The 144,179-nt window shown below is 44.0% G+C and overlaps 6 protein-coding genes, 1 long non-coding RNA gene and 2 pseudogenes across 12 annotated transcripts in view; 8 read left to right on the top strand and 1 right to left on the bottom strand.

Moving 5' to 3' along the window:
* The first annotated feature begins 17,279 nt into the window (after nt 1-17,279).
* Nucleotides 17,280-32,301, top strand: LOC311110281 (uncharacterized protein). 2 transcript variants are annotated; one of them, XM_084188821.1, is made up of 6 exons: nt 17,280-17,730; nt 19,611-19,741; nt 19,943-20,098; nt 26,741-26,905; nt 30,495-30,606; nt 30,841-32,301. In XM_084188821.1, the coding sequence occupies exons 1-6, from the start codon at nt 17,478-17,480 to the stop codon at nt 31,779-31,781; spliced, it is 1,758 nt and encodes a 585-aa protein (XP_084044947.1). In that variant the 5' UTR covers nt 17,280-17,477; the 3' UTR covers nt 31,782-32,301. The 2 variants fall into 2 exon arrangements, with proteins under 2 accessions (XP_084044947.1, XP_084044946.1); XM_084188820.1 differs by having other exon boundaries at nt 17,285-17,742; nt 30,841-32,186.
* Nucleotides 29,665-34,146, bottom strand: LOC311110290. Of its 2 annotated transcripts, none has more exons than XR_014610698.1 (3): nt 33,840-34,146; nt 33,479-33,623; nt 29,665-30,977 (listed from the first exon to the last, which is right to left on the bottom strand). It is a non-coding gene; the product is annotated as an uncharacterized lncRNA (long non-coding RNA). The 2 variants fall into 2 exon arrangements; XR_014610699.1 differs by having other exon boundaries at nt 29,665-30,990.
* On the top strand, nt 33,925-49,882 carry LOC311110279 (uncharacterized protein; the record flags this gene model as incomplete). 2 transcript variants are annotated; one of them, XM_084188818.1, is made up of 7 exons in its annotated part: nt 33,925-34,183; nt 34,574-34,704; nt 34,903-35,082; nt 42,884-43,048; nt 43,795-43,906; nt 45,345-45,472; nt 48,736-49,882. In XM_084188818.1, the coding sequence occupies 7 exons, from the start codon at nt 33,925-33,927 to the stop codon at nt 49,627-49,629; spliced, it is 1,869 nt and encodes a 622-aa protein (XP_084044944.1). In that variant the 3' UTR covers nt 49,630-49,882. The 2 variants fall into 2 exon arrangements, with proteins under 2 accessions (XP_084044944.1, XP_084044945.1); XM_084188819.1 differs by having other exon boundaries at nt 45,345-46,191; nt 48,736-49,881.
* Nucleotides 49,883-50,070: 188 nt separating this feature from the next.
* LOC311110285 (uncharacterized protein) lies at nt 50,071-60,994 on the top strand. The gene is made up of 3 exons (XM_084188826.1): nt 50,071-50,564; nt 59,137-59,267; nt 59,346-60,994. Exons 1-3 carry the CDS (start codon nt 50,282-50,284, stop codon nt 60,558-60,560), a joined length of 1,629 nt encoding a protein of 542 aa, XP_084044952.1. The 5' UTR covers nt 50,071-50,281; the 3' UTR covers nt 60,561-60,994.
* A 1,680-nt stretch (nt 60,995-62,674) lies between these two features.
* On the top strand, nt 62,675-111,811 carry LOC311110289 (annotated as a pseudogene). Its single transcript has 2 exons — nt 62,675-62,848; nt 111,322-111,811. The product of its transcript is annotated as an uncharacterized misc_RNA (transcript).
* On the top strand, nt 84,628-87,028 carry LOC311110267 (uncharacterized protein). The gene is made up of 3 exons (XM_084188805.1): nt 84,628-85,081; nt 85,350-85,480; nt 85,689-87,028. The coding sequence occupies exons 1-3, from the start codon at nt 84,823-84,825 to the stop codon at nt 86,889-86,891; spliced, it is 1,593 nt and encodes a 530-aa protein (XP_084044931.1). The 5' UTR covers nt 84,628-84,822; the 3' UTR covers nt 86,892-87,028.
* Nucleotides 93,942-107,415, top strand: LOC311110284 (uncharacterized protein). Its single transcript, XM_084188825.1, has 4 exons — nt 93,942-94,351; nt 102,301-102,425; nt 102,610-105,160; nt 106,652-107,415. The coding sequence occupies exons 1-3, from the start codon at nt 94,069-94,071 to the stop codon at nt 103,903-103,905; spliced, it is 1,704 nt and encodes a 567-aa protein (XP_084044951.1). The 5' UTR covers nt 93,942-94,068; the 3' UTR covers nt 103,906-105,160; nt 106,652-107,415.
* A 5,569-nt stretch (nt 111,812-117,380) lies between the features above and the next one.
* LOC311110286 (uncharacterized protein) lies at nt 117,381-120,051 on the top strand. Its single transcript, XM_084188827.1, has 3 exons — nt 117,381-117,844; nt 118,251-118,381; nt 118,593-120,051. Exons 1-3 carry the CDS (start codon nt 117,586-117,588, stop codon nt 119,859-119,861), a joined length of 1,659 nt encoding a protein of 552 aa, XP_084044953.1. The 5' UTR covers nt 117,381-117,585; the 3' UTR covers nt 119,862-120,051.
* Nucleotides 120,052-129,202: 9,151 nt separating this feature from the next.
* LOC311110280 overlaps nt 129,203-144,179 on the top strand; it is a 20,090-nt pseudogene continuing 5,113 nt past the window's right edge. Inside the window, exons 1-5 of the transcript XR_014615814.1 lie at nt 129,203-129,629; nt 131,755-131,885; nt 132,895-133,062; nt 143,415-143,576; nt 143,969-144,080. The product of XR_014615814.1 is annotated as an uncharacterized misc_RNA (transcript). The remainder of the gene's footprint in view (nt 129,630-131,754; nt 131,886-132,894; nt 133,063-143,414; nt 143,577-143,968; nt 144,081-144,179) is intronic.

Below are 144,179 nucleotides of genomic sequence, written 5' to 3' on the forward strand. Positions count from 1 at the left end.
GGGAGATTATCAGTGGTCTTGTATGTCTTCCATTTCCTAATAATTGCTCCCACAGTTGATTTCTTCAAACCATGCTGCTTACCTATTGCAGATTCAGTCTTCCCAGCCTGGTGCAGGTCTACAATTTTGTTTCTGGTGTCCTTTGACAGCTCTTTGGTCTTGGCCATAGTGGAGTTTGGAGTGTGACTGTTTGAGGTTGTGGACAGGTGTCTTTTATACTGATAACAAGTTCAAACAGGTGCCATTAATACAGGTAACGAGTGGAGGACAGAGGAGCCTCTTAAAGAAGAAGTTACAGGTCTGTGAGAGCCAGAAACTTGCTTGTTTGTAGGTGACCAAATACTTATTTTCCACCATAATTTGCAAATAAATTCATTAAAAATCCTACAATGGATTTTTTTTTCTCAATTTGTTTGTCATAGTTGACGTGTACCTATGATGAAAATTACAGGCCTCTCATCTTTTTAAGTGGGAGAACTTGCACAATTGGTGGCTGACTAAATACTTTTTTCCCCCACTGTATGTGCTTTCTTGAGCAGGGGGACCTTGATTTCAGTCCTTCACGGTGAAGTGTGTTACCAATTGTTTTCTTGGTGACTATGGTCCCAGCTGCCTTGAGATCATTGACAAGATCCTCCCGTGTAGTTCTGGGCTGATTCCTCACCATTCTCATGATCATTGCAACTCCACGAGGTGAGATCTTGCATGGAGCCCCAGGCCGAGGGAGATTGACAGTTCTTTTGTGTTTCTTCCATTTGCAAATAATCGCATCAACTGTTGTCACCTTCTCACCAAGCTGCTTGGCGATTGTCTTGTAGTCCATTCCAGCCTTATGTAGGTCTACAATCTTGTCCCTGACATCCTTGGAGAGCTCTTTGGTCTTGGCCATGGTGGAGAGTTTGGAATCTGATTGATTGATTGCTTCTGTGGACAGGTGTCTGTTATACAGGTAACAAGCTGAGATTAGGAGCACTCCCTTTAAGAGTGTGCTCCTAATCTCAGCTCGTTACCTGTATAAAAGACACCTGGGAGACAGAAATCGTTCTAATTGAGAGGGGGTCAAATACTTATTTCCCTCATTAAAATGCAAATCAATTTATAACATTTTTGACATGCGTTTTTCTGGATTTTGTTGTTGTTATTCTGTCTCTCACTGTTCAAATAAACCTACCATTAAAATTATAGACTGATCATTTCTTTGTCAGTGGGCAAACATACAAAATCAGCAGGGGATCAAATACTTTTTTTCCCTCACTGTACGTGTTTAAGTGTTCCCTCTGCCCCCTTGTCCTTGTGGGTGATCGTTCATTGTGAGGATTAGTAGCTTGGTTGAGCTCAGTATTTTGTATTGCCGGGGTATTTTCCCTGTGTGCATGTTTGTTCCAGTGCGCCTGTTTTGCGCACTGGACTGGTTACGCTGGATTACGGAATAAACTCTGTATACTGTGATTTACCCTCCTGCGCCTGACTCCTTCTAATCACGCATCACAGAATCACCCACCAGCTATGGAGTCAGCAGGAGAGGAGCGCATGCCTGGAGTCGTGGCACGGGTCCAGGAGCATTCAACAATGCTAGCCAGCTTGGGAGAAGCGGATCAGGTTCTCCAGGTCGACCAACGCCTGGAGAGGAGAGGTCCCGATCTGTCGAGACCAGCTGGGAAACCGAATCCAGCCACCCACACCCCAGCACCCAGAGGGATCCATATATCCCGACCACGGGAGTTCGACAGGACAGCTGCTCTCTGCCAGGGATTCCTCCTCCAACTGGAGCTCTACTTCTCCAGCATCAGGCCGGCCCCATCGGAGCAGGAGAAGGTGTCCGCCCTCGTCTCCTGCCTCTCGGGGAAAGCCTTGGAGTGGGCAAACGCAGTCTGGAACGAAGGAGGAGCCGAGTTAGACAACTACGGGGAGTTCGCTCGCCTCTTTCGGGCTGTCTTCGATCACCCGCCCGAAGGTCGAGAGGCGGGCGAGCAGCTGGTCCACCTGAGGCAGGGGACGAGGACTGCGCAGGACTTCGCCTTGGAGTTTCGGACTCTAGCATCTGGGTCCGGGTGGAACGAGCTGGCCCTTATCGATCACTTCCAGTGCCATCTGCGGGAGGATGTCCGAAGGGAGCTAGCTTGCCGGGACACCATGTTGTCCTTCACACAACTGGTGTACATGGCCTTTCTGTTTGGACAACCTGCTGGCGGCCAGAGGACGTCCTGGAGGGGGTCTGCCCGTTCCAACCCCGGCCGATGGAGCTGGGTGGAGCCGCGATCCGAGAGAGCGGAGGACGACAGCGCCAGTGTCACTCTGGTGGAACGAAGGGACATTACACTGCACAATGTCGTCAGCGTTCTTTTGGGTCTGGAGGCAGCAGGCAGGGCACTCTCGCATCACCCCAGGTATTGAACACCCACACTTGTTCAGAGCCCTCTGCTGCGCACTGTACCCTACCCATCCACTTTACTGATCACATTGTAGTTCCCCAGTGTAAGGCGCTAGTCGATTCAGGCGCAGCTGGGAACTTTATGGATAGGGCATTCTCACACAGTCTAGGTATTTCATTGATTCCCCTATCCATTCCACTCCCCATCAGAGTACTTGACATTAGGGTCCGGGTTTGTTAGGGAAGTTACCGCACCAATCACCATGGTTACCCACGAGACTCATTGCGAGCAAGTCATGTTTTTTTATCATTGAGTCTCCTGCTTTCCCTGTGGTACTAGGTATCCCTTGGTTAGCACTCCACAACCCCACATTCTCATGGCCGCAGAGGGTTCTCACGGGGTGGTCGTGAGAGTTTCAGGGTAGGTGTCTCAGTGTTTCCGTTGGTGCAACCACGGTGGAAAGTCCAGACAGTACCTCAACCGTGCGCATTCCCCCAAATACCTCGATTTGGCACACGCGTTTTCCAAAACGCAGGCGACCAAGTTACCACCTCATCGGGCGGGGAATTGTGCGATAAACCTCCGGGTAGACGCTGTGCCTCCCAGGAGTCATGTGTATCCCCTGTCACAGGCTAAAATGGAGGCTATGGAAATATACGTCCCTCCACTTCACCCGCCTCCTCAAGTTTCTTTTTTGTGAAGAAGAAAGACAGCGGTCTGCACCCTTGCATTGATTATCGATCACTGAACAAGGAGACGATACGATTTAGTTATCCTCTCCCCCTCATTCCTTCAGTGATCGAGTCAATGCATGGGACGCACTTCTTCACCAAATTAGATCTCCGGAGTGTGTACAACCTGGTGCGTGTCCGAGAGGGGGATGAGTGGAAGAAAGCATTCAGCACAACCACAGGGCATTATGAATACCTGGTGATGGCCTACGGTTTGATGAATGCTCCATCCATCTTCCAGTCCTTTGTGAACGAGGTGTTTCGGGACATGCTTGGTCGCAGTGTAGGGGTCTACATCGATGACATTCTGGTGTATTCCACTACGTGCGCCGAGCATGTGTTCCTGGTTCGCAAAGTGCTGGCCCGACTGTTGGAAAATGACCTTTATGCCAAGGCAGAAAAGTGTCTGTTTTTCCAGCAGTCCGTCTCCTTCCTCGTATACCGCATTACCACCTCAGGTGTGGAGATGGAGGGAGATCGCATTTCAGCCGTGCGTAATTGGCTGTTTCCAACCACGGTTAAGGAGGTGCAGCGCTTTATTGGCTTCGCCAACTACTATCAGAGGTTTATTCCGGGGCTTTGGCAAGGTCGCAGCTCCCATTACATCTCTGTTGAAGGGTGGGCCGTCCCGGCTCCGCTGGTCTGCTGAGGTGGACAGGGCCTTCAGTAATTTGAGGGGTCTGTTCACCTCAGCCCCGGTACTGGCCCACCCCGGTCCATCACTACCTTTCATAGTGGAGGTGGATGCGTCCGAGGTAGGGATAGGCGCTGTCCTATCTCAATGCTCGGGCACGCCACCCAAGCTCCGCCCCTGTGCCTTCTTCTCTAAGAAGCTCTACCAGGCGGAGCAGAACTACGATGTTGGTGATCGGGAGCTGTTGGCTGTTGTCCGAGCGCTGACCGTGTGGAGGCATTGGCTCGAAGGGGCGAAACACCCTTTCCTCGTCTAGACGGACCACCGTAACCTGGAGTACATCCGGGCAGCGAGGAGGCTGAATCCTCGCCAGGCCAGCTGGGCCCTATTCTTCACCTGGTTTGATTCCACACTATCATACATCCCAAGTACGAAGAACGTGAAGGCAGACGCATTGTCACGGCTGTATGACAGAGAGGAGAGGCCCAGAGACAACACCCCCATACTCCCGGCCTCCTGCATTGTGGCGCCGGTAGTATGGGCGATGGACGCGGATATAGAGCAGGCGTTACGAACAGAGCCATCTCCACCTCAGTGTCCAGCTGGGCTGCAGTACGTGCCTGCTCTTATCCGTGACCGTCTGATCTACTGGGCACACATGTCACCCTCCTCTGGTCACCCAGGTATCAGTCGTACAGTGTGCTACCTGACCGGAAAGTACTGGTGGCCTACCTTGGCTAAGGACGTGAGGGTGTATGTCTCCTCCTGCTCGGTGTGCGCCCAGAGTAAGGCACCTAGGCACCTCCTAGTGGGTAAGTTACAACCTTTACCAGTTCCACAACGACCATGGTCTCACCTGAGTGTTGAGTTCCTTACCGATCTTCCCCTCTCCCAAGGTAACACCACCATCCTGGTCGTTGTGGACCGCTTTTCCAAGGCCTGCCGCCTCCTTCCTCTGCCCGGTCTCCCCACGGCCCTGCAAACTGTGGAGGCCCTGTTTACACACGTCTTCCGGCACTACGGGGTACCAGAGGATATAGTGTCTGACCGGGGTCCCCAGTTCACATCCAAGGTCTGGAAGGCGTTCATGAAATGTCTGACCTCTGGTTTCCACCCCGAGTCTAATGGGCAGGTGGAACAGGTAAATCAGGATCTGGGTAGGTTCCTGCGGTCCTACTGCCAGGACTAGCCGGGGGAGTGGTCGGTGTTCTTGCCATGGGCCGAATATGCCCAGAACTCTCTCCTTCACTCCTCCACTAACCTAAAGCCATTCCAATGTGTTTTAGGTCACCAACCGGTTCTGGCACCGTGGCACCAGAGCCAGACCGAGGCTCCTGCGGTGGCTGACTGGTTTCGGCGTGCGGAGAAGACGTGGGACACTGCCCACGTCCACCTCCAACGCGCCGTGCGTCGTCAGAAGGCCAACGCTGACCACCACTGCAGTGAGGCCCCGGTCTTCGTACCGGGTGATCGGGTCTGGCTCTCGACCCGGAATCTGCCCCTCTGCCTGCCCTGCCGGAAGCTGAGCCCGCGGTTTGTGTCACGACTTCCTCCGAAGCTGCCTCCCCTCCTTGTTCGGGCAGGCTTCGGCGTTCCTCGTCACCGGCCTTCTAGCCACTGCCGCTCCATATCTCATCATTCCATTTGTCTTGTCAATTACAGGAGATGTAAGCAGGTGTGTTGTTATTCCCCTCAATAGTACGTGTACGTGCTCAACCGAGCACTGGAACAAATGCTACAGCATAAAATTACATTCTAGACAATTCTGTGCTTCCAACTTTGTGCCAACAATTTGGGGAAGGCCCTTTTCTGTTTCAGCATGACAATGCCCCCGTGCGCAAAGCAAGGTCCATACAGAAATGGTTTGTCGAGATCAGTGTGGAAGAACTTGACTGGCCTGCACAGAGCCCTGAATTGGAACACCGACTGCGAGCCCGGCCAAATTGCCCAACATCAGTGCCCGACCTCACTAATGCTCTTGTGGCTGAATGGAAGCAAGTCCCCACAGTAATGTTCCAACATCTAGTGGAAAGCCTTCCCAGAAGAGTGGAGGCTGTTATAGCTGCGAAGGTGGGACCAACTCCATATTAATGCCCATGATTTTGGAATGAGATGTACGACGAGCAGGTGTCCACATACTTTTAGTAATGTACTGTATGTACTTCAATGTGAATAGTGATGCACCTGGCTCTACAATTATATACAAACAATAGAACTTCTGTTTACATACTAAAACACTCATTATAATGTATAAATTTGACCAAGTAATTGACAATAAAAACTCCATATGTAGAGTTTTCTCTGCCACGCTTGTAAAGTCTATTTTGTAACCTCTTCCTGCAGGTGGTTGGCTGGAGGCTAACAGAGGAGACTGGGCAGTCATCTTGGATTCCCAGACTGCTGCAGCCAATGGCCCAGGGGACGACATCACCGAGCAGGCCAGGACCAGAGGCGACATAGTGGAGGTCAGTGGATGGGACAGCTTCCTCAACTCTGGGCTGGGGAACAACACTGTTAACCACAACTAGAAACAGTCTAACTTAGTCTCCATAACAACAGACTGGCTGAGACCAGGGCGAAGCGTAGATTTGGTTTGCGGTGTCGGGGAGGTGTCCGTATGAGAACAGACACAGACTCGGCTAGCGATGCTCCGTCCTGCTCCTATAGTTGTGATTCAGAGAGACTGATGGCGCCTCAGGTTAACCCCCTAACAGCTGCTACCTTCAGCCTGCCTTCTATAGGATCTATCAACTGGAAAATGGACCCTGCGACAACACAGACACTCCCTGGCCTTCGTCCTCCTCACACTCTCCTAATGTTAAACCAGACCTCAGACAATGCCAGTGCCTCAACACTAAATGGCTACACAAGCCGACTGACAAATGACAGTAGTAGTAATGCTATCAGTAGATCCGGTGGCAAAGGGAAGCGTTTCCCATGTTCATTCTGTGGGAAAGCCTTCAGTTTCCCCAAACAGGTGGAGATCCACCAGAGAATGCACACAGGGGGAAAAATTGTTTGGCTGCCACCTGTGCCGGGCCAGTTTCTCCCACTCGTCCAGCCTGAAGAGGCACCCTAGAGTCCACACAGGGGAGATATCCTACAGCTGCCCCAGTGTGAGAAGAGGTTCTCCCACCAGCACCAACTGAAGATGCAGCTGAAGGTCCACATAGGAGAGAGGCCGTTCGCCTGTACGCACTGCAGGAAGAGGTTCTCAGAGAGGAGCTACCTCAGGATACACCAGCAGAAAATGCAGACGGCCCCTGTATAGAGTATAGTGGCATGTAATATTGTACTTGTTAGTTTGTTTGTAGTTCATTCTGTTGGTTTTGGATGTTTTAGGGAACTGGATGAGGTGAACTGAGGAAAGAATGAGTATGATGAGGCAGAGTAGATGATATGGTGATGGTTGGTGTGATGGTATCTGTAAAAATGCTTCAATGATGAAAGTGACAACCTTTTCCTATTCTTTGATGCTGGTGTTTTATAATGAGGAAATTATAGTGCTTTAATTCATGTTTACTTGACATAAAAGTAGTGAAGCTGTGTGTAATGTAATGTTGAACCTTTTCCAAAGTATTCTAAAATTAATTTTATCAAAGCGAGGGTACCAGATTTACAGAAAAGGTAAAGTGTTAACATAGTGTTATGATGAGTTTCTAGGGTATGAAGTAATTAAGAATGTAATGATATACTTAGACACTTTTTTCCCTAATTAAAATACAAATAAATTTATAACATTTATGACATGCGTTTTTCTGGATTTTTTGTTGTTGTTATTCTGTCTCTCACTGTTCAAATAAACCTACCATTAAAATTATAGACTGATCATTTCTTTGTCAGTATGCAAACGTACAAAATCAGCAGGGGATCAAATACTTTTTTCCCTCACTGTACATACTAATGATTCACTTAAATCACTCAGTCATCTTATAAATTATAACCCAAAACCAAATTACTTAACTCAACCAAATTTAAAATGACAATCCTTATTGATTCACTTTATCCTTATCAATGAAAATTAAAACCCTCAACTTTATCACCCATTACACCTGTCAGAATGTACACTTATATTAACATACATTATAAAAATCCATAATTCTATTATGACTTTCCTCATCCTGATAATAAATACAGATCATTATCTCAATGCATTCTTAATACTATTAATTTAGCAGTGTATATACAGTTAAAGTCGGAAGTTTACATACAGTGGGGAGAACAAGTATTTGATACACTGCCGATTTTGCAGGTTTTCCAACTTACAAAGCATGTAGAGGTCTGTAATTTTTATCATAGGTACACTTCAACTGTGAGAGATGGAATATAAAACAAAAATCCAGAAAATCACATTGTATGATTTTTAAGTAATTCATTTGCATTTTATTGCATGACATAAGTATTTGATACATCAGAAAAGCAGAACTTAATATTTGGTACATAAACCTTTGTTTGCAATTACAGAGATCATACGTTTCCTGTAGGTCTTGACCAGGTTTGCACACACTGCAGCAGGGATTTTGGCCCACTCCTCCATTCAGACCTTCTCCAGATCCATCAGGTTTCGGGGTTGTCGCTGGGCAATACAGACTTTCAGCTCCCTCCAAAGATTTTCTATTAGGTTCAGGTCTGGAGACTGGCTAGGCCACTCCAGGACCTTGAGATGCTTCTTACAGAGCCACTCCTTAGTTGCCCTGGCTGTGTGTTTCGGGTCGTTGTCATGCTGGAAGACCCAGCCACGACCCATCTTCAATGCTCTTACTGAGGGAAGGAGGTTGTTGGCCAAGATCTCGCGATACATGGCCCCATCCATCCTCACCTCGATACGGTGCAGTCGTCCTGTCCCCTTTGCAGAAAAGCATCCCCAAAGAATGATGTTTCCACCTCCATGCTTCACGGTTGGGATGGTGTTCTTGGGGTTGTACTCATCCTTCTTCTTCCTCCAAACACGGCGAGTGGAGTTTAGACCAAAAAGCTCTATTTTTGTCTCATCAGACCACATGACCTTCTCCCATTCCTCCTCTGGATCATCCAGATGGTCATTGGCAAACTTCAGACGGGCCTGGACATGCGCTGGCTTGAGCAGGGGGACCTTGCGTGCGCTGCAGGATTTTAATCCATGACGGCGTAGTGTGTTACTAATGGTTTTCTTTGAGACTGTGGTCCCAGCTCTCTTCAGGTCATTGACCAGGTCCTGCCGTGTAGTTCTGGGCTGATCCCTCACCTTCCTCATGATCATTGATGCCCCACGAGGTGAGATCTTGCATGGAGCCCCAGACCGAGGGTGATTGACCATCATCTTGAACTTCTTCCATTTTCTAATAATTGCGCCAACAGTTGTTGCCTTCTCACCAAGCTGCTTGCCTATTGTCCTGTAGCCCATCCCAGCCTTGTGCAGGTCTACAATTGTATCCCTGGTGTCCTTACACAGTTCTCTGGTCTTGGCCATTGTGGAGAGGTTGGAGTCTGTTTGATTGAGTGTGTGGACAGGTGTCTTTTATACAGGTAACGAGTTCAAACAGGTGCAGTTAATACAGGTAATGAGTGGAGAACAGGAGGGCTTCTTAAAGAAAAACTAACAGGTCTGTGAGAGACGGAATTCTTACTGGTTGGTAGGTGATCAAATACTTATGTCATGCAATAAAATGCAAATTATTACTTAAAAATCATACAATGTGATTTTCTGGATTTTTGTTTTAGATTCCGTCTCTCACAGTTGAAGTGTACCTATGATAAAAATGACAGACCTCTACATGTTTTGTAAGTAGGAAAACCTGCAAAATCGGCAGTGTTTCAAATACTTGTTCTCCCCACTGTATATAAAAATTGTTTGATACGTTGTCTCCTACTTTCCCCTTAACATAATACTATAGTAGACTTCCATCAATCCTGGAAAAAAAACTCCCACTCAGAAGACACTAGATAATACCATGTTTCATTAAGATCACTACACCTTCTAATATAAACCTATAACCCCTTTCTAGTAATTTAATAATCACTACCTGTTGCATTTATGTTTTACAATAATAACCTATTGTTTAATAACTTCATAACTTACAAAACATGTTTACTTAATCCATCAGCCTAATAGTAACAACTATCTCCCAATGTTCAACATACCATAAACAGATTATCGTTTTTAGAATTAATGAACTGTCTGCATAACTCACTGTTGTTTAAACAAACTATAGAATTTAATAATAATAATAAAGAATTGTCAAAGAACGTTCCATATTCAACTCTCTAGATATGTTCTTCACATTATCCCAATGCGTCCAACATATTTACATTTACATTTACGTCATTTAGCAGACGCTCTTATCCAGAGCGACTTACAAATAGACATGTCAATATAGCCCACTATCACTACTTCCTTTCACCCTCTTACGAAATCATGTCATTAGTAAATTGTCTCCACAAAGCACTACTACCTAATAACATATTTTCATTTACCTAATTATATTATTCCTAAATTATAGTCAAAACCAACAAAATATCTATTCAGAGATATGCAACTTTAATTACTATGTTATACTATCCGCTATGTGTTGGTAAGACAATCTCTTCCACATAATGTTATCAAGTCACCTAGTGATCTAGGTCAATAGCATCAATGTAAAAGTTTTACTTTCTGTCCCTACCTGGTCTTGAACCAGGAACCCTCTGTACACATCGACAACAACCACTCTCGAAACACCATTACCCGTCGCGCCACAAAATCTACGGTCCTTGCAAAGCACGTTAAACAACTACTTCCACGTCGCATAGCAAGTTACGTCACCACTCTCAATGTCACTAGTTCTCACCACTAACTAGCTAGCCCTTTCACACCAAACATTCAACCCCCTATGACTTCCTTCTCCACAGCAACCACTGATCCTTGTACACCTAACGTAACCCATAATGTCCCTTACAGCGCTCTCACGTTTCAGCGAGCCCCAATGTTTAACACCCACAGACAAAAACATGTAAATTCTTCAATTTTTTTACTAGTAGACAAAATAACATTCTCAAACAGCGTTCTGCATTTATCTCTACCATAGGGTTTAAAAACTAACGTAACAACATTAATAATATGCCATTAACCATCCTAAATTGCTGTAGTAACGTCATGTTTGGTTCAGTTTATCTATTACGATAGTATGTCCATAATACTTCTGTATTGACCTCAACCAAAAGTTGCCATAGTCCTCAGTCAATGTTATATTTCCTTTTATTCTCCTAATTCCCCTATTTCACTTCCCATGAAGATAAGACATTTGCTTCTCTGTGCGTCCTAAACTACATTATATTTCCCCTTTAATCAACTAAGATCATAGCCACAACTCTTATGAAACCACCAAACTGCCATTATTAGAATACAGCAGATGTAGGTAACTGTCCTTTCTAAGGAGGCTACAAGTAAGACCAAACACTTGCTGTATTTTACCATCATATATTTAATTTATCCATATTATCAATATCCAATTTATTTATAGACATTACGCCACCATTCTCAATCGTTTAATCTAGCCAACCCTTAGTGAATGCCAAAAAAAATATGACTACCACGCAATCGTCTCTCTATACCTGTTATAGAGTCTCTCTATACCTGCCCACTCTCTTTATGATGCATCTTGCATCAAGGGTGCATCATTTTATGATGTATCTTACATCAAGAGTGCCTTGCCCACTCTCTTTATGATGTATCTTACATCAATGGTGCCCTGCGCTCATTTTCATTTATAATGTACCTTTAAGGGAATAATACCCACTCTTTATGATGTACTTTTACATCACGGATGCCCTGCGCCCACTCGTTTGTCCTCTGTTGCCTTTACTCAGTACTTTGAACACACCCTATTTTTGAATCATAACACCATGTCATAGTCCTATTTGATATTCTCCCTACATCCCTTACATAACTCAACACCACTCATCGTCCCCCTTTAAAATATAGAATTGTAAATGTTCGTTACAGCTTAGCTTTACCACAGATAAGCAGAATTTGACATAATCCCCAAAAAATGAAAGTCTGTTTACCTGTTAGTTTGGCTGTGAACTGCATCCTGTTCGTTTAGACGCCAATCTGTTATGAGGAGTTTCTAGGGTATCAAGTAATTAAGAATGTAATGATATACTTAGACACTTTTGATGGGGAGTTAATATAAGATATTTAATATGGTACCATGGTTAGTTATAACAGACGAAGGACATGGCCCTGCCTCTGCCATCTTCCTAACTCCAGAACAAAGAGATCCCTCAGCTTATATACACTCTGTTACAAGTCTCTTCACTAACATCTGGTACCCATCATGGGCACTCCCTTCTCTTTGATGTTATTACTCTTTACCCCCAAGTCATATATCCTGTCCATCAATCATTTCTAAGATCAATATCAGTAATCTCCTTTGACATAAGGAATACAGACTCTGTGACACCAAACCACTTATCTACCAACTCTCCCCTGGCTCACACAACGCTATGCAATGACATCATTACACATAGGGTAAGTAAATCCATTTGAATTCAATCACTTTTTGAACGAAACCTTCCATAGATATTTACCCATTGTAGAATTGCTCAGAACTTGACTTTCTGGACCTGAATGCCAAAACATTCACGAGATAAAGGGGCTTAAAGTTGACCCATTTTGCACATCCCACCACACTATGAGACATCCATGTCTTCATCACTGGAAAATATAAACGGTTGAGATTGATATGATGCCAAAATAAAAAGTGACCTTTTTAAAAAATCTTTAACGTCAATGATCTAAAAACGTGTAAAAGCTGGGTTTTTTCATCTGAGGTTTTTGTGTTTTGCCCGCCATCGGTTGAGACACAACATGCTCTTGAATATAGTCAGGGTGGGTGTCATTTCAATCATAGAAATAGAAGATACAGTGCCTTCAGAAAGTATTCACACCCCTTTACTTTTTCCAAATTCTGTTGTGTTACAGCCTAAATTAAAAATAGATTAAATTGAGATTTTATGTCACTGATCTACACACAATAACCCATAATGTCAAAGTGGAATTTTGTCTTTAGAAATGTTTACGAATTAATTAAAATGATAAGCTGAAATGTCTTGAGTCAATAAGTAGTTTAGGCTTGTCATGGCAAGCCTAAATAAGTTCAGGAGTAAAACTGCTTAACAAATCCCATAAGTTGTATGGACTCATTCTGTGTTCAATAATAATGGTTAACATGATTTGTCAATGACTACCCCATCTCTGGACCCCAAACATACAATTATCTGTAAGTTCCTTCAATCAAGTAGTGAATTTCAAACACAGATTGAACCACAAAGACCAGGGAGGTTTTTCAATGCCTCGCAAAGAACGGCAACGATTTGTAGATGTGAAAAAAATGAATAAAATAAAACTCCCTTTGAGCATGGTGAAGTTAGTAATTAGGCTTTTGATGGTGTATAAATGCCAGTCACTACAAAGATACAGGCATCAGATAGGAAGGAAACTGCTAAGGGATTTCACCATGAGGCCGATGGTGATTTTAAAACAGTTACAGAGTTTAATGGTTGTGATATGAGAGAACTGAGGATTGATCAACAACATTGTAATTACTCCACAATACTAACCTAAATGACAAAGTGAAAAGAAGGAAACCTGTACAGAATAAAAATATTCCAAAACATGCATCCTGTTTGCAACAAGGCAAACAATGTGGCAAATAAATTTACTTTATGTCCTGAATAGAAAGCGTTATGTTTGGGGAAAATCCAACATAACACATTACTGAGTACCACTCTTCATATTTTCAAGCATGGTGGTGGCTGCATCATATTATGGGTATGCTTGTCATCGGCAAGGACTAGGGAGTTTTTTTAGGATAAACAGAAATGGAATACAGCTAAGCACAGGCAAATCCTAGAGGAAAACCTAGTTCAGTCTGCTTTCCAACATACACTGGGAGACAAATTCACCTTTCAGCAGGACAATAACCTAAAACACAAGGCCAAATCTACGCTAGAGTTGCTTACCAAGACGACATTGAATGTTCCTGAGTGGATTAGTTACAGTTTTGACTTAAATCGGCTTGAGAATCTATGGGAAGACTTGAAAATGGCTGTCTAACAATGTTCAACAACCAACTTGAGAGAGCTTGAAGAATTTGTAAAAGAATAATGGGCAAATATTGTACAGTTCAGGTGTGCAAATCTCATAGAGACGTACTCAAAAAGACTCACAGCTTTAATCACTGCCAAAGGTGTTTCTGCACCCCTTCCCACTACTTTGGCCCCAACAGGTCCTATTCTAGGCCGTCGGCCTGGGAGGCTGGAAACCCTTCTCTCAAAGCCCCTGTAGTTCTTCTGCACCAAAATCTCTGATACCCAAAAACTTCTCTACTACTGCTACTACCAATTCAATCTTCTGGGATTTCCGTTCCATCTGTGCGGTGCAATTAATGAAAATAGCAATAAATGGCAAGAAGCCAACCTTACTAAAGCACAAACTGTTCGGGTCACTCTATACTGGCCTACTAGTCACAGGGGTCCTCTCAGGCTCCCTCACCCTTTTCCCACCATCCTCTACTTTCCTCACTGCCTCAGCATATGACACTTTCTGCACTGCTTTCACCCTGGACACTTAAATCTGTCTCACTCGCACAGGACATTATTGATCCCCAGCAACATGGCCACCCCCACAATTGACACACTCCACTTGTTCCATCGAAACAACACACTCGTTTGTCCCATCCCCTCCAGTACACTTCTCACACCTCTGAATCTCCCTCCTACATACTGCTGCAACATGACCATAAACTTGACACCTGAAACACGGTAGTGGGCTCGTAACAAAAGCTATCACGGGATAAGTTATATACCCTAGCATGACTTTATCCGGCAAACACTCTGAATCAAAATTCAGAACGACAGACAGGGTCTCCTCAGTCTTGCGCTTGCCACAGGGTCTGCGCACCAAACGGCATGTATCACAGACAACGAGGATCCCCAACTTCAGTTGATCCACCTTAACACTCAACCCCACCCCAGTTATCACTCCTTTCAGCTGCGCTGTGCTCCAGAGAGCAAAGCAGGACACTGCTTTCATCCCGAGTCTCGAAACGCGCAGCACTGTCTTCCTCTGAGCAGCAGACATACCAAAAAATCAACACAAGTCCACCTCTGGATACTTTGATCGAATTGACAGAATCCAACTCCTTCTTCAACCAGCCTGATACCACAAACGAATCGGCCAAAAGGCATGGATCTACTTTCTCCACGAATTGTACTCCCACTGGGCCAGAGAAATCTATGGCATTTTCCTGATCATTGGGGTGAGGCTCGGAAGCCTTCACCTCACCTGACGATGCAAGTTATTTCTCCTCACTTTTGTCAGAATCAATTTCAAGTTCACTATCCGTCGACTACTCAGGGTCTACAGACGCGTAACGTGCATTTTTCTCTCCTGTACTTGACCCAAAGGAGAAAGTACTCAGCTTGTATAACATGCATTTTTCTCTCCTGCACTTGACCCAAAGGAGAAAGTACTCAGCTTGTATTTCGCAGTCGGTTTGGGTTTGGACCTTGCACCCTTCTTTCTGCTTTGTTTCTTCTCGCCATCTGCCCTCTTCCTCGCCCGGTCCTCCGACATGATGACTTCCATCTCCGTGTGGGACTTCAGAAACGTCTACAGGTTGCGCGCACACATACCATTTGAGACGCAAAATTACCATCAGAGACGCACGCGCATGCGCTTTGAGGTTCGCAGACCACATGGTGTCAGCGCGCATAATCTGCAGCATTAGTGGATACTTTCAGGGCAGGTCTACCGGTGACTAAGTGACTTTTCATAGCAGGTTAGGATAATTAGGTTAAGGAAAGGGATAGCTAAAATTATCCAAGACGCTACTCGAAAATATCTAGCTACAACCAGGTCTGCCCTGACAACAGTCTTGTTTTCAACTAATACAGTCGTGGTCAAAAGTCTTGAGAATGACACAAGTATTGGTCTCCACAAAGTTTGCTGCCTCAGTGCTTGATGATGGCAATTTGCATATACTCCAGAATGTCATGAAGAGTGATCAGATGAATTGCAATTAATTGCAAAGTTCCTGGCAGCTTCATGAAAATGAACTTAATCCCAAAAAAACATTTCCACTGCATTTCAGTCCTGCCACAAAAGGACCAGCTGCCATCATGTCAGTGATTGTCTCGTTAACACAAGTGAGAGTGTTGATGAGGACAAGGCTGGAGATCATTCTGTCATGCTGATTGAGTCAGAATAACAGACTGGAAGCTTTAAAAGGAGGGTGGTGCTTGAAATCATTGTTCTTCCTCTGTCAACCACGGTTACCTGCAAGGAAACACGTGCCGTCATCATTGCTTTGCACAAAAAGGGCTTCACAGGCAAGGATATTGCTGCTAGTAAGATTGCACCTAAATCAACCATTTATCGGATCATCAAGAACTTCAAGGAGAGAGGTTCAATTGTTGTGAAGAAGGCGTCAGGGCGCCCAAGAAAGTCCAGCAAGCACCAGGACCGTCTCCTAAAGTTGATTCAGCTGCGGGATCAGGGCACCACCAGTGCAGAGCTTGCTCAGGAATGGCAGCAGGCAGGTGTGAGTGCATCTGCACTCACAGTGAGGCGAAGACTTTTGGAGGATGGCCTAGTGTCAAGAAGGGCAGCAAAGAGGCCACTTCTCTCCAGGAAAAACTTCAGGGACAGAGTCATTTTCTCTGATGAATCCCCTTTCCGATTGTTTGGGCCATCCGGAAAACACCTTGTCCGGAGAAGACAAGGTGAGCGCTACCATCAGTCCTGTGTCATGCCAACAGTAAAGCATCCTGAGACCATTCATGTGTGGGGTTGCTTCTCAGCCAAGGGAGTGGGCTCACTCACAATTTTGCCTAAGAACACATCCATGAATAAAGAATGGTACCAACACATCCTCAGAGAGCTCACAACCATCCAAGAACAGTTTGGTGACGACCAATGCCTTTTCCAGCATGATGGAGCACCTTGCCATAAGGCAAAAGTGATAACTAAGTGGCTCGGGGAACAAAACATCGACATTTTGGGTCCATGGCCAGGAAACTCCCCAGACCTTAATCCCATTGAGAACTTGTGGTTGATCCTCAAGAGGCGGGTGGACAAACAAAAACCCACAGCTTCTGACAAACTCCAAGCATTGATTATGCAAGAATGGGCTGCCATCAGTCAGGATGTGGCCCAGAAGTTAATTGACAGCATGCCAGGGCGGATTGCAGAGGTCTTGAAAAAGAAGGGTCAACACTGCAAATATTGACTCTTTGCATAAACTCAATGTTATTGTCAATGAAAGCCTTTGACACTTATGGAATACTTGTAATTATACTTCAGTGTACCATAGTAACTACTAACATAAAGATCTAAGAACACTGAAGCAGCAAACTTTGTGGAGACCAATACTTGTGTCATTCTCAAAATCTTTGACCACGACTGTACAATTCGACGCTGGATGCTTCTCTTTTCTTGTGACCAATGTGCAATCCGGACTCCGACCTGCGAAGGGCAGCAATACGCAACACAGCGTCTAGTCTGCCGGAAATTCACGCGAAGAAGAAGTAGTAAACGGAAGTGAACAGTGACTGAGAACAATTTCCGCGTTAGCGTTTTTATTGTTATTTAACCCCTTGGAACTCAACATATGACTAATTTAACTGCACAGCATTACATACAAGGCGGTGTTTAATTTGCGTTGGAGACAGGACTTGGTTGATAGATGTTATTTAGGTAACGCTAGCTAGCTGCTAACAATGGCTAACTGTACGGCTTTTCACACTCAAATTGCCTCCATCATGGAGTTGCTAGCTAATGCAGCCGTGGCAGACATATGTAAACTCGTAGACGACGATTATGCAGTGTTTCGTTTGGAAATAACTCAAAGCCAGAAAGAAAACAGGGCATTGCGGAGGAAACTACAGCTATTGGAACTGAAGGTGGCACGGGAGCGCGCAGAGGGCACCGATAGTGTCAAGATCCTCGACCGATACAGAGGAATGCCAAGAGGTACATTTTGCAGTAGGTGGGGGCTATCGCCCAGTTACGCTCTGCCCATGTATTCAGATGTGTTACCTAGAATTGGGCTCAGGACCAGATTGAGAAATCATAGGCCGGGGGCTTTACTTTTTTTAAAATATATATATAGCCCCTTCCAGGCACACCATACTTTTTTGTAAAGAAATCCGTGCACCAAGATGCAATTCGACGTGTTACATTTACTGTTGAAGAAAATGTCCCATTATAATAAAGCCATAATACCATTTGTGATGTGTCATAGGCTACAGTTAAGCAGAGGCGTTTTTAGGATTTCCACACATGGGGAACGTCTGTTAATGGAATAATTGCATTTCATGCTATTCTACTTCATTTACATGACAGAAGACATTAGCAAAATCTTTATTAATTTCACAAAAATGACCGAAATGAGTGGCTACATTGACAAACTGAGATCAATCTGGTCTTGAATTCAAACTCACCTAATGATGAAGATGAAGCCATAGGCCACTACTCACAGTGATGGCCGATGCGCTCCTCTTGGCAATAGCCTATCTCAAGAAGAGCTATTTTGAAAAACAGTGCTGCTGTTGGCAAATAAATGGGAGTTGTTGAGAAAATAAGTTTATTTTGGTTTTACAGACAGATTAGTCTTCTATTTTCAGCAGTAGGCATTTGCTTTCCAAGCTGTATGTTTTTTTTCCCCCACGATTGTATTTTCAAATGAGCAAAAGGCCAATGGAAAGCCACAACCAACCATAGAAATATAATCCATAGATGGCAGTTCCCATTCAAGTCATGAATGGTTTAAATCCAGTTGTAGAATCTATGCCAAGGCCTCCTGTAGCTCAGTTGGTAGTGCATGGCGCTTGCAACGCCAGGGTTGTGGGTTCGATTCCCACGGGGGGCCAGTATGAAAAATGTATGCACTCACTAACTGTAAGTCGCTCTGGATAAGAGCGTCTGCTAAATGACTAAAATGTAAGGCGCATTGAAGCTGTTCTGGCAGTTCGTGGTGGCCCAACACCCTTTTAAGACTCTTTATGTTGGTGTTTCCTTTATTTTGGCAGTTACGTGTATGTGCTTGTGAGAAACATTTTTTTAGGAACGATTGATCCTCTGTGGCTAAATTATGCTATCTGGTGTATTTGAGAGCAGGCTCCCGTGGTTGGATAATAAATAAATACGTTTATTTTTTATTTATTTTGCCTCTTGGGCCCGCTATGGGTTTGGGCCCAGCCCCTGATTCACACAATTGACCAGTCACATTTATTTATTATGCAGTTAATTTTATTTTATGAATCAGTTACCCAATCAAGGCAGGGCCCCATACCTCCTCTCCTCCCCCCAGCTGACGACTAGCAGCAGCAGGCTGTCTACACTTATTGAGAGCGGGCTCCTGAATCGTCCTGTAGTTGGCAGTTGCAGTAAAACAAAGATGTACTACATATCTAAAACTGTATAATATATAGTGTGTGTATATATATATATATATATATTTATTTTTTTGTACTTTTTTTTTTGCTGCCTCTTGGTCCCCCACGGGTCTGGGCCCAGGGGCTTCAGCCTCGGTAAGCCCCTGCATTAATCCGGCCCTGATTGGGCTTGGTCAGTTTTTGGATCATATGCAATAATGCCCCTGATTACTGCTATCTTGCACAAACACACAATCATATTCTAACCAGATTCTTCATTTACTGAATTTCCTATAATTTACTCATTTAAAACAATATGATGCATGGAACATAATCAATCGATCTATAAATCTTATATCAAGAAGTTATGCGAAGTCATCCTTGCCAATTCTAGACATTGTCAATAGTGTACAATATAGCGTTGAGCATTGACAGTAGCTAAACTAACCACCTCTTTTCCCCCAATCACTCTCTCAGGTGAAGGACATCTCACTGGAGGCTACAGGAGCTTTGTGAAGCCAGCGGGACACAATACATGGAGAGATGACCAACCCATCACTGTTGATGAGGGGAGTGGAACCTCAACCCAGCATGTTATTGTGATAGAGGTTAGTGTAATAGTATTACATAAAAATTACAGTACATCAAATGTGGCCAGTTTATATCAGAAAAGGCTCCCCTCAGCTATTCACTTCCTTACGTGTACATCCTTATTTATCTGCCATAGGGGAGCTTGTGAGACTTCCCTATGACATTGTTATCCAATTCCAGTCAAGTATCGGTAGTAACATCCGCTATTCTTGTGTCAGTCTGCAGATGCAGAGGCTGCAAGTCCTGGGGTCAAGCAGGGTAGGACTGAAGTAGAGGACCCACAACACAGCAAAGACATCCAGACTGGAGTGACTGGAGCGCCCCCTGTAGCCACGGAGGACCCCACCACCGCCGCCCGACGCAGCATCACGGAGGTCAGTGGAACGCCGAACGCCGTCCTCAAGTCAGAGACAGACGCCGACATTTTAACTGTAACACACAGGCTCTTACACACAGGATCTGACCACAGATCAGACAGGCTTGGGCCACTGGGCTGTCCTCCTGCTCCCGGCTCAGAGTATTTACCTGTATTTCACCAGAGCCAGAGGACGGTTCATTTCCGTGGAGATGGTGATGGCGACACGTTAGACACTGGTGGTGATGATCTGTCTTGTTCTTACGCTACAGAGATGGACCCTGACAACATATCCTTGGGTTTAGAGACACAGACTGATCAGTCTAGAGGGGACTGCAACCAGTACAGTAGTAGTGTATACTCTGAAGGGTGCCTAGATAAGAAAGGGAAGGTTATAGTCGTTGATGAGGTGACTGTGAAAGAGGAGGGCGGCGCACCTTCCAGATGGAATTCGGATAGTCACCTAGGAGACAGACACTCACAGGGCAGAGATTTCTTACATTACAGAGAAAGCTTAGAGACAAATATAAATATTGTCACCCACTCCCCTTTACACGAGTTCAGGGATCCCGACCCAGTGACCACGTCAATGGCACCTTCCGATTCACACGGCTGCGTCCTTTTCGATCAGGTATTGAACTCAAACGACCAAAGAGCCAAGGCTCGGGTAGGGGGAGCAACATCAGGCAATAGTAAAGAGAAACGGTTCCTCTGCATGTTCTGTAACAAAGGCTTCAGCAGCCTCCAGAAGGTGGAGATCCACCAGAGGGTCCACACAGGGGAGAAACCTTACAGCTGTACCCAGTGTCACATGCGCTTTGCCCAGGCTGGTCATCTGAAGAGGCACCAGAGGGTCCACACAGGGGAGAAACCCTACAGCTGCCCCCAGTGTGAGAAGAGGTTTTCCCGCCAGGAACAGCTGAAGATGCACCTGAAGGTCCATACGGGATAGAGGCCGCTCACCTGTACGCGCTGAGGGAAGAGATTCTCAGAGAGGATACACCAGCAGAAAAACCATTCCGCTCTATAACATGTAAAGTAACCATTTCACTAGGTAGCTTCTGACGTTTAGATCAATCTCTGCATTAAAGACAAAGATACATTTTCATTGTCAGCAGAAAACATCAACAGATGCATTTGGAATAATGAGGGTAAGACTAACAGTGTTGAATATTCCTGGGTAGAATATTGCATCCAGACTTTGTGTGAAAATGAATGCCTAAAAAGTCTGTTACATATTGTGTTTGTACTGTGTAGGCTATATGATGTTCACAAATGCCTGTTTCATTACTTCTGTTCAACTACTGTTTTTTCCCCCAATACACTTTTAATGAGAAAATGTATGCAGTTTATCGAGTTTGTGCAGATTTTTAGTTGAGACTAGTGACGGGGGCATTTTCATGTTTCAGCATGACAATGCCCCTGTGCAAAAAGTGAGGTCCATACAGAGCCCTGACCTCAACCCATCAAACACCTTTGGGATGAATTGGAACACTGACTGCGAGCCATGCCTGATCACCCAACATCAGTGCCCGACCTCACTAATGCTCTTGTGGCTGAATGGAAGCAAGTCCCTGCAACAATGTTCCAACATCTAGTGAAAAGCCTTCCCAGGAGAGTGGAGGCTGTTATAGCAGCAAAGGGGGGACCAACTCCATATTAATGCCCATGATTTTTGAATGACATGTGCGACAAGCAGGTGTCCACATACTTTTTGTCATGTAGTGTATTTAAGGAGAGCAAATTGATATACAATCCCGAAATCAGCTAACGGTCAACAGTAAAACAAAGCTTAAAATTATGTTTGAGTGAAAGTTAATGGTGAATTCGCTTCCGGACATGGTAGACTCCTCCTCACCACTGTGTTGAGATCAGCTGTGCGGGTGAATTTAGCACGTATTGATGCTTTAAAGAGACATCAGCTGCCGATATTCTAGTGCCATCGATGTTCTTAGACCACTGCGCCACTCAGGAGGACATTTCACTGATGTGTAAATGATCAGACTATTGATTTTACTTCTTGAAAACATTTCCTTCCTCTCCGGCAACTGAGTTAGGAAGGACGCCTTTATCTTTGTAGTCACTGGGTGTAATTAATAACTTCACCATGCTCAAAGGGATATTCAATGTCTATTTTTTTTTATCCGTCTACCAATAGGTGCCCTTCTTTGTGAGGCATTGAAAAACCTCCCAGGTCTTTGTGGTTGAATCTGTGTTTGAAATTTGTAATTGTATGTGTGGTGTACAGAGATGAGGTAGTCATTCAAAAATTATTGCACACAGAGAGAGTCCATGCAATTTATTATGACTGGTTATGCAAATGTTTACTCCTGAACTTACTTAGGCTTGCCATAACAAAGCGGTCTTCACTATTATTCTATGATGTAGAAAATAGTAAAAAATAAAGAAAAACCTTTTCGGAGAAGTCATTATTGATGAAGAACTGAGATGAGAACTGAGCTTTTTGGCCATGCACACCAGTGGTGGCTTTGGCGTTGAAATGAGAATGCATAAGCAGATAAGAACCCCATACCTATTGTAAAATATGGTGGTGGATCTTTGATGTTATGGGGCTGTTTTGTTTTCACTGGTCCTGGGGCCCTTGTTAAGGTCAATGGGCATCAGAAACTTTACCCAGTACCAGGACATTTTAGCCAAAAACCTGGATCTTCCAGAAAGACAATAACCCCAAGCACACATCAAAATCCACAAATAAATAGTTGATTGACCACAGAATCTGTCTCCGGACCCAAATCCCATTGAATACCTGTGGTTTGAATTGAAGAGGGCAGTCCATAAGCGCAAACGAAGGATATCAAGGATCTGGAAAGATTCCGTATGGAGGAATGGTCTAAACTCCCTCCCTACGCACAACCATTGGTCGATGCTTGCAACGTCTGAGCAGGGGAACGTGACCATGATGTGGTTAGTTGATACGTCAAATACCTATCCAGGTGTTGTAAGGAGTCAGCAACCTATGAGTAGAGAAACGCACCCATTGAGATGCATAGATTGCCGTCATACCTTGTCCATAGACTGCTTACAGGGTAAGGAAACCAATGTGTAATTTTTTTATTTGGGTTTACTATCCCTTTAAACCTAACCTATGACCTGACCCATCACCTTATATATTACTGCCCCACAGTGGCAAGAAGTGACATCCCAAAAAACACAAACAATATGATGATTTGGATATGAAGCGCGAAAATGATAATATAGTTAGCATTGACTTGCATTGGATTTGTGCCACAAATGCTAAAAAGTTATCATTTGAAACCGTGCCAGGTATGCTCATCCCCAGAATCTCTTTACGTGTCTATTTTCAAAGGATAAAGCTAACAACATTAACAACTTTATAGTTAAGAACTCAATAACAATATGGAAGAAAATTCAATGTATTCTACAAGAACCAATATCCCTCACTAACAACACAACCCTATGGAACAATCCTTGGATAGCTTTTCAGAATTCACCGATAAATTGGACCACATGGAAAACAAAAGGTATAGAAAACCGTACATGACTTGGTAACAGGAAATAAATGTATGTCCATGACAGAATGAAAAAGTAATTCTGGACTGACCAATGTAGCTAGTTTCAAATACATGCAAATCTATTTTGATTTGAAATCTTTTGGACATCAGAGCAACCTTAAGGGAATCTTATTCGAGTCAGAAAAGGATGTTCATATGATAGGGAAGATGTACAAAACCTTGCAGAGAGCATATCCATCTGACAATCTCTTAGAAAGAAATATAAACTATTGGAACCAAGACTTAAAAATAACTGATGTTGGCACAAGATGGAGGGAAAGTTGGAGCATAACTAACGAAAATGTACGCTTAATCCAGTATAAACTATATTATACAAGACAAAATTCACAAATTCTACAGCACAGCGGCAGAGTCATGTCTTAAGTGTAAAACTAATAATGACTCAGTAATCCATGCTTTTTGGGAATGCTATAAAGTCCAAAAGTTGTGGGTGGAGCTAGAAAGTTGGCTGTCAGAAGTATTACAATGTAAACGTACTTCTAATCCGTCTGTCTGCATATATCAAGACATGACATATGGGGGTGTAGTGAGATACCCAATGGGCTGGACGATTCTCTTCTCATCACTCATCTTGAAAAAACGTATAATAAAAAGAAAGTTGCCAGGTAAACAAAACCAAAACATGGGTTGCTTTCATACCTTGTCCTTAGACAAGATTTAATTTTGTCATTTGGTGAACTATCCCTTTAACATTGGGGGGGAGATTCTTTTTTAAATCACCTAATAGCAGAAACAGCACCATCTAGTGGTCAGAACCTAGTAATATCAGGATGTAGGATGGGACATAAACAACTTCAATTACTAATTTCTCTGAACAGGGGAGAAAAAAAAAATCATCAAATCACTGAGAATACATTACATAGTATGAAGAAACAATACTCTGAGCCGCAGCTCCATACTACATATCAGATAGAGAACTGATACAAGATGACAAGAGCCTGAAGAAGGGTCGTACTCTACTGTTGTAGAGCATGAACCTGCAGGAGCGAGTCACTGCTTTGATGTTTGCAGAGAATGACAGGGTGTTGTCCAGGGTCACGCCAAGGTTCTTTACACTGTGGAGTTGTCAACCGTGATGGAGAGGTCTTGGAGCGGGCAGGCCTTCCTCGGGAGGAAGAGCATTTTCGTCTTGTTGAGCTTGAGGTGGTGGACCGACATCCAAGCAGAGATGTCTGCCAGGCACACAGAGATACATATGTACAGTGGGGAAAAAAAGTATTTAGTCAGCCACCAATTGTGCAAGTTCTCCCACTTAAAAAGATGAGAGGCTTGTAATTTTCATCATAGGTACACGTCAACTATGACGGACAAATTGAGATTTTTTTTTCCAGAAAATCACATTGTAGGATTTTTAATGAATTTATTTGCAAATTATGGTGGAAAATAAGTATTTGGTCACCTACAAACAAGCAACATTTCTGGCTCTCACAGACCTGTAACTTCTTCTTTAAGAGGCTCCTCTGTCCTCCACTCGTTACCTGTATTAATGGCACCTTTTTGAACTTGTTATCAGTATAAAAGACACCTGTCCACAACCTCAAACAGTCACACTCCAAACTCCACTATGGCCAAGACCAAAGAGCTGTCAAAGGACACCAGAAACAAAATTGTAGACCTGCACCAGGCTGGGAAGACTGAATCTGCAATAGGTAAGCAGCTTGGTTTGAAGAAATCAACTGTGGGAGCAATTATTAGGAAATGGAAGACATACAAGACCACTGATAATCTCCCTCGATCTGGGGCTCCACGCAAGATCTCACCCAGTGGGGTCAAAATGATCACAAGAACGGTGAGCAAAAATCCCAGAACCACACGGGGGGACCTAGTGAATGACCTGCAGAGAGCTGGGACCAAAGTAACAAAGCCTACCATCAGTAACACACTACGCCGCCAGGGACTCAAATCCTGCAGTGCAAGACGTGTCCCCCTGCTTAAGCCAGTACATGTCCAGGCCCGTCTGAAGTTTGTTAGAGTGCATTTGGATGATCCAGAAGAGGATTGGGAGAATGTCATATGGTCAGATGAAACCAAAATAGAACTTTTTGGTAAAAACTCAACTCGTCGTGTTTGGAGGACAAAGAATGCTGAGTTGCATCCAAAGAACACCATACCTACTGTGAAGCATGGGGGTGGAAACATCATGCTTTGGGGCTGTTTTTCTGCAAAGGGACCAGGACAACTGATCCGTGTAAAGGAAAGAATGAATGGGGCCATGTATCGTGAGATTTTGAGTGAAAACCTCCCTCCATCAGCAAGGGCATTGAAGATGAAACGTGGCTGGGTCTTTCAGCATGACAATGATCCCAAACACACCGCCCGGGCAACGAAGGAGTGGCTTCGTAAGAAGCATTTCAAGGTCCTGGAGTGGCCTAGCCAGTCTCCAGATCTCAACCCCATAGAAAATCTTTGGAGGGAGTTGAAAGTCCGTGTTGCCCAGCGACAGCCCCAAAACATCACTGCTCTAGAGGAGATCTGCATGGAGGAATGGGCCAAAATACCAGCAACAGTGTGTGAAAGCCTTGTGAAGACTTACAGAAAACGTTTGACCTGTGTCATTGCCAACAAAGGGTATATAACAAAGTATTGAGAAACTTTTGTTATTGACCAAATACTTATTTTCCACCATAATTTGCAAATAAATTCATTAAAAATCCTACAATGTGATTTTCTGGATTTTTTTCCCTCATTTTGTCTGTCATAGTTGACGTGTACCTATGATGAAAATTACAGGTCTCTCTCATCTTTTTAAGTGGGAGAACTTGCACAATTGGTGGCTGACTAAATACTTTTTTTCCCCACTGTATGTGTGGTTTTCATATAACACACACACTAACAAACACCTACTTTACGAAATAGTTAAGTCGGGTTTGTCTGATGATGACTTTTCACTTAATCAAAGCTGACTCATTTACCAACAACATCATATTTATGTCCACCATGATGGGTTTAACAACAATGAAGTCATTCTGTAACTACAGTATAGGACTCAAACATAATGGGGGTGGGTAAACACTCCATGTTGAAAGTGCGTTTATTATCTGTGTGTGTGTGTGTACGTACCTGAGGGAGTGTATGTCTGTGTAATCTGTATCACCTGTCTATTCCAGGAGGAGGAGGGTCCAGAGGTGCTGCTGGTGAAGGAAGAGGAGGGGTGTGAGGAGGGTTTGGGGAACCCTGAGGGGACCATGGTCATGGAAGACAACCAGACAACAACACCTGAACCCACAGAGGAACCAGCTGAGCAGCACAGGACCACACACAGTCTCACTGAGGTGAGCCCAATGTGAACTACTGTCTGAATAGTATTCCACTAAGATTCCCTGAGTACAAAATTGGTTGTATTTTTTTTTTTTGGGGGGGGGGTTCTATACTGGCATATGGAATTGTTTTAAGAAGATCATGGATCATTTAGCTATTTGATTTAGAACTTTAGGACCCCTTTAGGTATCAAACAAATGTTTAAAAACATTATTTGATTAAATATTGAATTTTGCTTTTACTACTATAGCCCATAGAAACACATTGAATAACACATTCATAAATGGCAAGAAGTTAAAAAATTAATAATAAGGAACAAGGTTTTGAAGTGTCTGTCCTATATCTAGGAGATATAAGAAAGCTCAGGAAATATATATATATTTGTACACATATTTAACCCCTTATTTTTGTTGGCACAAAAGTACCTCAATACTTCCATTAATTTGTATGGATTACCTTTAGACCAGTCCCGTGACACTTGTGGGGGTTGTAGACCAAATGGAGAACACCATCGTGTTCTACAGTGGGGTGATATTAGTTTGAAGCGTAGAACACAATCGTGAGAGTCTCCCCTTTCTATGGAGTGTTCATTCATACTAGTTTTGTAGGCCAAATCGTTTGGATACTACAGACATTTTCGTGAGAATACCAATTTTTGGGATGTCTCCTGGTCTGACAAACAGCGCTGTAGCTCTGCCGCAGGCCATGCAAAGAAACATACAGTATCTCTATCTTAAACTGACGGATTTTGATGGGGATTTTTTTTGTTACTTCAATTCTAGGGCAGAGATGGGTAACTTTGATAGGGGTGGGGGCCACAAAAAAATTGAGCTCATCATGAGGGGCCGCAGTGGCTCTCCCACCCCCCCCCACCTTGCAAGCAAAACATTTTAGCGGCCCCCCTCATCCCTCGTGACAGCGAAGAGAAACATTTGTAGTTTTAAAGTTCATTTCATGCAATTCTGCACATTTTGCCATGGGGCGTAGAGAAGATTTTGCAATTTTATAACTAATTTCATGCAATTCTACTCATTTTACCATAGGGTGGAGGCAAATGTTTGCAGATTTTATTATGATAACTGATGATCAATGGGCCCCACACCGGTCGGTAGTTCGACCATGCTTACTACAAGTTTAGATAGCTGGCCGCTAGACTAATTTACCAATAAAAAAAAAAAAAAAGTGCTGACATGGGCTAATTGAGTGACTGCTGAGGCACAACCAAATTTCGAAATTGCACCTTGTGTATTCTATTATTCTAACTCTCAACAATATGTTGAGACCCCGACTGAGTTCCTAACAATTATTATTTTTTATTTTTTTATTGGTCCGCAGGCCTACGAAAGGGGGTCAGGCCACCAGTTGCCCATCCCTGCTCTAGGGGGTTAACCTCAGACCTTATTTTCTGCGTTTATCATAAAACCCAATCTTTCCCCATTCATTTCACCTGTAACAATGGCTGAACGAACCAGAGGTAACTCATTTCTGTTTTCTATTACTCAAGCTGGTGAGCTCTATAGAGTTCAAAGTTGGCAATACCTCATCGCCACATCGCGATTTGCAAAAATGTCAATGAGTGTCATCATTATCTTTCCTTTGCGTAATCTCTAGTGGACAGACTGCGGAAACATTCAATGGGACCGTAGATCTGTCATGGTACAATGGGATGCATGAGATCAGCAGCAGTAGTTCCCGTGCTTGGGTTTTTCCTCACTGGTTATTTAGGCAAATCACGATTTCGCAGATGTTAGCATCTTTCGTATTTCGGAAGTGGATGGGACATTTGGCCCATAGACTTACCCATAACTTGCAAAGAGAGGGTGGAGCTCTTCGTTCCGGTTCCGATCCTCATTCTATCTCTTCTCTTAACACGTATGGACTCAGAACTTAATCAAGCATCTGACCAATTATGCAAGACTTTAGTTCTGGGTTAACCGATATTATCTTTTGCGGTACCTCAAACTGTTGTGATTACCAGCTGAGATATAAACTTTTATGAGTTGGTTTTACTCCTGGCTCAGACTTTATCTAGGTACTGTCTTAACATCATCCTAAAAACCTACTCTGAACTGGGAGTTATGATGCTCATTGACATTGTTGCAAATTATGGGGAATAACCAATCGCGGTGAGGCATCGCCAGCTGTGAACTATATAGCACGCTTCAGACAACCGCGGTGAATGTGACTACATCTTAATTTTCTAAATTGCTTTGGCACAGAAGCCTAGGCATCAAGTCACCTGCTGATAATGTTGCGTACAACGTTGCATATAATGTTTGAAAGGTTTATCATTTTTATCGAACACAATCAAAGTTAACATAAGCCCTAAATGCCATCAATTGCCCAATTTATAGGCATGCCCAATTTATTTATAACGTGATGTTGCGCTCCAAAGGAATTACTTGAAATAACATGATGTAGGTAATTAAATAATAATAATACAAACTTTTCCCACAGCCCCAGCTAACACACCTGACTCCAACAATCAACTAATCATGATCTTCAGTTTAGAATGCAATTAGTTGAATCAGCTGTGTTTGCTAGAGATGTGGGGAAAGTGTGACACCACTCCGGCGCCCAAGGACTGGAGTTACCCATCACTTGATATAAGGCATGTGGAAAACAGTCAGGGAGAAGTCTCTTCAGCTGGTGGCGCTAATAAGAGAGGCTGTGGTAGATTATACAGGTTGGTCCTCAGGGTGAGGGGTACTGTGGTCAATGTCTCCACCTAGTGGTAAAATACAGAAAAGGAAACAATAAAACACTTGGAAAGGCCGGGCAAGCATATTTAATCTGCAGTAGATATAATTTATGTAAAACCATTACTGTAAGTTTTAGAACACATCAAATCTAATTTTATTTGTCACATGCCGTATACAACAGGTGTAGACCTTACCGTGAAATGCTTACTTACAAGCCCTTAACCAACAATGCAGTTTTAAGAAAAAGAAAGTTAAGAAAATATTTTCTAAATAAACTAATGTAAAAATCAAGTAATAAAATAACAATAACGAGGCTATATACAGGGGGTACCGGTACCGAGTCAATGTGCGGGGGTACACGTTAGTCGAGGTTGTTGCATATGTTTGTTATTGGAAAATAAACAACAGGGTTAAGCAAAACAGAGCGGGGGTTCGGGTCACTGGGCTTACAAAGGGAAGGGGCCTTTCACAGAAACATACTATAGTCCTTCTCTAGGTTAAGATGATATAGCAATATCAAAACATTATTCTACTAACTTCAAAGCAATTGCATGTGGCTCAGGAACCACTGGCTCGCTGCATTTTTCTATTACCAAGACTGGTAACTGGTAAGGACAGCTCACGAGGTCTCTTAAATATATGTCGACTAGGTGGGACTCTTATGACTAAAGACGCTTCATGCATAGCTTTTATTTCTACCCATAAGTGTATGAGTAAAATGTATCTTCTCAGCACATCAAGTAATCAAATCCACTAACAACTTTGCATAGTATAAAATTAACTAACATGTTTGCATAGTACTCATAGCAATCCCTCAATGCCCAATCAGAAGTTGCTCCATAGTAGGGTGCACATATCAGATTTCTTGATCCAACATCCTCTCACTCTGTATCTCTTACAGTCAGTAGACATGGAGGATGGGAAGCCTGATCTGCTACTAGTCAAAGAGGAGACAATAGAAGACGGACCAGAGAGCATTGACCTGCTGAGTGGACTAAAGATGGGGGAGCAAGGTAAGGGAGAAATACATATAGCCTACATACAGTAATAGATCTTCAGTGGGAATAGTGATGCACCTGGCTATTATTATTTCTTAATTCATAAAATGAAATCAATACAGCGTATGTTTACATACAAAAACGCCACATTATAATGTATGAACTTGACCAGGTAATTGACAAAAAAAACTCCATATGTAGTTTTCTCTACCATGTTTGTAAAGTCAATTTTCTAAACTCTTCCTGCAGATGACTGGGTGGCCATCTTGGATTCCCAGACCCAGACAGGTGCAGCCAAGGGCCCAGGGGACAATGTCACTGAGCAGGCCAGGACCAGAGGCGACATAGTGGAGGTCAGTGGATGGGACAGCGTCTTCAACTCTGGGCTGGGGAGCAACACTGTTAATCACAACCAGAAAAAGACAGTGGAACATAAAACAACAACCAAACTTAGTCTCCATGACAACAGACTGGCTGAGACCAGGGCGAGGAGTAGATTTGGTCTGCGAGGGCGAGGAGGTGTCAGTATGCGGCGGGAGAGAACAGACACAGACTCGGCTAGCGATGCTCCGTCCTGCTCCTATAGTTGTGATTCAGAGAGACTGATGGCGCCTCAGGTTAACCCCGTAACAGGTGCTGCCTTCAGCCTGCCTTCTATAGGATCTATCAACTGGAACATGGACCCTGCGACAACACAGACACTTCCTGGCCTTCATCCTCCTCACAATCTCCTAATGTTAAACCAGACCTCGGACAATGCCAGTGCCTCAACACTAAATGGCTACACAAGCCCATTGACAAATGACAGTGGTAGTGATGCTATCAGTAGATCCGGTGGCAAAGAGAAGCGCTTCCCCTGTTCATTCTGTGGGAAAGCCTTCAGTTTCCGCAAACAGGTGGAGATCCACCAGAGAATGCACACAGGGGAGAAACCTTTCAGCTGCCAACTGTGCCGGGCCAGTTTTTCACAATCATCCAGCCTGAAGAGGCACCAGAGAGTCCACACAGGGGAGAAACCCTACAGCTGCCCCCAGTGTGAGAAGCGGTTCTCCCACCAGCACCATCTGAAGGTGCACCTGAAGGTCCACACGGGAGAGAGGCCGTTCGCCTGTACGCACTGCGGGAAGAGGTTCTCCGAGAGGAGCTACCTCAGGATACACCAGCAGCAAATGCACACGGCCCATGTATAGTGTATAGTGATATGTAATGTAGTACTAGTTAGTTTGTAGTTAATTCTGTTGGTTTTGGATGTAGTAGGGAACTGGATGAGGTGAACTGAGGAAAGAATGAGTATGATGAGGCAGAGTAGATGATATGGTGATGGTGTCTGTAAAAATGTTTCACTGATTAAGAGTGACAACTTTGTCCTGTTGTTTGATGATGTTTTGTAATGAGGAAATGATTGGGCCTTACTTTTTATGTTTACTTGACATAAAGTAGTGAAGCTGTGTGTAATGTGTAACCTTTTCCAAAGTATTCTAAAATAATTTTTTATCAAAGTGAGGGTACCAGATTTACAGAAAATCTAGTGTTACCATAGTGAGAAAAGTTATTCTACTTGTATCGTTTTGTGGAATAAAAATACTGTACTATTTAAATACAAAGTTGACTCTCTGAATATTTTTGTTTTTCTTATCGGAGTCTAACCAAAATATGTCATTCTTGAATCAACACATTGCCATTTTTTAAATAATAAACTCCAATGGCTCCATATTGTAAGGTACTTCAATCAGTGTTAGAGATGAACTTGTCTATGGTTAACATTTTATATTATCATGTCATGTTTCTGTGTGTACAGCAAAGAGTTTCTTATATAAACCTTTATGCTTTTCTGTTCAATTTGTGTTTACAGTCTTGCAGTCCATGAGGACCTGCTGATATCAGGTGTTGCTGGCAGGAGAGACTGGACCTCTGAAGTGGCTGGTCACAATCCCTGGCTCTAGATCAGAACCCTGGATCAGAAGCCGTCACTCTTCCTTCACGAGTCAGAACAAGGACCCAACTGCGAATGACAGAGACTCCATCACCACCACAAAGAAGACAACCAGTGGACAGGTGGACTGAACATCCTCAGTCCTGGTGGTCATCACAGAGACAGAGGCTCCAGTCAGGGATCTAGTCTGCAGCCCAGAACCTTCTCTTCAGAGTCTCAGTGCATGGCTACCCCACAAATACAGACAGGGTCAGGATGGGCGTTCACCACAAGAGGTACCTAGCCTATAACACAGCACACAATCCAAAGAACACCCGAACAATGGCTAGAGGTCAAGGAGGGAGCGCAAAGACTAACCACATAAAAGTGATTGCTGCTGCTTCTACTTCTTGTGGTGTCATTGGGTCACAACGTGGGAGGCTGAGCATTTGGACGGACGCCGTCAAGCCGTATGCCTGCCCTAAGTGTGGGAAGCACTTCGCTGAGGCGAACTATGTGAAGAAGCACCAGACCGTTCACACCAAGGAGAGGCCCTTCAAGTGCAAACTGTTACAAGAGCTTCTCCTTCCTGAGTAGCCTTACCAGACATATGAATGTCCACAATGGGGAGAAATTGTAGCAGTGTGGCTTGAGATGTACACAGGGGATGTCTGGGAACTATTCTTTAGCTGACATTATAGTTATGTGAAGTGTCTTGGGGTAGGAGGGTAATTAAACACATACCCCTCATTAACTTGTCATTTGAAACAGGCTTGTGTAAATACCTGTTTTTAGAGAGACAGTAAACCTGGGCTATAACAATTACAGTTGAATATTTACCTTAGATGGAATAAAGTAATTTTTTTAAATGTTCTACTATATTCTTGCTAACACTGTTCTCTCTAAAACACTGATGAATAGGTTTGATGTGTAATGTAATAAGCAGTACTTTATTTCAAAGAACAGTGCGCATACCTTTTTTGATTTAACCACACCCTTTGCTCTATGATGACCCCAACCAACAAGATCCTTGAAGAAAGCCGTCGGTGAGACGCTGGAGAGATGGCGGAAGCGCAAGTGCTGTTTAAAGCTGATAGTGGGTCGAGTAGAGTAGTATTATCTACCCGTACAGTAGGTGGCGGCATGCACATCCAATTGTTGCGAACGCCATTATACCAGAGAAGAAGTAAAACAACATTTTTCGTCAGTGTAAACGGAAGTGAACATTGACCAAGAACAATTTCTTACGTTAGCGTTTTTGTTGTTATTTAGACGTTTATTAACACCCTGGAACTCAACATATGAATATTTTAACTGCACAACATCACATACTTACCCCATGTAGTCTTTAATTCGCGTTGGAGACAGGTCGTGGATGATAGATGTTATCTAGGTAACGCTAGCTAACTTAGCTGCTAACAATGGCTAACTGCATGGTTTTTCACACGCAAATAGCCTCCATTATGGAGGTGCTAGCGAATGCAGCCGTGGAAGAGATCTGTAAACTCGTAGACGACGACTATGCAGTGTTTCGTTTGGAAATAACTCAAAGCCAGAAAGAAAACAGGGGATTGCGAAAGAAACTACAGCTACTGGAACTGAAGACGGCACGAGAGCGCGCCCTTGCTAGTCGTCCCAGTAGTGTCAAACTCCTCGACCGATATAGAGGCTTGGCAAGAGGTACATTTTGATTTTGTACAATGCGGGGGTTGGCGCCCCATTCCTCTCTGCGCATGTGTTCAGATGTGTTACCCAGAATTGGATCTTGTTCAGTGTTTTGGACAGTATGCAATACTTACCTTGATTACCTAGCCATTTTGCTATTTTTTTTATTTGACCAGGCTTCTTGCACAAAGACAATCATATTCTAACCAGATTCATGATTTACTGAATGTCCTATTGTCAAACTCAATTAAAATAATGTGATGCATGGAAAATAATAAATCAATAAATAGTATATCAAGAAGTTATAAGAAGTGTTACCTTACATCCTAGACAGTGTCTATAGTGTACAATATAGCATTGACAGTACCTAATTTAACCACCCCTTTCCCCCAATCACTCTCTTAGGTGAAGGACATCTCACTCGAGGCCATAGAAGCTTTGTGAAGCCAGCGGGACATAACACGTGTAGAGATGACCAACCAATCACTGTTGATGAGGGGAGTGGAACCTCAACCCAGCATGCTATCGTGATAGAGGTTAGGGTCACAGTGTATCATTAGAAATTACAGTGCATCAAATGTGGCCCGTTTATTTCAGAAAGACTCCCCTCAGCTATTAATTTGCTTACATGTACATCCTTATATATCTAACATATGGGAGTTTGTGAAACTTCCCTGAGATATTGTTATCCAATTAAACGAATTTACCAGTAATAACCTATCTTCTTGTGTCAGTCTGCAGATGCAGAGGCTGCAGGTCCTGGGGTCAAGCTGGAGAGGTCTGAAGGAGAGGAGGACCCACAGCACAGTAGAGACATCCAGACTGAAGCAGCGGCTGGAGTGGCGCCCCCTGTTGCCACGGAGGACCTCACCGCCACCATGCCCCAGCCCAGGACCCGACACAGCATCACGGAGGTCAGTGGAACGCCGAACGCCATCCTCAAGTCAGAGACAGACACCAAGACTTTAACTGTAACACAAAGGCTTTTACACACAGGATCTGACCACAGGTCAGACCCAGAGAGACTGGGGCGACTGGGCTGTCCTCCTGCTCCCGGCTCAGAGTATTTACTTTGTGAAAACCTGTGCTCAAGGGCGGTTCAAGTTAATTCCCATCGAGACTCAGGTGACGCATTAGAGGCTGGCAGTGATCTGTCTTGTTCTTACGCTACAGAGATGGACCCTGGCAACATGCCCTTGGGTTTAGAGACACAGACTGATCTGTCTAGAGGGGACTGGAACCAGTACAGTAGTAGTGTATACTCTGAAGGGTGCCTAGATAAGAAAGGGGAGGTTATAGTCGTTGATGAAGTGACTGTAAAAGTGGAGGGTGACGCTCCTCCCACATGGAATGTGGATGAGACTCACTTAGGAGAAGGACACTCACAAGGCAGAGATTTCTTAGATTACAGGGAAAGCTTAGAGACAAATCCAAATGACGTGACCCACTCCCCTTTACACACGCTCAGATATCGAGACCCAGTGTCCACGTTGATGGGGCCTTCCAATTCACATGGCCGCGTCCTTTTCGATCAGGTATTGAACTCAAACGACATGACTAGAACTCAGGTTCAGGGAGGGGGAGCAACATCAGGCAATAGTAAAGAGAAACGGTTCCTCTGCATGTTCTGTAACAAAGGCTTCAGCTGCCTCCAGAAGGTGGAGATCCACCAGAGGGTCCACACAGGGGTGAAACCCTTTAGCTGTACCCAGTGTCACATGCGCTTCACCCAGGCTGGTGACTTGAAGAGGCACCAGAGGGTCCACACAGGGGAGAAACCCTTCAGCTGTACCCAGTGTCAGATGCGCTTCTCCCACTCGTCCAGCCTGAAGAGGCACCAGAGGGTCCACACAAGGGGAAACCCTAAAGCTGCCCCCAGTGTAAGAAGAGATTCACCGACTAGAACCAGCTAAAGATGCACCTGAAGGTCCACATAGAAAGTAACCATTCCACGCGATAGCTTCGGACGTTTAGATCAAACCCTGCATTAAAGACAAAGATACATTTTCATTTTTGTCAGCAGAAAAGATCCACAGATGAATTTGGAATAACGAGAGTAACAGATTTCAGTGTTGAATATTCCTGTGTAGAATATTGCATCCAGACATTGTGTGATATATAAGGCATATATAAGCCTAAAAAGTATGTTACATATTGTGTTTGTACTGTGTAGGCTATATGATGTTCACAAATGCCTATTTCATTACTTCCATTCAACTACTTTTTTATTTTCCCCAAAACACTTAATGAGAAAATGAATGCAGTTCATCAATTTCATACAGATTGAGACTTTACATTTGAGTGATTTAGCAGGCACTCTTATCCAGAGCGAAGTACAGTTAATGTATTCATTTTAAGAAAGCTGGGTCAAACAACCACATAACACAGTCGTAGCAAGTACATTTTCCCTAAATTAAGTACTTATCAGCAAAGTCAGTGCTAGTAGGAAGATACATTCTTTTTTGGCTAGGGGTGCTAGGACAGAGGAGAGCTTTGACTGGGCTGAGTGGGAGCTGACCCCTCGTAAGGGTGGGGACGGAGGCAAGCACCGTGGTCTTGTAGTGGATGCGAACTTCGACTGGAATCCAGTGGAGTGTGCAGAGTAGCGGGGTGACATGGGAGAACTTGGGAAGGTTGAACACTAGGCGGACTGCAGCGTTCTAGATAAGTTGCAGGGGTTTGATGGCACAAGTGGGGAGCCCAGCCAACAGAGAGTTGCAGTAGTCTCGACGGGAGATGACAACCGCCTGGATTAGGGCCTGCTTCGCTTCCTGTGTGAGGACCATGAACCTTGGAGCGGGCAGGCCTTCCCCGGGAGGAAGAGCTGTTCCGTCTTGTCGAGGTTGAGCTTGAGGTGGTGGGCTAACATCCAAGCTGAGATGTCTGCTAGGCACGCAGAGATACATGTGTATGTGTGGTTTTCATATGGTGTATTTAACCCTTGTTTATGTTTAATAAACACAAAATGGGACTTTCCATTTTAAGACTTTTATTGAGACTCTTACGTATACATCACATCTGATCTCACTCTATTCGGCATACACCCAACAGCACTTTATAACCATTATACACATACTAAATATACCTACATACCCACACACTAACAAACACCTACTGTACACATAAATAGTTTAGTCAGGTTTGTCTGATGACTTGACTTATTTTTTACCCACAACATCATATTTATGTCCACCATGATGGGTTTAACAACAATGAAGTCATTCTGTAATTACAGTATAAGGACTCAAACATAGTGGGGATGGGTAAACACTCCGGGGCCATATTTGCGAACGTTAGAAACCGTTTAAATTTAAACAGTTACTCTGTCTCTGCACATTAGCCAATTAAAATAATTGATTTACTTGCATGTGATAGTAGGCTACATTGTAGCAGGTCCCATCAGATAACCTGCCACACATTAGTCCTATGCTAACCTCACCAGATGACAGTGATTATTTCCTGGAACAAGTTCTGCATCAGCCAATTATAAATGTTGACATAGATTGAGGTGAACAAACTACCATAAGAGCGACCTTAAAGTCAAGCACTCTCTATCATCCTACAGATGGCAGTAACAGTTTTAGTTATTTTAAAGAAGTTGATCACGAGTCCAGACTCAAAACCACGTTGGTGAGCATCCACACTAGAGGAAAGTATATCGTTTATCTTCTACAGCAGGGCCGGCCCTAGCCTTTTGGGGGCCCTAAGAGAGATTTGGTTGGGGGGGGGCCCACCACCTCACGGCAAAACACTTTAGTGGTCCCCCTTTGAGGGCGGAGAGAGAATTTCAGGTTTAAAGTTCCTGCAATTCTACACATTTCGCCATGGGGTGTATGCCGCTTATGCCTTGGACTGGCCCTGTTCTACAGTACACCTGTAAATCAAATGATCAACGCATCCTATAAAAAAATCACTGTAAAAACGGTTAAATCTCCTTGGATTGATGAGGAATTGAAAAATGGTATGGTTGAGAGGGATGAGGCAAAAGGTATGGCAAATAAGTCTGGCAGCCCAATCGATTGGCAAACGTGCTGTAGTAGCTAACAGGGTGTAGTAACATCAGTCAGTGGTGTGTTTTCTGTTCTCTTTAGATAAACAGAGAGCTCTGGTGGTGTTGAACAAACCAGTCTGGCAGCAGTGGTACAGTCCAAAGACTAAACATCCTGAATGGTACCCTATCCCCTTTATAGCGCAATAGTTTTGACCCTATGGGGCACACTGACACCAATGGGCCCTTGTCAAACGTAGTGCACTAAAATAGGGATTATGGTGCCATTTTGACCACTAGCCTGAACATCTGCTCTGTTTCTACTGAGAACTGTCTAACTGGTGTTGTCTGTGTCCCAGATCTGTCTCTAGTAGCCTGGTCCCAGATCTCTCTAGTTGCCTGGTCCCAGATCTGTCTCTAGTTGCCTGGTCCCAGATCTGTCTCTAGTTGCCTGGTCCCAGATCTGTCTCTAGTTGCCTGGTCCCAGATCTGTCTCTAGTTGCCTGGTCCCAGATCTGTCTCTAGTTGCCTGGTCCCAGATCTGTCCCTAGTTGCCTGGTCCCAGGTCTGTCTCTAGTAGCCTGGTCCCAGATCTGTCTGGATGGCCCAAACAGACTTTCTCTCAGGCTGTGTCTCTGTTTGTCTAGTTGTTGCACATCGTTTCCGTTCATTGCTCAAGCCAGCCTTGTGGCATTTTCTTACCTAATACCAAAGTTGCAGGGTCTGGATTCACAAAACATTTCTTAAGGTTTTCAAAATCCAGACTCAATGCATGGCTCACCTAGTCTCAACCTGCTTCCAAACAGCAGTACATGGGAAGGGGGGGGGGGGATAATGCACCAAATGTAACTATTGAACAGCCATGCATGTCCCCATCTGTAGCCTATTGGCTGTCTTGACTGAGTCTGCTTCTGGCACCAATAACATCCCTTCTCCTTCTATAGCAGCTCCTTTATTGGTCACTTAGCAGGATGTTACAGTTTAGCACCAGCTCTATGTCTAACTATCTATACCTTTCAGTGCCAATATGACAATTTGTAAGTCGCTCTGGATAAGAGTGTCTGCTAAATGACGAAAATGTAAATGAAAATGTAAATGTGCTGCAAATTAAATCATGTGACTAAACTAAGTAAAAATAACTATACTATGAAACAAAAATAAATAATATAAAGAATGATAGTAAAAAGCTTTGGAGAGCCTTAAATGACATTTTGGGAAAAAAGGCAAACTCGGCTCCATCATTAATTGAATCAGATGGCTCATTCATTACAAAACCCACTGATATTGCCAACTACTGTAATAACTTTTTAATTGGCAAGATAAGCAAACTTAGGCATGACATGCCAGCAACAAACGCTGACACTAAATATCCAAGTATATCTGACCAAATTATGAAAGACAAGCATTGTACTTTTGAATTCCGTAAAAGGAAGAGGTGAAAAAATTATTGTTGTCTATCAACAATGACAAGCCACCGGGGTCTGACAATCTGGATGGAAAATTACTGAGGATAATAGCGGACGATATTGCCACTCCAATTTGCCATATCTTCACTTTAAGCCTAGTAGAAAGTGTGTGCCCTCAGGCCTGGAGCGAAACAAAAGTAATTCCGCTACCCAAGAATAGTAAAGCCCCCTTTACTGGTTCAAATAGCCGACCAATCAGCCTGTTACCAACCCTTAGTAAACTTCTGGAAAAAATGGTGTTTCACCAGATACAATTCTAATTTACAGTAAACAAATTGACAACAGACTTTCAACATGCTTATAGGGAAGGACATTCAACAAGCACAGCACTTACACAAATTGATGATTGGCTGAGAGAAATTGATGATAAAAAGATTGTGGGGGCTGTTTTGTTACACTTCAGTGTCGCTTTTGACATTAATGATCATAGTCTGCTGCTGGAAAAAAGTATGTTTTATGGCTTTACACCCCCCTGCTTTATACGTTAAAAAAAATGTATGCACACATGACTAAGTCGCTTTGGATAAAAGCGTCTGCTAAATGGCATATTATTATTATTATATTATTATTATATTGTGGATAAAGAGTTACTTGTATAACAGAACACAGAGGGTGTTATTTAATGGAAGCATCTCCAACATAATCGACTCCTGAGTGGCGCAGTGGTCTAAGGCACTGCATCGCAGTGCTAACTGTGCCACTAGAGATCCTGGTTCGAATCCAGGCTCTGTCGCAGCCGGCCGTGACCGGGAGACTCATGGGCGGCGCACAATTGGCCCAGCGTCGTCCAGGGTAGGGGAGGGAATGGCCGGCAGGGATGTGGCTCAGTTGATAGAGCATGGCGTTTGCAACGCCAGGGTTGTGGGTTCGATTCCCACGGGGGGCCAGTATAAAAAAATTTAAAAAATGTATTCACTAACTGTAAGTCGCTCTGGATAAGAGCGTCTGCTAAATGACTAAAATGTAAATGTAAAATAATCCAGGTAGAATCAGGAATTCTCCAGGGTAGCTGTTTAGGCCCCTTACCTTTTTAAATCTTTACTAACGACATGCCACTGGCTTTGAGTAAAGCCAGTGTGTCTATGTATGCGGATGACTCAACACTATACACGTCAGCTACAACAGCAACTGAAATGACTGCAACACTTAACAAAGAGCTGCAATTAGTTTCAGAATGGGTGGCAAGGAATAAGTTAGTCCTAAATATTTCAAAAACTAAAAGCATTGTATTTGGGACAAATCATACCCTAAACCTCAACTACATCTCGTAATGAATAATGTGGAAATTGAGCAAGTTGAGGTGACTACACTGCTTGGAGTAACCCTGGATTGTAAACTGTCATGGTCAAAACATATTGATACAACAGTAGCTAAAGTCTGTCCATAATAAAGTGCTGCTCTGCCTTCTTAACAACACTAGCAACAAGGCAGGTTCTACAGGCCCTAGTTTTGTCGCACCTAGACTACTGTTCAGTAGTGTGGTCAGGTGCCACAAAGAGGTACTGCAGTTGGCTCAGAACAGGGCAGCACGGCTGGCCCTTAAAAGTACACGGAGAGCTAACACTAATGATATGCACGTCAATCTCTCATGGCTCAAAGTGGAAGAGAGATTGACGTCATCACTACTTGTTTTTGTAGGAAGTGTTGACAAGCTGAATGTACCGAGCTGTCTGTTTAAACTACTAGCACACAGCTCGGACACCCATGCATACCCCACAAGACATGCCACCAGAGGTCTCTTCACAATCCCCAAGTCCAGAACAGACTATGGGAGGCGCACAGTACTACATAGAGCCAAGACTACATGGAACTCTATTCCACATCAGGTAACTGATGCAAGCAGTAGAATCAGATTTTTTAAAACAGGTAAAAATACACCTAATGGAACAGCGGGGACTGTGAAGAGACACACACAAAGGTACCGACACATGCATACATTGTAATATTGTTGTATGGTGGTATTATACATTTTGTATTGTAGATATGTAGTGGTGTAATAATGTTATATGATGTACTGTTTTATCTTTTGTTTTATATGTAATGAAAGTGCTTGAATGTGTTGGATCCCAGGAAGAGTAGCTGCCAAGGCAGCAGCTAATGGGGATCCCTAATAAATACAAATACAAATAAGGTGGTAAGACAAGACCATTCAGTGCTTTCAGGGTGTGTTCATAGTCATAGTGACAACTGACAGTAAGAAGCTAGATATTAGGCCTACACTAATTGTGGTAGTGTGTTGTGAGGAGAAATGCAGGCAAAACCTTGTAAATGAAGATTACCAATACATTTTATGAGTAGCTTCTTGTTGCAGTCCCTCTTGCTGACGACACACAGGCTACTGGCACTGCTACATAAATAATCGTTGCTACTATACGCTATATTACATAACATTGTAGGCTACATTTACATGTACAATGTTTTAGATGTATTTTTATAGTCATCTTCTTTGTCACATATGCGTTATTTGAGTCGAGGGCCCACAGTGGAGCGCTTTGTCGTCAAATTAAATCCTTGCCTCGAGGGGGATTAGAACTCGCGGCAATCGTACCTTGCCGTCTCTGGGCTTACTGCCTTAGTGGATCACACCACCAATTAGTGATGGCAGTAAGGGTAAATTACAACTATTTGACAAGACTACGAGCGTCTTCGACTTAAAAAAAAACGATGTATGAATATAAACTTACATGTTGTATAATCCTCCTGCATCTTTATTGCTCAACATTGTCTAACATTATAATCCTCCTGCATCTTTATTGCTCAACATTGTCTAACATTAGTACTATTAGCTAGTAGCCTAGTCAAGGATGCATCAATGCAATATTGGCACACAACATTTTGTTACAGACCAACGGAACAAAAGGCAACCTTGAATTTTTAGGTTTAAAATATCCCTCTGGTGGCCAGAGTTGACCTATTTGGAGAAATACTATTTGTTGGTGGATATAAAGTCTAAGATCTTTGATAGGCTGATGTGGAATTTTGTTCCAGGAAATAATCAGTCATCTGGTGAGGTTAGCATAGGGCTAACGTGTGCCAGGTTATCTGATGGGACCAGCTACAATGCAGCATTCTATCACGTGCAAGTAAATTGACGATTTTAATTGGCTGATGCATATTTTGTGACAGAGCAACTGTTTGAATTTAAACTGTTTCTAATGTTCACAAGTATGGCCCATCCATCTTTAAAGTGTGTTTATTATCTGTGTGTACGTACCTGAGGGAGTGTGTGTCTGTGTAATCTGTATCACCTGTCTCTTCCAGGAGGAGGAGAGTCCGGAGGTGCTGCTGGTGAAGGAGGAGGGGTGTGGGGAGGGTCTGGGGAACCCTGAGGGGACCATGGTCATGGAGGACAACCAGACTACACCTCCTCCTGAACCATCAGAGGAACCAGCTGAGCAGCACAGGACCACACACAGTCTCACTGAGGTGAGCCCACTGAACTACTGTCTGAATGGTATTAGGTCAGGTCCCGTATTCACAAAGCCTCTCAGAGTAGGAGTGCTGATCTAGGATCAGTTCATCCTTTTAGATCATAATGAATAAGACTATATGGAAAGATCCTAGATCAGCACTCCTACTCTGAGGCTTTGTGGATACGGGCCCAGGTCTTGATTAATTTTGTCTTTAATTAAGTGTGGGACCATGTCTTTGAATTATCAAACCATTAAAGAGTGTCAAGTAATCTAAATAAATAACACGTTTGCATAGTACTCATAGCAATCCCTCATTGCCCAATCAGAATTCTTGATCCAACATTGTCACGAGAATTTCTATCTCTAATTAATCAAACTTAATCCTTTGAATAATTCCCAGAGGGTGTAAGGCTCTGGTTTAATCATGAATTAAACGAAGGTCCGCAACCAACAAGAATGATCTGTATGTTTTAAATCATGGAGAGCTCTGCCGCCAAATAAAACATATACAGCCTTTATACCCCCTGACACACAAAGGCACTTTGCTCCGCCCACCTTTAAACAGCTTCTCAGTCCCCTTCACCCTGGAATGCTTTCTCAGCAGTTTCTAACTCCTCCCCCTCTGTTAGTGGGTTGACACTACATTATAACTCTAACACCGTTCACACATTTATACTGTATTTGGGGTGAAATCCTTTAGTCATTATTCTTAAAATACAAATTAATCTATCAAACATCCTCTCACTCCATCTCTTACAGTCAGTAGACATGAAGGATGGGAAGCCTGATCTGCTTCTGGTCAAAGAGGAGACAATAGAAGACAGACCAGAGAGCATTGATCTGCTGAGTGGACTAAAGATGGGGGAGCAAGGTCAGGGAGAAATACATACAGCCTACATACAGTAATAAACTCAGCAAAAAAAGAAACGTCCCTTTTTCAGGACCCTGTCTTTCAAAGATAATTCTTAAAAATCCAAATAACTTCACAGATCTTCATTGTAAAGGGTTTAAACACTGTTTCCCATGCTTGTTCAATGAACCATAAACAATTAATGAACATGCACCTATGGAACGGTCGTTAAGACACTAACAGCTTACAGACAGTAGGCAATTAAGGTCACAGTTATGAAAACTTAGGACACTAAAGAGGCCTTTCTACTGACTCTGAAAAACACCAAAAGAAAGATGCCCAGGGTCCCTGCTCATCTGCGTGAACGTGCCTTAGGCATGCTTTAAGGAGGCATGAGGACTGCAGATGTAGCCAGGGCAATAAATTGCAATGTCCGTACTGTAAGACGCCTAAGACAGCGCTACAGGGAGACAGGACGGACAGCTGATCGTCCTCGCAGTGGCAGACCACGTGTAACAACACCTGCACAGGATCGGTACATCCGAACAAAAAGTGCTCTTCACTGACGAGTCGCGGTTTTGTCTCACCAGGGGTGATTGTCGGATTTGCGTTTATCGTCGAAGGAATGAGCGTTACACCGAGGCCTGTACTCTGGAGTGGGATCGATTTGGAGGTGGAGGGTCCGTCATGGTCTGGGGTGGTGTGTTACAGCATCATCGGACTGAGCTTGTTGTCATTGCAGGCAATCTCAACGCTGTGCGTTACAGGGAAGACCTCCTCCTCCCTCATGTGGTACCCTTCCTGCAGGCTCATCCTGACATGACCCTCCAGCATGACAATGCCACCAGCCATATGGCTCGTTCTGTGCACGATTTCCTGCAAGAAAGGAATGTCAGTGTTCTGCCATAGCCAGCGAAGAGCCCGGATCTCAATCCCATTGAGCACATCTGGGACCTGTTGGATCGGAGGGTGAGGGCTAGGGCCATTCCCCTCCAGAAATGTCTGGGAACTTGGGGTAACATCTCACAGCAAGAACTGGCAAATCTGGTGCAGTCCATGAGGAGGAGATGCCACACCAGATACTGACTGTTACTTTTGATTTTGACCCCCCCTTTGTTCAGGGACACATTATTCCATTTATGTTAGTCACATGTCTGTGGAAGTTGTTCAGTTTATGTCTCAGTTGTTGACTCTTGTTATGTTCATACAAATATTTACACATGTTAAGTTTGCTGAAAATAAACGCAGTTGACAGTGAGAGGACGTTTCTTTTTTTTGCTGAGTTACATCTTCAGGAATAGTGATCCTCTTTTTCTTCATTCATTAAATCAAATCAATACAACTTATGTTTACATACAAAAACACACATTATAATGTATGAACTTGACAAAAAAAAACTCCATATGTAGAGTTTTCTCTGCCATGTTTGTAAAGTCTATTTTGTAACCTCTTCCTGCAGGTGGTTGGCTGGAGGCTAACAGAGGAGACTGGGCGGCCATCTTGGATTCTCAGACCCAGACGGGTGCAGGCAAGGGCCCAGGGCACAATGTCATAGAGCAGGCCAGGACCAGAGGTGACATAGTGGAGGTCAGTGGATGGGACAGCGTCTTCAACACAGTTATCCACAACCAGAAACAGACAGTTGAACACAAAACAACAACCGAACTTAGTCTCCATGACAACAGATTGGCTGAGACCAGGGCGAGGTGTAGATTTGGTTTGCAGGTACGGGGAGGTGTCCGTATGCGGCAGGAGAGAACAGACACAGACTCTGCTAGCGATGCTCCGTCCTGCTCCTATAGTTGTGATTCAGAGAGACTGATGGCGCCTCAGGTTAACCCCCTAACAGGTGCTGCCTTCAGCCTGCCTTCTATAGGATCTATCAACTGGAACATGGACCCTGTGACAACACAGACACTACCTGGCCTTCGTCCTCCTCACACTCTCCTTATGTTAAACCAGACCTCAGACAATACCAGTGCCTCAACAGTAAATGGCAACACAAGCCCATTGACAAATGACAGTGGTAGTGACGCTATCAGTAGATCCGGTGGCAAAAATAAGCGCTTCCCGTGTTCATTCTGTGGGAAAGCCTTCCGTTTCCCCAAACAGATGGAGATCCACCAGAGAATGCACACAGGGGAGAAACCATTCGGCTGCCACCTGTGCGGGGCCAGTTTTTCACAATCATCCAACCTGAAGAGGCACCAGAGGGTCCACACAGGGGAGAAACCCTTCAGCTGTCCCCAGTGTGAGAAGAGGTTCTCACGCCAGCACGATTTGAAGATACACCTGAAGGTCCACACGTAAGAGAGGCCGCTCACCTGTACGCATTACAGGAAAAGGTTCTTAGAGTGGAGCTACCTCAGTATACACCAGCAGAAAATGCACATGGCCCATGAATAGTGTATACCCACTGGGTACACCACGTCATTTCAACATGGAGAATTGGGTAATATTTGGTAGATACGTCGGTCAATGAGATTCCAACCTATTTTTACCCACTCAAAAAGATAGCCAAAAGTTTGTTGAATTCCCAATGTGTTATCACTGCACTTTCAACCATTTAAAAGCACACTAACGTTAAAATGGGAATACATTGTCAGATATTTTGTTTATTTATACAATAACTTAATGTGTTATGACTGTGATTGATCTAATAGCACAACCAAATGAGCTGGATTTTCTGAGAATTTAAGATGTTGCACACTGTGTTCAGCCAAGGGTGTGCAACATCCTAAGGTGTCCGAAAATAGTGGTGGAACAGTTTGTTTTATTAAGACATTACACATATTTTCCCCGTTTCTTTCCCCTGTGGCTCACCATTTAAAGCTAGTTAAGGAGGGAAATGATGCCTTTGCAGCCTGAATGGAGGGATGCTTTATGTATGAGCCGGTCCACGGGGGAAACAAGTGTATTACGGGGAATGCACATAAATCCTAGACGATAGTGCAGATCTAGCGGCCACTATCGGCTGGCTGTCCTATAGTGGTGCAATTACATACTTGAGACACTGGCGATCTCATAAAACAACTATTTTAACTTGAAATTGGTGATGACTATTTAGATTTCTCTTAGCAACCTAGATGTTGTTTAAGCAATAAGGCATGAGAACCCCGGGATTATCGTGTGATAACTTATGCCCAAGGCGAAGCCAAGGGCTGGGGAAACAGCCCTTAGGAGAGAGTTATCACACAATAATTCCCAGGTTCTCATGCCTTATTTATTTTATAAAAAGTTTGCCAACATATATATTTTTTTTAAATAGAACTAAATCAAATCAAATAATGCACTTTAAATAGTTTGATTTAATCTTATTCTTTAACTTTTATTCTTGGTTGATGTGAATCCAACATATTTATTATTAACTTATAGATTCCATTTGAAAACAACCAAAGCTTGAAAACTCTAGGCCTATATGTATTGTCTATTTTTAGTTGAACCCAGGTTGAATTGAAACAATAGCTGTTGATGACTTTGCAAATGCTATATAGGCCTAAATAGTATCATTGATGATATATGATTGATGAAGTATGGTTACATTTAATTTGCTCTGTTAAACCTACCCTTTAGAATGACTTCGATAGCAACAGTGAATCTATTAAGTGGACATTTCTCAGCAATCATTCTAACGATAGCACATTGGTAATAGTCAGTGACGAATATCAAAGTTAAGCAGGGCTTGTATATTGATCAACTCCCCAGCAGGAGGTGCTTTACAGCATGTTGTTTTTTCTCTGATAGTGGATATTACGTTGAAGATGACGTTGTTTCAAAGGTCAAAATAAAAACAATTATAAGTTAGACTTTTTTCTAATCCAATGTATTTTCCACGTAGATTCCACGTCACAATACGTTGACAAATTACATTGAAACAACGTTGATTTAACCAGTTTGTGCCCAGTGGGTAGTGACGTGTAATATAGTACTAGTTTGTTTTTTGTAGTTCATTCTGTTGGTATTGGATGTAGTAGGGAACTGGGTGAGGTGAACTGAGGAAAGAATGAGTATGATGAGGCAGAGTAGATGATATGGTGATGGCGTCTGTAAAAATGCTTCACTGATGAAGAGTGACACATTATCCCTTAAGGTTGATACTGGCGTTTTAGATCATCATAGGGCCGTAATTCATGTTTATGTGACATGAAGCTGTGTGTAATGTAATGTTGAACCTTTTCCAAAGTATTCTAAACTTCATTTTATCAAAGCGAGGGTACCAGATTTACAGAAATGGTAAAGTGTTACCAAAGTTATTCGCCACATAGGCTGAATACAACAGGTATAGACCTTTACAGTGAAACGCTTACTTACAAGCCCTTAACCAACAATACAGTTAAGAAAAAGTCTTAAGTATAAAATAGATAAGTAAAAAAAATTAAAAATATGAAAGAGCAGCAGTAAAATAAAATAACAGTAGGGAGGCTATATACAGGGGGTACCAGTACAGAGTCAATGTGCGGGGGCACAGGTTAGTCGAGGTAATTGAGGTAATATGTACATGTGGGTAGAGTTAAAGTGACTGCATAGATAATAAACAGAGAGTAGCAGCAGCATATCATTTTGTGCAATAAAAATGATTTAATGCCATTTTGTTTAGATTAAATACTAAATTGACTCTGCTGACTAACTTGGTTATTTTGTATCATTGCAGAGACTGTTTGTCCTTTTTTTATATATATATATATAATAAACTCCAAAAGCTCCATATTGTTAGGTTCTTGAATCACAGTGTTAGAATTAGGCTTGACTGTGGTTAACATTTTATAATATCATGTCATGTTTCTGTGTGAACAGCAAAGAGTTTCCTATATAAACCTTTATATGCTCTTCTGAACAATCTTTGTTTGCAGTCTGCAGTCCATGAAGACCTGCTGATATCCGGTGTCACTGGCGGGAGAGATTGGACCTATGAAGCAGCTGGTCACAAACCCTGGCCCCGGCACAGGACCATGGATCAGGAGCCGTCACTCTTCCACAACCACTACACAGAACACAACCAGTGGACTGGTGGACTGAACAACCTCAGTCCTGGTGGTCATCAGAGAGACAGAGGCTCCAGTCAGGGATCAAGTCTGCAGCCCAGACCCTTCTCTTCACAGTCTCAGTGCAGGGATGAAGCAGGGCCTGGGGCTGATAGCGATAGACCCTCCTGTTCCTATGATACAAACACCACAGTATCCATGATGAACAGAGCAAGTCACCCTGGGCTTCAGCCTTCACAGAGAGTGGTGGGAGACCCCCCTGGTGGTAGTCTGTCAGCAAGTCTGTCTTCTCCTTCAGGGTCTCATCTAATGCCTAGTGACTGGGTTCATAGAAGACCTGGGTCTAGCCTTTCTCAGTTATCTCATGGTTACCCCACCAATACAGACCGGGTCAGGATGGGCGTTCACCACAAGAGGTACCTAGCCTATAACACCGCACACAATCCCAACAACACCCAAACAATGGCTAGAGGTCAAGGAGGGAGCTCAAAGACTAACCACCTGAGGGTGGTGGCTCCTGCTTCTACCTCCTCTGGTGTCATTGCGTCACAATGTGGGAAGTTGAGCATTAGGACTGACGCCGACAAGCCATACGCCTGCCCCACGTGTGGGAAGTGCTTCGCTCATGCGAACTATGTGAAGACGCATCAAACCGTTCACACCAAGGACAAGCCCTTCAAGTGCAAACTATGTTACAAGAGCTTCTCCTTCCTGACTAGCCTTATCAGACATAGGAGTGTCCACAATGGGGAGAAATCGTAGCAGTGTGGCTTGAGATGTACGCAGGGGATTTCTGGGAACTATTCTTTAGCTAAAATATTATAGTTATCATGTCTAGTGTTTTGGGGTAAGTGGGTAATTAACCACATACCCCTCATTAACCCTTTTGTTAACTTGTCATTTGAAACAGGTTTGTGTAAATACCTGTTTTTAGAGAGACTGTAAACCTAGGCTAGTTCAAGCACAACTGAATAGTTACCTTACTTAGTAGACTGAATAAAGTCATTGTTTTCTACTTTGTTCTTGCTAACAGTGTTCTTTCTAAACAAGTCTGGTCTGAGCTCGAAAGATAGTGATCATGAACAGGAGATTTGATGTGTAATGTAATAAGCAGTACCGTATATCAAAGAACAGCGCGCATACCTTTTTCAATTAACCACACCCTGTGCACTATGACAACAACCCACGAGTTCCTTTCACTTCAGTGTAAACGGAAGTGAACAGTGACCAAGAACAATTTCCACGAAAGCGGTTTTGTTGTTATTTAGACGTTTATTAACACCCTGGAACTTAAAATATGACTAATTTAACTGTACTGCATTACGTACTTACCTCAGGTAGTGTTTAATTCGCGTAGGAGACAGGACTTGGTTGATAGCTAGCAAGCGTTACCTAGAACATCTAACCGCTAACAATGGCTAACTGTATGGTTTTTCACACTCAAATAGCCTCCATCATGGAGGTGCTAGCGAATGCAGCCGTGGCAGACATCTGTAAACTCGTAGACGACGACTATGCAGTGTTTCGTTTGGAAATAACTAAAAGCCAGAAAGAAAACAGGGCATTGCGGAGGAAACTACAGCTACTGGAACTGAAGGTGTCACGGGAGCGCGCAGAGAGGACAATGCAAGACCGCGTCCTCGTCAGTCGTCCCAGTAGTGTCAAGATCCTCGACCGATACAGAGGAATGGCAGGAGGTACATTTTGCAGGCGCGAGCAGTGTTCATGTTAGATTTAGTCTAGTCATTTTGGCAAACATATCATTCAGTCTTATAAAATATAATTAAGTCAAATTTTTGTCGTTTGAATAATGATTTAGTCTAGTTATTGTCAAAATTACGAAAACAGTGGGCCATTTTAGTCAACTAAATGCCCTTTCATTTTTAGTCACATCACATTTGTATTGCATCATTAACCTATAGTAAACATATAGTAAACATAAATCACTGACTTCCATGTGCACATACATACCCCTGTCCTACCAAATATTTTTCTGCATAACATCCTATTCCCTTCCCAACAGCAGAAATATGACAAACATATACAGAGTGTACAAAACATTAGGAACACCTTCCAAATGTTTGCCCTCAGAACAGCCTCAATTCGTTGGGGCATGGACTCAAGGTGTCAGGCGTTCCACTGGGATGCTGGCCATGTTGACTCCAATGCTTCCCACAGTTGTGTCAAGTTGGCTGGATGTCCTTTGGGTGGTGGACCATTCTTGATACACACGGGAAACTGTTGAGCATTGCCTTATTTCTTTTATAACATATTGGGTGACTGTCATTCATATTCCTTTCATTCAACTCAATGTAACATCGATAGGTTTAGGTTACTACATGATACTCACATTTTCTCTATACCCATCATGAGGTTGCTACAACCTTGCCTATGAATGAAAGTTTACAAAGTAGGTGCACAGGTCGAGAGAAATTTGAGTAAACAAGGTGACAGTGACACATTCAATACCGCCTTGCACACTCTTAATAAAAATAATAATAATATGCCATTTAGCAGATGCTTTTATCCAAAGCGACTTACAGTCATGTGCGCATACATCTAGCTGATCTAGGGTGTAATCATTAATCCAACAGTTGCAAACTAGAGCATCTATTGTACAAATTCAGGTATGTTTATCCCCGTTTCGTTCCGTTTGCTTCCGTTTAAGAAATGTTTTTCAACAGAATTGGCAGAATGAATACACCCCTGATCACACGCAAACTCAGTTCACTTTCATAGCAGCCAGATACAAACAGCATGATCACTTTGCTCGGTAATTCCTTCTCACATCTACGCACTTCGCTTGCAGGCTTTAGTGCACAACACATCAGCTGTCTGTGACCCAGGCTGTGTGACCAGGCGACAAAACCTTTCCAAGCCAAACCTTCATATCATAACCGCTAACCGCTACAAACAGCCTACATTGTTGTCAACATAGCTATTAGAATTAACATGTTAGTAAACCCGCTACAATCATGCAGTACAGTTAGCAAGCAGTTACACTGGCTGGCCCCGGTGGCAATAAATTAATAAAACTAAACGCCTACCTTGACATGGAACATTTCCAGTGTTGGATAGCCATAGCCAGCTAGCTAACATGGCATCCCTCTCTGTTTGAGCTGGGTGTTTGAGTAGGCTAAACTAGCTAGCTGCATTCACTAGCTAAGTGAAAGTGGGGGGAAAAATATGAAATATAGCTCGCTCTCTCCCTCTCTCTCTTTCTTGCTTCTCCTTCATTTTTGAAGAAATTAATTTGTTCAAAACTGTTCAACTATTGTCTTTCTCTGTCTTTGAGTCAACTACTCAACACATTTTATACACTGCAGTGCTAGCTAGCTGTAGCTTATGCTTTCAGTACTAGATTCATTCTCTGATCCTTTGATTGGGTGGACATGTCAGTTCATGCTGCAAGAGCTCTGATAGGTTGGAGGACGTCCTCCAGAAGTTGTCATAATTACTGTGTAAGTCTATGGAAGGGGGTGAGAACCATGAGCTTCTTAGGTTTTGTATTGAAGTCAATGTACCCAGAGGAGGACGGAAATTACAGTTATGTTGAGGCTACTGTAGACCTTCATTGCAAAACAGTGTGTTTTAATCAATTATTTGGTGAGATGTGAATCTATTTATTATAGTTTTATCTTAAAAGGATAACTTTTTTCATGTTTAACATTTTTTTTTTAATGAAATTTACTGAGGATGATGGTCCTCCCCTTCCTCCTGAGGAGCCTCCACTGATCAGATGAAAACATGACTGGTTGTGTTTATACCACAATAAAATGTAATACATTAAAAAAGTTAAATAGCAAATCTTTACGACTAGGCCCACAGAGATCCTATTGAATTAATAGGGATTCTATATTTAATTATATGATTAAGCGCATGCACACACAGGAGGTCCTGTACCGGGAAGAAATTACATTTACTTTCACCCCTGATTATATAAAAATTATCTGGCCATGTAAATGTTAATTCAGGCTACATAGATATTGCACATTACATACAAAACAAACAGACACACACAAGCGCAGAGAGAGAGTAGTACAATCACAAGATTGCGCCGCAAAGTATTGGTGGCAAAGTAGTATGGGTTGCATGTCAATCACTCGGTCACATCATTGCCATTGTTATCAACGTTCCACAGAAGCCGCAGCCACATTGATGTCCAAAAGTAGAATGGGGGCTAATGACTGTTTCGTCCAGTGATGTAGTAGAGTCACTAAACCATGAGTCCCCTGTGCTCGAGTCACAAGTCAAGTCACGAGTCCCTATGGCTGAAGTCCGAGTCCCAGTGCCCGAGTCCTGGTCCAATTGCTCAAGTCTGAGTCACTGGGTCCACATTAACTCAAAAATAAAGTTATTTACCCAGTCAGATATAGTGTTGTGGCAAGAGGAATTTAGTAAATACGTTTTTTGCTTTTCCTTTCTGGCACAGGCCAGTCTGAGTTAAGGGGGAGGTGTGTGTCTCTTTGTTAACAACTGCTGGTGCGCAATCTCTAATGTTAAGGAAGTCTTGAGGTTTTGCTCGCCTGAGTTAGAATACCTCATGATAAGCTGCGGACCATACTATTTACCAAGAGAGTTTATCTATATTTTTCTTCGCTGTCTATTTACCACCACAAACCGATGCTGGCACTAATACCGCACTCAACGAGCTGTATAGGGCCGTAAGCAAACAACAAAATGCACTTAAAGTGGTGCGCTCCTAGTGGCTGGTGATTTTAATGCATGGAAACTGAAATCCGTCTTACCTCATTTTTACCAGCATGTCACCTGTGCAACTAGAGGTAACACTCTAGATCACCTTTACTCCACACACAGAAACGCATACAAAGATCTCCCTTGCCCTTCATATGGCAAATCTGACCATAACTCTATCCTCCTGATTCCTGATTACAAGAAAAAACTCAAACAGGAAGTACAAGTGACACGCTCAATACAAAAGTGGTCAGGTGAAGCAGATGCTAAGCTACAGGACTGTTTCGCTAGCACAGACTGGAATATTTTTTTCCCGGGATTCATCCGATAACATTGAAGAGTTTACCACAGCAGTCACTGGCTTCATTAATAAGTGCATCGACAACGTCGTCCCCACAGTGACCGTACGTACATATCCCAACCAGAAACCATGGAATACAGGTAACATCCGCACTGAGCTAAAGGCTAGAGCTGCCGCTTTCAAGGAGCGGGACACTAATCAAGACGCTACGACCTCTGACGAGCCGTCAAAACGTCAATACAGGACTAAGATCGAATCCTACTGACGCTCGTCGGATGTGGCAGGTCTTGCAAATTATCATGATTACAACGGGAAATCCAGCAGTGAGCTGCCCAGTGACGCGAGCCTACCAGACAAGCTAAATTCCTTCTATGCTCGCTTCGAGGCAAGCGACACTGAACCACCTACCTCTCTGACCTTCTCCAAGTCTATGCCCGCTCCCTCCGCTCCTCCTCTGCTGGTCTCCTTGTTGCCCCCCCATTCCGGGTGCCCCCCACCCCCCCCCCCCCCCACCCCCACACACACACAACATGTAGACACAGTCATCTAATTCAAGAACCTCCTATAAACACACCTCTTCACGGATGCCTATGACCTATAGCCTGTGTTCTAAACTCAGCAAGAAAATAAACTCCCTCTCACTGTCAACTGCGTTTATTTTCAGCAAACTTAACATGTGTAAATATTTGTGTAAATACATAAGATTCAACAACTGAGACATAAACTGAACAAGTTCCACAGACATGTGACTAACAGAAATTGAATAATGTGTCCCTGAACAAAGGGGGGGTCAAAATCAAAAGTAACAGTCAGTATCTGGTGTGGCCACCAGCTGGATTAAGTACTGCAGTGCATCTCCTCCTCATGGACTGCACCAGATTTGCCAGTTCTTGCTGTGAGATGTTACCCCACTCTTCCACCAAGGCACCTGCAAGTTCCCAGACATTTCTGGGGGGAATGGCCCTAGCCCTCACCTTCCGATCCTACAGGTCCCAGACGTGCTCAATGGGATTGAGATCCGGGCTCTTCGCTGGCCATGGCAAAACACTGACATTCCTGTCTTGCAGGAAATCACACACAGAACGAGCAGTATGGCTGGTGGCATTGTCATGCTGGAGGGATCATGTCAGGATGAGCCTGCAGGAAGGGTACCACATGAGAGAGGAGGATGTCTTCCCTGTAACGCACAGCATTGAGATTGCCTGCAATGACAACAAGCTCAGTCCGATGATGCTGTGACACACCGCCACAGACCATGACGGACCCTCCACCTCCAAATCGATCCTGCTCCAGAGTACAGGCCTCGTTGTAACGCTCATTCCTTCGACGATAAACGCAAATCCGACCATCACCCCTGGTGAGACAAATCCGTGACTCAGTGAAGAGCACTTTTTGCCAGTCCTGTCTGGTCCAGCGACTGTGGGTGTGTGCCCATAGGCGACGTTGTTGCCGGTGATGTCTGGTGAGGACCTGCCTTACAACAGGCCTACAAGCCCTCAGTCCAGCTTCTCTCAGCCTATTGCGGACAGTCTGAGCACTGATGGAGGGATTGTGCGTTCCTGGTGTAACTCGGGCAGTTGTTGTTGCCATCCTGTACCTGTCCCACATGTGTGATGTTCGGATGTACCGATCCTGTGCAGGTGTTTTGTTACACGTGGTCTGCCACTGCGAGGATGATCAGCTGTCCATCCTGTCTCCCTGTAGCGCTGTCTTAGGCATCTCACAGTACGGACATTGCAATTTATTGCCTTGGCCACATCTGCAGTCCTCATGCCTCCTTGCAGCATGCTAAGGCACGTTCACGCAGATGAGCAGGGACCCTGGGCATCTTTCTTTTGGTGTTTTTCAGAGTCAGTAGAAAGGACTCTTTAGTGTCCTAAGTGTTCAAAACTGTGACCTTAATTGCCTACCGTCTGTAAGCTGTTAGTGACTTAACGACCGTTCCACAGGTGCATGTTCATTAATTGTTTATGGTTCATTGAACAAGCATGGGAAACAGTGTTTAAACCCATTACAATGAAGATCTGTGAAGTTATTTGGATTTTTAAGAATTATCTTTGAAAGACAGGGTCCTGAAAAAGGGACGTTTCTTTTTTTGCTGAGTTTATGATTGACTCTCTCCTACCCTACCCCCCCCCCCCCCCCCCCCCCCCTTCTGTGCATTCTCAGTATACCTATGTATCCCTACGTGTCCCCCCAACCCACACCCTTACCCTAAACTGGGTCTGTATCCTATTCCCAACCCCTCCCTCCTCTTTTTATCTGTCCTATTTCGTCTGGTCCTTTTATTACTTTGATTGATTTTATGTACTGCACTAGCTTTTATGTAGGCCTTTTAATTTACATTTTTTACATTTTAGTCATTTAGCAGATGCTCTTATCCAGAGCGACTTACAGTTAGTGAGTGCATACATTTTTCATACTAAGTAAGATGTCCTTGAGGACCCTGAAAGGCTTCCGCCAAATAAAATGTATTATTATTTATGCATGAGCGCACCAGCTGTTCCGGATGATTGTGTGATCTCGCTCTTCGTAGCTGATGTGAGTAAGACCTTTAAACCTGTTAACATTCACAATGCCGTGGGGCCAGACGGCTCACCAGGACGCCTACTCAGAGCATGCGCCGACCATCTGGCAAGTGTCTTCACTGACATTTTCAACCTCTCCCTGACCCAGTCTGTAATACTTACATGTTTCAAGCAGACTACCATAGTCCCTGTGCGCAAGAATGCCAAGGTAACCTGTCTCTAATGACTATCACCCCGAACCACTCACATCTGTAGCCATGAAATGCTTTGAAAGGCTGGTCATGGCTCACATCAACACCATCATCCCAGACACCCTGGACCCACTCCAATTCTCATACCACCCCAACAGATCCAAAGATGACGCAATCTCTATTTTACTCCACACTGCCCTCTCCCACCTGGACAAGAGGAACACCTACGTGAGAATGCTGTTCATTGACTATACCTCTGCATTCAACACCATAGTGTCCTCCAAGCTCATCACTAAGCTCAGGACCCTGGGACTGATTACCTCCCTCTGCAACTGGACCTGAACTGGATCCTGAGGGTAGGCAACAACACATCCGCCACGCTGACCCTCAACACGGGGGCCCCTCAGGGGTGCGTGCTTAGTCCCCTCCTGTACTCCCTGTTCACCCACGACTGCGTGACCAAGCACGACTCCAACGCCATCATTAAGTTTGCTGACGACACAACAGTGGTAGGCCTGATCACCGACAACGATGAGACAGCCTATAGGGAGGTAAGAGACCTGGCAGTGTGGTGCCAGGACAACAACCTCTCCCTCAACATGAGCAAGACAAAGGAGATGATCGAGGACTACAGGAAAAGGAGGGCTGAACATGCCCCCATTCACATCGACGGGGCTGTAGTGGAGCGGGTCGAGAGCTTCAAGTTACTCGGTGTCCACATCACCAACACAGTCGTGAAGATGGCACGACAACGCCTCTTCCCCTCAGGAGGCTGAAAAGATTCGGCATGGGCCCTCAGATCCTCAAAGTTCTACAGCTGCACTATTGAGAGCATCTTGACTGTAACTGCTTGGCATCTGACCCGAAGAGGAAGAGAGAGGCCCAACTCGGAGGAAAATCTGTCTCCCTCCAGCAGGTGGCGTTTTATCATTGTTTCGCCCACCAAGCAAGGAGTTTTTGTAGGGAGGTCAATGAGAGAGTGTCGAATTTGGTCAACAAAATGTTTTTATGGCTTACTTGCTACGTGAAATGTATTTGATCAAATACACGTTTTGTAATGCGTACGTTATGAGTGTACTGATGTAAGTAGGACACGTGACATCCCAGCAACTTTGAGAAAAAACACTTTATATCGGAGTCGTCTCGAGATGGCTATGCATATTCATGACATGAGGCTAGTAGCATAGCATCTCTCTCCATTGAATACTGGCGGTTTACGTCAACAACCCTCATCGAATATTCAAAAAAGGATTACAATAATGAGACGTATCCACCAATCTTGTTGACAATGACTCCCATTGTTAGGGCGGAGAGACGTGTATCTTGTCAGTATATACATAATCTTTGTCTCTTCCGTGATCCAGAAACCGATAAGTGGTCGAGGAGCGTGTCATTCACTGACGTATAATAAGAACTGGAGACTGCATCTAAAATGTCAAACCGTAGTTTTCAAGGTAATCAACTCATGTTCGCATCCGCCGATTCATGGACCGTCTATATCCAGGTTGCATCCGGTTTATACAGACTAACATCACATGCGCACTAGCACTCAATGCGAACAGGTAGCAGCGCGAGCAGCGACGACGTCATCACGTCATCCAAAAACATGGCAGACATTGGCTGAATATAAAATTTTTATATCTTTGGCTGTGAGTGATTATTATAATTTTTTCAAATATAATTCATTGGATGTTTTGTGCACAAAGGTGAGGACTAAAGTGTCTTATTAGGAGTTTTCTAATCTGACTTCTCTATGTGGCTGCCTATGGAAATTGCCTTGATCTGCCACACCTCCTTTGAATCAGCTGTTGTATTTTCAGAGGAGAAAAGCATGCACACATTTAAGAACGAAATGCTACTTATCCTTTGATCTATACAATGTCTTGCACAGCTAACTTAATTTGTTTTTATCACGTTACACATTTATTTTGGGATCCACCTGTAAACGTCATTTGCCTAATGGAAATTGTGGAGAAGGAGCTTCTAATTTCATACAAGCACATTTCTGTCCACATTCACTCTCCTCGCCGCCTTTCCTCAATTACCTTTGGCCTATTTCAAAAGGAGGCGGGACAGGACGGAGGAGAGAGGACTTGAGAAATCGAATTGAGAAAAGGCCTTTGTCTCCGTCCAGTAGCGGAATGAGATTGCGTGAAGATGACGTACGGCGTAATAAAATACGTCACGATGTGAATGCAGCATTACAGCTCGCCCCGTTCCCCTCTGCACAGGTGTTCAGATGTGTTACCCAGAATTGGGTCTTGGTCAGTTTTTGGATAGTAAGAAATAATTCCCTGGATTACTTAGCTATCTTGCGCAAAGACCAAATATCATATTCTAAACAGATTCTTGATTTACTGCATTTTCTATTATTTACTCAATGAAAACAATGTGATGCATGGAACATAATACATCGATTTAAAAAATAGTATATCAAGAAGTTGAGAAGTGTTACCTTACATCCTTGCCAATTCTAGACAGTGTCAATAAATATACAGCTGAGCATTGACAGTAGCTAACCTCACCATCTCTTTTCCCCCAATCACTTTCTCAGGTGAAGGACATCTCACTGGAGGCCACAGGAGCTTTGTGAAGCCAGCAGGACACAATACATGGAGAGATGACCAACCAATCACTGTTGATGAGGGGAGTGGAACCTCAACCCAGCACGTTATCGTGATAGAGGTTAGAGAGCATTCCCTACGACGTTGTTATCCAATTCAACTCATGTACCGGTAATAACCTCCTCACTTCATGTGTCAGTCTGAAGATGCAGAGGCTGCAGGTCCTGGAGGATCGTCTCTGGTCAAGGAGGAGAGGACTGAAGGAGAGGAGGACCCACGACACAGCAGAGACATCCAGACTGGAGCAGCGGATGGAGCGCCCCCTGTAGCCACGGAGGACCCCACCACCGCCCCAGCACAGCCCAGGACCCGACACAGCATCACGGAGGTCAGTGGAACGCCGAACTCCGCCCTCAAGTCAGAGACCAACACCAAGGCATTGACTGAAACACACAGGCTATTACACACAGGATCTGACCACAGATCAGACCCAGAGAGACTGGGGCTGGGGCCACTCCGCTGTCCTCCTGCTCCCGGCTCAGAGTATTTACCGGTATTTCACCAGAGCCAGAGGACGGTTCATTTCCGTGGAGATGGTGATGCGTTAGACACTGGTGTTGATGATCCTTCTTGTTCTTACACTACAGAGATGGACCCTGGCAACATGCCCTTGGGTTTAGAGACACAGACTGATCTGTCTAGAGGGGACTGGAACCGGTATAGTAGTAGTGTATACTCTGAAGGGTGCCTAGATGAGAAAGGGGAGGTTATAGTGATAGATGAGGTGACTGTGAAAGTGGAGGGTGATGCTCCTCCCACATGGAATGCAGATAGTCACCTAGGAGAAGGACACTCACAAGGCAGAGATTTCTTAGATTACAGGGAAAGCTTAGAGACAAATCCAAATAACGCGACCCACTCCCCTTTACACGCGCTCAGGGATAGCGACCCAGTGTCCACATCGATGGAGCCTTCTGATTCACACAGCCTTTTCGATCAGGTATTGAACTCAAACGACAGCGTTAGAGCCCAGGCTCAGGGAAGAGGAGCCACATCAGACAATAGTAAAGAGAAACGGTTCCTCTGCATGTTCTGTAACAAAGGATTCAGCTGCCTCCAGAAGGTGGAGATTCACCAGAGGTTCCACACAGGGGTGAAACCCTTCAGCTGTACCCAGTGTCACATGCGCTTCGCCCAGGCTGGTGACCTGAAGAGGCACCAGAGGGTCCACACAGGGGAGAAACCCTACAGCTGCCCCCAGTGTGAGAAGAGGTTCTCCCGCCAGGACAAGCTGAAGATGCATCTGAAGATCCACACGGGAGAGAGGCCATTCGCCTGTACGCACTGCGGGAAGAGGTTCTCAGAGAGGAGCTACCTCAGGATACACCAGCAGAAAACCCATTCCACTCTATAACATAGAAAGTAACCATTCCAATCCATAGCTTCTGAGGTTTAGATCAAACCCTGCATTAAAGAGAAAGAATAATTACATTGTTGTCAGCAGAAAAGATCCACAGATGACTTTGGAATAACGAGAGTAACAGATTTCAGTGTAGAATATTCCTGGGTAGAATATTGCATCCAGACATTGTGTGATATATAAGCCATATATAAGCCCAAAAAGTATGTTACATATTGTGTTTGTACTGTGTAGGCTATATGATGTTCACAAATGCCTATTTCATTACTTCCATTAAATTACTTAATTCTATCCCCAAGACACTTTTAATGAGAAAATTAATTAAGTTTATCAAGTTCATGCAGATTTTTAGTTGAGACGTGTATATGTGGTTTTCATATGGTGTATTTAACACTTGTTTATGTTTAATAAACACAATGGGACTTTTCATTCTAAGACTTTCATTGAAACTGTCTTTAGTATACATCACATCTGATCTCACCCTATTCTACATACACCCAACAGCACTTTATAACCATTATACTCTTACTAAATATACCTACATACCCACACACTAACACACACCTACTGTACACGTCACAATCGTTTAGTCAGGTTTGTCTGATGATGACTTTTGACTTATCATAGCTGACTCATATTTACCCACAACATCATATTTATGTCCACCATGATGGTTTTAACAACAATGAAGTCATTATTTAACTACAGTATAGGACTCAAATGTAGTGTGGATGGGTAAACACTCCATGTTGAAACTGTGTTTATTATCTCTGCATGTGTACGTACCTGAGGGAGTGTATGTCTGTGTAATATGTATCACCTGTCTCTTCCAGGAGGAGGAGGGTCCAGAGGTGCTGCTGGTGAAGGAGGAGGGGTGTGAGGAGGGTCTGGGGAACCCTGAGGGGACCATGGTCATGGAGGACAACCAGACTACACCTCCTCCTGAACCCACAGAGGAACCAGCTGAGCAGCACAGGATCACACACAGTCTCACTGAGGTGAGCCCACTGTGAACTACTGTCTGAATGGTATTAGGTCAGGGCCCGTATCCACAAAGCCTCTCAGAGTAGGAGTGCTGATCTAGGATCAGTTTAGCCTTTTAGATCACAATGAATACGACTATGCAGGTGGGGACCTGATCCTAGATCAGCACTCCTACTCTGAGAGGCTTTGTGGATACAGGCCCAGGTCTTGAGAGAGGACAATGCCGCCCCTATTGTACAGGGACAACCTGTTCTAGCCATAGTATTCCAGCAAAACAAAGGGCATTTCTGCTTTTGTGGATCTGTAAGTGTGGGACCATTATCAAACCATTTAAAGAGTGTAGAATAGTCAAATCAATGTACACATTTGCATAGTATCAAATGAACTAACATGTTTGCATAGTATTCACAGCAATCCCTCATTGCCCAATCACAACATGCTCCATAGCAGGGTGCTTATATCAGATTTCTTCATTCCAACATCCTCTCACTCTGTATCTCTTACAATCAGTAGACATGGTGGACGGGAAGCCTGATCTGTTGATAGTCAAAGAGGAAACTATAGAAGATGGACCAGAGATCATTGGTCTGCTGAGTGGACTAAAGATGGGGGAGCAAGGTAAGGAAGAAATACATAAAGCCTACATACAGTAATAGATCTGGAATGGGAATAGTGATACACCTGGCTATTTTTTTCTTAATTCATAAAATGAAATCAATACAACTTATGTTTACATATAAAAACACACATTATAATGTATGAACTTCACCAGGTACTTGACTCAAAAATCTCCATATGTAATGTTCTCTGCCATGTTTGTAAAGTCTATTTCTAACCTCTTCCTGCAGGTGGTTGGCTGGAGGCTAACAGGAGACTAGGAGGCCATCTTGGATTCCCAGACCCAGACCGGTGAAGCCAAGGGCCAGGGGGACGACATCACTGAGCAGGCCAGGACCAGAGGCGACATAGTGGAGGTCAGTGGATGGGAAAGTGTCCACAACACTCTTAATCACAACCAGAAACAGACAGTAGACTACAAAACAACAACCAAACGTAGTCTCCATGACAACAGACTGGCTGAGACCAGGGTGAGGTGTAGATTTGGTCTATGTGGAGGTGTCCGTATGTGGCGAGAGAGAACAGACACAGATTCGGCTAGTGATGCTCCGTCCTGCTCCTATAGTTGTGATTCAGAGAGACTGATGGCGCCTCAGGTTAACCCCCTAACAGGTGCTGCCTTCAGCCTGCCTTCTATAGGATCTATCAACTGGAACATGGACCCTGCGACAACACAGACACTCCCTGGCCTTCATCCTCCTCACACTCTCCTAATGTTAAACCAGACCTCAGACAATGCCAGTGCCTCAACACTAAATGGCTACACAAGCCCATTGACAAATGACAGTAGTAGTAAATACATGATCTAAGATTGATATTTGGTATTCATCAGTCATGAAAGTATGCCTTATTTACTTTGAAGAACTACTAAGATTGTGATTTTGTCAGACAGCATAGGCAGCTCTATAGAGATGGAGCTACCTCAGGATACACCAGCAGAAAATGCACAAATCCCATGTATAGACTATAGTGACGTAATGTAGTACAAGTTAGTTTGTAGTTAATTCTGTTTGTTTTGGATGTAGTAGGGAACTGGATGAGGTGACCTGAGGAAAGAATGAGTATGATGAGGCAGAGTAGATGATATGGTGATCGTTGGTGTGATGGTGTCTGTAAAAATGCTTTGCTGATGTAAAGTGACAACTTTGTCCTGTTGTTTGATGCTGGTGTTTTATAATGAGGAAATGATAGTGCCTTAATTCATGTTTACTTGACATGAAGTTAAGATAAAGAAAGATAAAGATTAGAACATTAAGATGTTTGTAATGTTGAACCTTTTCCAAAGTATTCTAAAATGTATGTTATCAAAGCGAGGGTATTTTTTATAATATATCCAATGGCTCCATATTGGTAGGTACTTGAATCACAGTTATAGAGATGGCCTTGACTGTGGTTAACATTTTATAATGTCATGTTTCTGTGTACAACAAATACTTTCTTATATAAACCTTTATGCTTTTCTGTTCAATTTGTGTTTACAGTCTGCAGTCCATGAGGACCTGCTGATATCCGGTGTTGCTGGAGGGAGAGACTGGACCTCTGAATCGGATGGTCGCTTCCTTCCCAAGTCGGAACCAGGACCGAACCACGAGGGACAGAGACTCCACCACCACACAGAACACAAACAGTGGACAGGTGGACTGAACATCCTCAGTCCTGGTGGTCATCAGAGAGACATAGGCTCCAGTCAGGGATCCAGTCTGCAGCCCAGACTCTTCTCTTCACAGTCTCAGTGCAGGGATGAAGCAGGGCCTGGGGCTGATAGCGATAGACCCTCCTGTTCCTATGATACAAACACCACAGTATCCATGATGAACAGAGCAGGTCATCCTGGGCTTCAGCCTTCACAGAGAGTGGTGGGAGACCCCCCTGGTGGTAGTCTGTCTTCTCCTTCAGGGTCTCGTCTAATACCTGGTGACTGGGCTCATAGAAGGCCTGGGTCTAGCCTTCCTCAGCTGCCTCGGGGTTACACCACCAATACAGACAGGGTCAGGATGGGCGTTCACCACAAGAGGTACCTAGCCTATAACACAGCACACAATCCCAACAACACCCAAACAATGGCTAGAGGTCAAGGAGGGAGCTCAAATCCTGCTTCTACCTCCTCTGGTGTCATTGGGTCACAACGTAAGAGGCCGAGCATTAGGACGGACGCCGACAAGCTGTACGCCTGCCCCACGTGTGGGAAGCGCTTTGCAGGTCATTTACGGTCATTTTTCCACCAAACTTGTAGTGAAAGAACGTGGGGTGGCAATCTGCAGACGTATCACAGAGACCAACTGGCTGTATACACAGGAGAGCTGATGGCAGTACTGTTGGCCTTGCAGTGGGTGGAGGAAATTAAGCCATACAGGGTTGTTGTGTGTTCTGACTCGTGTGCAGTATTGATGAGTGAAGTCCTTTAGATCACGGAGGAGACAAGACATGCTATATGAGGTACTCCAAATTCATTCCCGGTGAGGCAGATTGGTTTACAAAATAAGTTTAGCTTGTGTCCCAGCCCATGTGGGTGTGGAAGGGAATGAGGAAGTAGATGTGCTAGCTAAACTGGCCGTTAGGAGAGAGGAGGTGGAGGTGCCCATGAGCAAGGCAGCGGCTAAGGGAATGATATGGACAGTGGTGGTGCAGAGATGGCAGGAGCAGTGGAACTGCTTAGAGACACTAAGGGTAGGCATCTATTCCAAGTAGGCTACAGAGTAAAGTTGGTGAGGGGAGGACAGCAGGAAGAGACAGAAGAGGAGGCCATCTTTACAAGGCTAAGGGTGGGACACAATTTTGACTTGTAGAAATTTGTGTTGTAACAATGATGCATGAGGCGGATGCGGTGCGACTCGAGTTTCGCCATCAGGTGGAAGACGGTGTCCCCTCTCTGGTCAGTGAAAAGGAGAGAGCAGGGACCGTAAGAGGCAGACCCTCTGCTGCTTTCTCCTTCCCTCCGCTCAGACTAATGCTGTGTTCAAAACAACTGGGAACTCGGAAATCTCAGACTTCAGTGCGTCCAAGACAACTGGGAAACTCAGTCATCTTTCTAAAGCTCCGACCTGAATATCACGGACATCAAGGAATTGACCTAGTTTTTCCCTAGTACCATCAGTCCAGTAAAATAAAAAAGCTAATTATTTACAAATTATTTCAATTTATGCTCAGCAAGTGCTACACGAACTGATCTGTTTTGTTATCAAAGCTCAAGTTTTGAAATATGATATTGTCTGATAAGAACAATATTGGCAGGCCAGGCATATAGCCAATATGCTGTGATAATGTATTAGGCCTATTGCCTGTCACGGTTTCGGCCGAGGCTGCTCCTCCTCCTTGTTCGGGCAGGCTTCGGCGGTCGTCGTCCCCGGAGTACTAGCTGCCACCGTTCGATGTTTCATGTTTGTTTGGTTTTGTCTGTTTAGTACACCTGTCCCTTGTTAGTGTTTGATTTGGTTGCCTATTTAGTTTTCGTGTGTGGGGGCAGGTGTTATGTGGTATTGTTTATTGTCAAGCTGTTGCTCTTTTTGTATTACTCTCGTGTTTGTTGTTTTCCGAGAGTCCGCACTGTGTGCGCTATCTTCATTTTACGCACTGTGTGTGTTGTGCGTAATTTGTATTTTGCCTCCCGGTTGGGTTGGCTGTTCGCCTGTTGGGTGCTGCATTTTGTTAACTAAAGTCTGTTGACGAACGCCCGTGTTTCCTGCGCTTGATTTCCTCACCGCATCTACACTCAGCTACTGACAGAATACCACATCACATCATGGAGTCAGCAGGAGCACCCGCGCCGACAGAGGTCATGGAGGACCGTCTTCGTGGACAGGAGGACCGGATTAACCAGATCGGTCACGCCTTGTATCGGGTGATGAACACTCTCCACCGATGGGAAAGCAGCGGGGTACCCACGCCCCCACCTACCGGACCATCCCCATCGGTCAGTCCTCCTGTCCACATTCCGGAACCCAGTGGGATTCGGCTCTCGCTCCCGAGGGCGTACGACGGCTCCGCTGCCGGGTGTCAAGGGTTCCTGCTACAGGTGGAGCTCTACCTCGCCACCGTACACCCGGCGCCCTCGGGACACGAGAGCGTCTCCGCCCTCATCTCCTGTCTCACCGGCAAGGCGTTGGAGTGGGCCAACGCCGAATGGAGGAGAATGGACGCCGCTACCATCACCTATGCGGAGTTCTCCCGCCGCTTCCGGGCCGTGTTCGACCATCCACCAGAAGGGAAGGCGGCGGGGGAGCGTCTGTTCTTCCTCCGACAGGGGATGAGGAGCGCACAGGATTTTGCCCTGGAGTTCCGGACTCTAGCGGCAGATGCAGGGTGGAATGAGCGGGCCCTCATAGACCACTTCCGTTGTAGCCTCCGGGAGGACGTCCAAAGAGAGTTGGCGTGCAGGGATACCATGTTGACGTTTGACCAACTAGTCGACATGGCCATTCGGTTGGACACCCTGCTCGCCACCCGTGGACGTCCCGGATGGGGGTCGCCCATTTCACCCTCCAGCACCTCCGAGCCGAGCCCTATGGAGCTCGGAGGTGCTGGCGCTAGAGAAAGGAGGAGTAGGAACCCGAGGGGGGCCGTCCCCTGCACCAACTGTGGCCGTGGAGGGCACACCGCGGCTAGGTGTTGGGGAAGGTCCCCCGGTGGAGGTGAAGGCAGGCCACGCATTGGGGAGTCCTCCCAGGTGAGTAGGCGCCCTACTTACCCAGAGCTTTCTGTCGTTCACATAACCTTGCCTGTTTGTTTTCCACAGGTAGCACCTCGTTCCCAGCATAAGGCGCTAGTCGATTCAGGCGCAGCTGGGAACTTTGTAGATCGCCAGTTCTGTGTAGAATTAGGGATTCCCCTCCTTCCCGTTGATAAGCCTTTCCCTGTACATGCCCTAGATAGCCGTCCGTTAGGATCTGGGTTGATTAGGGAGGTCACAGCGCCCCTTAAGATGGAGGCGCAGGGGGGTCATGAGGAGACGATTCAGCTCTATCTGATTGACTCTCCTGCGTATCCGGTGGTGCTGGGGCTTCCCTGGTTGATTACCCATGACCCTACTATTTCGTGGCGAGAGAAAGCTCTTAAAGGGTGGTCTGCTCAGTGTGAGGGGCTGTGTCTGGGTGTTTCCATAGGGGCGACCTCGGTGGAAAGTCCGAATCTAACGCCTGCACTGCATATTCCCCCCGAGTATGAGGATTTGACACTGGTGTTTAGTAAGACTAGGGCGGCGCAGCTGCCGCCTCATAGACGGGGGGATTGTGCGATAGATCTCCAGTTAGGAGCAGCCCTCCCGCGGAGCCATGTGTATCCCTTGTCTCAAGAGGAGAGGAAGGCGATGGAAACTTACATCGCCGAGTCTCTGAGACAGGGATACATACGGGCCTCCACTTCACCCGCTTCCTCAAGCTTCTTTTTTGTGAAGAAAAAGGATGGAGGTCTGCGCCCGTGTATTGATTACCGCGGTCTCAATCAGATTACGGTGAAGTACAGCTATCCACTTCCTCTGATTGCGACTATGACGGAATCATTACACGGTGCTCAGTTCTTCACAAAATTGGATCTCAGGAGCGCATATAACTTGGTGCGCATTAGAGAGGGCGATGAATGGAAGACAGCGTTCAGCACGACCTCCGGTCATTACGAGTATCTCGTCATGCCATATGGGTTAATGAATGCTCCCTCAGTCTTCCAATCCTTCGTCGATGAGATTTTCCGGGACATGCAGTGGCAGGGAGTAGTCGTGTACATAGACGATATTCTGGTGTACAGTTCTACCCGAGCAGAGCATGTAGCCCTGGTGCGCCGAGTGTTGAGGAGGCTGTTGGAGCATGACCTATATGTCAAGGCAGAGAAATGTCTGTTCTTTCAGAAGTCGGTCTCCTTTTTGGGTTATCAGTTGTCTGCGTCAGGGGTGAAGATGGAGGTTGACCGGGTGTCAGCTGTGCGTAATTGGCAAACCCCAACCACTGTGAAAGAGGTGCAACAGTTCTTTGGTTTTGCGAATTACTACCGGAGGTTTATCCGGGGTTTTGGACAGGTGGCAGCTCCCATAACGTCTCTGTTGAAGGGGGGTCCGGTGCGCTTGCGGTGGTCAGCTGAGGCGGACAGGGCTTTTGGGAGACTGAAGGACCTGTTTACCTCGGCGCCGGTGTTGGCGCATCCGGATCCCGCTTTACCATTCCAGGTAGAGGTAGACGCGTCCGAGGCCGGTATTGGGGCCGTTCTCTCACAACGGTCTGGCACACCACCTAAACTCCGCCCCTGTGCTTTTTATTCTAAGAAGCTCAGTCCGGCGGAGCGGAATTATGACGTAGGGGACAGGGAGCTGTTAGCCGTGGTACAGGCCCTAAAGGTGTGGAGGCATTGGCTTGAGGGGGCTCAACACCCTTTCCTCATTTTGACTGACCACCGTAACCTGGAATACATCCGGGCAGCTAGGAGACTGAATCCTCGCCAGGCCCGCTGGACTATGTTTCTAGCCCGGTTTGTGTTTAAAATCACTTACATCCCTGGGTCCCAGAACGGGAAGGCAGATGCCCTGTCTCGGCGGTATGACACGGAGGAGAGGTCCGTTGAGCCCACTCCCATACTACCAAAGTCTTGTCTGGTTGCACCGGTGGTATGGGAGGTCGATGCAGAGATCGAGCGGGCGTTACGCACCGACCCAAGTCCTCCACAGTGTCCAGTGGGTCGGACGTACGTTCCGCTCGAGGTACGCGATCGCCTCATTTATTGGGCTCATACGTCCCCCTCCTCTGGACATCCAGGTATCGGCCGGACAGTTCACTGCCTTAGCACTAAGTACTGGTGGCCAACGTTAGCCAGGGATGTGAGGATTTATGTCTCCTCCTGTTCGGTGTGTGCCCAGTGTAAGGCGCCCAGACATTTGCCCAGGGGTAAGTTACAACCCCTGCCCGTTCCACAACGACCCTGGTCCCACCTCTCGGTGGATTTTGTTACAGACCTTCCCCCCTCACAGGGGAATACTACCATCCTGGTCGTTGTGGATCGGTTCTCGAAGGCCTGTCGTCTCCTTCCCATGCCGGGTCTCCCTACTGCCCTACAGACCGCTGAGGCTCTGTTTACCTATGTCTTCCGGCATTACGGGGTACCCGAGGATATAGTGTCTGATCGAGGCCCCCAGTTCACCTCCAGAGTGTGGAGAGCGTTTATGGAACGGTTGGGGGTTTCGGTGAGCCTTACCTCGGGTTACCACCCGGAGAGTAATGGGCAGGTTGAACGTGTCAACCAGGATGTGGGTAGGTTTCTGAGGTCTTATTGCCAGGGCCGGCCGGAGGAGTGGGCGAGATACGTTCCGTGGGCCGAGATGGCACAGAACTCTCTCCGCCACTCCTCCACCCAACTAACCCCTTTCCAGTGTGTGTTAGGGTACCAGCCGGTTCTGGCACCTTGGCACGAGAGCCAGATCGAGGCCCCTGCGGTGGATGAGTGGGTGCGGCGCTCGGAGGAGACATGGAACGCTGCCCACGTTCATCTGCAGCGGGCCATCCGTCGGCATAAGACGAGCGCCGATCTCCACCGCAGTGAGGGGCCTGTGTACGCACCTGGAGATCGAGTCTGGCTCTCGACCAGAAACCTGCCCCTCCGCCTGCCCTGCCGGAAGCTGGGTCGGCGGTTTGTGGGGTCATTCAAAGTCCTGAGGAGGTTGAACGAGGTGTGTTACAGGTTAGAACTGCCTATTGATTACAGGAATATTAACCCCTCGTTCCATGTGTCTCTCCTCAGGCCGGTGGTAGCTGGTCCACTCCAGGACTATGAGATAGAAGAGACTCCTCCGCCCCCGTTGGACATCGAGGGGGCTCCGGCGTACACTGTGAGGTCCATCCTTGATTCGAGACGCCGGATGGGGGGTCTCCAATATCTCGTGGAGTGGGAGGGGTACGGCCCGGAGGAGCGGTGCTGGGTGCCGAGGAGGGACATATTAGACCTGTCCCTGCTGACCGAGTTCCATCGGGGTCATCCTACGCGCCCTGCTCCGCGTCGTCCTGGTCGTCCCCGAGGCCGGGATCGGCGCACGGCTGGAGCCGCGCGTCAAGGGGGGGGTACTGTCACGGTTTCGGCCGAGGCTGCTCCTCCTCCTTGTTCGGGCAGGCTTCGGCGGTCGTCGTCCCCGGAGTACTAGCTGCCACCGTTCGATGTTTCATGTTTGTTTGGTTTTGTCTGTTTAGTACACCTGTCCCTTGTTAGTGTTTGATTTGGTTGCCTATTTAGTTTTCGTGTGTGGGGGCAGGTGTTATGTGGTATTGTTTATTGTCAAGCTGTTGCTCTTTTTGTATTACTCTCGTGTTTGTTGTTTTCCGAGAGTCCGCACTGTGTGCGCTATCTTCATTTTACGCACTGTGTGTGTTGTGTGTAATTTGTATTTTGCCTCCCGGTTGGGTTGGCTGTTCGCCTGTTGGGTGCTGCATTTTGTTAACTAAAGTCTGTTGACGAACGCCCGTGTTTCCTGCGCTTGATTTCCTCACCGCATCTACACTCAGCTACTGACATTGCCCAACCTCATTCCTACAGAACAGTTTATAATAGGTTAAGGTTGCATTTTTTAAGTCATGTTTGAAAAATATTCTGAGCGGTAGATCTTGACTCAGAAAAGGTTAGTGACCACTGGTCTATAAGTCCTGTGATGACTGAGGTTAAATATTAAACATGAACTAAAGTGCACATGTACTTGATGTTCCAGACTGACTGGTCTCTACAAACTCGGTCAAAGTGTACGACCTGTTTACTTCTGTTTAGGAGGGTATTTAACCACATACCCTCATTAACCCTTTGTTAACTTGTCATTTGAAACATGCTTGGAAATACCTGTTTTTAGAGAGAGAGTAATCATTGGCGTGATAAAGGACAGTTTAATATTTACCTTACTGAGGTGATGTAGATGGAATAAAGTCATATTGTATTATATTATATTATATTATACTCTGTTCTTGCTAACACAGGAGATTTGATGTAATAAGCAGTACTGTATTTCAAAGAACAGCGCGTTCCGCCAATACACCAAAAAAGAAGAAGCACGCATACTCTTTTCATGGTTTTGACAAGGTGGTATACACCTACGACCGGAAGTGACTTTTTCGTAGCAGGTTAGGGGTTTGTCTAGAAGGGATACAGCTTTGGTCAAAATTGACTTTTCGTAGCAGATTTAGGAGAACTTGTTAGGAAAAGGTTTAGGGTTAACAAAAATGCAAAATAATCTACTTTTGACATCCAATTTGACAAAAGCTGGATCCCGTCTAGACATAACCCAGGTTAGGAGAATTTACGCAGCATGTTAGGAAAACTAACGTAGCAGGTTAGGAGAAATCGGTTAAGGTTAGGAAAAGGGTTGGGGTTAGCTAAAATGCTCTCTTAGCCACCGCTGTGAAGCAGGCAAGAATAACTAAGTACTTACAGGTCACAGATTTGTAGAATCCTTCAAAATAAGAGTCCTGACCTGTGTACTTTATAAATTAATAATTATGGCGAAAATGTGTAAAATTATCAATATATTTTATACTTGTTATAATACAAAAAATAATGTACATTATTTCTATAAGATATGATAAATAACTACAATTGTGTGTGTACTCCTATAATTTATTGCACTGTACACAATTTTATGTACAGTGTATCGCAGTAAAGGGGGGTCTATTCTACTCAGGAGCACTTCTAGTTTCCAAATCCACAAAGTTTACACTGCTCATTTTATTAATTAATTAATTTTATTCATTTATTTCATTTAAATCCAATAGTTTTTTCATATTGTTTAAAGTTTAAAGTTTTGTGAAATGCCTTTCTTGCAAGCTCTTTCCCAACAATGCAGTAATCAATATCCATAGTACTATAAAATCAAGGAGAACCAAAACACACAAGGAATAGATATAAGAGGAACACGAGAAAGTAAGTAAGCTACAGTGCATTCGGAAAGTATTCAGACCCATTGACTTTTTCTACATTTTGGGATAGGATAAAGTATTCCTTCTAACCCCCCCCCCCCCCCCCCCCCCAAATTGTAAAGTGGTTATCCCACTGGCTATAGGGTGAACGCACCAATTTGTGAGTCGCTCTGGCTAAGAGCGTCTGCTAAATGACGTTAATGTGCCCTTGAGCAAGGCACTTAACCCTAATTGCTCCTGTAAGTCGCTCTGGTTAAGAGCGTCTGCTAAATGACTAAAATGTAAATGTAATGTAAATGTTACATTACAGCCTTATTCTAAAATTGATTAAATTGTTTTTTCCCTCATCAATCTACACATAATACCCCATAATGACAAAGCAAAAACAGGTTTTTAGAAATGCTAGCAAATTTATTAAAAATAAAAAACTGAAATATGACATTTACATAAGTATTCAGACCCTTTATTCAGTACTTTGTTGAAGCACCTTTGGCAGCGATTACAGCCTCGAGTCTTCTTGGGAATGACGCTACAAGCTTGGCACACCTGTATTTGGGGAGTTTCTCCCATTCTTCTCTGCAGATCCTCTCAAGCTCTGTCAGGTTGGATGGGGAGTGTCGCTGCACAGCTATATTCAGGTCTCTCCAGAGATGTTAGATCGGATTGAAGTCCGGGCTCTGGCTGGGCCACTCAAGGACATTCAGAGACTTGTCCCGAAGCCACACCTGCATTGTCTTGGCTGTGTGCTTAGTGTCGTTGTCCTGTTGGAAGGTGAACCTTCACCCCATTCTGAGTTCCTGAGCGCTTTGGAGCAGGTTTTCATCAAGGACCTCTCTGTACTTAGCTCCGTTCATCTTTCCCTCGATCCTGACTAGTCTCCCCTTCCCTGCCGCTGAAAAACATCCCCACAGCATGATGCTGCCACCACCATGCTCCACCATAGGGATGGTGCCAGGTTTCTTCCAGATGTGACACTTGGCATTCAGGCCAAAGAGTTCAATATTGGTTTCATCAGACCAGAGAATCTTGTTTCTCATGGTCTGAGAGTCCTTTAGGTGCCTTTTGGCAAACTCCAAGCGGGCTGTCATGTGCCTTTTACTGAGGAGTGGCTTCCGTCTGTCCACTCTACCATAAAGGCCTGATTGGTGGAGTGCTGCAGAGATGGTTGTCCTTCTGGAAGGTTCTCCCATCTCCACAGAGGAACTCTGGAGCTCTGTCAGAGTGACCATCAGGTTCTTGGTCACCTCCCTGACCAAGGCCCTTCTCCCCCGATCTGTTTGGCTGGGCGGCCAGCTCTAGGAAGGGTCTTGGTGGTTCCAAACTTCTTCCATTTAGGAATGATGGAGGCCACTATGTTCTTGGGGACCTTCAATACTGCAGACATTTTTTGGTACCCTTCCCCAGATCTGTGCCTCAACACAATCCTGTCTCTGAGTTCTACGGACAATTCCTTCAACCTCATGGCTTGGTTTTTGCTCTGACATGCACTGTCAACTGTGGAACCTTATATAGACAGGTGTGTGCCTTTCCAAATCATGTGCAATCAATTGAATTTACCACAGGTGAACTCGAATCAAGTTGTAGAAACATCTCAAGGATGATCAATGGAAACAGGATGCACCTGAGCTCAATTTCGAGCCTCATAGCAAAGGGTCTGAATACTTATGTAAATAAGGTATTTCTGTTTTTTATATGTAATACATTTGCAAACATTTCTAAAAACCTGTTTTCACTTTGTCATTATGGGGTATTGTGTGTAGATTGATGAGGAAAACAAAATAATTTAATCCATTTTAGAATAAGGCTGTAACGTAACAAAATGTGGAAAAGGGAAGTCGTCTGAATATTTTCCGAATGCACTGTCCCTGTCCCTGTCCCATCTGAATATGAATGTGTGATGGTGGAAATCTACAGTGCAGGTAGTACTATTAAGTTACACGTTGTTTTACAACCCTTGTTGTCAACTATCTGTAGCGATGTTTGATGAAATATCAGGAGAATTGGGCTCTAGAGAGATATGGTACGGCATCTTTAATGCACATAATAGTTTATGGGGAAGCACACATACAGATTCTTATGGTACTATTTTGGAAGATATGATGGGAACAAGAGCATTAGTATGTCTTAACAATGGATGTGGTACAATAGTTGATGTTATTAGAGGGGTTACATCCTGCCTGGACCTCACACTGGCTTCTAACTCTATTGCATCTATGTGTGAATGGAATGGAATTAATGATTCTACTGTTGGAAGTGATCATTTCTTGATTTCGTGTACCATGAACTTTGATGTTACTATTCTAGATAGGATACCATTCAGAAGATGGTGCTTTCATAAAGCAGACTGAGAAAAGTTTGCTGATCATTGCTTAAAGTCTGTTGGAGAGTTGTCTTTAGAGAGGCCGGTTGATGGCATATTATTATTATTATTATTATTACGAAGCTGTGAGGGGAACGGCACCTCCGTACCATCAGGCTCTGATCAGTCCCTACACCCAAACGAGGGCATTGCGTTCATCCACCTCTGGCCTGCTGGCTCCCCTACCTCTGCGGAAGCACAGTTCCCGCTCAGCCCAGTCAAAACTGTTAGCTGCTCTGGCACCCCAATGGTGGAACAAGCTCCCTCATGATGCCAGGACAGCGGAGTCACTCACCACCTTCCGGAGACACTTGAAACCCCACCTCTTTAAGGAATACCTGGGATAGGATAAAGTAATCCTTCTACCCCCCCTTACCCCACCCCCCCAAAAAAAGTGGTTTTCCCACTGGCTATCATAAGGTGAATGCACCAATTTGTAAGTCGCTCTGGATAAGAGCGTCTGCTAAATGACGAAAATGTAAATGTAATGTATGTGCTGCCTCTGTGACATCACTGATTTTGAGTGCTACAAATGTATATGTACCAGTGAGCGAAGTGGGTGAGAAAAGGAAGATGATTCATTGGTGGACTGAAGAGTGCACTGCGGCTATTCGAGAAAGAAATAGGGCTTACAGAGTGTTGCGTAGGAATATGACTCCTGATAATCTAGTTGATTTCCAAAGGAAAATAGCTTTAGTACGTAAGTCTGTCAAGAGAAATGTATGGAGACAGTTCTGCTCTACAATAGGCAGGGGTACTGAGCTAGGGGATGTCAAATCAAATCAAATCAAATTTTATTGGCCACATGCGCCGAATACAACAGGTGCAGACATTACAGTGAAATGCTTACTTACAGCCCTTAACCAACAGTGCATCTATTTTTAATAAAAAAGTAAAATAAAACAACAACAAAAAAGTGTTGAGAAAAAAAGAGCAGAAGTAAAATAAAATAACAGTAGGGAGGCTATATATACAGGGGGGTACCGGTGCAGAGTCAATGTGTGGGGGCACTGGCTAGTTGAGGTAGTTGAAGTAATATGTACATGTGTGTAGAGTTAAATTGTTCAGGAGTCTTATGGATTTGGGGTAGAAGCTGTTGAGAAGTCTTTTGGATCTAGACTTGGCACTTCGGTACCGCTTGCCGTGCGGTAGCAGAGAGAACAGTCTATGACTAGGGTGGCTGGAGTCTTTGACAATTTTGAGGGCCTTCCTCTGACACCGCCTGGTATAGAGGTCCTGGATGGCAGGAAGCTTGGCCCCAGTGATGTACTACCCTCTGTAGTGCCTTGCGGTCGGAGGCCAAGCAGTTGCCATACCAGGCGGTGATGCAACCAGTCAGGATGCTCTCAATGGTGCAGCTGTAGAATTTTTTGAGGATCTGAAGACCCATGCCAAATCTTTTCAGTCTCCTGAGGGGGAATAGCCTTTGTCGTGCCCTCTTCACGACTGTCTTGGTGTGTTTGGACCATGATAGTTCGTTGGTGATGTGGACACCAAGGAACTTGAAGCTCTCAACCTGTTCCACTACAGCCCCGTCGATGAGAATGGGGGCGTGCTCAGTCCTCTTTTTTTTCCTGTAGTCCACAATCATCTCCTTTGTCTTGGTCACGTTGAGGGAGAGGTTGTTATCCTGGCACCACACGGCCAGGTCTCTGACCTCCTCCCTATAGGCTGTCTCATCGTTGTCGGGGATCAGGCCTACCACTGTTGTGTCGTCGGCAAACTTAATGATGGTGTTGGAGTCGTGCCTGGCCATGCAGTCATGGGTGAACAGGGAGTACAGGAGGGGACTGAGCACGCACCCCTGAGGGGCCCCACGTGTTGAGGATCAGTGTGGCAGATGTGTTGTTACCTACCCTTACCACCTGGGGGCGGCCCGTCAGGAAGTCCAGGATCCAGTTGCAGAGGGAGGTGTTTAGTCCCAGGATCCTTAGCTTAGTGATGAGCTTTGAGGGCACTATGGTGTTGAATGCTGAGCTGTAGTCAATGAATAGCATTCTCACGTACAGTGGGGGAAAAAAGTATTTAGTCAGCCACCAATTGTGCAAGTTCTCCCACTTAAAAAGATGAGAGAGGCCTGTAATTTTCATCAGAGGTACACGTCAACTATGACAGACAAATTGAGAAAAAAAAATCCAGAAAATCACATTGTAGGATTTTTAATGAATTTATTTGCAAATTATGGTGGAAAATAAGTATTTGGTCACCTACAAACAAGCAAGATTTCTGGCTCTCACAGACATGTAACTTATTCTTTAAGAGGCTCCTCTGTCCTCCACTCGTTACCTGTATTAATGGCACCTGTTTGAACTTGTTATCAGTATAAAAGACACTTGTCCACAACCTCAAACAGTCACACTCCAAACTCCACTATGGCCAAGACCAAAGAGCTGTCAAAGGACACCAGAAACAAAATTGTAGACCTGCACCAGGCTGGGAAGACTGAATCTGCAATAGGTAAGCAGCTTGGTTTGAAGAAATCAACTGTGGGAGCAATTATTAGGAAATGGAAGACATACAAGACCACTGATAATCTCCCTCGATCTGGGGCTCCACGCAAGATCTCACCCCGTGGGGTCAAAATGATCACAAGAACGGTGAGCAAAAATCCCAGAACCACAGACCTAGTGAATGACCTGCAGAGAGCTGGGACCAAAGTAACAAAGCCTACCATCAGTAACACACCACGCCGCCAGGGACTTAAATCCTGCAGTGCCAGACGTGTCCCCCTGCTTAAGCCAGTACATGTCCAGGCCCGTCTGAAGTTTGCTAGAGTGCATTTGGATGATCCAGAAGAGGATTGGGAGAATGTCATATGGTCAGATGAAACCAAAATAGAACTTTTTGGTAAAAACTCAACTCGTCGTGTTTGGAGGACAAAGAATGCTGAGTTGCATCCAAAGAACACCATACCTACTGTGAAGCATGGGGGTGGAAACATCATGCTTTGGGGCTGTTTTTCTGCAAAGGGACCAGGACGACTGATCCGTGTAAAGGAAAGAATGAATGGGGCCATGTATCGTGAGATTTTGAGTGAAAACCTCCTTCCATCAGCAAAGGGCATTGAAGATGAAACGTGGCTGGGTCTTTCAGCATGACAATGATCCCAAACACACCGCCCGGGCAACGAAGGAGTGGCTTCGTAAGAAGCATTTCAAGGTCCTGGAGTGGGCTAGCCAGTCTCCAGATCTCAACCCCATAGAAAATCTTTGGAGGGAGTTGAAAGTCCGTGTTGCTCAGCGACAGCCCCGAAACATCACTGCTCTAGAGGAGATCTGCATGGAGGAATGGGCCAAAATACCCTAGCAACAGTGTGTGAAAACCTTGTGAAGACTTACAGAAAACGTTTGACCTGTGTCATTGCCAACAAAGGGTATATAACAAAGTATTGAGAAACTTTTGTTATTGACCAAATACTTATTTTCCACCATAATTTGCAAATAAATTCATTAAAAATCCTACAATGTGATTTTCTGCAAAAAAAAATCTCATTTTGTCTGTCATAGTTGACGTGTACCTATGATGAAAATTACAGGCCTCTCTCATCTTTTTAAGTGGGAGAACTTGCACAATTGGTGGCTGACTAAATACTTTTTTTTCCCCACTGTAGGTGTTCCTCTTGTCCAGGTGGGAAAGGGCAGTGTGGAGTGCAATAGAGATTGCGTCATCTGTGGATCTGTTGGGGCGGTATGCAAATTGGAGTGGGTCTAGGGTTTCTGGGATAATGGTGTTGATGTGAGCCATGACCAGCCTTTCAAAGCACTTCATGGCTACAGATGTCAGTGCTACGGGTTGGTAGTCATTTAGGCAGGTTATCTTAGTGTCCTTGGGCACAGGGACTATGGTGGTCTGCTTGAAACATGTTGGTATTATAGACTCAGTCAGGGACATGTTGAAAATGTCAGTGAAGACACTTGCCAGTTGGTCAGCACATGCTCAGAGTACACGTCCTGGTAATCCGTCTGGCCCTGCGGCCTTGTGAATGTTGACCTGCTTAAAAGTCTTACTCACATCGGCTACGGAGAGTGTGATCACATAGTCATCCGGAACAGCTGGTGCTCTCATGCATGCTTCAGTGTTGCTTGCCTCGAAGTGAGCATAGAAGTGGTTTAGCTCGTCTGGTAGGCTTGTGTCACTGGGAAGCTCGCGGCTGTGCTTCCCTTTGTAGTCTGTAATAGTTTTCAAGCCCTGCCACATCCGACGAGCGTCAGAGCCGGTGTAGTACGATTCAATCTTAGTCCTGTATTGACTCTTTGCCTGTTTGATGGTTCGTCGGAGGGCATAGCGGGATTTCTTATAAGCGTCCGGGTTCTTGAAAGCGGCAGCTCTACCCTTTAGCTCAGTGCGGATGTTTCCTGTAATCCATGGCTTCTGGTTGGGGTATGTACGTACGGTCACTGTGGGGACGACATCATCGATGCACTTATTGATGAAGCCAGTGACTGATGTGGTGTACTCCTCAATGCTATCTGAAGAATCCCGGAACATGTTCCAGTCTGTGCTAGCAAAACAGTCCTGTAGCTTAGCATCTGCGTCATCTGACCACTTTTTTATTAACCGAGTCACTGGTGCTTCCTGCTTTAGTTTTTGCTTATAAGCAGGAATCAGGAGGATAGAGTTATGGTCAGATTTGCCAAATGGAGGGCGAGGGAGAGCTTTGTATGCGTCTCTGTGTGTGGAGTAAAGGTGGTCTAGAGTTTTTTTTCGTCTGGTTGCACATTTAACATGCTGGTAGAAATTAGGTATTAGGATATATGGTCTATGTTGAAGAAGATGACTGGAAGAAGCAAGTCCACTCAAATTCCAGTTTTGGTTGTGGGTCCAAAAATGACCGTAACTGATAAAGACAAAGCTGACTTGTTGGGGAAGATATTTGCTAGGGTATACAGTGGGGTTACTTTGGATGAAGTATATAAGCAATGCAGGTGTGAGATTTTAAATGTTCATGTTAATGTATATAAGAAAAGGGCTATTTTTTGGATGCAGTTTTTACCACACATGAGATGCGTTCAGCCTTAATAGGCTGTGGATATACAGCCCCAGGTCATGATCAGTTGTGCTATGTAATGTTTAAGCATCTACCTGAGGATGTCATACATGTTTTGCTAGGATTATTTAATAAGATTTGGAGCGAGGGGGTTATTCCTTCTAGTGGAAACGTGCAGTAATATTACCTTTTGTAAAGCCTGGTAAGGACCCTTCATGTGCTGATAGTTACAGACCAATAGCACTGACCTCTAACTTGTGTAAACTGATGGAAACGATGATAATTAATATTATCATATATATTATATTTCCTGGAACATGGAGGTTTATTGAGTTAATGTCAAAGTGGATTCCATAAAGGTAGATCTACTTTGGAAGCATTAGTAAAGGTGAGCAATGAAATTGGAAAAAACTCTCGTTATGAAGTAATGGCTATTGTCTTTTTTGACATTGAAAAGGCATACGACACTATGTGGAGAGAAGGCCTACTGATTAAGATGGAAAGATATTGGTGGGAGATTATATAACTGGGTTTTGTCCTTCTTATTTAATCGCTCTTTTCGAGTTAAAATAGGATCCATTTTATCTGATGCCTTTGGAGTTGACAAGTATATTCCTCAAGGCAGTGCTATCAGTCCTATTTTGTTCAATATTATGATTAACGATGTGTTACCGAATGTACGTAGGGGTATTGAGGCTTCCCTATATTCTGATGATGGAGCTATTTGGAAGAGGGGAAAGAATGTCTCTCGTGACCAAATCTATTCAACAAGCTATTGTGGATTTTTAAAGATGGTCGATTGACTGGGGTTTTAAATTGTCAGTGGCGAAGTCTTGCTGTATGTTCTTCTCGAAGAAGAATGTTGCTGATAATATACAGTTGTTTCTGTATGGACAGCCTATGAGGAGGGTTTCTAAGTACAAATATTTGTGCCTATGGTTCAATGACCGATATACATGGAAATGTCATAGATGTTGAAACGAACTGTAAGAAGGTGGTGAATCTTATGCGCTCGGTCTCTGGTTATGAATGTGGTGCTGACAGACAATCGTTGATGGATATTTATAGAGCTCTGATCAGGACAACAATTAATTACGGGTATATAGTTTATGGAACTGCGGAGAACACTTGGCTTCTGAGGCTGGACAGAATCCAGTATATAGCTTTAAGGATATGTATTGGTGCATTTAAATCAACATCCGTATGTTTCTTACTTGTGGAGGCAGGTGAGATGCCTTTGGATATACAGTTGAAGTCGGAAGTTTACATAGACTAAGGTTGGAGTCATTAAAACTTGTTTTTCAACCACTCCACACATTTCTTGTTAACAATCTATAGTTTTGGCAAGTCGGTTAGGACGTCTATTTTGTGCATGACACAAGTAATTTTACCAACAATTGTTTCCAGACAGATGATTTCACTTATAGTTCACTGTATCACAATTCCAGTGGGTCAGAAGTTTACCTACACTAAGTTGACTGTGCCTTTAAACAGTTTGGAAAATTCCAGAAAATGGCTTTAGAAGCTTCTGATAGGCTAATTGACATAATTTGAGTCAATTGGAGGTGTGCCTGTGGATGTATTTCAAGGCCTACCTTCAAAGTCAGTGCCTCTTTGCATGACATCATGGGAAAATCAAAAGAAATCAGCCAAGACGGCAGAAAAAAAATTGTAGACCTCCACAAGTCTGGTTCATCCTTGGGAGCAATTTCCAAATGCCTGAAGGTATCACGTTAATCTGTACAAACAATAGTAAGCAAGTATAAACGCTATGAGACCACGCAGCCGTCATACCGCTCAGGAAGGAGACGCTTTCTGTCTCCTAGAGATGAATGTACTTTGGTGCAAAAAGTGCAAATCAATCCCAGAACAACAGCAAAGGACCTTGTGAAGATGCTGGAGGAAACAGGTACAAAGGTATCTATATCCACAGTAAAAACGAGTCCTATATCGACATAACCTGAAAGGCCGCTCAGCAAGGAAGAAGCCACTGCTCCAAAACCGCCATAAAAAAGACAGATTACAGTTTGCAACTGCACATGGGGACAAAGATCATACTTTTTGGAGAAATGTCCTCTGGTCTGATGAAACAAATATAGAACTGTTTGGCCATAATGACCATTGTTATGTTTGGAGGAAAAAGAGGGTACTTGCAAGCCGAAGAACACTATCCCAACCGTGAAGCACGGGCGTGGCAGCATCATGCTGTGGGGGTGCTTTGTTGCAGGAGGGACTGGTGCACTTCACAAAATAGATGGCATCATGCGGAAGGAAAATTATGTGGATATATTGAAGCAACATCTCAAGACATCAGTCAGGAAGTTAAAGCTTGGTCGCAAATGGGTCTTCCAAATGGACAATGACCCCAAGCATACTTCCAAAGTTGTGGCAAAATGGCTTAAGGACAACAAAGTCAAGGTATTGGAGTGGCCATCACAAAGCCCTGACCTCAATGCTATAGAAAGTTTGTGGTCAGAACTGAAAAAGCGTGCGCGAGCAAGGAGGCCTACAAACCTGACACAGTTACACCAGCTCTGTCAGGAGGAATGGGCCAAAATTCACCCAACTTATTGTGGGAAGCTTGTGGAAGGCTACCCGAAACATTTGACCCAAGTTAAACAATTTAAAGGCAATGCTACCAAATGCTAATTGAGTGTATGTAAACTTCTGACCTACTGGGAATGTGATGAAAGAAATAAAAGCTATTATTCTGACATTTCACATTCTTAAAATAAAGTGGTGATCCTAAGACAGGGAATTTTTACAAGGATTAAATGTCAGGAATTGTGAAAAACTGAGTTTAAATGTATTAGGCTAAGGTGTATGTAAACTTCCGACTTCAACTGTATGACTTAAAAAACTGTCATTAGATTATTGTGTTAGGCTGAAAGGCTGTGAGGTTGGTTGGACAGTTGGAAAGCTTGCTGATGAGAGTGGTCTAAGGGAGTTGGAGGTTGGCCCTTCTGTGGTGATGTTCCTCCGTGGTTACTCCCAGATCCTGTTGTTGATCTAACCTTGGTCGGGAAAAGAAAAGATTGGTCAGAAGTCAGTGATATAGGGAAACTAGTTGACAATTACATTAGTATACGTTTTTATGCATTTTTACCGCTTTTCACAGATGGATCCAAGGACCCAGATAGTGGGCACACAGGAGCAGGCGTTTACGTTCCTGAATTTGATGTGCAGATATGTAGAAGATTAACAGATGAACTGTCCGTATTCTCAGTTGAACTGCTGGTGATAGTAGTTGCCCTCCAGTGGGTGGAGGACATACAACCTGTTAGAATTATAGTATGCTCAGATTCCCTGTCTGTATTGAATAGTTTATCATCTGGCAAATCGAATAGGAGTAATCTACTATTTGGAGCATTCATATTATTATGGAGATTTGAGAGACAGGGATAGTAGTGAGATTCTGCTGGGTCCCGGCCCATTCGGTTGTGGAAGGTAATGAAATTGTAGACCAGATAGCCAAAAGAGCTTTAAAACAAGATAAAGTTTATATTAATGTTCCACTGGGTAGAGGTGAGGCCAAATGTAAGATCAGAGCCATTTTGATAGATGTGTGGCAGAAGAGATGGGCCGGCATTTATATGCCCTCCAAAGAAAGGTCGGTGAACCAAGAATCAAATGTCAGATTAGGAAGGAAGAGGTGGTGTTTGCTCGATTGCGCCTAGGACATTGTACATTACATCTGGTTGGCAAGAATGTGAATGGTTTGTGTCTGGAGTGTATGGTCAATGAAACGATGGAGCATGTGATGTTATATTGTTGTAAGTATGTTGAAGAGAGGGAAAGATTGAAGTGTAGGGTCATTGAGGCTGGATGGGTTGGAGGGGGTTTGGAAGGGATTTGGGGGGATGGGGGAGGATCTATTAGAAGTTAGTAAGGCTCTTTTTTATTTTCTCAGAAGTACTGAGTTAGGTAGGAGGATTTAGAAATGTGGAGCTAATGTTGTAAACCATGATTGACCTCACACATCAGCACAGTAGGTGGCGGCATGCACCTTTAATGTTTGTTTGCGGACCGCCATTATATCATAGAAGAAGAACCCAATCCCAAAGAAGAAGAAGTAAACAGAGGTAGCCGTCGATAATGGCAGAAGTGAATGCCGAGTTTGAAATGAAAAGCGTGTCGAGTGGAGTTGGAGAAGAGGAATTGACAACAGTAGTGTCGAAGAATGTAATGAAAAAGAAAAGTGTCAATAATTGAAGGAGATGATAGTATATCGGACAAGGATTTGTTTATTGTTGGGGATGCAATTTTTTTATGAGGATGTTTATCTGGGAAATCCTTTTGGGGTCTCGAAGAGGGTGAATCGTATGTTGGGAAAAGTTAAATAAATCAGAGTGACCAGGAGTGGGCTTAATTAATTTTGTGTCTGAGGAACAGAGGAAGAGGACAGTGGGCCTCACAAGAATCGAGTCACCCAAAGTATCGTGCTTTGAACTCCGAAGTAGGGTGTCGATGGAAGGTAAGGAGGAAAACCTTGCGACAGGAATCCCAGGTGTGGTTAGTGCCCGTCGCTTGACCCGCATGGTGGAAGGAAGAAAGTTTGTCGGTTCTATTGTTTTTTGATGATGAGCACCTCCATACGCATGTGAAGCTGGGGTATATGAGTTACACACTAAGAGCTTTTGTCGCCAGTGTAAAAATTGTAAAGGATTTGGCCATGTTTCAAGTGTGTGCAGACGGGTGGAGTATACAGATTGGAGCCTTGTTGCAATTGTGGTGGGGATCATGCCCCAGAGTTCATGGAGTGCCCTTTAAGGGTGAAGGAGGTTTAGGTGGCAAACGTTAGGGCGGTCCATCAGATCTCCTATGCGGAGGCAATCAAAATAATTGAGTAAACAAGTGAAGTTGACGAAATGGTAGTTGATGCACCAATGGCCATAGTCAATCGGCCTATTTGTCAACCAAGAGAACCGGACATGCTGTATGTAAAGAAAGTGGATTTTGTGGCGTTCATTGCAACTGTGTTAAACTGCACAGCTCAAGTAGAAAGGAAATCTAAGAAATTGGAACGCATTGTGGCTGCGGCAGGAAAGTATCTGTGTTTTCAGGAATTCAATGAATTATTGATTTAAACAGATGAAGCAAGGAGGATGTTGATGAGTGATTTTCGGCTAGTCAGTATGAGTATTTTTATCCACATCAATTTAGTCTTTTGGGATCTTTTATATAATTCCGCACAGTTGGTGGCGACAATACACATTTTTGCATGTAGTTCGCCATAAAACCCAAAGAAGAAGAAGCGTAAACGGAAATGAACAGTGACCAAGAACAATTTCCACGTTAGCGTTTTTATTGTTGTTATTTAGACGTTTATTAACATAATGGAACTTAAAATATGACTAATTTAACTGCACAGCATCACATACTTACAGGACTTCGTTGACAAATGTTATCGAGGTAACGCTAGCCAGCGGCTAACGTTAACTAACAATGGCTAACAGTATGGTTTTTCACACTCAAATAGCCTCCATCATGGAGGTGCTAGCAAATGCAGCCGTGGCAGACATCTGCAAACTCGTAGACGACGACTATGCAGTGTTTCGTTTGGAAATATCTCAAAGCCAGAAAGAAAACAGGGCATTGCAGAGGAAACTACAGCTACTGGAACTGAAGGTAGCACGGGAGCGCGTCCTCACCAGTCGTCCAAGTAGTGTCAAGATCCTCGACCGCTACAGAGGAATGGCAAGAGGTACTGTACATGTTGCAGAAGGCCGAGCTTGCGCGGCCTGTCGCCGTTCATATTTACTGCATTTCCTATTATTAACTCAATGAAAACAATGTGATGCATCGACCATAATACATTTATCAATAAATAGTATGTCAATAAGTTATGAGAAGTGTTACCTTACAACCTGCCAATTATAGCCAGTTTCAAAACTGTCAATAGTGTACAATATAGCGTTGAGCATTGACAGAAGTTAACCTAACCACCTCTTTTCCCCCAATCACATTCTCAGGTGAAGGACATCTCACTGGAGGCCACAGGAGCTTTGTGAAGCCAGTGGGACACAATACATGGAGAGATGACCAACCAATCACTGTTGATGAGGGGAGTGGAACCTCAACCCAGCACGTTATCGTGATAGAGGTTAGTGTAATAATGTTACATAAAAAAATTAGTTACTTTGTAAATCAAATGTGGCCTGTTTTTATTTCAGAAAGGCTCTCCTCCGCTATTCACTTGCTTACATGTACATCCTTATTTATCTGCCATAAGGGAGCTTGTGAAACTTCCCTACAACATTTATCCAATTCTACCCATGTACTGGTTACAACCTCCTCTCTTCTTGTGTCAGTCTGCAGATGCAGAGGCTGCACGTCCTGGGGTCAAGCAGGAGAGGACTGAAGGAGAGGAGGACCCACAGCAAAGCAGAGACATCCAGACTGGACCGGTTGGAGCGCCCCCTGTAGCCACGGAGGACACCGCCCCAGCGCAGTCCAGTACCCGACACAGCATCACAGAGGTCATTGGAACGCCAAACGCTGTCCTCAAGTCAGAGACAGACACTGAGACTTTAACTGTAACACACAGGCTCTTACACACAGGATCTGATCACAGGTCAGACCCAGAGAGACTGGGGCTGGGGCCACTGGGCTGTCCTCCTGTTCCCGGCTCAGAATACTTACCGGTTTTTCACCAAAGCCAGAGGACGGTTCATTCCCGTGGAGATGGTGAGGTGTTATACACTGACGTTGATCACCTGTCTTGTTCTTACGCTACAGAGATGGACCCTGGCAACGTATCCTTGCATTTAGAGACACACACTGATCTGTCTAGAGGGGACTGGAACCAGTACAGTAGTAGTGTATACTCTGAAGGGTGCCTAGATAAGAAAAGGGAGGTTATAGTGGTAGATGAGGTGACTGTGAAAATGGAGGGTGACGCTCCTCCCACATCAAATGCAGATAGTCACCTAGGAGACAGACACTCACAGGGCAGAGATTTCTTAGATTACAGGGAAAGCTTAGAGACAAATCCAAATGTTGCGATCCACTCCCCTTTACACACGTTCAGGGATCGCGACCCAGTGTCCACGTTGATGGGGCCTTCTGATTCACATGGCCGTGCCCTTTTGGATCAGGCATTGAAGTCAAACGACAGGGCTAGAGCCCAGGCTCGGGGAGGGGGAGCAACATCAGGCAAAAAACAGGGGGTGAAACCCTTCAGCTGTACCCAGTGTCATATGCGCTTCGCCCAGGCTGGCAACCTGAAAAGGCACCAGAGGGTCCACACAGGGGAGAAACCCTTCAGCTGTACCCAGTGCCACATGCGTTTTGCCCAGGCTGGTGACCTGAAAAGGCATCAGAGGGTCCACACAGGGGAGAAACCCTACAGCTGCCCCCAGTGTGAGAAGAGGTTCTCCCACCAGCACCATTTGAAGATGCACCTGAAGATCCACACGGAAGAGAGGCCGTTCGCCTGTATGCATTGCGGGAAGAGGTTCTCAGAGAGGAGCTACCTCAGGATACACCAGCAGAAAAACCATTCCACTCTATAACATAGAAAGTAACCATTCCACTCGATAGCTTCTGACATTTAGATCAATCTCTGCATTAAAGACAAAGATGAACTTTCATTGTTGTCAGCAGAAAAGATCCACAGATGCATTTGGATTAACGAGAGTAACAGATTTCAGTGTTGAATATTGCATCCAGACATTGTGTGATATACAGTGGGGAGAACAAGTATTTGATACACTGCCGATTTTGCAGGTTTTCCTACTTACAAAGCATGTAGAGGTCTGTAATTTTTATCATAGGTACACTTAAACTGTGAGAGATGGAATCTAAAACAAAAATCCAGAAAAACACATTGTATGATTTTTAAGTAATTAATTTGCATTTTATTGCATGACATAAGTATTTGATCACCTACCAACCAGTAAGAATTCCGGCTCTCACAGACCTGTTAGTTTTTCTTTAAGAAGCCCTCCTGTTCTCCACTCATTACCTGTATTAACTGCACCTGTTTGAACTCGTTACCTTTATAAAAGACACCTGTCCACACACTCAATCAAACAGACTCCAACCTCTCCACAATGGCCAAGACCAGAGAGCTGTGTAAGGACATCAGGGATAAAATTGTAGACCTGCACAAGGCTGGGATGGGCTACAGGACAATAGGCAAGCAGCTTGGTGAGAAGGCAACAACTGTTGGCGCAATTATTAGAAAATGGAAGAAGTTCAAGATGACGGTCAATCAACCTCGGTCTGGGGTTCCATGCAAGATCTCACCTCGTGGGGCATCAATGATCATGAGGAAGGTGAGGGATCAGCCCAGAACTACACGGCAGGACCTGGTCAATGACCTGAAGAGACCTGGGACCACAGTCTCAAAGAAAACCATTAGTAACACACTACGCCGTCATGGATTAAAATCCTGCAGCGCACGCAAGGTCCCCCTGCTCAAGCCAGCGCATGTCCAGGCCCGTCTGAAGTTTGCCAATGACCATCTGGATGATCCAGAGGAGGAATGGGAGAAGGTCATGTGGTCTGATGAGACAAAAATAGAGCTTGTTGGTCTAAACTCCACGCGCCGTGTTTGGAGGAAGAAGAAGGATGAGTACAACCCCAAGAACACCATCCCAACCGTGAAGCATGGAGGTGGAAACATCATTCTTTGGGGATGCTTTTCTGCAAAGGGGACAGGACGACTGCACCGTATTGAGGGGAGGATGGATGGGGCCATGTATCGCGAGATCTTGGCCAACAACCTCCTTCCCTCAGTAAGAGCATTGAAGATGGGTCGTGGCTGGGTCTTCCAGCATGACAACGACCCGAAACACACAGCCAGGGCAACTAAGGAGTGGCTCCGTAAGAAGCATCTCAAGGTCCTGGAGTAGCCTAGCCAGTCTCCAGACCTGAACCCAATAGAAAATCTTTGGAGGGAGCTGAAAGTCCGTATTGCCCAGCGACAGCCCCGAAACCTGAAGGATCTGGAGAAGGTCTGTATGGAGGAGTGGGCCAAAATCCCTGCTGCAGTGTGTGCAAACCTGGTCAAGACCTACAGGAAATGTATGAGCTCTGTAATTGCAAACAAATGTTTCTGTACCAAATATTAAGTTCTGCTTTTCTGATGTATCAAATACTTATGTCATGCAATAAAATGCAAATTAATTACTTAAAAATCATACAATGTCATTTTCTGGATTTTTGTTTTAGATGCCATCTCTCACAGTTGAAGTGTACCTATGATAAAAATTACAGACCTCTACATGCTTTGTAAGTAGGAAAACCTGCAAAATCGGCAGTGTATCAAATACTTGTTCTCCCCACTGTATAAGGCAAATATAAGCCTAAAAAGTCTGTTACATATTGTGTTTGTACTGTGTAGGCCAGTGGTCACCAACCTTTTCAAGATCACTTACGCAGTCAAAAAGCAAGCTGAGCTATCCGACTGGCCAGTGCAGTAGGTGCACTCGATGTACTCACAGATCTCTCGTCCGCCGGGTAGGTGGAGTTTGTCTTTTCAGACAAATGAAATGGTTCAAAATGGGAACACTTTGCTTACCCGGTGCGCAGGGCTTCTAAATCAAGTGCACCTACCGCCAACAGCGCTACACATCGTCGGCTTTTCTACAGAAATGTTTAGTGATCGACTAAGAATGCCTTGAAGATCGCAGTTGACCGGTTGGTGACCACTGGTGTAGGCTATATGATGTTCACAAATGCCTATTTTATTACATCCATTCACCTACTAGATTTTTTCACCAAGACAATTTTAATGACAAAAATGAATGCAGTTTATTTAATGCTGATTTTTTTGTTGTTCTGTGTGTGGTTTTCATATGGTATATTTAAAACTTGTTTGTTTACTAGACACAAAATGGGCTTTTCATTCTAAAACTTTAATTGACTCTCTTTAGTATACATCTGATCTCACCCTATTCTGCATACACCCGACAGCACTTTATAACCAACATCTAATCAAATCAAAGTTCACTGGTCGCATACACAGATTTGCAGATGCTATTGCAGGTGCAGCCAAATGCTTGTGTTACTAGCTCCAACAGTGCAGTAATTAATAGCTAGTAATACAAAACAATACACACAATACTAAAAGTAGAAATTAAGAAATATCAGAACGAGCGTTGTCAGAGTCCGGAATATACAGTGCCTTCAGAGAGTATTCATACCCCTTGACTTATTCCATATTTTGTTGTTACAGCCTGAATTCAAAATTGATTAAATCTTTTTTTCCCTCACCCATTTATACACAATACCACATAATGACAAAGTGAAAACATGTTTTTAGACATTTTTGCTAATTTATTGATAATGAAATACAGATAATCTCATTTACGTAAGTGTTCACACCAGAGTCAATACTTTGTAGAAGCACCTTTGGCAGCGATGACATTTGCCCATGATTATTTTCAAAATTCTTCAAGCTCTGTCAAATTGGTTGTTGGTCATTGCTAGACAACCATTTTCAGGTCTTGCCATAGATTTTCAAGTAGATTCAAGTAAAAACTGTAACTCGGCCACTCAGGAACATTCACTGTCTTCTTGGTAAGCAACACCAGTGTAGATTTGGCCTTGTGTTTTAGGTTATTGTTGTGCTGAAAGGTGAATTCATCTCCTAGTGTCTGGTGGAAAGCAGACTGAACCAGGTTTTCCTCTAGGATTTGTCTGTGCTTAGCTCCATTCCATTTCTTTTTTTATCCTGAAAAACTCCCCAGTCCATAACGAATTAGAAGTATAACCACAACATGATGCAGCCATCACTATGCTTGAAAATATATAGAGTGATACTCAGTGATGTGTTGGATTTGCCCCAAACATAGCACTTTGTATTCAGAACAAAAAGTGAATTGTTTGCCACATTTTTTTGCAGTATTAATTTAGTGCCTTGTTGCAAACAGGGTGCATGTTTTGGAATATTTGTATTCTGTACAGGCTTCCTTCTCTGTCATTTATGTTAGTACTGTGGAGTAACTACAATGTTGTTGATACATCCTCAGTTATCTCAAATCACAGCCATTAAACTCTGTAACTGTTTTAAAGTCACCATTGGCCTCATGGTGAAATCCCTGAGCGGTTTCCTTCCTCTCTGGCAACTGAGTTAGGAAGGGACACATGTATCTTTGAAGTGACTGGGTGTATTGATACGCCATCCAAAGTGTAATCAATAACTTCACCATACTCAAAGGGATATTCAATGTTTGCTTTTTTTTTTCTCTCCAATAGGTGCCCTTCTTTGCGAGGCATTGGAAATCTACTTTCATGGGATTTCCTCAACATTCTAAAGGGCCCATTGTGACATCATGACTTCCAACATTATATTCTATTCACTGTAAACAACAATGTAACTTTTGACAAACATCTGCTACTTTGACCACTTTCCCAACAAGTTAGACAAAGTTTGTGTATGAACTCTTCCTCTACTTCTCTGCTATTCAAATCTGAAATCATAGCAAAAATATATATTCTACCAATCTAACGATACAGCTGTTTTAGTAACCTCATTAAAAATACTGAAATTCGGACCACTTTCCCAACAAGTTTGACAAAAAGTTAGTGTAGGAAATCTTCCTCTGCTTTTCAAATATGAAATCAGAGCTGTTTTAGTAACCGCAGCAACTGCTTTCATTGAGCTAACCTCCCACTGTCATGTAACTTTGTTGGTGACGTTTCCCTGGATACCATAGCAACATTTGGTCTCACTGCATTAATAGCCCCGCTTACTCAGTCTGTTTGAAGTGCCACAATTATCGTTTTCTACTGGTAAGAAGTCACAAAAACATTGAAACCAGTACACACACAAACACACACTCCTTCCACAAGGATCTGCTGTCCCGATCGACAAGCCCATCTTGACGTTGTTTCACAAGAGAGGGTACGCGCTGTTGATACAAGCTACTACCACAGAAAATAATAACCTGCTGGATCCAGTGTTAATTTCTCAACCACAAAGTTGCTTCCATTCAGGTGTGCTCAGGTACTAAAGCTATCACAACCCAGTGTACTGCATTTTCACTTCAGACATCTCTCAGGTATGAATGTTGACCAAAACATTGGTATCACATTTCACTGCTTGCATTAGCTCTGTCTTCATGTAAGTATATAAAAAAACAAACATCAAAATAAATTAACGGTCTACATTTGGATTTCAAATAATGAATCTCAGATGTACAGTATGCTATGCACAGTTAATTTGTGTCACCCCTGGGGGCCGAGGTGCTCAGAGGGAATGGGTTCCCCCGTTCCAGGCAGTGAGTCCCTCTTCCCACTGATCCTCCTCCAGCCCAGAGAGGACTTCATGAACATCCCACTGTTGTCCAAATACGTTGTGAAAAAATGTTTTTCATTTACTTAACTTCAACAATGCCTCATTGTCTTCTGTTATTACAGTTTGCATATACTGTGGTATTCTAGTAGGAGGGTGTATAAAAGTGTAGTAGTCAGAGTGTAGTTATTTCTGATGAAATGTGTGATCTAATTGCCCCACAATCCAAAGTAATAAGGTTGACATAGTAGTATATCAAAGTAATCGGACCAATTATTTTACTACATTTTAACTTTGACTATAGTTAAGTGCTTAAAACTGCAAAAATACTTTTAAACAGGTCAAGCAAGACCCACAATTTTACTTCATGTAAAATTACCATCTAGTTATTATTATTCTTTAGCACGCTACTCCTTTTACACAATTTAAGATAGAAACACCATTCAAACTTTAAAATAAGTTTTTGATATATTTTATACTTTTTAAACTATTAAGATTTTTGTCCATCTACTTTCATGGAATTTCCTCAGCATTCTAAAGGGCCCATTGTGACATGACTCCCACCATTCAAAATCAGCTACTTCAACCAATTTTCCCAACAAGTTAGATAATAACTTAGAGCGTACGAAAGAGATCCAGAGAGGATAGGTTTTTAGACAGGTTGGATTTCTTGCGTTTATAGCCATGGTGATCAGCTGCACTGCACTTATAGAGCGGAAAACACAGAAATTAAAGATGTGGTAGTTGCAGCAGCAGAGAAATATTTGGGTGTGAGAGATTAGCTTAGTGGGCGGCAGGTAGCTTAGTGGTTAAGAGCGTTGTACCAGTAACCGAAAGGTCGCTGGTTCTAATCCCCAAGCCGACTAGGTGAAAAATCTGTCGATGTGCCCTTGAGCAAGGCACTTAACCCTAATTGCTCCTGTAAGTCGCTCTGGATAAGAGCGTCTGCTAAATGACCAATTTTTTTATTTTTTTATTTTATTTTAGCACAGAAGATCTACATGGAGTTGAGAGAAGGGGTTCCATCCTCCCAAGCCGGCAGCCTGGTGTAGGATCTCTTAGGGCCAAAGTTGTGGGATGGGGTGGTGGGTTTTTGGGCATAGTGTATAGGTGCAGGGTTAGATGGTGGTGCAATTTAAACGTTAACCCTTTTCTCTTTTTTTGGGGACCAGAATGTGCAATTCGCACTCCGACCTGTGAATGGCAGCAATACCCAACACAGCGTCCAGTCTGCTGTAAAATCACACGGAGAAGAAGTAAACGACCCAGATAGTGGACATACATGAGCAGGCGTATACATTCCTGAATTAGATGTGCAAATACTGTATGTAGAAGACTAACAGATGAACTGTCTGTATACGCTGTTGAACTGTTGGCGATAGTAGTTGCCCTCCAGTGGGTGGAGGGTGTTCAACCTGTCAGAATTGTATGATGCTCAGATTATCTGTCTATTGAATAGTTTATCCTCTGGCAAATCTAATAGGAGTGATCTACCATTGGAGGCATTAATATTATTGTGGAGAATCGAGAGACTGAGTGTAGTAGTGTGATTCTGCTGGGTCCCCGCCCACTCGGGTGTGGAAGGGAATGAAATTGTAGACCAGATAGCCAAAAGGGCTTTAAAACTAGATATAATTCATATTCATACCCCACTGGGTTGAGGCCAAATGTAAGATCAGAGCCATTTTGATAGATGTGTGGCAGAAGAGGTGGGACTCCGAGCCCAAGGGCCGGCATTTATATGCCCTCAAAAGAAAGGTTGGTGGACCAAGATTCAAAAGGTCAGATTAGGAAGGAAGAGGTGGTGTTTAGTGGTTAGGTACCTTAGTGGTTAAGAGCGTTGTGCCAGTAACCGAAAGGTCGCTGGTTCTAATCCCCGAGCTGACTAGGTGAAAAATCTGTCGATGTGCCCTTGAGCAAGGCACTTAACCCTAATTGCTCCTGTAAGTCGCTCTGGATAAGAGCGTCTGTTAAATGACTAAAATGTAAAATGTAAAATGTTTGGCAAGCATATTAATGCTTTGTGCCTGGAGTGCATGGTTCGATATAACGGTGGAGCATGTGTTGTAAGTATGTTGAGGAGAGGGAGAGATTGATGTTGGATAGGGTTGGGGGATGGGAAATGGTCTGTTGGAAGTTAGTAGGGCTCTTTTTAATTTTCTCAGAAGTACTGAGTTAGGTAGGAGGATTTAGAAATGTGGAGCTAATGTTGTAAACCGTGATTGACCACACACTCCAGCACAGTAGGTGGTGGCATGCACCTTAAACGTTTGTTTGCAGACCGCCAATCTACCAAAGAAGAAGTAAACGGAAACGAACAGTGACCAAGAACAATTTCCACGTTAGCGTTTTTGTTGTTATTTAGACGTTTATTAACCTTGGAACTCAAAATATGACAGGACTTGGTTGATAGATGTTATCTAGGTAACGCTAGCTAGCTTCTAACAATGGCTAACTGTGTGGTTTTTCACACTCAAATAGCCTCCGTTATGGAGGTGCTAGCGAATGCAGCCGTGGCAGAGATCTGTAAACTCGTAGACGACGACTATGCAGTGTTTCGATTGGAAATAACTCAAAGCCAGAAAGAAAACAGGACATTGCGGAGGAAACTACAGCTACTGGAACTGAAGGTGGCACGGGAGCGCGCAGAGAGGACAATGCGAGAGCGCGTCCTCGCCAGTCGTCCAAATAGTGTCAAGATCCTCGACCAATACAGAGGGATGGCAAGAGGTACATTTTGCAGGAGGACGAGGCTTCGGGGCCTGTCGCCCCGTTTGCCTCTGCGCATGTGTGACTTTAGATGCGTTATGAACCACATATGGTTAACCAGAATTGGGTCTTGGACAGTTTTGGGATATTTTGCAATAATTCCCCTGATTACTTAGCTATCTTGCACAAAGACACTATCATATTCTAACCAGATTTGATTTACTGCATTTCTTATTATTTACTCAATGAAAACAAGATGATGCATGGAACATAATCAATCTATAAATAGTATATCAAAAAGTTATGTGAAATGTTACCTTACATCCGTGACAATTCTAGACAGTGCCCGTGTCCGAATACCCATACTACATAGTTTAAACTGCATACTGTGTACTCATCGTCGCATACTATTTAGCAAGTACCTTTAGTAAAAAAGTATGCAGTATGCAACGGCCGCAACACAGTAGCTGCTCCTGACTGGCTGAGTAGGTGGGGCAGGCCGAGTGCGCATGGATTTTTACAAATTCAACAGACATTACATTAACCAACCTTATAATGGCTAATTTCCAATTCGTTTAATTTCTCTAAACTCTAAATAGAATAGGAATAGAGTTATAGGCCTACTCAGACTGGTTATAGGCAACTTAACAGTCGACCTACACTGTAGCCCAGGGGTCAGCTTGGTCTCATAGTCTAGACCTAACATAGTAAATGTAAATCTGGGGGACCAAATTAAAATCATATGTTATGTTTGGTATGGTTACATAAGGCAGATGGTTACTTAAGGCAAAAACTAAGGTGGGTTGGTTGGTCGGATAATGCAAACATCTAGCAATCCGAAGGTTGCGAGTTCGAATCTCATTACGGTCAACTATAGCATTTTAGCATTTTAGCTAATTGGCAACTGTAACTACTTATTACTTTTTAGGTACTTTGAAACTACATAGCATGTCCTCCCGAGTGGCGCAGTGGTGCCACTAGAGATCCTGGTTCGAATCCAGGCTCTGTCGTAGCCGGCCGCGACTGGGAGACCCATGGGGCGGCGCACAATTGGCCCAGCGTCGTCCAGGGTAGGGGAGGGAATGGCCGGCAGGGATGTAGCTCAGTTGGTAGAGCATGGCATTTGTAACGGCAGGGTTGTGGGTTCGATTCCCACGGGGGGCCAGTATGAAAAATTAAATAATGTATGCACTCACTAACTGTAAGCCGCTCTGGATAAGAGCATCTGCTAAATGACGTAAAATGTTAACTAACCCTTAAACCTAACTCCTAAACTTAACCCTAACCCCTAGCCTAGCTATCGTTAGCCAGCTAGCCCCCTAGCTAGAATTCGTAACATATTGTATGTTTTGCATATTCATAACATATCATACAAAATGGGTGATGGACATCCACAAATTAATACATACCATACGAAACGTAACATATCATACTAAATAGAGCGTGTCGGATTTATGTACAGAATAATACGAAATGCTCTGAGACCAGGTTGCAGGGGTAGGCAACCCTGGAGAGTGCTACAGGCACTTCATGGTTTTGATTTAACTGACCTGGAAGACCATGTGTGTTGAATTTAGGCAATCACTGAACTGATCAATTAGCTCAGTTGGTCAGGTGTGGTGCCTAGTTGGAACAAAATCATGCAGTACCTGCAACACTTAAGGAACAGGGTTGCTTACCCCTGCCATAGCCCATTTATCCTATTTAAAAGGACTGAAGACAGAAAGAGAATTTGGTTCAAATTCAACATATTTATTAGTGATACCAAAGTGCTGTAACATACAGTGCATTCGGAAAGTATTCAGACCCCTTGACTTTTTCCACATTTTGTTACGTTATAGGCTTATTCAAAAATTGATTAAATTGTCCCCCCCCCCCCCCCCTTATCAAGCGACACAATACCCCATAATGACAAAACAAAAACAGGTTTTTAGAAATGTTTGCAAATCTATTCAAAATAAAAAACGGAAATATCACATTTACATAAGTATTCAGACCCTTTACTCAGTACTTTGTTGAAGCACCTTTGGCAGCGATTATAGCCTTGAGCCTTGAGAATGACGATACAAGCTTGGCCAACCTGTATTTGGGGAGTTTCTCCCATTCTTCTCTGCAGATCCTCTCAAGCTCTGTCAGGTTGGATGGGGAGCGCCGCTGCACAGCTATTTGCAGGTCTCTCCAGAGATGTTAGATCAGTTTCAAGTCCGGGCTCTGGCTGGGCCACTCAAGGACACTTCACTCTGCGGGCAGAGTGGGGTGAAGGTTCACCTTCCAACAAAACAACGACCCTAAGCACATGTCTTGGTTGTGTGCTTAGGGTCGTTGTCCTGTTGGAAGGTGAACCTTCACCCCAGTCTGCCTTTTACTGAGGAGTGGCTTCCGTCTGGCCACTCTACCATAAAGGCCTGATTGGTGGAGTGCTGCAGAGATGGTTGTCCTTCTGGAAAGTTCTCCTATCTCCACAGAGGAACTCTGGAGCTCTGGCAGAGGCCCTTCTCCCCTGATTGCTCTGTTTGGCCGGGCGGCCAGCTCTAGGAAGAGTCTTGGTGGTTCCAAGATCTGTGCCTCAACACGATCCTGTCTCGGAGCTCTACGGACAATTCCTTCGACCTCATGGCTTGGTTTTTGCTCTGACATGCATTATCAACTGTGGGACCTTATATAGACAGGGGTGTGCCGGTCTTAATACATTTGCAAAAATGTCTAAAAACCTGTTTTCGCTTTGTCATTATGGGGTATTGTGTGTAGATTGATGAGGGGAAATGTTTTTATTTAATCCATTTTAGAATAACCAAATGTGGAAAAAGTAAAGGGGTCTGAATACTTTCCGAATGCACTGTATATACAGTACCAGTCAAAAGTTTGGACACATCTACTCATTCCAGGATTTTCATACACCTCCAGGCTGTGTAAGGGCTATTTTACCAAGGAGAGTGATGGAGTGCTGCATCAGATGACCTGGCCTCCACAATCCCCCGATCTCAACCCAATTGAGATGGTTTGGGATGAGTCGGACAGCAGAGTGAAGGAAAAGCAGCCAACAAGTGCTAAACATATGTGGAAAATATTGCTCCCTCACGACGCCAGGACAGCGGAGTCACTCACCACCTTCCGGAGACATTTGAAACCCCACCTCTTTAAGGAATACCTGGGATAGGATAAAGTAATCCTTCTACCCCCCCCCCCCCCCCAAAAAAAAATTGTAAAGTGGTTATCCCACTGGCTATAGGGTGAATGCACCAATTTGTGAGTCGTTCTGGACAAGAGCGTCTGCTAAATGACGTAAATGTGCCCTTGAGCAAGGCACTTAACCCTAATTGCTCCTGTAAGTCGCTCTGGATAAGAGCGTCTGCTAAATGACTAAAATGTAAATGTAAATGAAAAGCATTCCAAGTGAAACAGGTTGAGAGAATGCCAAGAGTGTGCAAAGATGTCATCAAGGCTAAGGGTGGCTATTTGAAGAATCTCAAATATAAAATATATTTTGATTTGTTTAACACTTTTTTGGTTACTACATGATTCCATATGTGTTATTTCATAGTTTACAATGTAAAAAACAGTAAAAAATTAAGAAAAACCCTTGAATGAGTAGGTGTGTCCAAACTATTGACTGGTAGTGTAAATTAAATCAAATAGCCTCGTACACACACAAACTTTTCAAATGTTCAAATCAAAAGGCTATTGCACAGAAAAACGTGGACAGTCGGGTGCATCGCAATTTCCGAACCCCTGGACAGCAACATAAAACTAAAGCACTGATCATTGGGAACGAGATCATAATGACTGGTAAGGCTTCATCCATACATTAAATAATTAAATAGGTAGCCTAGCCTACAAAACTAAAACAATCCATATGTTAAAATCAAAAGGCCTGATTAACATGACGTCAATAATGCAGCCGCATCCCGAGTCTCCGGTGCCGACACGTTCAGAAATCAAAAGATGGTTTAGTATTTTGTTTAACCCTCCCGTTGTCCTAGGGTCAAAATGACCCGCCACTGTGTTGAACCAACTTTATTTAATTTTTATATTTTTTGGATCATTTGTGAGAAGGAGGCAGTGATACTTTCTTTAAAGTCTCACTGCCTCCTTCTCACAAATGATCCCAAAAATATACAAATTAAATAAAGTTGGTTCAACACAGTGGCGGGTCATTTTGACCCTAGGACAACGGGAGGGTTAAAAGCCCTGACGAAGGCCAAGAAACACTTTTCAATGAGAAAACAGAAATCCACTTTGGCTGATAAAAATACTTGTTTTCAACGATGTAGTGCCTACGATTCAATACTCGATCATTTTAAGGATGACAAAATCTACTTAGCCTGCATTTGAACACCACCGCAGAAGCTTCGCTATTACATTTTGTCATCTTACCAATTAAGTAACTTAGTTTTGTTGTTTGGCTACTCAAAGAGAAATAGGGCTCTTCACTAGCAGCCCACCTCTTCCAATGTATTGTGGAAAAGTGTGCATCAAATTCTACTAGATGAAGAGCTGAGATGAGTATAACATCCTGGCATTTAAAACATCTCGATTTTCGCAAAATGCACATACTATAAAACGTTATATTTTCACATACTGAGAATCCGTCATGCGCGATTGCCTTGTTTCCCTCTATTCGTTGATTTCGGTAGCGCATCCCCTTATCTAATTGATCCGCTGTTGTCAAAGACGAAATTAGTATTTAAAGTATACTCGATTTTCGAAAAGTCGCATAGTATTAAACTTAATGTTTTCGCATACTCAAACGGCATACTATTTAGGACGCAAGTATGGGCATTCGGACATGTGTAACGGTAGCTAACGCACTTTTGTACATCTCGCTGTTCCGTACATTTAACCTTATTTTAGCGGGCCAAAAACGTAATACTTCCAGGTCACTGTAATATGAATACCATTGTAAAGCACAATTTCTCCCCTTTCCAGCAAAATCAATGACGAGACCTTCATGCTGCCGGTCTCTGCATGCAGGGACGGCCTCTTCAATAGGGCGATATGGGCGACGCACTGCCAAACGGGAAAAGGAAGGGATTTTTTTTCTAATCAATTATATCACGGCAACAGTAGTTATCAGTGTTGTAATCTATACGTCTGATCTGCCACAGTGCCACACTGCCACTAAATGTCGAATCAGGCTAAAGTCGTGCTTCAAATGGCTCCCCCCCCTTTTGGGGCGATTTCAGTCAGATTGAAAATCGCCCAGAACTTCTGTCATAGACTCCCATGTAAAATCTATTTTTTTCAAATTTCAGAGCCTTCAATACAATCTCAATGGGTGTCTGTGGGCTTGCACTTACGCGCTTTCGTCATACGTAACGTAACGTAACCATGAACGTAACTGAGAAAAGAGTGGATTGTTTGAAAGAAGTTCCTTTTTGTCGGCGAACAAATGAAGATAAATTGGCAACGAAACAATTAGGACCTCCCAGACCAAATTTAATAATTCAACAGGTTTCTACTAAAGGCGGAAAGTCCTACACCCGAGGATTTTCCAAAAATTGGTACGAACGAAAAAAGACATTGCCACTCACTCAACTGGATGACGAGGGATACAGGCTAGCTGTCCGCCGCCACAACGATGAGGTTAGTGTTGATAATCACAAGTTTACTGGATGTGGATATGGTGTAATAAAGGCAGTTTATTCAGAGGTAAATATATCTGGAATCGCGTTCACGGACCCGTTCGTCAAACTCTTAAAAATGAACTTGGCCTGGGAATTGCCAGGAACCTCACGATAATATATATGCATCAGCATTGCGAGTCTCATGATTCTATACGTATTGCGATTCGATACTGTGATTTTATTGCGCACCATATGTCTGTTGCAGAGGGATCAGAAAGCCATGAGAACGAGTTTTGATCAGTCATGGAAATAAAAGTGCTGAAAACAAATTGGCTCCCAATGTGAAAAGATTGAGAACAAGCTATGAAGGAACAATAATGGTGTTTTGGTGCAGGTACAGCCAACTAGCGCTAAAATATTGCGATATTGTCAATACAGTATATCGTAAAGTATCACTATGTAACTCGATTTCTTTAACCCCAATCCCTCAAATTAACGGTAAATAACTGAATTGTTTGCCCCACATTTAGCTAAGATGATTAGCTAGCCAGCTAAAATGTTTTATTTAGTTAGCAGTCGCATCTACAATAGTTTACTGTCAATAACATGTCTCCAAAAATGACGTGGTGTCTCCAATTGTGTTGACATTTTACAATTGCAATGCGCATCCATGAGTATCCACTTTCTGTAGCTCAGCTGGTAGAGCATGGTGCTTGTAACGCCAAGGTAGTGGGTTCGATCCCCGGGACCACCCATACACAAAAATGTATGCACGCATGACTGTAAGTCGCTTTGGATAAAAGCGTCTGCTAAATGGCATATATTATTATTATTATTATTATTATTATTATTATTATTATTATTATCTGAAGAGAGCCCCGAAACATTGTGTGCAGACATTTTATGCAATAAATGAAGTAGGTTCAATCTAGTAGTTCTGATCTTCTGATTGGTCCTGATGAGTTGGGCGAGGTCCCCTGCAGGCTACTGTCACTGTTGCATTGGCTCTGAGTCGGGTTCTCTGTCTTCAAATGTTCAGCCTAAGAGAGGGGATTTTTGTGTGTGTGTGTGTGTGTGTGTGTGTTTAACAGTGATGATGTGTGTGTGTGTGTTTAACAGTGATATGTGTGTGTGTGTGTGTTTGTGTGTGTGTGTGTCCTCAGAGCAAGAACTCGTGAGTTGGAAGAACTGAGAGGCCTATGGCGTGGGTGTTGTCCTTGGCCACCTGCTGACAAGGCTGACAAGATAGGACCCTTTTGTCCATTGTTATTGGATAGGAACAGAACTTATAACCAGCTCCTGACCTAAATAGATCTTAGCACAACATTTTACTCAACATATCATATTCCATATTCACTATAACAAATATATTTACTACGACATTAGCAAGAACCGCCACATCCTCAGCCGGCTAATCCAGTGTGTGAAGTTTTGCGGAGTGTTTGAGTTAGCTTTGCGAGGCAAAGATGAAACTGAGGGCTCCACCAACCCTGGTAAGCCAACACTTTTGAGATCAGTCAATAAATGCTTCTGGTATTGACTTATATGCTGCCCCTGTCTTCATGTTGTTGCTGGACATATCTTTTTTTAAATGTGTGTAGGTCACCTAAATCATCAGAAAAATTGCCCCTCCTGAGAATTTTTTCAGGAGCCGCCACTGTCTGCATGATTGAAGAAAGCAATGGAGCTCCGCCGGGTCTTTTAAAAAATGGCGGGTTGGGAAGCTAAAGCGTCTGCGTCATAGTGAAAGGGGGAGTTATGTCGTGGCTTTTTTCACCCGATTTGTCCAATTTATCACCTCTAAAATGTAAATAAAACACTATAAAGAGTTTATATAATGTCTCATCACATACCTATTTGAAGGGTTGTGTCGAATTTGAATAGGGTTTTTAGGGCGGCACTAAATGTATCTTCAGAATTAAACTGTGGGTGTCATGGTTTTTGAGAGTCATGATGGCTTGCAGTAATTCCTCGAAAAATTAACAATTGATTGAATTAACTATTGATGAACTCACGAGTAATTAACTTTACACTCACCATTGATCATTTCTTGTTTTTAATATGCGAGAGAAGCGCTACACCTGGTGGAAAGAGGCTGTATGGCACAGAAAGAGTTGAATAATGCGTGCCGTACATTAATGTGACACTTCAAAGTACAGCGTCAGCCGGGTCAGTTTGTTCAACTATTACCATGTCAATCAACGCTGAATCGAAACTTGGCTCACACCACAGATTTTGATGCCAACACAATCGCTACAGTCCCATTAGTTTTCATTGTAGCCTCGTTTGAATGCCGCGGTTGCCCACATATGTACGGAACGGAGTTAGCTACCGTACAATATAGCATTGAGCATTGACAGTAGCTAACCTAACCACCTCTTTTCCCCCAATCCGTCTCCGGTGAAGGACATCTCACTGGAGGCCACAGGAGCTTTGTGAAGCCAGCGAGAGAAAACACATGGAGAGATGACCAACCAATCACAGTTGATGAGGGGAGTGGAACCTCAACCCAGCACGTTATGGTGATAGAGGTTAGTGTCATAGTGTAACATAAAAAATTACAGTACATTAAATGTGGCCAGCTTATTTTAGAAAGGCTCCCCTCAGCTATTCACTTGCTTACATGTACATCCTAATTTATAGCTTGCGAGACTTCCCTATGACATTGTTATCCAATTCATGTACCAGTAATAACCTCCTCTCTTCTTGTGTCAGTCTGTAGATGCAGAGGCTGCAGGTCCTGGAGGATTGTCTCTGGTCAAGCAGGAGAGGACTGAAGGAGAGGAGGACCCACGACACACCAGAGACATCCAGATTGGAGCAGCGGCTGGAGTGGCGCCCCCTGTAGCCACGAAGGACCACACCGCCTCGCCCCAGCCCAGGACCAAATGCAACATTACAGAGGACAGTGGAACGCTGAACACTGTCCTCAAGTCAGAGAAAGACACAGAGACTTTAACTGTAACACAAAGGCTTTTACACACAGGATCTGACCACAGGTCAGACTCAGAGAGATTGGGGCTGGGGCCACTGGGCTGTCCTCCTGCTCCCAGCTCAGAGTATTTACTTTACGGTAACCCGAGCCCAAGGACAGTTCATTCCCATCAGGACTCAGGTGACGCATTAGAGACTGGCAATGATCCGTCTTGCTCTTACACTACAGAGATAGAGCCTGGCAACATGCCCTTGGGTTTAGAGACTCATAATAATCTGTCTAGAGGGGACTGGAACCGGTACAGTAGTAGTGTATACTCTGAAGGGTGCCTAGATAAGAAAGAGGTGGTTATAGTCGTAGATGAGGTGAAAGTGGAGGGCGACGCTCCTCCCACATGGAATGCAGATAGTAATCTAGGAGACAGACACTCACAGGGCAGAGATTTGTTAGATTACAGGGGAAGTTTAGGGACAAATCTAAATGTCGCCACCCACTCCCCTTTACACGCGTTCGGGGATCGCGACCCAGTGTCCACGACGATGGGGCCTTCCGATTCACATGGCAGCATCCTTTTCGATCAGGTATTGAACTCAAAGGACCAAAGGGCCAAGGCTCAGGGTGGGGAAGCAACATCAGACAATAGTAATGAGAAACGTTTCCTCTGCATGTTCTGTAACAAAGGCTTCAGCTGCCTCCAGAAGGTGGAGATCCACCAGAGGGTCCACACAGGGGTGAAACCATTCAGCTGTACCCAGTGTCATATGCACTTCTCCCACTCGTCCAGCCTTAAGAGGCACCAGAGGGTGCACACAGGGGTGAAACCATTCAGCTGTACCCAGTGTCACATGCGCTTCGCCCAGGCTGGTGACTTGAAGAGGCACCAGAGGGTCCACACAGGGGAGAAACCCTATAGCTGTACCCAGTGTCACATGCGCTTCGCTCAGGCTGGCAACCTGAAGATGCACCTGAAGGTCCACACGGGAGAGAGGCCGTTCGCCTGTATGGACTGCGGGAAGAGGTTCTCAGAGAGGAGCTACCTCATGATACACCAGCAGAAAAACCATTCCACTCTATAACATAGAAAGTAATCTTTCTACTCGTTAGACGTTTAGATCAAACCCTGCATTAAAGACAAAGATACATTTTAATTGATCCACAGATGCATATGGAATAACGAGAGTAACAGATTTAAGTGTTGAATATTCCAGGGTAGAATATTGCAACCATACATAGGAGATACAGTGCATTCGGAAAGTATTCAGACCCCTTGACTTTTTCCACATTTTGTTAAGTTACAACCCTATTCTAAAATTGATTAAATAGTTTTTTCCCCTCATCAATCTGCACACAATAACCCATAATGAAAAAGCAAAAACAGGTTTTTAGACATTTTTGCACATTTATAAAAAATTACAAACTGAAATATAACATTTACATAATTATTCAGACCCTTTACTCAGTACTTTGTTGAAGCAGCTTTGGCAGCGATTACAGCATTGAGTATTCTTGGGTATGACGCTACAAGCTTGGCACACCTGTATTTGGGGAGTTTCTCCCATTCTTCTCTGCAGATCCAAGCTCTGTCAGGTTGGATGGGGAGCGTCGCTGCACAGCTATTTTCAGGTCTCCAGAGATGTTCGATCGGGTTCAAGTCCGGGCTCTGGCTGGGCCACTCAAGGACATTAAGAGACTTGTCCCGAAGCCACTCCTGCGTTGTCTTGGCTGTGTGCTTAGGGTTGTTGTCCTGTTGGAAGGTGAACCTTCAACCCAGTCTGAGGTCCTGAGTGCTCTGGAGCATGTTTTCATCAAGGATCTCTCTGTACTTTGCTCCGTTCATCTTTCCCTCGATCCTGACTAGTCTCCCAGTCCCTGCCGCTGAAAAACATCCACACAGCATGATGCTGCCCCCACCATGCTTCACCTTAGGAATTGTGCCAGGTTTCCTCCAGACGTGACGCTTGGCATTCAGACCAAAGAGTTCAATCTTGGTTTCATCAGACCAGAGAATCTTGTTTCTCGTGGTCTGAGAGTCCGTTAGGTGCCTTTTGGCAAACTCCAAGCGTGCTGTCATGTGCATTTTACTGAGGAGTGGCTTCTGTCAGGCCACTCTACCATAAAGGCCTGATTGGTGGAGTGCTGCAGAGATGGTTGTCCTTCTGGAAGGTTCTCCCATCTCCACAGAGGAACTCTGGAGCTCTGTCAAACTTCTTCCATTTAGGAAAGATGGAGGCCACTGTGTTCTTGGGGACCTTCAATGCTGCAGACATTTTTTGGTACCCTTCCCAGATACAGTGGGGAAAAAAAGTATTTAGTCAGCCACCAATTGTGCAAGTTCTCCCACTTAAAAAGATGAGAGAGGCCTGTAATTTTCATCATAGGTACACGTCAACTATGACAGACAAATTGAGAGAAAAAAAATCCAGAAAATCACATTGTAGGATTTGTAATGAATTTATTTGCAAATTATGATGGAAAATAAGTATGTGGTCACCTACAAACAAGCAAGATTTCTGGCTCTCACAGACCTGTAACTTCTTCTTTAAGAGGCTCCTCTGTCCTCCACTCGTTACCTGTATTAATGGCACCTGTTTGAACTTGTTATCAGTATAAAAGACACCTATCCACAACCTCAAACAGTCACACTCCAAACTCCACTATGGCCAAGACCAAAGAGCTGTCAAAGGACACCAAAAACAAAATTGTAGACCTGCACCAGGCTGGGAAGACTGAATCTGCAATAGGTAAGCAGCTTGGTTTGAAGAAATCAACTGTGGGAGCAATTATTAGGAAATGGAAGACATACAAGACCACTGATAATCTCCCTCGATCTGGAGCTCCACGCAAGATCTCACCCGTGGGGTCAAAATGATCACAAGAACGGTGAGCAAAAATCCCAGAACCACACGGGGGGACCTAGTGAATGACCTGCAGAGAGCTGGGACCAAAGTAACAAAGCCTACCATCAGTAACACACTACGCCGCCAGGGACTCAAATCCTGCAGTGCAAGACGTGTCCCCCTGCTTAAGCCAGTACATGTCCAGGCCCGTCTGAAGTTTGCTAGAGTGCATTTGGATGATCCAGAAGAGGATTGGGAGAATGTCATATGGTCAGATGAAACCAAAATATAACTTTTTGGTAAAAACTAAACTCGTCGTGTTTGGAGGACAAAGAATGCTGAGTTGCATCCAAAGAACACCATACCTACTGTGAAGCATGGGGGTGGAAACATCATGCTTTGGGGCTGTTTTTCTGCAAAGGGACCAGGACGACTGATCCGTGTAAAGGAAAGAATGAATGGGGCCATGTATCGTGAGATTTTGAGTGAAAACCTCCTTCCATCAGCAAGGGCATTGAAGATGAAACGTGGCTGGGTCTTTCAGCATGACAATGATCCCAAACACACCGCCCGGGCAATGAAGGAGTGGCTTCGTAAGAAGCATTTCAAGGTCCTGGAGTGGCCTAGCCAGTCTCCAGATCTCAACCCCATAGAAAATCTTTGGAGGGAGTTGAAAGTCTGTGTTGCCCAGCGACAGCCCCAAAACATCACTGCTCTAGAGGAGATCTGCATGGAGGAACGGGTCAAAATACCAGCAACAGTTTGTGAAAACCTTGCGAAGACTTACAGAAAACGTTTGACCTGTGTCATTGCCAACAAAGGGTATATAACAAAGTATTGAGAAACTTTTGTTATTGACCAAATACTTATTTTCCACCATAATTTGCAAATAAATTCATTTAAAAATCCTACAATGTGATTTTCTGGATTTTTTTTCCTCATTTTGTCTGTCATAGTTGACGTGTACCTATGATGAAAATTACAGGCCTCTCTCATCTTTTTAAGTGGGAGAACTTGCACAATTGGTGGCTGACTAAATACTTTTTTCCCCCACTGTATGTGCTTCGACACAATCCTATCTCGGAGCTCTACGGACAATTCCTTCGACCTCATGGCTTGGTTTTTGCCCTGACATGCACTGTTAACTGTGGGACATTATATAGACAGTTGTGTGTCTTTCCAAATCATGTCCAATCAATTGAATTTACCACAGGTGGACTCCAATCAAGTTGTAGAAACATCTCAAGGATGATCAATGGAAACAGGATGCACCTGAGCTCAATTTCGAGTCTCATAGCAAAGGGTCTGGATACTTATGTAAATAAGGTATTTCTGTTTTTTATTTTTAATACATTTGTAAAAATTTCTATAAACCTGTTTTCGCTTTATCATTATGGGGTATTGTGTGTAGATCGATGGATATTTTATTTAATCAATTTTAGAACAAGGCTGTAACGTAACAAAATGTGGAAAAGGGGAAGGGGTCTGAATAATTTCTGAATTCACTGTATATAAGCCTAAAAAGTTTGTTACATATTGTGTTTGTACTGTGTAGGCTAGTTGATGTTCACAAATGCTTATTCCATTACTTTAATTAAATTACTAAAAATAATTCCCAAGACACTTTTAATGAGAATTCATGCAGTTTATTAAGTTCATGCAGATGTTTTGTTGAGACATGTATGTGTGGTTTTCATATGGTGTATTTCAAACTTGTTTATGTTTAATAAACACAAAATGGGACTTTTCATTCTAAGACTTTCATTGAGACTGATCTCACCCTTTTCTGCATACACAAAACAGTGCTTTATAAGCAAATATCTTACTAAATAATACTAACAAACCTACTGTACACATCAAAATAGTTTAGTCAGGTTTGTCTGACTTTTGACTTATCATAGCTGACTTATTTTTACTCACATCATATGTATGTCCTCCTGATTCCTGCTTGTAAGCAAAAACTAAAGCAGGAAGCACCAGTGACTCGGTTAATAAAAAAGTGGACAGATGACGCAGATGCTAAGCTACAGGACTGTTTTGCTAGCACAGTCTGGAACATGTTCCGGGATTCTTCAGATAGCATTGAGGAGTACACCACATCAATCACTGGCTTCATCAATAAGTGCATCGATGATGTCATCCCCACAGTGACCATACGTACATACCCCAACCAGAAGCCATGGATTACAGGAAACATCCGCACTGAGCTAAAGGGTAGAGCTGCCGCTTTCAAGGAGCGGGACTCTAACCCGGATGCTTATAAGAAATCCCGCTATGCCCAATGACGAACCATCAAACAGGCAAAGAGTCAATACAGGACTAAGATTGAATCGTACTACACCGGCTCTGACGCTCGTCGGATGTGGCAGGGCTTGAAAACTATTACAGACTACAAAGGGAAGCACAGCCGCGAGCTGCCCAGTGACACAAGACTTCCAGGCGAGCTAAACCACTTCTATGCTCGCTTCGAGGCAAGCAACACTGAAGCATGCATGAGAGCACCAGCTGTTCTGGATGACTATGTGATCACGCTCTCCGTAGCCGATGTGAGTAAGACTTTTAAGCAGGTCAACATTCCCAAGGCCGCAGGGCAAGACGGATTACCAGGACGTGTACTCTGAGCATGTGCTGACCAACTGGCAAGTGTCTTCACTGACATTTTCAACATGTCCCTGACTGAGTCTGTAATACCAACATGCTTCAAGCAGACCATCATAGTCCCCGTGCCCAAGGACTACCGACCCGTAGCACTGACGTCTGTAGCCATGAAGTGCTTTGAAAGGCTGGTCATGGCTCACATCAACACCATTATCCCAGAAACCCTAGACCCACTCCAATTTGCATCCCGCCCCAACAGATCCACAGATGATGCAATCTCTATTGCACTCCACACTGCCCTTTCCCACCTGGACAAGAGGAACACCTACGTGAGAATGCTATTCATTGACTACAGCTCAGCATTCAACACCATAGTGCCCTCAAAGCTCATCACTAAGCTAAGGATCCTGGGACTAAACACCTCCCTCTGCAACTGGATCCTGGACTTCCTGACGGGCCGCCCCCAGGTGGTAAGGGTAGGTAACAACACATCTGCCACACTGATCCTCAACACGTGGGGCCCCTCAGGGGTGCATGCTCAGTCCCCTCCTGTACTCCCTGTTCACCCATGACTGCATGGCCAGGCACGACTCCAACACCATCATTAAGTTTGCCGACGACACAACAGTGGTAGGCCTGATCACCGACAACGATGAGACAGCCTATAGGGAGGAGGTCAGAGACCTGGCCGTGTGGTGCCAGGATAACAACCTCTCCCTCAACGTGACCAAGACAAAGGAGATGATTGTGGACTACAGGAAAAAAAAAGAGGACTGAGCACGCCCCCATTCTCATCGACGGGGGCTGTAGTGGAACAGGTTGAGAGCTTCAAGTTCCTTGGTGTCCACATCACCAACGAACTATCATCGAGAGCATCCTGACTGGTTGCATCACCGCCTGGTATGGCAACTGCTTGGCCTCCGACCGCAAGGCACTACAGAGGGTAGTGCGTACGGCCCAGTACATCACTGGGGCCAAGCTTCCTGCCATCCAGGACCTCTATACCAGGCGGTGTCAGAGGAAGGCCCTCAAAATTGTCAAAGACTCCAGCCACCCTAGTCATAGACTGTTCTCTCTGCTACCGCACGGCAAGCGGTACCGGAGTGCCGAGTTTAGGTCCAAAAGACTTCTCAACAGCTTCTACCCCCAAGCCATAAGACTCCTGAACATGGCTACCCGGACTATTTGCACTGCCCCCCACCCCCACCCCCCACCCCATCTTTTTATGCTGCTGCTACTCTGTTAATTATTTATGCATAGTCACTTTAACTCTACCCACATGTACGTATTACTTCAACTACCTCAACTAGCCGGTGCCCCCGCACATTGACTCTGCACCGGTACCCCACTGTATATATAGCCTCCCTACTGTTATTTTATTTTACTTCTGCTCTTTTTTTCTCAACACTTTTTTGTTGTTGTTTTATTTAACTTTTTTTAATTAAAAATAAATGCACTGTTGGTTAAGGGCTGTAAGTAAGCATTTCACTGTAATGTCTGCACCTGTTGTATTCGGCACATGTGGCCAATACATTTTGATTTGATTTGATTTGATTTGATGTCCACCATGATGGGTTTAACAACAATGAAGTCATTCTGTAACTACAGTACAGGACTCAAATGTAGTGGGGATGGGTAAACACTCCATGTTGAAAGTGTGTTTATTATCTATGTGTGTGTGTACGTACCTGAGGGAGTGTATGTCTCCTCTTCCAGGAGGAGGAGGGTCCAGAGGTGCTGCTGGTGAAGGAGGAGGGTCTGAGGAGGGTCTTGGGAACCATGGTCATGGAATCTTTATACAATTTAAGGTAATTTACTGCATTTCTACACAATTTAAAAACTCTAAAATGCAATTTGGAGAACAGCAAAAACAAATCTACATTATCATCTTGTTGCTGTAGCTTCAAAGGGACTTAGGGTTAAGTGCCTTGGTCAAGGGCACATCAAGTAGACATGGAGGATGGGAAGCCTGATCTGCTGCTGGTTAAAGAGAAAACAATAGAAGGGCCAGAGGGAATTTATCTGCTGAGTGGACTAAAGATGGGGGAGCAAGGTAAGGGAGAAATACAGTACACTCACCAGCCAGTTTATTAGGTACACCCATCTTCTACCGGGTCTAACCCCCCTTTGCCTCCAGAACAGCCTGAATTCTTCGGGGAATGGATTCTACAAGTCGGAAACGTTCCACAGGGATGTTGGTCCATGCTGACGCGATGGCATTGCGCAGTTGTTGCAGATTGGACGGCGGTACACCACCGCTACCAGCCTGTACCGTTGACACCAGGAAGGATGGGTCCTTGGACTCATACTGCTTATGCCAAATCCTGACTCTGCCATCAGCATGATGCAACAGGAACCGGGATTAGTCAGACCAGGCAATGTTTTTCCACTCCTCAATTGTCCAGTGTTGGTGATTGCGTGCCCACTGGAGCCTCATCTTTTTGTTTTTAGCTGATAGGTGTGGTCGTCTGCTGCAATAGCCTATCTGTGACATGGATTGACGAGTTGTGCGTTGTGAGATGCCGTTCTGCACACCACTGTTGTACTGTGCCGTTATTTGTCTATTTGTGGCCTGCCTGTTTGCTCGCACGATTCTTGCCATTCTCCTTCGACCTCTCTCATCAACGATGTTTTCGCCAACATGACTGCTGCTGACTGGATGTTTTTTGTTTGTCGCATCATTCTCGGGAAACCCTAGACACTGTTGTGTGTGAAAAGCCCAGGACGCCCAGGAGGCTCTTCCTGCAGGTTGGCTGGAGGTTAACAGAGGACACTGGGTGGCCATATTGGATTCCCAGACCCAGACGGGTGCAGCCAAGGGCCCAGGGGACGGCATCACCGAGCAGGCCAGGACCAGAGGCGACATAGTGGAGGTCAGTGGATGGGACAACTCTGGGCTGGGGAACAACACCACAACCAGAAACAGACAGTCAAACACAAAACAACATCCAAACTTAGTCTGCATGACAACAGACTGGCTGAGACCAGGGCAAGGCTGCCTTCAGCCTGCCTTCTATAGGATCTATCAACTGGAACATGGACCCTGTGACAACACAGACACTCCCTGGCCTTCGTCCTCCTCACACTCTCCTTATGTTAAACCAGACCTCAGACAATGCCAGTGCCTCAACACCAAATGGCTACACAAGCCCATTTACAAACGACAATAGTAGTAATGCTATCAGCAGATCCGGTGGCAAAGAGAAGCACTTCCCATGTTCGTTCTGTGGGAAAGCCTTCAGTTTCCCCAAACAGGTGTAGATCCACCAGAGGATGCACGCAGTGGAGAAACCTTTCGGTTGCCACCTGTGTCCGGACAGTTTCTCCCACTCGTCCAGTCTGAAGAGGCACCAGAGGGTCCACACAGGGCAGAAATCCTACAGCTGTCCCCGGTGTGAGAAGAGGTTCTCCCACCAGCACCAGCTAAAGATACACATGAAGATCCACACGGGAGAGGCCGTTCGCCTGTACCCACTGTGGGAAGAGGTTCTCAGAGAGGAGCTACCTCAGGATACACCAGCAGAAAATGCACACGGCCCATGTATAGAGTATAGTGACATGTAATGTATTACTAGTTAGTTTGTAGTTAATTATGTTGGTTTTAGTTGTAGTAGGGAACTGGATGAAGTGAACTGAGGAAAGAATGAGTATGATGAGGCAGAGTAGATGATATGGTGATGGTTGGTGTGATGGCGTCTGTAAAAATGCTTTGCTGATGAAAAGTGACAACCTTGTCCTGTTTGATGCTGGTGTTTTATAATGAGGAAATGATAGTGCCTTAATTCATGTTTACTTGACATGAAGTAGTGAAGATGTGTGTAATGTAATGTTGAACCTTTTCCAAAGTATTCTAAAATTAATTTGATCAAAGCGGGGGTAGAAGATTTACAGAAAATGTAAGTTATTCTACTTCTGTGTAATTCTACTTTATGTGAGTGCATGACCATTTTGTTGAAATTAAATACAAAAAGGGACTCTGTGCTGATTGACTTGGTTATTTTTGTATCATTGCAGGGACTGAGGTTTCCTTATCTCAGTCGAACCAAAACATTATACTTCATTCTTGAATGAACACATATGGAGCATTTTTTATAATAAACTCCAATGGCTCCATATTGTTAGATACTTGAATCACCGTGTTAGAGATCGGTATTGATTGTGGTTAATATTTTATAATATCATGTCATGTTTCTGTGTGTACATCAAAGACTATAAACCTTTATATGCTCTTCTGTACAATTTGTGTTTACAGTCTGCAGTCCATGAGGACCTGCTGATATTCGGTGTTACTGATGGGATAGACTGGACCTCAGCTGGCTGGTCACAAACCCTGGCCCCGGATCAGAACCCTGGATCAGGAGCCTTCGCTCTTCCTTCCCGAGTCAGAACCAGGACCAAATCACGAGGGACAGAGAATCCACCACAACCAACACACAGAACACAACAGGTGGACTGAACAACCTCAGTCCTGGTGGTCATCAGAGAGACAGAGGGGTAAATCCATTTAAATTCAATAACTTTTTGACACATCCCTTTTGATTGAAACAAAACTTTCCATACATGTTTTCCAATGGAAGATGTGGTCAGAAAGTGACTTTTTGGACCTTAATGTCAAAACATTCAGGAGATAAAGGTGCTCAAAGTTTACCTATTTTGCATACCCCACCATACCATGAGACATCCATGTCTTCATCATTGGAAAAGTTTAACGGTTGAGTTTGATATTATTAAAAAGCTTACAAACAGTGCTGTCAAACTATTTTATTATTTCTATAAAAAAAATTGTTTTAATAAAAATTGTAATTTTTAAAACTAAAGGTAGACTGAGAAATAACTTAGATCCAAAGTAAACAGCATAGTGGGTCAATTTCCGTAACAACTAAGAGCGTTGAAGCGCAAAGGGTCAACTCCTCCGCTGTTTTGGTGCCCTGGCTATCACGCTGTGAACAACGTGAAATGAACCCTTGCGCATATGCAGATACTGTGTGTGACTGTGTGAGAGCGAAGTCTTGCATCTCGCTCATCTCAATATCTGTGGTCCTGGTGCTACTCGTGGCAACTTCATTTAGCTGAGTCTACCTTTAACGTAAATGATCTAAAAACACGTAAACAAGCTTTTAAATTATATAAATCTCAACCGTTTATCTTTCGAGTGATGAAGACATGGATGTATGGAGCGAGAGTTGCACCCCTTCTCAAAAAACCAACACTCGATCCCTCTGATGTCAACAACTACAGACCAGTATCCCTTCTTTCTTTTCTTTCCAAAACTATTGAGCGTGCCGTCTTTAGCCAACTCTCTTGCTATCTCTCTCAGAATTACCTTCTTGATCCAAACCAGTCAGGTTTCAGGACTGGTCATTCAACTGAGACTGCTCTTCTCTGTGTCACGGAGGCTCTCCGCACTGCTAAAGCTAACTCTCTCTCCTCTGCTCTTGTCCTTCTAGACCTGTCTGCTGCCTTTGATACTGTGAACCATCAGATCCTCCTCTCCACCCTCTCCGAGCTGGGCATCTCCGGCGCGGCTCACTCTTGGATTGCGTCCTACCTGACCGGTCGCTCCTACCAAGTGGCGTGGCGAGAAGCTGTCTCCGCACCACGTGCTCTCACCACTGGTGTCCCCCAGGGCTCAGTTCTAGGCCCTCTCCTATTCTCGCTATACACCAAGTCACTTGGCTCTGTCATATCCTCACATGGCCTCTCCTATCATTGCTACGCTGACGATACACAACTAATCTTCTCCTTTCCCCCTTCTGATAACCAGGTGGCGAATCGCATCTCTGCATGTCTGGCAGACATATCAGTATGGATGACGGATCACCACCTCAAGCTGAACCTTGGCAAGACGGAGCTGCTCTTCCTCCCGGGGAAGGACTGCCCGTTCCATGATCTCGCCATCACGGTTGACAACTCCGTTGTGTCCTCCTCCCAGAGTGCGAAGAGCCTTGGCGTGACCCTGGACAACACCCTGTCGTTCTCCGCTAACATCAAGGCGGTGACCCGATTCCTGCAGGTTCATGCTCTACAACATTCGGAGAGTACGACCCTGCCTTACACAGGAAGCAGCACAGGTCCTAATCCAGGCACTTGTCATCTCCCGTCTGGATTACTGCAACTCGCTGTTGGCTGGGCTCCCTGCCTGTGCCATTAAACCCCTACAACTCATCCAGAATGCCGCAGCCCGTCTGGTGTTCAACCTTCCCAAGTTCTCTCACGTCACCCCGCTCCTCCGCACACTCAACTGGCTTCCAGTTGAAGCTTGCATCTGTTACAAGACCATGGTGCTTGCCTATGGAGCTGTGAGGGGAACGGCACCTCTGTACCTTCGGGCTCTGATCAGTCCCTACACCCAAACGAGGGCATTGCGTTCATCCACCTCTGGCCTGCTGGCTCCCCTTCCTCTGCGGAAGCATAGTTCCCGCTCAGCCCAGTCAAAACTGTTCGCTGCTCTGGCACCCCAATGGTGGAACAAGCTCCCTCACGACGCCAGGACAGCGGAGTCACTCACCACCTTCCGGAGACATTTGAAACCCCACCTCTTTAAGGAATACCTGGGATAGGATAAAGTAATCATTCTACCCCCCCCCCCCCCCCCCCCCCCTACATTTTTTTAAAAAAAAAAGTAAAAATTGTAAAGTGGTTATCCCACTGGCTATAGGGTGAATGCACCAATTTGTAAGTCGCTCTGGATAAGAGCGTCTGCTAAATGACGTAAATGTAATGTAAATGTATGGTGGGGTGTGCAAAACAGTGTAACCGAAATTATTTTCCAATCGTTTCACTCTGAACAGAACCACTATTTTTTTCATTCCGTTCCACAGTTCCGACCAGCAAAAGAAAGTTCTGAACCCGTCAAAATAAAGTTTGAAAATACAGGTTTATATCGTTCCTTTCTGTTCCTTTTGAACTTGTGAAATCAACATAAATTATACATTTAGATTACTCCACCAATCAGAGCAGCTTGCTATAGACCAGGCAAGCTAATTGTTTACATGCTTGATGGACAGACAAGCGTAGGGATCAAGTGACATTTTGCGGGTGGGGAGAGAGCAAGAGAGATGGGTAGCCATCGAGGAGGCTTGGCTTGAAGCGCTTATCATCATGATATGACATGCATTATAACGTCTTTAAGATATTAGTAGTAGGCCTGTCATTCCTACTTCACTGAATTACATAATTATATACTAGCTAGTTTCCTATGGAGGAGCGGCTAATATGGAGGAACTTTGTGAAACGTGATAGCTAATAGTATCCTTAACTAGCCTAGAAAAAGCTGGCAGGCAGACACTGGAAGGATACGTTTCTGAGTGACAGTGAGTGCTTTGCATAGATGCTTTGATGCCATTTTCTGTGGGAATGAAAAAAATACTGAGAACTTAAAATAATGTTATTAGCCGGTTCTCAAGATTTGAAAATAACGGTTCTGTTCCGGAACACTAGAGATGACTTTTCCCCCGATTCTGTTCATTTCCGGTTCTGTTCCCTGAACCGGTTCCAAACCTCTTGAATGTTTTTGCATTCAGCTCCAAAAAGTCACTTTCTGAGCACTTCTACATTGGGCAAATATGTATGGAAAGTTTCATTCCAATCAAAAGGGGTGCTGTCAAAAACTGATTGAATTCAAATGGATTTACCCAGAGGCTCCAATCAGGTATTCAGTCTGCAGCCCAGACCCTTCTCTTCACAGTCAGTGGAGGGAGGAAGCTGATAGATATAGACCCTCCTGTTACTATGATACAAACACCACAGTATCCATGATGAACAGAGCTTAACAGGAAGTTGGTCTTCTCTTTCAGGATCTGATCTAATGCCTGGTGAATGGGTTCATACAAAGCCTGGGCCTGGATCTAACCTTCCTCAGCTACCTCAGAGTTACCCAACCAATACAGACAGGGTCAGGATGGGCGTTCACCACAAAAGGTACCTAGCCTATAACATAGCACACAATCTCAACAACACCCAAACAATGGCTAGAGGTCAAGGAGGGAGCTTAACGACTAACCACCTGATTGTGGTGGCTCCTACTTCTACCTCCTCTGGTGTCATTTGGTCAAAATGTGGGAGGCCGAACATTAGGACAGACGCCGACAAGCCATAGTCCTACTCCATGTGTGGGAAGTGCTTCATTGAGGGGAACTATATGGAGACGCAGCAGACCGTTCACACCAAGGAGAGGCCCTTCAAGTACAAATTATGTTACAAGAGCTTCTCCTTCCTGACTAGCTTTACCAGACATAGGAGTGTCCACAATGGGGTGAAATTGTTGCAGTGTGGCTTGAGATGTACACAGGGGATATCTGGGAACCATTCTTTAGCTGACATATTATAGTTATCATGTGAAGTGTCTTGGGGTAAGAGGGTAATTAACCACATACCCCTTATTGACCCTTTGTTAACTTGTCATTTGAAACAGGCTTGTGTAAATACCTGTTTTTAGAGAGACAGTAAATATAGGCTAGAACAAGGATAGTTTAATTACCTTACTGAGGTGATGTAGATGGAATAAAGTCAATATATTATTTTCTACTCTATTCTTGCTAACATGCTGTTTTTAAAAAAACAAGTCTGCTCTCATCTTGAAAGATACTGATTTAAGGAGATTTTATGTGTATTGTAATAGATGGGTTGGTTGTTTAGCAACAAAACCAACGCATGCACAACTATGGGGCAAAACAGATGGGGTTGGCTTAGATTGTTGACAACATGTAAGCTATATTTTGTCTCCAATGTTTATTGAAAACATAAATACATTTGTACAATGAGCACTTGTATCTCAAATACATCGTTACAGTTGTTGGTTAGCTAGCCAGGGACTTTTAGCCATATTAGTATTGACATGAAATAAGTCAAAACAACTCAAAACAAGACATGGTATCAATAACAAGATGAAACGAGCTACTTATTATTCCACATAAGGCAGTTTCTTGTCATTCCTGGTAACAATCTGGCCATCCAGAATCACAACACGCTGACTTCTGCCCCATGGAAGCGCGCACATAGTTTTCGTGACTTTGTCAGCTAACTCGCCTATAAGCAGTACCGTAAATCAAATGACAGCGCGCGTACCTTTCTCATTTAACCACACCCTTTGAGCTATGACGCCTACCAATAAGGACCTTTCTCTTCAGTTTAAACGGAAGTGAACATTGACCATGAACTATTTCCATGTTAGCGTTGTTATTTCGACGTTTATTGAAACCATGTAACTCCAAATATGACTAATTTAACTGCACAGCATCACATACTTTTCCCAGGTAGTGTTTAATTCGTGTTGGAGACAGGACTTGGTTGATAGACGGTAACGCTATCTAGCTGCTAACAATGGCTAACTGTATGGTTTTTCACACTCAAATAGCTTCCATCATGGAGGTGCTAGCGAATGCAGCCGTGGCAGAGATCTGTAAACTCGTAGACAACGACTATGCAGTGTTACGTTTGGAAATAACTCAAAGCCAGAAAGAAAACACGGCATTGCGGAGGAAACTACAGCTACTCGAACTGAAGGTGTCACGGGAGCGCGTCCTCGGCAGTCTTCCCAGTAGTGTCAAGATCCTTGACCGAAACAGAGGAATGGCAGGAGGTACATTTTTCAGAAGGCAGAGCTGCCTATCGCCCCCTTCCCCTCTGCGCATGTGTGACTTAAGATGTGTTAACCAATATTGGGTCTTGCTCAGTTTTTGGATAGTATTCAATAATTCCCTTGATTAGTTAACTATATTGCACAAAGACACTATCATATTCTATCCACATTTTTGATTTACTAAGTTCCTATTATTTACTAATTGAAAACAATGACGCATGGAACATAATCAATCGATCTATAAATAGTATATCAAGAAGTTATGCAAAGTGTTACCTTACATCCTTGCCAATTCTAGACAGTGACAATAGTGTAGAACATACCAAAAACTGTTGATGGTGTACAATATAGCATTGACAATAGCTAACCTAACCACCTCTTCCCCCCCCCCCCATCATTCTCTCAGGTGAAGGGCATCTCACTGGAGGCCACAGGAGCTTTGCGAAGCCAGCGGGACGCAATACATGGAGAGATGATCAACCAATCACTGTTGATGAGGGGAGTGGAACCTCAACCAAGAACATTATCGTGATAGAGGTTAGTGTAATAGTGTTGCATAACAAATTCCAGTTACTTTGTAAATCAAATGTGGCCCGTTTTTTTTTCAGAAGGGCTTCCATCACCTATTCACTTGCTTACATGTACATCCTAATTTATCTGCCATAGGGGAGCTTGTGAGACTTCCCTACGACATTGTTATCCAATTAAACTCCTGTACCGATAATAACCTCCTCTCTTCTTGTGTCAGTCTGCAGATGCAGAGGCTGCAGGTCCTGGAGTCAAGCTGGAGAAGTCTGAAGGAGAGGAGGACCCACGGCACAGCAGAAACATTCAGACTGGAGCAGTTGGAGCGCCCCCTATAGCCACGGATGACTCCACCACTGCCCCAGCACCGCCCAGCACCCGATGCAGCATCACGGAGGTCAGTGGAACGCCGAACGCGGTCCTCAAGTCAGAGACAGCCACGGAGACTTTAACTGTAACACAAAGGCTCTTATACACAGGATCTGACCACGGATCAGACCCAGAGAGGCTGGGGCAACTGGGCTGTCCTCCTTCTCCCGGCTCAGAATACTTTCCGGTATTTCACCAGAGCCAGAGGACGGTTAATTCCTGTGGTGATGGTGACACGTTAGGCCCTAGTGGTGATGATCTGTCTTGTTCTTACACTACAGAGATGGACTCTGGCAACATGCCCTTGGGTTTAGAGACACAGACTGAGACTGATCTGTCTAGAGGGGACTGGAACCGGTACAGTAGTAGTGTATACTCTGAAGGGTGCCTAGATAAGAAAAGGGAGGTTATAGTCGTAGATGAAGTGACTGTGAAAGTGGATGGAGACGTTCCTCTGACATGGAATGCAGACAAGACTCACTTAGGAGAAGGACACTCACAAGGCAGAGATTTCTTAGATTATAGGGAAAGCTTAGAGACAAATCCAAATGTCGCCACCCACTCCCCTTTACACGCGTTCAGGGATCGCGACCCAGTGTCCACGTCAATGGGGCCTTCGGATTCACACAGCCGCGTCCTTTTCGATCAGGTATTAAACTCAAAGGACCAAAGGGCCAAGGCTCAGGGAGGGGGCGCAACATCAGGCAATAGTAAAGAGAAACGGTTCCTCTGCATGTTCTGTAACAAAGGCTTCAGTTGCCTCCAGAAGGTGGAAATCCACCAGAGGGTCCACACAGGTGTGAAACCCTTCAGCTGTACCCAGTGTCACATGCGCTTTGCCCAGGCTGGCAACCTAAAGATCCACCAGAGGGTCCACACAGGGGTGAAACCCTTCAGCTGTACCCAGTGTCATATGCACTTCTCCCATTCGTCTAGCCTGAAGAGGCACCAGAGGATCCACGCAGGCGAGAAATCCTACAGCTGCTCCCAGTGTGAAAATAGGTTTTCCCACCAGAACCAGCTGAAGATGCACCTGAAGGTCCACATGGAGAAAGGCTGTTCGCGTGTACGCACTGCGGGAAGAGGTTTTCAGAGAGGAGCTACCTCAGGATACACCAGCTGAAAAACCATTCCACTAGAACATAGAAAGTAACCATTCCACTCAATACCTGAAACCCTGCATTACAGTAGAATATTCTTTTTCATTTCATTGTCAGCAGAAAAGATCCACAGATGCCTTTGTAATAATGAGAGTAACAGATTTCAGTGATGAATATTCCTGGGTAGAATTCATTCAGCCATTGTGTGATATATAAGGCATATATATAAACATGTACACTACCGTTCAACATTTGGGGTCACTTAGAAATGTCCTTGTTTTTGAAAGAAAAGCAATTTTTTTGTCCATTAAAATAACATGAAATTGATCAGAAATACAGTGTAGACATTGTTAATGTTGTAAATGGCTATTGTAGCTGGAAACGGCTGATTTTTTATGGAATATCTACATAGGCGTACAGAGGCCCATTATCAGCAACCATCAGTCCTGTGTTCCAATGGCACGTTGTGTTTGCTAATCCAAGTTTATCATTAGAAAACCATTTTGCAATTTTGTTAGCACAGCTGAAAACTGTTGTGCTGATTTAAAGAAGCAATAAAACTGGCCCTCTTGAGACTAGTTGAGTATCTGGAGCATCAGCAATTGTGAGTTTTATTACAGGCTCAAAATGACCAGAAACAAATAACTTTCTTCTGAAACTCGTCAGTCTATTCTTGTTCTGAGAAATGAAGGCTATTCCATGCGAGAAAATGATAAACTTGGATTAGCAAACCCAACGTGCCATTGGAACACAGGACTGATGGTTGTTGATAATGGGCCTCTGTACGCCTATGTAGACATTCCATAACAAATCAGCCGTTTTCAGCTACAATAGCCATTTACAACGTTAACAATGTCTACACTGTATTTCTGATCAATTTGATGTTATTTTAATGGACAAAATGTTATTTTCTTTCGAAAACAGGGACATTTAAGTGACCCCAAACTTTTGAATGGTAGCGTGTGTGTGTGTGTATGTGTATATATATATACAGTGAGGGAAAAAAGTATTTGATCCCCTGCTGATTTTGTACGTTTGCCCACTGACAAAGAAATTATCAGTCTATAATTTTAATGGTAGGTTTATTTGAACAGTGAGAGACAGAATAACAACAGAAAAATCCAGAAAAACGCATGTCAAAAATGTTATAAAATTATTTGCATTTTAATGAGGGAAATAAGTATTTGACCCCTCTGCAAAACATGACTTAGTACTTGGTGGCAAATCCCTTGTTGGCAATCACAGAGGTCAGACGTTTCTTGTAGTTGGCACACATCTCAGGAGGGATTTTGTCCCACTCCTCTTTGCAGATCTTCTCCAAATCATTAAGGTTTCGAGGCTGACGTTTGGCAACTCGAACCTTCAGCTCCCTCCACAGATTTTCTATGGGATTAAGGTCTGGAGACTGGCTAGGCCACTCCAAGACCTTAATGTGCTTCTTCTTGAGCCACTCCTTTGTTGCCTTGGCCGTGGGTTTTGGGTTATTGTCATGCTGAAATACCCATCCACGACCCATTTTCAATGCCCTGGCTGAGGGAAGGAGGTTCTCACCCAATATTTGACGGTACATGGCCCCGTCCATCGTCCCTTTGATGCGGTGAAGTTGTCCTGTCCCCTTAGCAGAAAAACACCTCCAAAGCATAATGTTTCCACCTCCATGTTTGACGGTGTGGATGGTGTTCTTGGGGTCATAGGCAGCATTCCTCCTCCTCCAAACACGGCGAGTTGAGTTGATGCCAAAGAGCACCATTTTGGTCTCATCTGACCACAACACTTTCACCCAGTTCTCCTCTGAATTATTCAGATGTTCATTGGCAAACTTCAGACGGGAATGTATATGTGCTTTCTTGAGCAGGGGGACCTTGCGGGCGCTGCAGGATTTCAGTCCTTCACGGCGTAGTGTGTTACCAATTGTTTTCTTGGTGACTATGGTCCCAGCTGCCTTGAGATCATTGACAAGATCCTCCTGTGTAGTTCTGGGCTGATTCCTCACCGTTATCATGATCATTGCAACTCCACGAGGTGAGATCTTGCATGGTGCCCCAGGCCGAGGGAGATTGACAGTTCTTTTGTGTTTCTTCCATTTGCGAATAATCGCACCAACTGTTGTCACCTTCTCACTAAGCTGCTTGGCGATGGTCTTGTAGCCCATTCCAGCCTTGTGTAGGTCTACAATCTTGTCCCTGACATCCTTGGAGAGCTCTTTGGTCTTGGCCATGGTGGAGAGCTTGGAATCTCATTGATTGATTACTTCTGTGGACAGGTGTCTTTTATACAGGTAACAAGCTGAGATTAGGAGCACTCCCTTTAAGAGTGTGCTCGTAATCTCAGCTTGTTACCTGTATAAAAGACACCTGGGAGCCAGAAATCTTTCTGATTGAGAGGGGGTCAAATACTTATTTCCCTCATTAAAATGCAAATCAATTTATAACATTTTTGACATGCATGTTTCTGGATTTTTTTGTTGTTATTCTGTCTCTCACTGTTCAAATAAACCTTCCATTAAAATTATAGACTGATCATTTCTTTGTCAGTGGGCAAACGTACAAAATCAGCAGGGGATCAAATACTTTTTTCCCTCACTGTATATATGAGAGAGAGTTTGGACACACCTACTCATTCAATAGTATTTCTTTATTTTTACTATTTTCTACATTGTAGAATAATAGTGAAGACATCAAAACTATGAAATAACACATATGGAATCATGTAGTAACTGAAAAAGTGTTAAACAAATAGCCACCCTTTGTGTTGATGACAGCTTTGCACACTCTTGGCATTCTCTCAACCAGCTTCACCTGGAATGCTTTACCAACAGTCTTTGAAGGAGTTCCCACATATGCTGAGCACTTGTTGGCTACTTTTCCTTCACTCTGCTGTCCAACTCATCCCAAACCATCTCAATTGGATGGAGCTCCTTCACTCTCTTTCTTGGTAAAATAGCCCATACACAGCCTGGAGGTGTGTTGGGTCATTGTCTTGTTGAAAAACAAATGATAGTCCTAAGCCCAAACCAGATGGGATGGCGAATCGCTGCAGAATGCTGTGGTAGCCATGCTGGTTAAGTGTGCCTTGAATTCTAAATAAATCACAGACAGTGTCACAAACAAAGCACCCCCACACCATAACACCTCCTCCATGCTTTACGGTGGGAACTACACATGCAGAGATCATCCGTTCACCCACACCGCGTCTCACAAAGACACGGCGGTTGGAACCAAAAATCCCCAATTTGGACTCCAGACCAAAGGACACATTTCCACCAGTCTAATGTCCATTGCTCGTGTTTCTTGGCCCAAGCAGGTCTCTTCTTCTTATTGGTGTCCTTTAGTAGTGGTTTCTTTGCAGCAATTCGACCATGAAGGCCTGATTCACACTGTCTCCTCTGAACAGTTGATGTTGAGATGTGTCTTGAACTCTGTGAAGCATTTATTTGGGCTGCAATTTCTGAGGCTGGTAACTCTAATGACCTTATCCTCTGCAGCAAATCTGGGTCTTCCATTCCTGTGGCAGTCGTCATGAGAGCCCGTTTCATCATAGCGCTTGATGGTTTTTGCGACTGCACTTGAAGAAACTTTCAAAGTTCTTGAAATGTTCCGTATTGACTGACCTTCATATCTTAAAGTAATGATGGACTGTCGTTTCTCTTTGCTTATTTGAGCTGTTCTTGCCATAATATGGACTTGGTCTTTTACCAAATAGGGCTATCTTCTGTATATCCCCACTACCTTGTCACAATACAACTGATTGGCTCAAACACATTAAGAAGGAAAGAAATTCCACAATGTAACTTTTAACAAAGCACACCTGTTAATTGAAATGCGTTCCAGGTGACTACCTCATGAAGCTGGTTGAGAGAATGCCAAGCTTGTGCAAAGCTGTCATCAAGGCAAAGGGTGGCTATTTGAATAATCTCAAATATAAAATATATTTTGATTTGTTTAACACTTTTTTGGTTACTACATGATTCCATATGTGTTGTTTCATAGTTTTGATGTCTTCACTATTATTCTACAATGTAGAAAATAGTAAAGATAAAGTAAAACCCTTGAATGAGTAGGTGTGTCCAAACTTTTGACTGGTACTGTATAAGCCTAAAAAGTATGTTGCATATTGTTTGTATGATGTTCACAAATGCCTATTTCATTACTTCCATTCAACTACTTAATTATTTTCCCAAGAAAATTAATGCAGTTGATCAAGTTCATGCAGATTTTTAGTTGAGACATTACATTTAACATTTACATGTTAGTCATTTAGCATACGTTCTTATCCAGAGTGACTTACAATTAGTACATTCTTCTTAAAAATCCTCAAAGTAGTGCTAGTAGGAAAATAAAAATGTTTCCACTGGGAGGGGGCTTCATTTAAGATGGGATTTATTTAAGATACTCTTTGAAGAGATGTGGTTTCAAACATTTTCAGAAGATGGGCAGGGACTCTGGTGTCCTAGCTTCACGTGGAAGCTGGTTCCATTATTGGGGTGCCAGGACAGAGAAGAGCTTTGATTGGGCTGAGCGGGAGCTGATCCCCCGTAGGGGTGTGACGGTCAAGAGACCAGACGTGGCAGAACGGAGTGTTCGGGTTGGGGTGTAGGGTTTGAGCATAGCCTGAAGGTAGGGAGGGGCAGTTCCCCTTGCTGCTCTGTAGGCAAGCACCATGGTCTTGTAGTGGATGTGAGTTTTGACTGGAAGCCAGTGGAGGATTGGGGTGACTTGGGAAGGTTGAACACAGGCAGGCTGCGGCGTTCTGGATAAGTTGCAGGGGTTTGATGGCCCAAGCAGGGAGCCCAGCCAACAGAGTTCCATTAGTCTAGATGGGAGATGACAAGAGCCTGGATTAGGACCTGCGCCGCGTGAAGATGGGTCGTACTCTACGGATGTTGTAGAGCATGAACCTGCAGGAGCGAGTCACTGCTTTGAGGTTTGCAGAGAATGACAGGGTGTTGTCCAGGGTCACGCCAAGGTTCTTTGCACTCTGGGAGGAGGGCACTGTGGTGTTGTCAACCGTAATGGAGAGGTCTTGGAGCGGGCAGGCCTTCCCTTGGAGGAAGAGCAGCTCCTTCTTGTTGAGCTTGAGGTGCTGGGCCAACATTAAGCTGGGATTTCTGCCAGGCACGCAGAGAGACGTGTATTTGTAGTTTTCATATTGTGTATTTAACACTTGTTTTATGTTTAATAAAGGCAAAATGGGACTTTTCATTCTAAGACTTTCATTGAGACTCTTACGTATACATCACATCTGATCTCACCCTATTCTGCATACACCTGACAGCGCTTTATAACCATTATACACATACTAAATATACCTACACATACCCACACACTAACAAACACCTACTGTACACCTCAAAATAGTTTAGTCAGGTTTGTCTGATGATGACTTGACTTATCATAGCTGACTCATATTTACCCACAACATCATATTTATGTCCACCATAATGGGTTCAACAACAATGAAGTCATTCTTTAACTACAGTAAAGGATTCAAACATAGTGGGTATGGGTTAACACTCCATGTTGAAAGTGTGTTTATTTTCTGTGTGTGCGTACCTGAAGGAGTGTTTGTCTGTATCACTTGTCTCTTCCAGGAGGAGGAGGGTCCAGAGGTGCTGCTGGTGAAGGAAGAGGAGGGTGAGGTTCTGGGGAACACCACCTCCTGAACCCACAGAGGAACCAGCTGAGCAGCACTGAGGTGAGCCCACTGTGAACTACTGTCTGAATGGTATTAGGTCAGGGCCCATATCCACAAAGCATCTCAGAGTAGGAGTGCTGATCTAGGATCAGTTTAGCCTTTTAGATCATAATGAATAATGGGCTAGTGGCAACGCCCCCACATTTTTTAGATAGTAGTCAGTAGTTCCACCTACAGTTGAAGTCGGACGTTTACATACACTTAGGTTGGAGTCATTAAAACTTGTTTTTCAACCACTCCACAAATTTCTTGTTAACAAACTATAGTTTTGGCAAGTCGGTTAGGACATCTACTTTGTGCATGACACAAGTAATTTTTCCAACAATTGTTTACAGACAGATTATTTCACTTATAATTCACTGTATCACAATTCCAGTGGGTCAGAAGTTTACATACACTAAGTTGACTGTGCCTTTAAACAGCTTGGAAAATTCCAGAAAAAGATGTCATGGCTTTAGAAGCTTCTGATAGGCTAATTGACGTCAATTGGAGGTGTACCTGTGGATGTATTTCAAGGCCTACCTTCAAACTCAGTGCCTCTTTGCTTGACATCATGGGAAAATCAAAAGAAATCAGCCAAGACCTCAGAAAAACAATTGTAGACCTCCACAAGTCTGGTTCATCCTTGGGAGCAATTTCCAAACACCTGAAGGTACCACGTTCATCTGTACAAACAATAGTACGCAAGTATAAACACCATGGGACCACGCAGCCGTCATACCGCTCAGGAAGGAGACGCGTTCTGTCTCCTAGAGATGAACGTACTTTGGTGCGAAAAGTGCAAATCAATCCCAGAACAACAGCAAAGGACCTTGTGAAGATGCTGGAGGAAACAGGTACAAAAGTATCTATATCCACAGTAAAACGAGTCCTATATCGACATAACCTGAAAGGCCGCTCAGCAAGGAAGAAGCCACTGCTCCAAAACCACCATAAAAAAGACAGACTACGGTTTGCAGCTGCACATGGGGACAAAGATCATAATTTTTGGAGAAATGTCCTCTGGTCTGATAAAACAAAAATAGAACTGTTTGGCCATAATGACCATCGTTATGTTTGGAGGAAAAAGGGGGTTGTTGCAAGCCGAAGAACACCATCCCAACCGTGAAGCACGGGGGTGCCAGCATCATGTTGAGGGGGTGCTTTGCTGCAGGAGGGCCTGGTGCACTTCACAAAATAGATGGCATCATGAGGAAGGAAAATTATGTGGATATATTGAAGCAAAATCTCAAGACATCAGTTAGGAAGTTAAAGCTTGGTTGCAAATGGGTCTTCCAAATGGACATGTGTTCATGTTTTAAATCTCATTCACACACGTACAGTATCAACAATGGGCAATTCTGCAAAATACAGTGCATTTGAAGGTTTTCAGAACCCTTGACTTTTTCCACATTTTGTTAGTTTTTTCCCCTCATCAATTTACACACAATACCCCATAATGATAAAGCAAAAACACGGTTTTAGACATTTTAGCAACTTCATTTAAAATAAAACACGGAATTATCACATTTACATAAGTATTCAGACCCTTTACTCAGTACTTTGTTGAAACACCTTTGGCAGCGATTACAGCCTCGAGTCTTCTTTGGTATGACGCTACAAGCTTGGCACACCTGTATTTGGCAAGTTTCTCCCATTCTTCTCTGCAGATCCTCTCAAGCTCTGTCAGGTTGGATGGGGAGCGTCGCTGCACCTCTATTTTCAGGTCTCCCCAGAGATGTTCGATCGGGTTCAAGTCAGGGCTCTGCTGGGCCACTCAAGAATATTCAGAGACTTGTCCCGAAGCAACTCCTGCGTTGTCTTCGCTGTGTGCTTAGGGTCGTTGTCCTGTTGGAAGGTTAACATTAGTCTACGGACAATTTCTTCGACCTCATGGCTTGGTTTTTGCTCTGACATGCACTGTCAACTGTGGGACCTTAAATAGACAGGTGTGTGCCTTTCCAAATCATGTCCAATCAATTAAATGTACCACAGGTGGACTCCAATCAAGTTGTAGAAACATCTCAAGGATGATCAATGGAAACAGGATGCACCTGAGCTCAATTTCGAGTCTCATAGCAAAGGGTCTGAATACTTATGTAAATAAGGTATTTCTGTTTTATCTAAAAACCAGTTTTCACTTTGTCGTTATGGGGTATTGTGTGTAGATTGATGAGGGAAAAAAATAATGAAATCCATTTTAGAACAAGGCTGTAACGTAACAAAATGTGGAGAAGGGGTCTGAATACTTTCTGAATGCACTGTAGTTACTGCTGTACAAGCCTGGTCTAATCATATACTGTCCATACTGTCTATACGCATCATTCACATACATATGTATTTATATTGCTGGGTTATGCATAAGGTTAGTAGTGTGGTTAAGGTTAATAGGTTTAAAATCAGATTTTAAGAAGAGAAATTGTAGAAATAGGCAGGGTTTATGACTTTGTGACTGTAATAAACAGAACCGTATTTCAAAGAACAGCGCGCATAACTTGTTTATTTAACCACACCCTTTAAGCTATGACAACAACCAATAGCTAAGATCCTTTCTCTTCAGTGTAAAAGGAGTTGGGTGAAGTTGAATCAGTGAAGGTAACCTGTAGTGGACTTGTGATATTTGTTTGTGTTTCTTCTGATCAGAGGGAGCAGGCGCTCCATGTCACGCAACTTGGGTCAAAATCTGTTTCTTGCTTTGCTCTTAGGAATAGGGCACCATTGAAAGGAGTGATTTCTGCGGTAGTGTTAAGTGTAGAGATGGAGCAATTGAAGTTGAACATTCCTGGTGTTTGTGACGCCCGCCATTTTGTGTGTCGCAGACCCGGTGGGGAGGGTGGTGAAACAGGAGTCAATGTCAGTCCTTTTTGAGTTTTGAGTCACTCTCCCCGACAAAGTCATGTTAGGATATCAGTTATCTTGTTAGCGCTTTTGTGCTAAATCCACTGCGTTGTTTCCGGTGTAGCAGTGTGTAGGAAGGAGATTCCAAGATGTGGGAAGTGTGCAGGAGGGCATGGGACAGATGATTGTGTAGTTGTGTGTGTTAACTGTAGGGGTGCCCATGTTGCTGTTGATCGGAAGTGTCCGGTGCGAGAGAGGCCGATTGAAGTGGCCTGAGTCAGAGTAGTGCAGAGGTTGTCGTATGCTGAGGCAGTAAAGAAAGTGGAGGAGGATGGGTCAAGGGTGAGGGATCCTGAGAGGATCCCAGTGGGTAGTAGATTTGTTCAAGTACAGACGGATAGGGTAACGAGTGAGTTATGCTTCAGTAAGGTTGGCTTCTTAGCGATGGTTATCAACTGTACCACAGAAATGGAAAGTAAATTACAGAAAATAGATGTGGTGGTAGCTGCAGAGATGTATTTGGGTATATGAGATTTGACTTTAGAAGAGTTACTGGCAGTGTTGAGGGGTGGTGTCCTGTCCTCACAGGCCGTTAGTATGGTGCAGGAGACGATGGGGTCAAAGTAGTGGAATGGGGTAGTGGGTTTTTAATGAGTAGATGTGTAGGGCTATTTTTAACTTTCTTAGAGGACCCGGACTAATTAAGATCATTTCATTTAATGTAGCTAGGCTGTGACTGGCCTCACACTCCAGTACTGTAGGTGGCGGTGTAGGCACCTACAATTTGGATGTGATCCGCCAACCAAATTCCAAAGACGAAATAAACGGAAGTAAACGTGGCCAAGAACAATTTTCACGTTTGCGTTTTTGTCATTTAGACATTTTAACAACCATGTAATTCAAAATATGACTCATTTAACTGCACAGCACTACATACTTACCCCATATAGTCTTTAATTCGCGTTGGAGACAGGACTTGGATGATAGATGTTAACGTTATCTAGGTAAGGCTAGCTAGCTGCTAACAATGGCTATGGTTTTTCACACTCAAATAGCCTCCATCATAGAGGTGCTAGCGAATGCAGCCGTGGCAGAGATCTGTAAACTCGTAGACGACGACTATGCAGTGTTTCGTTTGGAAATAACTCAAAGCCAGAAAGAAAACACAGCATTGCGGAGGAAACTACAGCTACTTGAACTGAAGGTGGCACGGGAGCGCGTCTTCGCCAGTCGTCCCAGTAGTGTCAAGATCCTCGAACGATTCAGAGGGATGGCAAGAGGTACATTTAGCAGAAGGCAGGGGCTGGAGGGGGTGTCTGTCGCCCGGTTCCCCTTTTCGCATGTGTGACTTTAGATGTGTTAACCAGAATTGGGTCTTGGTCAGTTTTGAGATGGTATGCAATAATTCTCCTGATTACTTAGCTAGCTAAGTTACAGTATCTTGCACAAAGACACTATCATATTCTAATGCATTTCCTATTGTTTACATTTAGTCATTTAGCAGATGCTTACTCATTGAAAACAATATGATGCATGGAACATAATCACTCAATATATAAATAGTATCTCCAGGGGTGTAGTGGTGCCTGGAGAAGTGGGTACACTCTAATTTTGCCCAAACGGCCCGCCCAGCGAAGGAAAGGTGCCCTTTGTGAAAAATGATGATAAACAGTGACATACACTCTGAATGACCTAAAATCATAAATCCCATATTGGTCTTTCACTGTCAGGCCAACCCAAGCTGTACTGTGCAGTAGGCTAATAGTAGGCCTACTATTGAAACCGATAAATGAGGCTGTCAACTGATTCAGAAATGACCAGGTTTCAGATTTCCCCCCCATTTTTTTTGCTCTCAAAGTCACACTTTTTTAAACAGGAAAACGACAATTGTATGTTCTAAGTCCATAACAATACTTGAACCACATCAGGAGACCACTTTCAAGGTCTGGGAAAAATCTAAGAAATGTATTATTTTTGTGTAGTTATCCTTTAATTCAAGTGTGCAGGCACCTAGCACTGTTTGGTTAGCTGTGTTTCTGTTGCACATGATATGGAGAATAAAGGGCCAGTGGATTGATGCAAATATTCATATCATTCTGACAGGTAGGCATAGCCTACTTTGTAGCTAGTTAACATTTAATACAGAAGGTTTTTGGGAAAGCCTATCATTAGCATTGCTATATTTTTCCTGTTCCTTAGTTGTTTGACACCTGGACATTTTATTTCATACTATGCTTCAAAGTAGCTTATAGACAAAATCCCACCATAGGTGGAGGTAATTATTTTTTATAAAGACTTACTCGTATGCGTTCTCCTGTTCTATTGGTTTTCTTTCAACTTTATTTAATTGTCTAGCAGCCAAAGGCATTATCCTAGTCATATTAGCAACACATAATAGTTGTTACATCGTTAAATCCCCCTCTTTCAGAATTTGTAATGGATATTTCCATTTCTGTCCATGAAACGGCTCAAATATGCAGCGCATTTTAGAACAGTGTTTTCCCACCATTACATATTGGAACATTCACGCATAGGCCTACCGCCGTGTGTACATTGCTGCGCCTAGAAGGTTAAGAAATAATAGTTTATCAACATTTTAAGCGAAACATTCTGATCTGTTCCATCAGCCTTACTAATTGACACGGCGTATACTTCCACTACACTACTTTGATACGTATCAGTGGGGATTAAGAAGTGAGTATATGCAAAGCCCACTGAAAAATACGTGGGTATACGCGGATACCCTCCACTACACCACTGAGTATATCAAGAAGTTATGCAAAGTGTTACCTTACATCCTTACCAATTCTACAGTGTCAAAACTGTCAAAAGTGTTCACTGATTGTACAAAACATTAGGAACACCTGATCTTTCCATGACATAGACTGACCAGGTGACTCCAGGTGAAGGCTATGATCCCTTATTGATGTCACTTGTTAAGTCCACTTCAATCATGAAGGATTTTTAAGCCTTGAGACAAATGTGTTCCATTCAGAGGGTAAATGGGCAAGACAAAAGATTGAAGTGCCTTTGAACGGGGTATGGTAGTAGGTGCCAGGGGCACCGGTTTGAGTGTGTCAAGAACTGCAACGCTGCTTGGTTTTTCAAGATCAACAGTTTCTCGTGTGTATCAAGAATGGTCCACCATCCAATGGACATCTAGCCAACTTGACACAACTGTGGGAAGCATTGGAGTCAACTGGGGCCAGCATCCCTGTGGAACGCTTTCGACACCTTGTAGAGTCCATGCATGCCCCGACGAGTAGAGGCTGTTATGAGGGCAAAAGGGGGTGCAACTCAGTATTAGGAAGGTGTTCCTAATGTTTTGTACACTCAGTGTATAATATAGCGTTGAGTATTTACAGTAGCTAACCTAACCACAACTTTTCCACCAATCACTCTCAGGTGAAGGACATCTCACTGGAGGCCACAGGAGCTTTGTGAAGCCAGCAGGACACAATACATGGAGAGATGACCAACCAATCACTGTTGATGAGGGGAGTGGAACCTCAACCCAGCACGTTATCGTGATAGAGGTTAGTGTAATAGTATTACATCCAGGGCCTAAAACATAATGTATTTGTATACTAGGCACTGTGGCAGGTAGATTTTTTTTTTTAGCCGGCAAAATATTTTTTGTGCCATTATAAATGTAATAAAACAGATGAGCATGCTTAGTAATGTTTCTAAAACAAGAAATGTATTACTAGTAAGTATTAATGTGGTATATTATTTGATTTAATGTAATATTATGTGACCAGAGTCTTCAGAGACAAAAATTTTTTGCAACCCTTGGTAACAGGGACACTGGAGTTGCCTGTGACAATCTCACTAGTAGAGACCGACCATGTCTCTTTTTGCAAGCAGTGGAAGCAAACTCAAACATTGAAAAGCAACCTAGCTAGTGAACAAAACAATGTAAATGGAAAAGAAACACGAGGACAAAGTCTCACTTTAGTAGACTTTCAAGTAAATTAGACCAACTTTTAAGGCTGACCAACCTTTAAACTTTTTGCTTCTAAAAACACATATTTCAGCACTTTACTCACAGCCCCCCAGACAGGCAGTGTTGCTTCACTGGGTGGGATAGCTATAACATTTTGATTTTGATTTATTTTTGCATTACCAGATATGAAACAAAACGGCAGAAATACTTTCAAAACAGCTACTGCAGCATGTATTTAGCTATAAATCACAACTCGCACTTGCGCCCATACTTGACTTAACTATTTTTATGAAATGCTCGCACTGTAGAGCCCTGAGTGTGACCACCCGCCAACGTGGCCGGTGAATTAGACATTCTTACCCGCCAATGTCAAAATCTACACGCATTTGGTGGGTGTTCATTTTAGACCCTGATTACATCAAAATTACAGTCAATCAAATGTGTCCCGTTTTATTTCAGAAAGGCTCCCCTCAGCTATTTACGTGCTTACATATACATCCTCACTTATCTGCCATAGGGAAGCTTGTGAGACTTCCCTAGGACACTGTTATCCAATTCTACTCATGTACCGAAAATGACCTCCTTTCTTCTTGTGTCAGTCTGAAGATGCAAGTCCTGGGGTCAAGCTGGAGAGGTCTGAAGGAGAGGAGGACCCACGACACAGTAGAGACATCCAGACTGGAGTGGCTGGAGTAGCACCCCCTGGAGCCACGGAGGATCCCACCACCGCCCCAGCACTGCCCAGGGCCCAATGCAGCATCACGGAGGTCAGTGGAACGCTGAACCCCGTCCTCAAGTCAGAGACAGACACTGAGACTTTAATGGGGCTGGAGCGACTGGGCTGTCCTCCTGCTCCCCTCTCAGAGTATTTACTTCACGGTAACCTGAGTCCGAGGACGGTTTTGTCCCATCAGAACTCAGGTGACGCGTTACAGACTGACAATGATCCGTCCTGTTCATACGCTACAGAGACAGAGATGGTAGCTGGTGACATGCCTGTGGGCTTAGATACACAGACTAATCCAATGAAAGCTGACTGGAACCAGTACAGTAGTAGTGTATACTCTGAAGGGTGCCTAGATAAGAAAGGGGAGGTTATAGTCGTAAATGACGTGACTGTGAAAGTGGAGGGCGACGCTCCTCTGACATGGAAAGCAGATGAGACTCACTTAGGAGAAGGACATTCACAGGGCAACACCAGTGACTTCTTAGACTACAGGGAAGGCTTAGAGACAAATCTAAATGTGACGACCCACTCACCTTTACACACACTCAGGGATCGCGACCCAGTGTCCACGTCGATGGCACCATCCAATTCACATGGCCACATCCTTTTCGATCAGGTATTGAACTTAGTGGTCCAAAGGGCCAAGGCTCAGGGAGGGCGAGCAACAACAGTCGGTAAAGAAAAGAGGTTCCTCTGCATGTTCTGTAACAAAGGCTTCAGCTGCCCCCAGAAGGTGGAGATCCACCAGAGGGTCCACACAGGGGAGAAACCCTTCAACTGTACCCAGTGTCACATGCGCTTCGCCCAGGCCTGCAACCTGAAGAGGCACGAGAGGGTCCACACAGGGGAAAAACCCTACAGCTGCCCCCATTGTGAGAAGAGGTTCTCCCACCAGCACCATCTGAAGATGCACCTGAAGGTCCATACGGGAGAAAGGACATTCGCCTGTACGCACTGTGGAAAGAGGTTCTCAGAGAGGAGCTACCTCAGGATTCACCAGCAGAAAAACCATTCCACTCTATAACATAGAAAGTAACCATTCCACTTGAAAGCTTCTGACATTTAGATCAACCGCTGAATTAAAGACAAATATGAATTTTCAGTGTTGTCAGCAGAAAAGATCCACAGATGCCTTTGGAATAACGAGAGTAACAGATTTCAGTGTTGAATATTTCTGGGTAGAATATTGCATCCAGACATTGTGTGATATATAAGGCATATACAGTTGAAATCGGAAGTTTACATACACCTTAGCTAAATACATTTAAACTCAGTTTTTCACAATTCCTGACATTTAATCCTAGTAAAAAGTCCCTGTCTTAGGTCAGTTAGGATCACCACTTTATTTTAAGAATGTGAAATGTCAGAATAATAGTAGAGAGAATTATTTATTTAAGCTTTTATTTCTTTCATCACATTCCCAGTGGGTCAGAAGTTTACATACACTCAATTAGTATTTGGTAGCATTGCCTTTAAATTGTTTAACTTGGGTCAAACGTTTCGGGTAGCCTTCCTCAAGCTTCCCACAATAAGTTGGGTGAATTTAGGCCCATTCCTCCTGACAGAGTTGGTGTAACTGAGTCAGGTTTGTAGGCCTCCTTGCCCGCACACGCTTTTTCAATTCTTCCCACAAATGTTCTATAGGATGAGGTCAGGGCTTTGTGATGACCACTCCAATACCTTGACTTTGTTGTCCTTAAGCCATTTTGCCACAACTTTGGAAGTATGCTTGGGGTCATTGTCCATTTGGAAGACCCATTTGCGACCAAGCTTTAACTTCCTGACTGATGTCTTGAGATGTTGCTTCAATATATCCACATAATTTTCCTTCCTCATGATGCCATCTATTTTGTGAAGTGCACCAGTTCCTCCTGCAGCAAAGCACCACCACAGCATGATGCTGCCACCCCCGTGCTTCACGGTTGGGATGGTGTTCTTTGGCTTGCAAGCCTTCCCCTTTTTCCTCCAAACATAACGATGGTCATTATGGCCAAATAGTTCTATTTTTGTTTCATCAGACCAGAGGACATTTCTCAAAAAAGTACGATCTTTGTCCCCATGTGCAGTTGAAAACCGTACTCTGGCTTTTTTATGGCGGTTTTGGAGCAGTGGCTTCTTCCTTGCTGAGTGGCCTTTCAGGTTATGTCGATATAGGACTCTTTTTACTGTGGATATAGATACTTTTGTACCTGTTTCCTCCAGCATCTTCTCAAGGTCCTTTGCTGCTGTTCTGGGATTGATTTGCACTTTTCGCACCAAAGTACGTTCATCTCTAGGAGACAGAATGCACCTTGAGCAGTATGACGGCTGCGTGGTCCCATGGTGTTTATACTTGCGCACTATTGTTTGGACAGATGAACGTGGTACCTTCAGGCATTTGGAAATTGCTCCCAAGGATGAAACAGACTTGTGGAGGTCTACCATTTTTTTTCCTGAGGTCTTGGCTGATTTCTTTTGATTTTCCCATGATGTCATGCAAAGTGGCACTGAGTTTGAAGGTAGGCCTTGAAATACATCCACAGGTACACCTCCAATTGACTCAAATGATGTCAATTAGCCTATCAGATGCTTCTAAAGCCATGACATAATCTTCTGGAATTTTCCAAGCTGTTTAAAGGCACAGTCAACTTGGTGTATGTAAACTTCTGACTCACTGGAATTGTGATACAGTGAATTATAAGTGAAATAATCTGTCTGTAAACAATTGTTGGAAAGATTACTTGCATCATGCACAAAGTGGATGTCCTAACTGACTTGCCAAAACTATAGTTTGTTAACAAGAAATGTGTGGAGTGGTTGAAAAACAAGTTTTAATGACTCCCGACTTCAACTGTATAAGCCTAAAAGGTCTGTTACATATTGTGTTTGTACTGTGTAGGCTATATGATGTTCACAAATGCCTATTTCTTTGCTTCCATTCAACTACTTACACTGACCAAAAATATAAAGGCAACATGCAACAATTTCAAAGATTTTACTGAGTTACAGTTCATATAAGGAAATCAGTCAATTTAAATAAATAAATTAGGCCCTAATCTATGGATTTCACATGACTGGGCAGGGGCGCAGCCATGGATGGGCCTGGGAGGGCATAGGCCCACCCACTGGTGGTCCTTGGCTGGCGTGGTTACACATGGTCTGCGACTGTGAGGCCGGTTGGCCGTACTGCCAAATTCTATAAAACGACGTTGGAGGTGGCTTATGGTAGAGAAATTAACATTCAATTCTCTGGCAACAACTTTGGTGGACATTCCTGCAGTCCGCATGCCAATCGCACTCTCCCTCAACTTGAGACATCTGTGGCATTATGTTGTGTGACAAACCTGCACATTTTAGAGTGGCCTTTTATTGTCCCCAGCACAAGGTGCACCTGTGTAATGATCATGCTGTTTAATCAGATTCTTGATATGCCACACCTGTCAGGTGGATAGATTATCTTGGCAAGGGAGAAATGCTCACTAACAGGGATGTAAACAAATTTGTGCACAAAATTTGAGACAAATAAGCTTTTTGTGCGTATGGAACATTTTGGGGATCTTTTATTTCAGCTCATGAAACATGGGACCAACACTTTACAAGTTGTGTTTATATTTTTGTTCAGTATATATGTGTGGTTTTCATATGGTGTATGTAATGTTTATTTTTAATAAACACAAAATGGGACTTTTCATTCTAAGACTTTCAATGAGGCTCTCTTTAGTATACATCATCACATCTGATCTCACCCTATTCTGCATACACCCAACAGCGCTTTATAACCATTATACACATACTAAATATACACTATCGTTCAAAAGTTTGGGGTCACTTAGAAATGTCCTTGTTTTTGAAAGAAAATATTTTTTTTGTCCATTAAAATAACATAAAATTGATCAGAAATACAGTGTAGACATTGTTAATGTTGTGAATGGCTATTGTAGCTGGAAATGGCTAATCTTTAATGGAATATCTACATAGGCGTAGAGAGGCCCATTCTCAGCAACCATCAGTCCTGTGTTCCAATGGCACGTTGTGTTTGCTAATCCAATTTTATCATTTTATAAGACTAATTGATCATTAGAAAACCCTTTTGCAATTATGTTAGCACAGCTGAACACGGTTGTGCTGATTAAAGAAGCAATAACACTGTCCTTCTTGAGACTAGTTGAGTATCTGGAGCATCAGCAATTGTGGGTTCGATTACAGGCTCAAAATGGCCAGAAACAAATAACTTTCTTCTGAAACTCGTCAGTCTATTCTTGTTCTGAGAAATGAAGGCTATTGCCAAGAAACTGAAGATCTCGTACAAACGCTGTGTACTACTCCCTTCACAGAACAGCGCAAACTGGCTCTAACCAGAATAGAAAGAGGAGTGGGAGGCCCCAGTGCACAACTGAGCAAGAGGACAAATACATTTGTGTCCAGTTTGAGAAACAGATGCCTCACAGGTCCTCAACTGGCAGCTTCATTAAATAGTACCCGCAAAACACCAGTCTCAACGTCAACAGTGAAGAGGCGACTCCAGGATGCTGACCTTCTAGGCAGAGTTGCAAAGAAAAAGCCATATCTCAGACTGGCCAATAAAAATAAAAGATTAAGATGGGCAAAATAACACAGACACTGGACAGAGGAAGATTGGAAAAAAGTGTCATGGACAGACAAATCGAAGTTTGAGGTGTTCGGATCACAAAAATAACATTTGTGAGACGCAGACCAAATGAAAAGATGCTGGAGGAGTGCTTGATGCAATCTGTCAAGCATGGTGGAGGCAGTGTGATGGTCTGGGGGTGCTTTGGTGGTGGTAAAGTGGAAGATTTGTACAGGGTAAAAGGGATCTTGAAGAAGGAAGGCTATCACTTCATTTTGCAACGCCATGCCATACCCTGTGGACGACGCTTGATTGGAGCCAATTTCCTCCTACAACAGGACAATGATCCAAAGCACAGCTCCAAACTGTGCAATAACTATTTAGGGAAGAAGCAGTCAGCTGGTATTCTGTCTATAATGGAGTGGCCAGCACAGTCAACGGATCTCAACCCTATTGAGCTGTTGTGGGAGCAGCTTGACCATATGGTACGTAAGAAGTGCCCATCAAGCCAATCCAACTTGTGGGAGGTGCTTCAGGAAGCATGGGGTGAAATCTCTTCAGATTACCTCAACAAATTGACAACTAGAATGCCAAAGGTCTACAAGGCTGTAATTGCTGCAAATGGAGGATTCTTTGACGAAAGCAAAGTTTGAAGGACACAATTATTATTTATGTTAAAAATCATTATTTCTAACCTTGTCAATGACTACATTTCCTATGCATTTTGCTATATTTCCTATTCAAACTCATATCATGTATGTTTTCATGGAAAACAAGGACATTTCTAAGTGACCCCAAACTTTTGAACGGGAGTGTACCTACACATAAAATAAAATGTTATTTGTCACATAACATGTGCTTCGTAAACAACAGGTGTAGACTAACAGTGAAATGCTTACTTACGGGCCCTTCCCAACAATGCAGAGAGAAAAATGTACATAGATATTAACATGAGGAATAAATTCACAATGAGTAGCGATAACTTTGGTATATACATGGGGTACCAGTACAGAGTCAATGTGCAGGGGTACGAGGTAATTGAGGTAGATATGTACATATACAGTGGGGGAAAAAAGTATTTAGTCAGCCACCAATTGTGCAAGTTCTCCCACTTAAAAAGATGAGAGAGGCCTGTAATTTTCATCATAGGTACACGTCAACTATGACAGACAGAATGAGAACAAAAATTCCAGAAAATCACATTGTAGGATTTTTTATGAATTTATTTGCAAATTATGGTGGAAAATAAGTATTTGGTCAATAACAAAAGTTTCTCAATACTTTGTTATATACCCTTTGTTGGCAATGACACAGGTCAAACGTTTTCTGTAAGTCTTCACAAGGTTTTCACACACTGTTGCTGGTATTTTGGCCCATTCCTCCATGCAGATCTCCTCTAGAGCAGTGATGTTTTGGGGCTGTCGCTGGGCAACACAGACTTTCAACTCCCTCCAAAGATTTTCTATGGGGTTGAGATCTGGAGACTGGCTAGGCCACTCCAGGACCTTGAAATGCTTCTTACGAAGCCACTCCTTCGTTGCCCGGGCGGTGTGTTTGGGATCATTGTCATGCTGAAAGACCCAGACATGTTTCATCTTCAATGCCCTTGCTGATGGAAGGAGATTTTCACTCAAAATCTCACGATACATGGCCCCATTCATTCTTTCCTTTACACGGATCAGTCGTCCTGGTCCCTTTGTAGAAAAACAGCCCCAAAGCATGATGTTTCCACCCCCATGCTTCACAGTAGGTATGGTGTTCTTTGGATGCAACTCAACATTCTTTGTCCTCCAAACACGACGAGTTGAGTTTTTACCAAAAAGTTCTATTTTGGTTTCATCTGACCATATGACATTCTCCCAATCCTCTTCTGGATCATCCAAATGCACTCTAGCAAACTTCAGACGGGCCTGGACATGTACTGGCTTAAGCAGGGGGACACGTCTTGCACTGCAGGATTTGAGTCCCTGGCGGCGTAGTGTGTTACTGATGGTAGGCTTTGTTACTTTGGTCCCAGCTCTCTGCAGGTCATTCACTAGGTCCCCCCGTGTGGTTCTGGGATTTTTGCTCACCGTTCTTGTGATCATTTTGACCCCACGGGGTGAGATCTTGTGTGGAGCCCCAGATCGAGGGAGATTATCAGTGGTCTTGTATGTCTTCCATTTCCTAATAATTGCTCTCACAGTTGATTTCTTCAAACCAAGCTGCTTACCTATTGCAGATTCAGACTTCCCAGCCTGGTGCAGGTCTACAATTTTGTTTCTGGTGTCCTTTAACAGCTCTTTGGTCTTGGCCATAGTGGAGTTTGGAGTGTGACTGTTTGAGGTTGTGGACAGGTGCCTTTTATACTGATAACAAGTTCAAACAGGTGCCATTAATACAGGTAACGAGTGGAGGACAGAGGAGCCTCTTAAAGAAGAAGTTACAGGTCTGTGAGAGCCAGAAATCTTGCTTGTTTGTAGGTGACCAAATACTTATTTTCCACCATAATTTGCAAATAAATTCATTAAAAATCCTACAATGTGATTTTCTGGATTTTTTTTCCTCCATTTATCTGTCATAGTTGACGTGTACCTATGATGAAAATTACAGGCCTCTCTCATCTTTTTAAGGTGGAGAACTTGCACAATTGGTGGCTGACTAAATACTTTTTTTCCCCACTGTATGTAGTAGTGATTGGGGGAAAATATTAAGTTACATATCGGGAGATTATCTTTGACAATATTGCAATATTTTTGCACTAGTTAGCTGTACCTGCACCAAAATGCCAGTATTCTTCCCTCAAAGCTTGTTCTCCATCTTCTTTTTAAATAGGGAGCCAATTTGATTTCAGCACTTTTATTTCCATGACTGATCAAAACTCGTTTTCTCGTGGCACTATCTTGTCCCTCTGCAGCAGACATATGGTGAGCAATATGTTTGGAAAATCGAATCGCAATAAAATCACAGTATCGAATCAAAATACATATAGAATCGTGAGAATTGCAATACATACAGTGCCTTACAAAAGTATTCATCCCCCTTTTATTTGGATTTCATGTAATGGACATACACGAAATAGTCCAAATTGGTGAAGTGAAATGAAAAAAATAACTTGTTTAAAAAAATTCAAATAAATAAATAACGGAAAAGTGGTGCATGCATATGTATTCACCCCTTTGCTATGAAGCCCCTGAATAAGATCTGGTGCAACCAATTACCTTCAGAAGTCACATTATTAGTTAAATAAAGTCCACCTGTGTGCAATCTGAGTGTCACATGATCTGTCACATGATCTCAGTAAATATACACCTGTTCTGAAAGGCCTGAGAGACTGCAACACCACTAAGCAAGGGGCACCACCAAGCAAGCGGCACCATGAAGACCACAGAGCTCTCCAAACAGGTCAGGGACAAAGTTGTGGAGAAGTACAGATCAGGGTTGGGTTATAAAAAAATATCCGAAACTTTGAACATCCCACGGAGCATCATTAAATCCATTATTTAAAAATTGAAAGAATATGGCACCACAACAAACCTGCCAAGAGAGGGCCGCCCACCAAAACTCACAGACCAGGCAAGGAGGGCATTAATCAGAGAGGCAACAAAGAGATCAAAGATAACCCTGAAGGTGCTGCAGAGCTCCACAGCAGAGATTGGAGTATCTGTCCATAGGACCACTTTAAGCCGTACACTCCACAAAGCTGGGCTTTACGGAAGAGTGGCCAGAAAAAAGCCATTGCTTAAAGAAAAAATAAGCAAACACGTTTGGTGTTCGCCAAAATGCATGTGGGAGACTCCCCAATCATATGGAAGAAGGTACTCTGGTCAGATGAGACTAAAATTGAGCTTTTTGGCCATCAAGGAAAACACTATGTCTGGCGCAAACCCAACACCTCTCATCACCCCGAGAACACCATCCCCATGGTGGTGGCAGCATCATGCTGTGGGGATGTTTTTCATCGGCAGGGACTGGGAAACTGGTCAGAATTGAAGGAATGATGGATGGCCCTAAATCATTTTACATTTTAGTCCTTTAGCAGACGCTCTTATCAAGAGCGACTTACAGTTAGTGAGTGCATACATTTTTTCATACTGGTCCCCCATACAGGGAAGTTCTTGAGGGAAACCTGTTTCAGTCTTCCAGAGATTTGAGACTTGGAGGGAGGTTCACCTTCCAGCAGGACAATGACCCTAAGCATACTGCTAAAGCAACACTTGAGTGGTTTAAGGGGAAACATTTAAATGTCTTGGAAAGGCCTAGTCAAAGCCCAGACCTCAATCCAATTGAGAATCTGTGGTATGACTTAAAGATTGCTGTACACCAGCGGAACCCATCCAACTTGAAGGCGCTGGAGCAGTTTTGCCTTGAAGAATGGACAAAACTCCCAGTGGCTAGATGTGCCAAGCTTATAGAGACATACCCCAAGAGACTTGCAGCTGTAATTGCTGCAAAAGATGGCTCTACAAAGTATTGACTTTGGGGGGGTGAATAGTTATGCACGCTCAAGTTTTCAGTTTTTTTGTCTTATTTCTTGTTTGTTTCCCTTTTTTTTTTTTTTTTTTGCATCTTCAAAGTGGTAGGCATATTGTGAAATCAAATGATACATACCCCAAAAAAATCCATTTTAATTCCAGGGGCGGTGAATACTTTCGCAAGCCACTGTATGTGATGAGTCGAAAGAGTTAGTGCAAAGGGGGGTCAATGCAGATAGTCCGGGCAGCTATTTGGTTAACTATTTAGCAGTCTTATGGCTTGGGGGTAGAAGCTGTTCAGGGTCCTGTTGGTTCCAGACTTGGTGCATCAGTACCACTTGCCATGCGGTAGCGGAGAGAACAGTCCTGGGTGGCTGGAGTCTGACCATTTTTAGGGCCTTCTTCTGACACCAACTGGTATAGAGGTCCTGGATGGCAGGGAGCTCGGCCCCAGTGATGTGATGGGCCGTACTCACTACCCTCTGTAGCGCCTTGCGGTTGAATGCCAAGCAATTGTAATACTAAGCGGTGATGCAGCCAGTCAAGATCCTCTCAATGGTGCAGCTGTATAACTTTTGGAGGATCTGAGGGCCCATTCCATATCTTTTCAGCCTCCTGAGGGGGAAAGGTGTTTTGGTGTGTGTGGACCATGTTAATTCCTTAGTGATGTGGACACCGATGAACTAGAAGCTCTCGACCCGCTCCACTACAGCCCGTCGTTGTGGATGGGGGCGTGCTCGGCCCTCCGTTTCCTGTAGTCCACGATCAGCTCCTTTGTCTTGCTGACGTTGAGGGAAAGGTTGTTGTCCTAGCACCACACTGCCAGTTTACTGACCTCCTTCCTATAGGCTGTCTCATCGTCGTCGGTGATCAGGCCTAACACCGTCGTGTCGTCAGCAGACTTAATGACGGTGTTGGAGTAGTTCGCACCCGCGCAGTCGTGGGTGAACAGGGAATATAAAATGGGACTAAGCACGCACCCCTGAGGGGCCCCCGTGTTGAGGGTCAGTGTGGCGGATGTGTTGTTGCCTACCCTCACCACCTGGGGACTGCCTGTCAGGAAGTTCAGGAGAGGGGAGGGTGTTCACATACCCACACACTAACAAAAATCTACTGTACACTTCAAAATAGTTTAGTCAGGTTTGTCTGATGGATTTTGACATAGCTGACTTATTTTTACCCACAACAATATTTATGTCCACCATGATGGGTTTAACAACAATGAAGTAATTCTGTAACTACAGTATAGGACTCAAATGTAGTGGGGATGGGTAAACACTCCATGTTTAAAGTGTGTTTATTATCTGTGTGTGTGTGTACGTACCTGAGGGAGTGTATGTCTGTGTAATCTGTATCACCTGTCTCTTCCAGGAGGAGGAGGGTCCAGAGCTGCTGCTGGTGAAGGAGGAGGGGTGTGATAAGGGTCTGGGGAACCCTGAGGGAAGCATGGTCATGGAGGACAACCAGACTACACCTCCTGAACCCACAGAGGAACCAGCTGAGCAGCAGAGGACCACACACAGTCTCACTGAGGTGAGCCCACTGAACTACTGTCTGAATGGTATTAGGTCAGGGTCCGCATCCACAAAGCCTCTGAGTACAAGTGCTGATCTATGATCAGTTTTGCTTTTTAGATCATAATGAATAAGACTATGTAGACAGGCAGGGACCTGATCTTCAATAAGCATTTCTACTCTGAGACTCTTTTCGGATACGGGCCCAGGTCTTGATTCATTTTGTCTTAAGTGTGGGACCATGCCTTTGAATTATCAAACCATTTTAAAGAGTGTCATGTAATCAAATCAACTAATTTGTTTGCATAATACTCATAGCAATCCTTCATTGCCCAATCAGAATATGCTCCATAGCAGGGTGCTCATGTCAGATTTCTTGTCCAACATCCTCTCACTCTGTATCTCTTACAGTCAGTAGACATGGAGGATGGGAAGCCTGATCTGCTGCTGGTCAAAGAGGAGACAATAGAAGACGGACCAGAGAGCATTGACCTGCTGAGTGGACTAAAGATGGGGGAGCAAGGTAAGGGAGAAATACATATAGCCTACACACAGTAATAGATCTTCAAGGGGAAGAGTGATGCGCCTGGCTATTATTCTATCTTCATTTATCAAATTTAAT

The sequence above is a fragment of the Coregonus lavaretus genome (assembly GCF_964263955.1).
Source record: "Coregonus lavaretus genome assembly, contig: SUPER_35_unloc_3, whole genome shotgun sequence".
NCBI lineage: Eukaryota > Metazoa > Chordata > Actinopteri > Salmoniformes > Salmonidae > Coregonus > Coregonus lavaretus.

Excerpts from the sequence above, each read along its gene's own strand:
- LOC311110281 (XM_084188820.1), top strand. The coding sequence starts at position 17,478 with ATGGCTAACTGTACGGCTTTTCACACTCAAATTGCCTCCATCATGGAG. Across the intron at positions 20,099-26,740 it reads CCCGACGCAGCATCACGGAG|GAGGAGGAGGGTCCAGAGGT; the intron begins GTCAGTGGAACG and ends TGTCTATTCCAG. Across the intron at positions 30,607-30,840 it reads ACTAAAGATGGGGGAGCAAG|ATGACTGGGTGGCCATCTTG; the intron begins GTAAGGGAGAAA and ends CTCTTCCTGCAG.
- LOC311110285 (XM_084188826.1), top strand. The coding sequence starts at position 50,282 with ATGGCTAACTGTATGGTTTTTCACACTCAAATAGCCTCCATCATGGAG. Across the intron at positions 50,565-59,136 it reads ATACAGAGGAATGGCAGGAG|GTGAAGGACATCTCACTGGA; the intron begins GTACATTTTGCA and ends TCACTTTCTCAG. Across the intron at positions 59,268-59,345 it reads AGCACGTTATCGTGATAGAG|TCTGAAGATGCAGAGGCTGC; the intron begins GTTAGAGAGCAT and ends TTCATGTGTCAG.
- LOC311110267 (XM_084188805.1), top strand. The coding sequence starts at position 84,823 with ATGGCTAACAGTATGGTTTTTCACACTCAAATAGCCTCCATCATGGAG. Across the intron at positions 85,082-85,349 it reads CTACAGAGGAATGGCAAGAG|GTGAAGGACATCTCACTGGA; the intron begins GTACTGTACATG and ends TCACATTCTCAG. Across the intron at positions 85,481-85,688 it reads AGCACGTTATCGTGATAGAG|TCTGCAGATGCAGAGGCTGC; the intron begins GTTAGTGTAATA and ends TTCTTGTGTCAG.
- LOC311110284 (XM_084188825.1), top strand. The coding sequence starts at position 94,069 with ATGGCTAACTGTGTGGTTTTTCACACTCAAATAGCCTCCGTTATGGAG. Across the intron at positions 94,352-102,300 it reads ATACAGAGGGATGGCAAGAG|GACATCTCACTGGAGGCCAC; the intron begins GTACATTTTGCA and ends TCTCCGGTGAAG. Across the intron at positions 102,426-102,609 it reads AGCACGTTATGGTGATAGAG|TCTGTAGATGCAGAGGCTGC; the intron begins GTTAGTGTCATA and ends TTCTTGTGTCAG.
- LOC311110286 (XM_084188827.1), top strand. The coding sequence starts at position 117,586 with ATGGCTAACTGTATGGTTTTTCACACTCAAATAGCTTCCATCATGGAG. Across the intron at positions 117,845-118,250 it reads AAACAGAGGAATGGCAGGAG|GTGAAGGGCATCTCACTGGA; the intron begins GTACATTTTTCA and ends TCATTCTCTCAG. Across the intron at positions 118,382-118,592 it reads AGAACATTATCGTGATAGAG|TCTGCAGATGCAGAGGCTGC; the intron begins GTTAGTGTAATA and ends TTCTTGTGTCAG.